This window comes from Mustela lutreola, chromosome 6 (assembly GCF_030435805.1).
Source record: "Mustela lutreola isolate mMusLut2 chromosome 6, mMusLut2.pri, whole genome shotgun sequence".
NCBI classification, from domain to species: domain Eukaryota; kingdom Metazoa; phylum Chordata; class Mammalia; order Carnivora; family Mustelidae; genus Mustela; species Mustela lutreola.
Window position 1 is genome coordinate 101,813,085 of NC_081295.1, and position 142,559 is coordinate 101,955,643.

At 35.3% G+C, this 142,559-nt stretch overlaps 1 protein-coding gene and 1 pseudogene across 1 annotated transcript; both read left to right on the plus strand.

Annotated features, from left to right (window-relative positions):
* The first annotated feature begins 9,117 nt into the window (after positions 1-9,117).
* Positions 9,118-118,354, plus strand: HCRTR2 (hypocretin receptor 2). The gene is made up of 7 exons (XM_059178285.1): positions 9,118-9,386; positions 80,951-81,129; positions 88,818-89,061; positions 95,841-95,956; positions 110,641-110,861; positions 113,678-113,799; positions 117,877-118,354. Exons 1-7 carry the CDS (start codon positions 9,164-9,166, stop codon positions 118,104-118,106), a joined length of 1,335 nt encoding a protein of 444 aa, XP_059034268.1. The 5' UTR covers positions 9,118-9,163; the 3' UTR covers positions 118,107-118,354.
* Positions 19,443-19,601, plus strand: LOC131835023 (U2 spliceosomal RNA; annotated as a pseudogene).
* Positions 118,355-142,559: the final 24,205 nt, after the last annotated feature.

The following is a 142,559-nucleotide window of genomic DNA, read 5'->3' on the forward strand; positions in this document are numbered from 1 at the left end:
TTGATCTGTAGATTCACTGAAGTTTCAGTTAAAATCATAGAAAATTATTTTGTGGATATCAAAATATTATTCTAAACTTTATATGGAGAGGCATAGGGGAAGTATATCCAACCAAAATATTGAATAAAGAACAAAGTTGGAGGGCAGACACTATCTGAATTCAAGAATTACTCTAAAGCTATTGTAATCAAGACTGTGATTATTGGGGTGCCTGGGTGGCTCAGTTGGTTAGGCAACTACCTTTGGCTCAGGTCATGATCCTGGAGTCCCAGGATCGAGTCCTACATCTGCCTCCCTGCTCAGCAAGGAGTCTGCTTCTCCTGCTGACCTCTCTCCTCTCATGCTCTCTCTCTCTCATTCTCTCTCTCTCTCTCTCTCTCAAATAAATAAAATTTTTTTAAAAAGACTGATTATTACTGAAGTAATAAACAGATAGAGATATGGAAAAAATAGCCCCAAAACACCCTTGTAAATATAGTCAACTGATCTTTGACAAAGGAGCAAAGGTGAAACAAGCAAAGACAGTCTCTTCAACAAATGATGCTGGAACAATTGGACATTCATACATAAAACAAAACAAAAAGAATGTATCTGGACATAGGCCTTATACCCTTCACTAAAATTAACTCAGAAATCTATCACAAACTTAAATATAAAATTTAGACCCATAAAGCTTCTAGAAGATAACATAGCGGAAAATCTAGATGACCCTGGACACGTCTATGATTTTGGGGATGCAGTACCAAAGGCATGAAAGAAACAATTGATAAACTGGATTTTGTTAAAATCAATTACTTCTACTCTGTGAAAGACAGTAACAAAAGGAAGAGAAGACAAACCATATACTGGGAGAATATTTGCAAATGACACATCTGATAAAGGACTGTTATCTAAAATATACAAAAAATTCCTAAAACTCAAGAAGATATAACAACATTGTATAATGAGAGATGGTGACTACATTTATTGTGGTGAGCATTGAGTAATGTATAGAATTGTCAAATTACTATGTTGTACACCTGAAACTAATATAACATTAGTCTGCCAACTATGCTTCAGTAATGCAGTTTTTAAAAATGAATACCTAAACCTGGGGGATTTGCAAGAAATAAAAACAAAACAAAATTTAACAAAACAATATACAATCTGATTAAAAAATAGGCCAAACACATTAGGAAACACCACACCAAAGAAATATACAGGTGACAAAAAATTCATATGAAAAGATGGTCCACAGCAAATGTTATCAGTGATATGCATATTAAAATAATGAAATACCACTATATATCCATTAGAATGGCCAAATTCTAGGACACTGATAACACCTAATGTTGGTGAGGGTGTGGAACAACAGGAACTCTCTCATTCTTGTTGGTGGGAATACAAAATGGTACAGTCATTCTGGAACACAGTTTAGTGAGTTCTTATAAAACTAAATATAGCCCTACCATATGATCCATCAACTTTCTCCTTGGTTCTTTCCCAAAGAAGTTGAAAACTTATGTTCAGGTTTTGAGTGATTATGATGTATCAATGTAGGTTTCTCAATTGTAACTAATGTACCAATCTGTTGGGGAATGTTGATGATGGGACAGGATGTGCATGTATGAGGGCAGGGAGTATATGGGAAAATCTGTACTTTCCTTTGAATTTTGCTGTGAAGTTAAAACTACCTCAAAAAAAAAAAAGAAGTCTTTAAAAATATATAATCAGATTAACTTTTGTGACATAGAAAAATGAATGATGTATTTTATAATAAAAATCAGGTCATGTGCCTTAATGGTTACATGCCAAATCCACTGCTTTCTTAAAAGTAAATTTCCACTATCTCAGCCAAGTATTATTATTTTCAAGGCAGGGAAGCCCAGTCAGTCAAATGAGCCCAAGAAAAGAGTAATATTTGCTGAAAGAACATAGTGGTATCTCAATGAACCCAAGCCCAAGAACATAGCAGGATCTCATGCAGTCCAGGGACGGATGTTTGGAAAGGCAGGTCTTGCACTAGTACTCTCCTTTCTCGGAGGCCATCTTTCAGACTGGCTGAGAGTAATGAGTAGTTCTCAGTGAAGGATACCTAGAATGGGTAAGCACCCCAAAAGTTATAGCCTGTGCTTTACCATAGGATTGCTTTGAAACTTATATCTTTCTCTACTCCCTATTTTTCTCCCATTTTAACCATTTGCCATTGTAAAAGGGAAAAAAGACCTTTAGGTTATGGAAAGAGGTGAATTAATACAGTAGGACAATGGACAAAAAGATTAAGTCCTTTCTAAGATAAATATTTCATAGTAATAGGCAATAATATATTTGCATTTTCAGGAATTTCTATGGTTTCCTACAAACCAACATGACAGGTACATATAATTTTTCATAAAAATCACTTTTTGTAAACGAATCTCTTCCTCAACTCAGTTCAGTCCTGATCAACATGTAGTGATTAATGAGTAGCTACATTCAAAGTGTTGTGCTAGGTTCTGGATGCAAAAAGATGAAATAGACAACATTTATTCCCTTAAGTATATAGTATGAACAAAAGCATTTATACCTAAGAGCACATAGAAGGATATTGATCTTGTCTGGAGAGATCACCTTGAAAGATGAAGTAGATATTTATGACCTTAAGTGTATAGTATGAACAAAAGCATTTATACCTAAGAGCACATAGAGGGACATTGATCTTCTCTGGAGAGACTTCACCTTGAAGGGCATAATAATTTCCCCTGAAATCCTGTTCTTCAGTGTTACTTAAAAGATAACCAGAAATGTTAAAATATATAAAATGTATATAATTTTACAAATGTGTTCTTTAAGAACCAACATTTTATAGTATTATTACTACTAATAACGGAAACAGCTCACCATACTGCAAAGTTTTTGGTTCTTTACTATGGGAACAGAACAGAGTAATGGCAAAAAAAATACACATTTCTGGAATTAGATCATGACCACTCTGGTCAAGGACCCTGCCATTTTCTAGCTATGTGAACTTGGGAAAGTTACTTCTCCATGTCTCACTTTCTTCCTCTATAAAATTGGTGTGATAACTAACAAGAAGTTAGTTAATAAATGCAATGTGCTTGGCACAAAGGGCTTAGCTCATGTAAGCACTCATTGGAATGCTGACTATTCATGGCGCCTCACAAAAGAGTTACTGGCTTCCATTCTGCTACCAACTGTCTCTCCAATCTCTCCCACTGGAGGTTACCACTCTGCATTCTTCAGTTATGAGATTAGGTAACATCGCCAGTAGTCATCTTGGCTCCACTCTGACAGAGTAAATGTCTCTTCCTTCACTTTCAGATCTCCTTAGATGTACACATAAGGGCATTTGTTTTACTAAATTAAATTACTTGCTTACTCCTCTATGCTTTTCATGAGACAAAACCTGAATAAGAGCAGAACAGTGTGTATCTGTGCTCAACATAGGGTAGGAATAGAGCATGACTTTCATAGATTGTTGAATCAAAGAACCATGAAGGGAACATGTCAGATCTGATCATGCAAGATAGGAGGCAAGAAGGAACAGAGAGAACCTAGTCTGAAATAAGACACAAGTAAATAAGGGAGGGAGAAAAAGAAGGATGAGAAGAAAAAGAGACAGGAATGTTTTATAGTACTTTGCAACATGTAATTTTGATTATAAATGCCTCAGTCTTTTTTTCTTGTTAGTCACCATAAAATATATCATTAGTTTTTGATGTAGTGTTCCAGAATTCATTGTTTGTGTGTAACACTCAGTGTTTCATGCAATACATGCCCTCCTTAATACCCATCACCAGGCTAACCTGTCGCCCCAATCCCCTCCCCTGTAAAACCCTCTTTGTTTCTTAGAGTCCATAGTCTCTCATGGTTCATCCCCACCCTGGTTTCTCCCCCTTCAATTTTCCCTTCCTTCTCCTAATATCCTCCATGTTATCCCTAATGTTCCACAAATAAGTGAAACCATATAATAATAAACTTTCTCTCCTTGACTTATTTCACTCAGCATAAGCTCCTCCAGCTCCATCCATGTTGAAGCAAATGTTGGGTAGTCATCCTTTCTGATGGCTGAGCAATATTCCATTGTATATATGGACTGCACCATCTTTATCCATTCGTCTGTTGAAGAGCATCTTGTCTCCTTCTACAGTTTGGTTATTGTAGACATTGCTGCTATGAGCCTTGTCATAGCTAATACAATTTTAAGTTGTAAAAATCAAATAGTATATATATGTATAAAATTTTAAAAAAAGTAATATCTTGTTTTAAATAAATTCATTTTACCTGGGGGGAAAAAAGTCTCAGTCTTCTAGGGCATGAAGTTGTTTCATCTTCAGTAACCCACTCGAGAGTTTCTCCTAAGAGGAATAAGTTATCAGAGGTCCGTTTCCCTTATTTTTCTTGAAAAACAAATTGCTAGGCCCTTCCATAAACCAGGGACTTTTCCAGAAAGATTTAACAAGGCCATATTATAAGAAAATGTGGTTTTTGGAGTCTAGAGATGTCAGATAACTTCCTGTAAAACTAATGCATTTATTTGGGGTATAATATGCAAGCTCAGTACAGTCATTATGGAGAGTTCTCAGACTTGATTTTATTTTCTTTCCAACAGAAAAGAAGGAAGGAAAACAACTCCTTTTCAATCAGGGGACACTTTTCTGTTTGTTTGTTTGTTTCTTTCTTTCTTTGTTTCATTCTTTCTTTTTTAAGATTTTATTTATTTATTTGACAGACAGAGATCACAAGTAGGCAGAGAGGCAGGCAGAGAGAGGAGGAAGCAGGCTCCCTGCTGAGCAGAGAGCCCAATGCTGGGCTCAATCCCAGGACCCTGGGATCATGACCTGAGCCAAAGGCAGCGGCTTAATCCACTGAGCCACCCAGGCTCCCCTCTGTTTCTTTCTTCAATTTATTCTTCAAAATACACAGCAAAACAGAGAAATAAATTTCAAACATCCTATTACCATGTAGTCAACCTTCTTCAAGAAAGTAAAACAAGATTGCTGTCTTCTGGATGATATCTATTCAAACCATTATTATTTTTTTTTTATAACACTCATGTCTTCTCAATCTTTAGAACCACTATCTCCCTTGTGACAGGATTATTCTATTACTCTCCTACCTAGTACCCTGTCTTCAGTCTTACTATCTATAATCCATTTTCTACATCATTGCCAGAAATGTTGAGAAAGCCTGACCTTGTTCACTTTACCTTGCTTTTGTCTATATGCTCCACGTTTTCTCCTGCTTCTAAGTCTTCAGGAGATCCTGCCCTCCCTGCCTGAACACTTCCCATCCCTACCCAACGAGCAATCTCTTTCTCTTAAAGGAATCAGCTCAAGAGTGACTTTCCCTGTGGGGGAGCCATCCATTTTGGTTTTCTCCAGGCTGAATTAGGTGTTCTTTTATGTTCTCATGACACTCTCTGCATCCTTCTACCCTAGAAACTCCCAGAGTGATTCTATAATCATAACATTTCTAATTCTCTGGTGCACTATAAGATCATTGAAGCTAGACTATGTTTTACTGATCTTTATGCCTCCAGCTCTTAACTAAACCCCTGGGCACATAGGGAATACTCAGAAATATTTCATGAAATGGGTTCATAAAGTTATAGACTGTGAAAAGTATAGTCTGGCATCAGGAGTAAGAATATAAAATCTGGAACAACCCTAGTAATCTGAGATCTCTGAACAACCTAACCACTACCACTGAGGGGAAAAAATCTGGCTTTGAGTTTTATTTTCTTTTTCTTTCTCATTTTTAATATATTCAGTTTAGTCAAAGAGCTAAAAGCAACAGAAAAAGATATAAGATGGATAGTTAAACTCAGGCTATTTTGAGCTACATTTCTCTCTCTCTCTCTTTTTTTAAATACAAACACTTAGAGGAATTGATATGTAAAGCAAATAATATTCACACCTTTCAATCACACAGTTTTAAATTTTATCCAACAAACATTTTCAGATTCCTTCTATATACCAGACATTGTTCTAAAAATAATCAATTCATTAAATTCTGATAACAACCTTAAGAAGTCATCATTAGACAAATTTGGAAATTTTTTTTTTAATTGTCATGCCATATCGGGCTGACTCCTTTTCCATACAACCTACAGAAAGATTTTGAAGTGAAGAAAACAATACCTATAGAACTAATAATTATTTTCAAATGCCCTAAAAGATACCAAGAGATCTAAAGAAGGACATCACATCAAAATGAGTACGGTAATATTTATCATCTCTAACATGTTTACAAAACATAAAATAATAATTTGAAGATTTGGGTGAATTTTTGTATGGTAATAGAGTACCATGTATTTAAAATAAAATGCCCAATAAATTATGGACATAAAGAAATGGAATACTTCTCAAGATCAATCCAGGCTTGTCACAACAAAAAGCAGATATCAGAATAAAATCTTGAATCTATTCTCCTTTCTCCTTATTTATACTTTTAGTAAAGAGTGATGATTAATTGCAGGTAGAGGACTTAAAAAGAACAGACTTAATTATAAACAAGTTGAAGTGCCATACACACGATAACCCTAAATGCACTGAGTACAGAAAACAGCATATTGGGTCCATATTTGTGGATTATCTATGATAAGAAATTTGAAGATGTTGATGAATATAGATTGCAACTAGAGTAGCCACAACCTTTCCCATTTTTTAAAAGAATTGTACATGGAAGAGGAAAAAAAGACATTAATAAATCAGAGGGACACATTATACCACAGGATAAAGTTAGCAGATTTGTATCAGTGAACCTGAATGAAGCCACAGAAGGCCTGCTTGTTGAATTTACTGATAACAGGAGGTCTGGTGAAATGGCTAATGGTTTGGATAATAGCAGCAGTATGTAAGATCTCGTTAAACCCCAAATTAACAAAATTAATATATGCATACATCATGTGGGTATCCAACTTAGCTGTTACCTCTTCACACAGGCCTTTTTGACCATCTGTTTCTAACATGGCCTTTGGGATGCTCCATTCACCATCACTTCACCCTATTTTGTTTTCATCATAACGTTTATCCCTTTCTATTATTTTCTTATGCATTCATTAGTTGATTTGTTCCCTTTCTAACTTCCCTAGAAAGTAAAGTACATGAAAGTGGTAACCTTGTTTAACTTGTACCACCGAGAGTAGAATAGAAACACTATGTAAATATTTGTCAAAGAAATCAAATGCCTATTTATTTTCCTCTCTTAAAAAATAACTATAGCTTGGGGTACCTGGGTGGCTCAGTTGGTTAAGTGTCTGCCTTTGGCTTGGGTCATGATCTCAGGATCCTGGGATGGAGCCCCTGCTCAGTTTTTCTTTTTCTTTCTCTCAAACAAATATTTAACAAAAATGACTAGTGTAAATGGGAAAAATATGACAACAGTATTTCTTGTGAAATATGACATCTGTAGAATAATAGAAACCCCAAGCTAGGATCAAAAGAACCGAATGGATGGTCTTGCCACAGATTAGTTACTTGACCTTTGGTAAATCATTTAATTTCTCCAGAACAGTTTCCACATCTGTAAAACAGGCTAGTCAGGTCAGCTCCTTAGCGGTTTTAAAATAATTTGTACGAAAAAATTTTTCAACTATAAAGTACAAAATAACTGTGATGAATTATGATTAGCGTAGGGCTAGGAGGATTGACTTAACACTCAATATAAACCAGCAGTGTCTTGTGACATTTGAAAAAGATAATTAGATACAGATATTTATTGCATCAGGGAAAAAGTGGAGGAAAGGGAAGGAGACTGTGATACTTATTTTAAATACGTGAAGGATTGTCACATGGAAGACTTATTCCGCGTAGCACCAAGCAGCAAACTAGGTATTGAGGGTAGAAGACTAAGAAAATTAGATATTGGCTTAAGACATTGTTTTAATGGAAGGAGAAGTTTTCTCACCTTCAGAGCAGTCCCATAATGGTGGAAGTCATATAAATTGGGGTGGTCCATCCAAACTAGTTGGGAAAACATCAGCAATGTCTTAGAAGGCTTCTAATATTAACCAGAGTTCAGGCTTGGTGATGTTAGAGGCCCTCCCCATGTCTAGAATATAATCAAATGCTATATTCCTATTGTGGATATTGAGAATTAAAGGATCCTGGACTCACACTGTGATGAATCCCAAAATATTCTTCTTAGAAACTAAATCAATTACATTAGAGAGTGGCAGGTGACATCAGCCCTGAGTCAGTAAGAAGAAAGACCAGTGGGGTGTGCTATTCACCAGAGAGCATTTTTGCTTACACTACTACAGCATCCTAAGAATCTGTTAAACATGTGGATGTCTCTTTTGCTTGACAACATTAACTATTAGCACATTCATGACCTTTGTGTCCTTCAAGTTTTGCGGCCGTGTTTCTTAGGACACTTGGTGTTGCAAGTACAAATTCCAGCTAAATATATCCTTCAATTCAAAAAATGGTCTCATTCCCCAGTTTGGAGAAGGGAGAGTGGAGGTGGTATCTTCAAGATTCAGCAAGTGCTAAGTTGGAAAAGCCAAACAAATGTGAAAATGTTTGCCTGAAAAGACTTTTGCACAGTCCTGCTTAAGGGACACAGTGGCTCCTCTTCATTACTTTTATGTTGACATTAAAAAGGCAAATGCATCAACAAATCCTATATTAACCATAAGTGAACATGCTTGTTATGTCCATAGACCTACACGTCTGTGTATGGGTTATGGAAATTGCACGTGAGAAATGGAAGAGAGAAGTAGAAAAGCGGGAGATTTAACCCACGGAGAAATAGGTTAAAACAATTTTTATGACTCTCGCACCCCCCACCCAACCCCCTTCGGATTCAGCTCTCCCTCAGCGCGGGTGGAGGCTGTGAGCTGCGGACTCGGTGCTGGAATGAGCAGTAATTGAGCCTGAGCCGAGCCCGAGGTAGCTTTCTCCTCCCGGTGTCATTGCTGCAGCCTCCAGTGCCTGGTCCCTAGTTCCTCGGCCACCTCTCTTCGCGGTGCAAAATCGTCTGAAAGACAGAGAAGCCGCCGCAGAAGTTGCCCGGCACTAGACTCCGGAGGCATTGGCTCAGTAACTTTTCACGTCATTTTCTGCTCTGGAGCCCCTTCTCGCGTCTCCGCGCCGCCTTTCGCACCGCAAATCACAGTGCTCATGGGGCAGGCGAAGAGCGGCTTGCGGCACTGAGCGGAACCGGACTCGAGCCCGTGATGTCCGGTACCAAATTGGAGGACTCCCCCCCTTGTCGCAACTGGTCATCTGCTTCGGAGCTGAATGAAACTCAAGAGCCCTTTTTGAACCCCACCGACTATGACGACGAGGAATTCCTGCGGTACCTGTGGAGGGAATACCTACACCCGAAAGAATATGAGTGGGTCCTGATTGCTGGGTACATCATCGTGTTCGTGGTGGCTCTTATTGGGAACGTCCTGGGTGAGTCTGGTCCCGGGCAGCCCTCCAGAGGACTGTCACGTCCCCTCCGCCCCAGGCTGCAAAGGCTCTGAAGACCCCTCCCTCCCCCTGGGATGCAAACAAAGCAGTCGCTGCTCTCCGGGTGGGGTTTCCTATTTAAAAAAAAAAAAAAAAAAAAAAGTTTTCTGATTTTCGGAACCAGGACCAAGCCCTGGAATGGTAATCTCTTTTTCTTCAGGAGAAGAGGGGAAGCGCGTTTCTTTTCCGATCATCTCGGTTATAGGTGGCGAGAGCCGGGTAAGAACAGGGTCTCCAGGTGGATTTTGTTGAGTATAGGGAAATTCGTCATCCTTTTGTGTAACGTACGTAGTCGGGGATTTCGGGGGCTTTCTGGAGAGGTAAAGCTGGCAGAGGGCAAAGCCGTGCTCCTAAGGAGCGAGCTCTCAGTGGCCATTGAAGTCACAAAGGATTTGTGAGCTAGGTAGAGTGCCCTTTGGCGAGGAGGTTAGGTTCTGTCTGGAGGTGGTAATAAAAAGGCAGGGAGCGGAGACAGAGGTGAAGCACGGAGGTGCACTCACGCACTGAAGCTAAATTAAACAGGAACCATGCCAGGAGCCGGCAAGAAGGAGGGGCATCTGAGAAAAGTACCAAAGAGATCTCAATCATTCATCCGCCTTTCCATCCATTCATCATCCATCCACTCAACCACTCGCCGCCCCCCCCCCACCCACCCAGCATGCTTGTTGCCAGGCTTGGGGAAATTTCGTTATTTATTTATTTATTTATTTATTTTTGTCCAAAGACAAGACCAAGCTAACGCTAGACTCCCTATTTGTCTCTGAGTTCGTATGCAAACATAGTTTTCCCCATGGGCTTCCCAGCTTGGCACAATTTGAGTGTTGGGGAGGGGGTACAGTGTGGTATGGGGCTGTGATGATGTAGTTTTATTAGGGCAGCTGGGGAATCCACTTAAAAGGAGCTTTGGAAGGGAGGGACGAGTTAACATGAATTGTGAATGGAAGGAGAGTGTACCTTGATGAATGGAGAGTAGGAGGCATTTCAAATGCAGAGGGCAGTGTGGAGGCAATCTGTTAAAAATGACAGGAGGAGACGCAGTGTGTGTGTTGGGGGGGAGCTAGGATAAGATGCTCTTGATTTTCAGTTACAAAAAGGGTAGATGAGCAAGGTGAGAGAGGCTGAGTGGCTTTGAAGTCCAAAGCAAAGAATCTGTAGCTGCAACGGAGGTGGTAAGGAACTTACCGGTTTTCAGCACTAATCTGATTTTTACCTTCTCTCCCCAAATGTGTCAGTCTGGTAGGAAGCATTCAAAGTACTCTCTCACCAATTCAGCAGACAGGGTAGTTGGTAGTATGTGATTGAGAAGCATTCTGGAGAGTTAGTATAATATTATCTTTTTTAAGAGAGATACAAATCCTCTGAAAACGTTTTTTTTTTTTTTTTCTTTAAATAATACTGTATTGTTTTCAGGCACTTTTATTTTGTTGATGTTTTAAAGGTAAACATAAAGGGAATCTTTGGGTGATGCAAACAAGGTGGAAGAAGGTGAAAATACACACACTTAGGGTCCTTTGTTATAAAGATAATTGTGTTAATAATAATGGTTTTCTTATTTCCCTTCATGGAATCCATTCTTAGAGTCACAACTATTAAAGCACATAGCCGCCAGCATAGAAACATATCACTGTGTTATGTCAACACTTAATGATAAGTAAGTAATCTAAATTGAACATTCATCGAGTACCTACCATGTGCCAGACTCCTTCACATATACCTTCATTTAAACCTCAAAATAACCCACATTTGACAGAAGAAGAAACAAGACTTAGAGAAATGAAATGGCTTATTAAAGAACATAATTCAGGTTCAACTGCATTTCTTCTGAGCTCAGATCCAGAATTCTCCATTGGTTTTCTACTCTACAGCTAGAAAGCATTGAGAGAATGAGTTCTTTGCTCCTTGTTTTCTACAAGCCTATTAAATGTACTTCCTGTTCTCTTTTGCATCTATGTCCACTGTTAATAAATTACCATGAAGGGTTAATGGCTCTGTCATTGTCGCCAACAAAAGTCTATCCAGAGAGGAATGTTATTGCATTGCAGTAAAAATTTGACCTGTTTTGCAGGAATAGCTGCAAATCACAACTATTCCCCTTCCCTAATTTTTATTACAGGCTTAATCTCTGTGGTGAAATTTGTTTCCCTTTGCTGTTACTTTATTCTGGCCTTACACAGAATATTGATGCCTAGTCTTTATATTCCAACTGCATAGTTTAGGGGTACGTGTTTGCAAGCCCGAGGAGTGTTTTAGTCTCAAGAAGGGAACACCTCTATGTATTTCATAGTGTCAAGGAAAAGAGCACTGTCCACAGCCCCAAGTGCTGAAATGGCCAGTTCCATTCAGCTTAAAAAGAAAAATTTACTCAAAGCACTGGGCTTTCAAGACACTGACAGCTATTTTCTTAAGGACTAAATGACACAGAAATCCTCCCTGGTTGAACCGAAACCCATTCTTTACTGACATATTCCCTGAAAGTTGATGAAGTTTAAGTTTGACATTTAAACAAATGATCAGTGTCTCATTACTCACAGACAACTTCCTGCTCTTTGATATCACTGTCAAATTTGCAAAACGGATTAGATGGAGCATTGCTTTTTTGCCCCTTTGGTAAAAGTAATTTTATGCATAGAGTGGTAGGACAAGGAATCACATTATTCAAGCAAGATAAAGAGGCAACTATTAGGTATGAAGGTGAAAGACCACAGTGTGGGCAGCAGATGTAATCCCTGACCCTTCAGATCTACTCACCATTTGCACTTTCATGTAACTGACTACTTGGAAAATTTCAACCTTGTTGAACTTTCAGATATAATGTGATCAGTTAGAAGTCATTTCCCCTACAATGTCCTTTGTAAAATGATGTAACAGGATATGCCCTGAGCAGAATGACAAAGCCTTGATCATCTCCACCTCTTTTTCTTCTTTCCACAGTTCTTTTCTCTCATTTCCCTTCTCCCATCTGTATCATGTGTTTCTTCCCAGTGATGAAAAACATTTTTCTGAAAAAAAAATGCAGCACAAGTCATTCAAAATAAGACAAAAGTTACCCTACATTAAATTTCATGAGTATATGCATTCTAATAAAAGACAAATGCATGTCTACTTATAGAATTTTAGGTCACAGGAAAGAAGATAGGACAAAGTTCTTTTTGGACACAGTGTTTTTCCAGTATCTTCAAAATTATGCCACATATAACCTGTTCCTAAGTATGTCTTGTACTATAGCCAAATAGATGCATTCAATTATTTGACCAGTACATTTTGAACAATATTATGTTTTTAAAATTAATATGTGTTGGGGGAGGGCTCTTGGGGACACTCAGAAGAATGTATTTGATGTTATTCCTACTTATTTTTCCTTGAGTTGAAACTGGACAGAGTGGTGGGTTCTAGTCAACTCAAGCATTAAACAGCTGGAGGAAATGAGCAAGTCTCTACCTATCTTACTTCTGCATTCAAAGATATCATGATTTCTTTTTAAGCTGGAATGCTTTTATCTTTTCTGTTGTTGTCTCCATATGAAAAATGAGGAGAACATTCAACAGTCCAGCTGTGCTTGGTGCTTCTTGTATGACCATTTGCATGTTATTGAACTCTCTGTTTTTTCTATTTGAAAATTAAGGTTGATAATACGGGCCTTATAGAAATCTTATGTATAATATTACATACAGAGAAGGACACAGATGTGTGTGTCTGTATTTTTCTTACACATAGTAGGCATTGAGTGCTAATTTCTATCCCTTCATTCCCACTATTGAAATCTCTCCCTGATGTAGTTTGCAGCTGTCTTCTGCTTCCATGATCACTCTGCAGCTCTGTAGCTCTTTACAACCACTGTTCTGCCTTTTTCTTAATTGAGATGTTTCCTAAAAGCTATTAGTAAAGTGGAGTTGGCACATGTTGCTCTCCTTTTCCATACTGGCTCCACCCACTCATCACCTAATATGTGTTTAGTGCCTTCATACTAACTACTTAACATTGCCTTCTCAGCTCTCAGTGAAAGTCATTGCTAAGTATCAGGATAATATTCTCTTTCAGCTTAAATTTGCTTGCACTGGGTCCTATCTACTCAGAGTTATGGGTTGCTGTTGGGCTGTTGTTTGGTCTGTCACTATTAATGTTTTAAATAGCATGTGTGCACACACACATACACAGGTAATATGTTGATTTAACTCAGTTGAAGTGCACTGTCTATTAAGGAATTTACCAGATAACATTTAAGTTAAATTGGGAGGATGAGATGGGTGGAAGATCTGTAATGGGCTGCCTATTACAGAGTTAATCATATGTCCCAGATATGCAGCTGACAAGAGTTACAAGTTTGTACTACTTCTAAGCCTAAGAAACATTTATTTCCTACTTCTTCTAATGACCAGTTCACATCTGTGGGTGTTTCTAAACCCACCCTTTCCTACACAGGAGACAGAAGGATGTTAGAGATAATACATTACTCATTTCTGCCAAGACCTGATAGAAGTCATGAATGATGGGGGTAAAATGTAATAGTAGCCATGGAGCTTTAAACTTTTGTATTTTTAGTTACATAAAGTAAAATATGCTTATCTGAATAAGTATTAAACTGATGTCACCACACTTTGACTAAAAACATAACCACCTAGCTTTACTGGGTAAAATAAATCATGTTTTTTATTTATTTTATAACAAAGTGTTATTTTATAACAGAATCTCAGTGATAACTTTTAAAATGGTTACCTCATAGATAACAGCAACATGTGTCATTTACAGACAATAATTACATAATATATGCTACTGATAAGGTAAATGTAATGGATTCTTCCTATATTTGAAAAAAATGAGGAAATCGAAATAATGAAAATAATAACAATTTTCAAAAAAGGCCAAATCTAACACTCAAATGCAAATACAGTATTCTAGTGTTTAAAATTTCTTATTCTTTTCATTAAGACATACATATATGTTTTATATTACATATGTATATATTATATATATACATACATTAATTTTCATCATTTTATATTCTAGAATATATTTGCAAATCATTAGGTACTGCAGCTATGTTAGTTGGAGTCTCACTCAGCTCCCCATATTCAGGAGTATCCACTGCTGAAAAAGACAGAAAAAATAATTTTCTGTCTTTCTTCTTACAGCATTATGACATAACTCAGAATTATAGGGATGCATATTCTATTAAGTACTGGCTTACTAATAGGAGTCAGTCAGTGACCTTTGATAGAAGAGCCTGAGGATTCATCTCTAGTTCCCCTTCTCACTGCAAAGGAAAATGAAGAATATTTATTGAGCACCAAATGCTAAGTCCTGAATGCTAAGCTCCACAATGTATATATGTATTTTATTGATGCCTCATAGTAAACTAAAAGGAGATTAAGAGCTTTGTTTTACAAATGAGGAAAATGATGTTCAAAAGCTATTTTAACTTGTTCTGAAGTTTAGTCAGACAGTAAGAAGCAGAACTAAGTTTCAAATATGGATTGATCAGGTCCCATGGCCCAGCTGTGTTCCATTACTTCATCCTGTCTCCCTTGTTTCTCATCTTGACTCAGACCGAAACACAGAAGAAAAAAGAGTGGAAATGATGCTTAGATGTGCCCTCTAGACTATTTACAGAGTTGTTCTGGCATGTTGCCATCCTCTATCTCTGATAGACTACAGTTCTTCAACTATGAGGATGAGCTCATTTGATAAGCTAATCAAGGTCAGGCTGGGGTTACTTTACAAGACAAAATTTCAAGGTAAAATAGTTGCTGCCAAAAATGCTTTTGCCTGTTTGGGATGGGGATGGGGTGACTCATTGGGTAAATGTTAGATAATTGTGTCCAAGGATTATTTTGCTATTGAATGTGCTGTCTTTAGACACAACTTAAGACTGAGAACCTAAACATTTAATATATCAAATAATCCAAAGATATTTCTTTCCTTTATTGGTTTTCAAACCTACTCGTGTATTTTTTTAAAAAAAATAATTAAAAAAATAACAGGTTTCTATTGATTTGATTGAATAAGTCAATCTTTATATCACATAATGATATGTTCCTGGAGCATAATGGTGTTATGTATGTCCAAAGAGCATTGCCCATCACACCAGACATGAAATGACCTTTAAATGCAGACATTGGAACACTTTACGACACTAATGGATGAAATACATAACATCTATGATGAGTCTTTTGAATTGCTGACTCTTTGGGCTGAGTTTATTCATTTTACTTTTGTTCCCAATGAGGGATTATCTTTTAACCAAGCAAATAGATATAGGATATATTTTGAATATGTATATTCTGTTTCCAACAGAATAATTTTCTTATAAACAAAAAACAAATTTTCAGAATATATATATATATATATATATATATATATACTTTATTCTTAAAAATATTTTGGGATTATCATCATTGAATCTTTTCCAGTAATTTTGTTTCAATATTAAATAGATATGAAGAATGTTTAATAATTATGCAGTATTTTACTCTTCAGAAGACATTGTTACATATATATTGTCTCACTTATTCTTCATAATATTATGAGATAGGTATTATTTAATGAATCAAGGACTTAAAGTGATTTAAAATTACTTAAAAAGTTTAAGTAACTGGAGATATCAAAGGATTATATGTCAGCTTGGGGAAAGCTTGCCAGTTTCCTGTATTCCAAGAGACCAGGTTAAGGGATGATAACCACCTTTGGCCTTTAGCTATGATGTCTTTGATACATGATTTTGTCAATGTTCTGAGTACAGACACACTTTAACCAAATTCACGAACCTGGCAAAAAAGAAAATAAGGAAAGATTTCTACTGTTTTGATTTAAAATAATGATTTTATTATTTAAAATTAATGATTAAATTAATTATTTAAAATGATTCACTTTTATGAATCTTAGAATACTTGAAGTCCATCCAATCATCATAGTCTCTTCTGATAGTCATATCTACATGAAGAGCTTCACTGGTTGAATAACTAGGTTATGCCAAAGCAGCAAGTAAACCCTAAATTTTCACTGGTTTTATGTCACAGAAGTTTATTTTTTGTCTGTTTAACATTTAATGTAGGTTGGAGAGTCTGTTTCATACAATGACACAAGGTTGAGGCGTCCCTCATGTTTTACGTACCACCTTAACATGTGGGCTCTGTTATAACCAAACTGGTTCTCAATGTTCCTGCATCAACTGATAGTCACACCCTGTGTAGCTCTTTTCACACTGTGCCAGAATCGGCTTCGATGACCAATAACATACAGCAGAAGTAACAGTATGTCACTTTAAGATAACATTATAAAAGGTTATAGCTTTTTTTTAAATACTATTTTATTTTTCTTTTTTTAAAGATTTATTTATTTATTTGACAGAGAGAGAGGGATCACAAGTAGGCAGAGGCAGGCAGATAGAGAGAGGGCAGAGGCCGGCAGATAGAGAGAGGGGGGAAGCCGGGAAGCCGGTCCTCGATCCCAGGACCCTGAAATTATGACTTGAGCTGAAGGCCTAACCCACTAAGCCACCCAGGCACCTCAAGGTTACAGCTTCTGCCTTGAGTTCCTACTCTCTCTCTCTTGCTCTTGGACATCTTGCTATGGAGAATGTAAGGTGCCTTGTGAGCAACTCACAAGGTAAAGGTTTGAAATATCCAGGCAACAACCATATAGGAAATGTGGCCTGCTAACAACCGCATGTATGATCATGGAAACAAATCCTTCATCCAGTCTGAGATAACATAGCATCATCCTCCCCTCAGCCCCTAGCTTTATTGAAACTTAGGGACACACTCTGAGACAGAACTCTTACCAAGTTTCTCATAGATGCTTTAGAAGTTGTGAGATAATAAATGTATCTTGCTTAACATTTTTAAGTTCAGGGATAAGTTGTTAGGCAGCCTATAAAGTATCGAGCAGCCTCAGGATAGAAGAGTAAACTGAGAAAAAATACTGCCTCTAAACTACCTTTGCCAAATGTCAACACATGTCAGTCATGCCCATAATCATTTGGCCAAAGCCAGTCATATTTTATCACCCTAACGGCAAACAGGATTGGAAAGTATAAGGGAACACTGTCTTTGTTACAGAAAGTATAAGAGAACACTGTCTTTGTTTATGCAATGGGTAAAAGTATTTTGTAACATGCATGGATTCAGAACAAGGGGAGTTAGTGGAATTAAGTACCTAATGGCATAAGCCTAAGAGAAGCTGATAAGATACATCTGCTTCACATTTTGGATCTTGCCAATGTAAATAACATAAATATTGGGAGACTTTGTGCCAGTTACTGTGCTAAGAATCTAGGATACGATCATAGAAACCAAGGAGCCTACACTTTGTTTGAAGAGGCAGACATATTAAGAGATAATCTCAGTATAATGTGACAAGTACTCTTGATAGATGGGTTACAGGATGCAGTTGCATATAAGAAGAATACTTAGTTCCATTTGGAGGATTAGAGAAAGATTCAGGAGGAGATGACACCCGTGCTGCATATTATGTACGGATTCAAGTTACACAGGTGAAAAAAATTGGGTAAGGATGTTCTAAGCAAAGGAAACAACATGAGCAAAATCAAAGAGGCGTGAAATAGCATGGGCTATGAAGAGAATGCTAAGCAATTGGGTAATTTGAGTGTAAGTAAGTGCATGAGGAGAGTCCAGGGAAGAAGCTGGAGTAGTAGATGAGGATTGGGTTCTGAAACGCCTTGTGTACCATACCAGAGATCTCGACTAGCTTTGACACTGCAGTTTAGAAGGAGGCCTTTGAAGATTAAAGGAGAGTGCCATCATTAGTCTGCATTTCTCATGAGAGCATTGTAGGGGTAATGTAAAGAATAAATCTAAAGGGATAAATGTCTGTGAACTTTTTCACACCAGGATTTGTGTCCTGTTTGAGTCTCATTTAATCAAGCCTGCTTAAATGAAAACAAAATTTGATAATAAAAGATATAATCAATATTTTCTAGATAATTAACTCTAGGAAGCTAGAAATATCACTTTCGAGATCCATTATAAAACATTACAGCTTCTGCCTTGAGTGCTCACTCTCCCTCTTACTCTTGGACTACTTGCTATTATGTTGCATTAGGAAGAAAAGAAAAAAGCAGAAAGTGAGAAATGGAGAGGAAACAAGTAAAAGGAGGGAAGAGGAAAATGACTAAAATATAGAAAACCTGTTGCTATGTCTTTGTCTTCTTTGTAGACTATTTCAATGTGAGAAGTAGTTTCTCATTTTTAAAGCTTTAAAAAAAAACATTTATTTATTTTATGAGGGGAAGGGGCAGAGGGAGAAGGAGGATCTCAAGCAGACTCCACACTGAGAGTGGATCCCAATGTGGGCCCTGATCTCACAACACTGAGATCATGACCTGAACAAAAACCAAGAGTTGAACACTCAAGCACCACCGAGGTACCCCAAGAAGTAATTTCTCCTTAAAGTAATTTTTCATATGTCTGTGTGTGTATACATGTGTATACATGCAGGATTAAGAATCCTGAAAGAGTTACTTAAGATTATTACATGCCATGGCTCTATTAACATTTTCTAGTATTCTGTATAATTTTTCACTAAAACGATTTTTGTAATGACTTATTTTTTAAGGTTTTGATGGGTCACTATGCTCCTAGTTATCCATCTTTTTGGCTTTTAAGTCATTTTTTACATCATACTGAAATTCAAAAGATAAAAATTTGAGACCTGATGAAATTTTTTCATCAACTAAAATTTTTTCCAACTAAAGCCCCAAATTTTTACTCCAAATTATTTGTAACTTTCTAAGTATGTTCATTTGAAAGTTTATCTTAAATGGGAATTTCATCATGCAAGTAATTAAAATGATACTATATTGACCCCAGGATGGCCCTTAGGAAATTACAGGGAACATTTCCCCCCAAGCTGACATGGTAACACTACAGAATTTCTAAAACTGTGGTTAGTTTAAAACGCTTTTTTTGCTATTTTTTTCTCACAATGAGAATACAGAGGTGATTAAAAATTGCAACATTCTTTTCTAGATTTTCGGAGAGTTTTATTGCTTCTCTGCCTTTTGGCTAAGATCAAGTGTAAATTTTCAGAGAGTTTTTATTCTTACTTAGTGACTATAAAATGAATATATAAAACACGTGGTTTACAACCATGTAGGACTTTGATTTTATCACTACATTGCTAGAAATGGGGTCAGAAAGCCATTGTCTGTAATAATTTATTTTATCAATTTAGAATGAATTTGATGAGTCATCCACTTTGGTAGAGAACCATATGCCTTATAAATATCATATTGAAGCCAATTTGTCTTTCTTAAAATATGCAGGTCGTGGTGGTCTTTCAAAGACAGAAGTAGAGAGGTATGGTTAAGTGCTTATCAAACAGTTTTGTCATTGTATAAAACTGAGTCAATTTTTGGTTATAAAAGAATGGCTAAAAACTTAAATCTCTCCAATAAAAATACTTACTATAAAATTTCCCCCATCTTAGAAAGCTCAAAAAGAAATACATTAACAAATTTCACCAGCTGGTGCAGGAAAAAACTTCATAATTATTGGGACATTTATGTGCTCGGACTTGATTTATATTGTAGACACAGGAAAGCCTAGAAAGACCTTGTTCTTTGAAGTCATCAGAGATGGTGATGGTGACTCATAGATTCCTGAAAGTCAATAAGGTTACCTAGTTTATAAATCTATGTGTTTTTCCCCCAGGCATGGTGAATTTTGCAACTGGTCAGATGGGAAACAGAACTTAGTGTCAAAAAGGGGAAAATAAAAATTTAAGAACTTAAAAGCACATACAAATAAAAACACCTGTATACACACAGGTTTTTGCATTATATGACTAATGTGACTTTAATACACCCTCATTATTTTTTTTGGTTTTGTTTTGGTTTTTTTTGTTGTTGTTGTTTTTGTTTTTCCATCCAGGATTAAGAATCTACCTTCCAGGGCACCTGGGTGGCTCAGTGGGTTAAAGCCTCTGCCTTCAGCTCAGGTCATGATCCTAGGGCTAGGGTCCTGGGATAGAGCCCCACATCAGGCTCTCTGATCAGCAGGGATCCTGCTTCCTGCTCTCTCTGCCTGCCTCTCTGCCTACTTGTAATTTCTGTCTGTCAAATAAATAAATAAAATCTTAAAAAAAAAATAATCTACCTTCCATACTTGAAAAATTCTAAAAACTCTATATAATCCCTTGACTTTGACAAACTCAAGAGATATTTTCAACTATCCCCTGAGTAAATGAACTAGACTTTAAGGATACAAAGGGAATATAGACTTTAGAGATGAGTAACTCCCTGAATGAATATCCACATTGTAAGAAGGAGTATCCTCTGAGTGACCCATCCTTCCAGCATCATTTCTTTTTCTTGAACTGACTCCATGTATTCCTGCTTTAGAGTTTTCACAATTTATAACCCCCTCTGACCCTCTCACAGCTGGCTTCTGCTCAGCTCACCTGTCACACTTTCAGAAAAGGCCTCTAAGAAGGCCTACGCTGGATCCCTCTGAGTCCCTTTTCATGTATTGGGATGCCATCCTTTTTTATTTTTGTCGTAGAATTTATTACTACATGAAATTATATTATTGGTTTGTCAGTTTTTCTGTTGTCTCCCTCAAGTCACGTGTAAGTTCTATGAGAGCGGTTTCTTTTTTTTCTTTTTTTTTTCTTTTTTTCAGGTATATCCTCAATGTCTAGGACAGTGTTGGATGTACAACAATTTTTATCTACCAAATGAAATACTGGACTTCTACCAGGAGGAATTCCTTAGGAATAATATTTATTTATTAAACATTGCAGGCTTTAAATTCCTTTTACATAAAAACTAAAAATAAAACCTCAGTAATTTGAGTTTTCAAACATCTTAAGGAATATGCACATTAAAATAAATATATAATTATGAGAGTAATGATTATGAGAGACCAATTGTAAAATTTCTCCCCGTAATGAGATGTCCTTGATATTACCATGAAACTATTCTGTTCTTCCCGTGAAAAGGAATGGGATTTATAGACTATGGCAGGTTTCTTCATCTTTTCTCATGGAAGTTGAACCACAATCCTTCCAAATAGCATGACATATTTCTTCAATAACTGAGAAGAACATGTAATATACAAAATCCTTAATTAAGCTGTGTTTGTTTCAAAGCAACTTTCAGTAGTCTTGCGTGTTTTATAAAAGTCTAAGGAAACATTCAACCGTTGGTATCTCCAATGAAATAGAAGAGATGAGACTGAATGTTATGGTGATTCTGCACTCCCTGCAATTTAAAAGACCAAAAGTATCCCCCCCCCCCAAGCCCAGGATATTTCAGAAATGCCCACAAAGTCTCAGGTTTAGGAATTCTTTGTCATTCTTTCTCATCCCGTGACTTATGTCAATTTTGATATACTACACTGTTCAGACAATTGAAAAAAAAAAAAATCCTGCTTTCAGGTAGAGGGCAAGAGCAATGTCGGTAATAACCAGATACTTCTAGACATTTCATTTAATGAGGGGTAAGGAGACAATAAACTCTTTTGACTAATTTCAGTCTTCTAATTCCTGAAATATCCACCAAATTAAAAATTTTTAAAAATTGAAGTACAGTTGTGGGACACTAAGTGTCTCTGTCTGTTAGGCATCCAACTCTTGATTTTAATTCAGCTCATGATCTCAGTGTCATGAGATGGAGCCCCACATGGGGCTTATGCTCAGTGGGCAGTCTGATTGAGATTCTCTCTCTCCCTTTCCCTCTGCCCCTCACCCCACTCATACACATGCTTTCCCTCTCTCTCTCAAATAAATAAATAAATCTTGAGGAAGAAAAAACTTATGTAAAGTCTTGGGAGGTATGGCTAGTTCTAGCAGATCTTTGACCTACTGACCAATTTTATTAATGTTTCTTATATTATGAATCATGTGAATTCCAGACATGGTAGGTTTTTTTGAATTGCTATATTGCTCTAATTACTAAGTCTTCTACCAAACATTCTATCAATGTTTGCCATCCATTGTCTTAGTTAATCCTACAACAACCTGTGTGATAGGGCTACTGTTTGCTCCTTTTTCCCAAGTAGTGAAATTTAGTATTAGAGAGCTGCTATCATGTTAGTTGTTTGAATAACTACATATTATCACTTGGCTTCCCCTTTTCTGAACAGTAGGTAAATACAGATCTCTGTTCTCCATTTCCATTCTTCCATGGATAGCATAGCTATGCTAGTACACATAGCAAATTGAAAAATATGATATGCATAATATAAGGAAAATACAAATTCTCATGCACATTTTTTTGTAAATTCAACTGAAGTTCCAATGTCTAATCAACACTGCCTTGGTGATCTGTAAGTCATCATCAGTACCTAGCCACAGAAATGGAGGGGAAGAAGAGCAGTAGCTAGTCAAGCCTAACATAGATTTTCTGTCCTAGTAAACAGGAGTTCATTAAGCCTCTCTGAGTTCTGAGTCACCATCAACAACAATGGCAGTATCTACAGATTGCTAGTTTGAGGTCATGCAAATATGTCTTTGTGATCTAAATGGAGGTAAAAGCAACAGAGAGAATCAGCAGTCTCAGTCCAAATGTAGCAACAAAAGGCACATACACCAAAAAATAAAGCAATCTTGCACCAATACACTGGTTTTCTAGGGCTTATCTAATTTGAAGCTATTTCCTTTTCTTATTTCATTCAGCAAACATTTATTGAACACCCACAGCACATAACCTATTCTATTACATTCTGTGGAGGAAATAGAGAAGTGGATGAGGCATGGTCCTTACCTACAAGGAATTTCTAATCTTGTAAGAAAGACTAACATGTAAACAATAAACTATAGTATGAGGGTTACTGAAATGGCATATGTTAAGTGTTAGAAACATAAAAGTTGAATCTGATTTGGGGTAGGAGGTACTTTGTCACTGTGGAGGTACCATTTGAGGTGTTTTTGATATAAGAGCATGAGACTTTTGAAAAGTTCCAAAGGTTGGAAAGAAATGACACCTACATTGATGAAGTAATAGGAGTAAATTTATGATTGCTTGTAGATATATAAATAACTTTGCTGAAACATCATCCAAGGAATTCCATTAAAACACAGGGTTTCATGAACTTTTCTGGGTGGTTTCAAAAAAATAGGGACTTTAAGTCATCTCCCTTAATGCTTTGTTTTACTTCCACGGTCTTTATTTGATGGGTATCTGCTCCAGTCTTACCTGTAGCATTATATCATGATGGATTGGAGTTTATGGGGCGCCTGGGTGGCTCAACCAACTGAGCCACCCAGGCGTCCCTGGACTGGAGTTTAAAAGTTTGACATCTCTGGAGTTATTTGGAAATGCGTTTTAATATATCTGAGCTTCCCAAAGAAAAATTAATCTAGGGCAATGGTAAAAGTGGGTTGAAATTATGAGAGGCCAGATACTGGGAAGATAGTTGAGTCTATTGAATCTGTTGAGACTCTTTAAGAAAGTGATTATGAGAGTAAAGGAAATAGAATTGAATACAGAAAAAAGGGAAAAAAGTATGAAAGACATTCTGGAGGGAGAAACTAGCAACTCATCAGATATAGGGGTTGATAGAAATGGAAAAGAATCCTCTGAATAACAGAAGTTTTTTGTTAAGGTACAATGATTACCTTATTTGTCTTTTTCTTAATGTAGAACATAGAGAAAGAACATCAAGTGTCATTAGTAGAGAAGTCATGATGAATTTGGCCAAGGCAGGTTTAAGTTTCAATTGCTAGAGGAGTACACATGTAGATCTGTCCAGTAAGAAAGCGGGCTTGCTCTCCCACATGCCATTCATAATTAGTTTGCTACTCAGAGTGATGTTTTTCTTTGTGGCTATGCAAGCAATGTATTCAGTTCATGTGAGAATTACTTAGCGTCTTCTGAAATAATTGAAAGCATACACAGGATATACATTTCTTGATGGGTATATCAAGTGGCAAAACATTTTTTGCAATGCCTATTGAAATCACTGGAAAAAATATATAAAATATATATTGACAATAGAATCAACAGCATATGCAATATATATATAATATACATATATAATATATATTGACAATAAAATCAATGTCATATGCAATTGCTGAGAAATTAGTATATATTAGTATATGCAATTGCTGAGAAATTGCATATGGGTGTGAGAGAAAGAGAGGAATCAAAATTTTCATATCAGGATTGGTGGTGGTGTTGTTTATTGAGATATGAGACCCTGCGGAAAGGGGCAGATTGGAAGCAGAGAGGGAGAATAAAAAATTTGGTGCCATACTTTTTAAACTTGAGAAAGTAAAGCTAAGTGTATAATGAGCATTTGAATGTGAAGTCAGGAGGTTAAGTAAAAAGTCAAGCCAGGGCATGAAAGAGGACACTTGATGTAATGAGCCCTGGATGTTATATGCAACGATGAATCACTAAATTCTGTCCCTGAAACTAATAATACATGATATGTTAACTAAATTGAATTTAAATAATTTTTAAATTAAAATAATAAATAAGTAAATAAATAGTATTATAGTGCATTGAATATGACAATCCTTGCCATAGGAAAAAATGAAGGTAAATCTTCTATTATTTGAGACCTCCTATTTTTGGAAGCCAACTTTCAAAGTCAGGTAGTTGTACATTTGACACAAATTCAACTGTGTCAATAAAGATATATCAGAAGAGAGAAGGTTAAAAGACCTGATTTGAAATGTGATTAGGCAGAAAAACAAGAAAATGTAGGATGATGGCCAATAGGAATTAGAGGAGAAAAAGGAAGGGCTAAAATGTGCCAGTGCTCCCAGTTCTTTCAGTGATAACTTTGAAGTTGTAGGGGTTGAAAAAATTTCCCTTATTCCTAAGTTCTTCAACTGGTGTAATAATTAAATTCACAGAAAGCAGATTAATAAGAGGAAAAAAAATTCATAGGTATGAGAGCCCCAAAGATATGTGACCCAAGGCCAAGTTGGTCAATTGAGGTTTGTATGCTATCTTGAACTAAGGAATGTGATAGGAGCCCAGAGCTTCAAAGGGGAAGAGGGTGACTCACAGGACAATAAGAAGACCAGTTGTTTAGTAATTAGATGCTTGTGCTGCATTTAGATAGGACTTTCAAATAAAAATTCATCTCTGGTGATAGATCTCTTTTTGGACCAGGCCCCCTTAAAAGAATCCAAACTCTTTTAAGTAGTTAAGGAAAAGATAAAAAATATTTTTCTTGGTGCATCTAGGTAGCTCAGTTGGTTAAATGACTGCCTTTAGGATTGAGACCTGCATCAGGCTCCCTGCTCTGTGGGGAGTCTGCTTCTCCCTCTCCCTCTGCCTGCTATTCCCCCTGCTTGTGTTCTCTCTCTGTCAAGTAAGTAAATAAAATCTTCTTTTAAAAAGTTGTTTTTTTATTTTATTTATTTATTTTTTTATTTGACAGATAGAGATCACAAGTAGGCAGAGAGGGAGTCAGAGAGAGGAGGAAGCAGGCTCCCCGCGGAGCAGATAGCCCAATGCAGGGCTCGATCCCAGGACCCTGGGATCATGACCTGAGCCGAAGGCAGAGGCTTTAACCCACTGAGCCACCCAGGCGCCCCTTCCTTGAGTTTTCTGCATGTTGATGGTCTTCAGCTCAAAAAGAGCCTCATGCTAAGTAGTATATTTTGGGGTCACGTGTTCTACTCTTTCAAAGTAGTATTTAGTTATATAACATTTTAAGCAGAGATATCCATGTACAGATTGGCTCAATTTATTATTATAGTAGTCAGTACACAATTTTTATCTATACAAATCTATACAAATATTGCTAAATATAATCAATTTAGTTAATTAATTATGTCATGGAAAAGACTGGAGGGTTGTTTTGAGAATGAAAGGTGTTTTACCACACTAAGATATGTGAAGAAGTGCCTCTGATTTAGATCTAGTGGTGCTGATTTATTAAATAATAAATATTAGGAATTGCTGGTCACAAAAAAGAGATGGTAGGATTATGTGAAATTCTAAAAACATCAAAAAGTTTTTGGCAATAATATTGAAAATATGGAAATATTGCGTAGATGTGGATTAAGACAAGGAATAAAAACCCTCCTCCAAGGACTTGTCTACACTATGATTTTAGAAATGTAATTTTTCACTGAGATATCCTTAATCCTCTGTATGGAGACAAGGAGGAAACAGAAGACTCTAGCAAATTCTATGTAATCCATTGCAGACAGATGATTACCTACTTTTTTCTTCAATATATTCAAGTTTACAAATATCCTACCTCCGAAGAGTAGCTGTTACAAGAATATTGTAAAAAATTTATAAAACTTGAGACATATTTAGCTGTAGTAGGTTAAGGAATAGACATTTTTATTTTGGACTACATTAACTCATATTTGGATTATTTAAATCTAATTTTTTCATATGTATATTGCATACATACATAAGAACTTATGTATACTAACATGTACTTTAAGGTGTTATTAGAGTAATTTGTTACAGATATTTGATTTTCTTTTATTTTCAGCTCAAGTAACTTAAATGTAAACCTTCTATTTTCATTTCTAGAAAAATATTTATTGTTGTTGTTGTTGTTGTTGCTGTTTTACTATCTTGGCCTTTAGTAAGAATGACATTTAAAAACAAATAAAGAATAACAACAACAACAAAAACCAAAAAGGAAATAAAGCCATTATCTTCAACTTCCCTGCAACTGGATTCCAAATTGTCATTTTGTGCTTACTTAGAGTATTGATAAATAAAATAAGTATAGATAAAACAATTTAAATTCATTCTTTATAAAATTCAGATGTCTTCCTCTTTTGCAGGTAATGTCTAAGTATTATATATTAATCTATATATCCTGAATATAACACAAGAATAGGATATATGTTGTAGTTTTTGTGTCCATTTTTCTATTCAACATTATAATTAAGTGTTTAAAGTTCTGTTTTTAGCATTGTGTGAGTATAAGAAAACATGAAAGAAGTGAAAAAAATTCACTGAAAGTTTCTGGATAATAATTGCAATTTCATAGGGACTGATGCCTTTGGAAGGTCATGGTATACCATTTTCTCAAGAGAAAACATCAGTACCTTGCAGCCTAGATACTGATATTCTCCAAAGTTCTAGTCTGGGTGGTATGCTACTGTTAAGTGGTTATAATTGAAGAAGAAGAATGAGAAAACCGTCATTCATTCATTCATTCATTCATGAAGTAATTATTGTACATGTTTTTATTGCCAGTCATTCTCCTTGATACTAGAATGAAATAAGATAAAAGACATATCATGATTTTCTTCAAAGAGTTAATAATCTCCTAGAAAGGACAGAAATGCAATATATTACCCAACAATACTATGGGAGCGAAACAAAAACACAAAAGATGGGGCAACAGGAAGAAAATGACAGGAGGGACAGAAGATGAAGCAAAAAGTGCTGCAGAGACACAGCACAAACAAGGTAAACTTTAAAAACATCCAGCTTTTCATTTCCTCAAAAACGTCTTTGTCCTTGAGACTTTTTTTCTCCCTTCCACTCCAAATGTTGGGATTTAATCACCTCTCTGGCAAACCACAGTTTATGAAGGAATTCCCACTGCTCCTATCCTAATCTAACTGTTTACCTGTGAGACTTGATTGAAATATTATAATCTTCAAATTTCTCATCAAATGTAATAGTTCGGTTGTTTTATTACTAAAAATCGGTTTTTAAAGAGAAGTCATTCAGAGCTAGCACGGCTGGTTTTATCAATGTAAGACTACAACACTACAAACTTAATTCCTTTAATGGATATGTTAATACCATTTGCTTTCTGACCTCTGCATGTCCTTTCCTTCTCTGTTGCTGTTTTACTGCTGGTTCTCAGCTTGTTATCACCTTAGCAATGGAATAGAAATGAATAAATCTCAAAATCATTGTCTGCCCCTGTAATGCTGGGTAAAGTTTTACTTTGTTCATAACATTTTAAAATAGTGTCCTAAATAAGGTTTTTGTTCATTTGTCTAGATTCCCTTTATTTTTCATGGTCATAGAGAGTTGAGATAAAAGGACCATATCTTCTACATTTGTATTAGTAACTTAACATTATGAAAGGGAAGTAAAATCTCACATATATTAAAATGAGAGTCTCTATAACTAGCTTAAATGCTTGTTTTTCTTTATCTGCAGTAAGTTTAAGAATGATAATATTGGAGACTTTGGTCATTTGCAAGTTCATTTAATTAAAGTTCTAATAGGACAAAATATTTTATGCTGATGTTTTAAGTGATTATGTGACTTTTCTTTGTAAGAAATTAATGCTTTATTTTTGAACAACGTAATAAAGAAGTAGAATTTATTTTAAACATTATACTTTTATATTCTAACCCATTCTGTTTAAAAAATAACAAGTATGTTATATAGAGACCTGACTCATATAGTGGAATTTTGAAAATAATTCAGTATATAATTAAAAATAGATATTCATTTTCATGTTTCAAATTAGAAAATATATTTAAGATGCTAACTCTATGTATTATTCTTACTTCACTATCAATACAGTGAATCTTAAAATATTAACATTAGAACCTAATTTTATAATAAGCATGATGAACAAAGTCATAGAAATAAACTTGAGATTTACTTTGGGAGATTCTATTCTGCTCAGTTTCTGAAACTTTGATATTTAATTATATGCCTTTGTCACTGAGCAGGCTGGAAATATGACTATTGGGATACCAAAACAATGAGGTATTAATGACAGTTCTTTATCATTGAATCTGAGGGTTTTTTTGTTTTTTTTTTAACAAAAGAGATGTTGGCCTCTTGAATTTCTATAAAACTAAAAATTGTATTGTTTTTAATGAAAATATAATCATTTGGGAAGACAAGATTAGATTAAAAACAAACACGGAGTGATTCATATAAATATTTAAAAATTTAATAATGTAGACAGAGACACATTGTTTCTACCAGTTTTGTTTTCAAGTAAAATTATTACCAGAAGCACTCTGGAAATGATGATTTTGGAAGTCACTAACTTTCAGAATAAAGGACAGGAAGGGAAAAGAATGAATGAAGAAGATACCCAGTAATAGTACAGAACACAAAGGGTAAATGAATAAAAAACAAAAAAATCAATAGGAGGTTGACTTTTTTTTTTTTTTTTTTTTTTAGATAGAAGCACCACAGTATAAAACACCTCAGGGAGGGAAACATTACGCGTGGGCGCAGCGCACGCGTGCGCGCTCACACACACACACTAGTAAAATGAAAGGGAAATGTACCAAAATGATTTGAAGACTAGCTTAGAACTTTTTAAATGTATTTAGGTAAAGGTGTCTTGAGAAAAATATTGTATCATGTTGTTCTAGGTACCCAGTGAAGATGAAACCAGAGGATATGGCTTAAATTAAAATCAGAGAGACTGGGAGTAGTGAAGACAGGCATAGAAAGAGTATAGAAGTTAAAAAGGAAAGCAATCCTATGTATCTCAATAATGCCTAAAATGGCAACAATTTTAAAGGTCACTATAGCATAGAGATCTGTTAATAGAGGCCTACTTTTTTTCTTTCCAATAACCCATTTGTCCTTTTTGGCATAGCATTTTTACCCCTTCCTTCAGAAACTGTCATTTCATGCAAATGTGGTGAAAGAGAGAAGAAACTGTCAAATTACTAACCCAGGGGTGCCTGGGTGGCTCAGTGGGTTAAGCCTCTGTGTTTGGCTCAGGTCATGGTCTCAGAGTCTTGTGATCAAGCCTCACATCAGGGTCTCTGCTCAGTGGGGAGACTGCTTCCCCCTTTCCTTCCGTCTGCCTCTCTGCTTACTTGTGATCTCTCCCTCTCTCTCAAATAAATTTTTAAAAATCTTAAAAAAAAAAGTATTATCCCACTCTCAGAATAAGAGATAGAAAGGACTAATCACTTCCCATCTCCCACTATAGTGCTTGGCAAAGATGATAAATTGATCTAAATGGAAATAATCAGAGTTTGTTGGATGTTACATGTGATTTATGGGAGATAAATGAACTTTTTTTTTTAACCTAAGATTTTGCTACTTAGTATGATTAGAACTAGTGATGTTAGATCTTTCGTTTTGCCACATAGAAGAAAATCATTTGTAGTGGGAAAGTTAGGCCCACTTCCAGACATAGAGACCAAGAAATAAAGGGAACCCTAAATGATGTTGGAATTCCTAGGTCTAGTGAGACTACTTCTTCCCAGGTGCATGATCTTCATTTTATTTATATTCATTAGATTTGGATAATTAGTACTGAAAAGTACTGATTAAAACAAAAATTAAGGGGTACTTGGGTGGTTCAGCTAGTTGGGTGTCTGCCTTCATCTTGGGTGGTGATCCCAGGGCCCTGGGATTGAGCCCTACATCTGGCAGTCTCCCCACCCCCTGCCACCTCTCTCCCTCAGCTCATGCTCTCTACCAAGTAAATAAACAAAATATCTAAAAATAAATAAATAAAATAAAACAGGAACCAACCCGCATTATACAGGTAAGTGAGAAGATAAAAAATAAAGAATAAAATGAAGAAGTTAAATAAGAAGCTGTGATACTTTATTCACTGACATAGTTATACTCCTCAGAGATTGCCCTCTAAGTTTCTGTGGAAAGACAAAGATGATACATGTACTTTCAGCCTGGGTGGTCCTTCAAGGATCCCTGACTAGAATGTGTCAAGGAGAATGTTATTTCCAAAGGAAACTCAAATCCTAACATTAACAATCCTGCCTCTAAGCATAAGCTAACTTTAACCCCAAAACTAACTCTAATTTTTGCCTATAGCCATAACCCTATCCTAACTATAACCCAAAAGCCACCTATAAAACTAAACACAACCTTACCTCAAAACCTAAAGCTAACAATTCTCTCACTGCACCCAAGCATAAAACTTGTCCCACCATAACATTCACCCAAACCCTAAAACTAACCCCTAATCCTACATCTAATCGTAACCTTAATATTAACCCCAAACCTAACAGAAGCTCTAACCCTAACCACATTCCTAACCTCAAGCTTACCTTTAATTCTGATTACAATCCCAAATCCAACCTTACTTATTGGCTCAAGGAACTGTAAAATCCAGGACTGTATTTTACAGACAGCTGGATTCAGAGGTCCTAATACTATCATTGGGATCTGGTCTGTCTCCAACTCCAGACTCTTCTCACTTTTCTTTTGGTTTCATTTTTAAGTTCTCAATGACAAGATGGCTGCCAACGACTCCAGACCTAGAATGTACTAAGTTCAACTACAGTGGGAAAAATGTCTTCCTCTTCTTTTGGTTGCTCAAGCCTAAATTCCAAGTTTGGTTTAGATTGAACCCAAGTTGACTTTGCTTGGGTCAGAGTACCATTCTTAACTAATGAGGACTGAATTGAAATGATGCTCTGATTGGCCAGCTCTAAATCACATGTCCACTCCCAGAGAGAGGAACAGAGAGGAGCAAGGCCACTGGATGCACTTATATAAAGAGTGAGAAGCTTGAGGGGTTCCCCCAAAAGAAAAATCAGGTCACAGGAGAACAGGAAATGGATGCTGGATGACAGAAAGCATAAATATCCACTTCAAATTATGAAAAATTTTCCCTTCACTATCATCCAGCCTAACTTTCTAATTTGCAGAATGAAGCTATTGTGTGTTTTATCATTTTTTAATGCAACATGTCACAAAGTTAGGGATGGGCCAGCATCCCAAAAATATAAAGACTACTAACTAAAGATGCTTAGAAAAGGAGGCACTGAATACTTTTAGGAATGTGAAGTGACCTTCTTTCTTGGGCAGTGTAGATACTTGCTATGAATAACTGAGTCATAACTGTTCTCTTTTTAACCCTTTGATATTAGTTAGTTTCTTTAAGTCTGTAAAGTTATCTCCTCCTAATATATCTACCTCAGGTACACATATCCAAATTAGGTTTATTTTTCTAGTAATATAGGCATTTTGAAAAAGCCAATAGGAAGAATGTTACAAAATACAGTTAAGCATTTAAGGATAATGGTGTTAAATGTCTCTTATGTGCACTTTAAAATAATTACATTTGTTTTATTTTGAAAAAAATTACCAAGAACATGTAATTTGGGTATAATTTAAAGCTAGGGGGAAAACATTCACTATAATTGATGATGTGAGAAAAATATTATATTAAAATTCCAGGTTTCTTCCATTTGTATGAATGAAATGAAAAATTCATAAGGGAAGGATTTAATCAGTCAGTCAAAAATCTAAAACCATCAAAACATTATTTACTGCATACTCTCAATGTGCTCAGGACTTGAATGAGTACATTTAAAAAATCTACATCCTGTGTCATGAATGTGAATGAGCACAGCATAGCAGTTAAAGTTGATCTTTGGTGCCTATCAAACCTGGGCTCTACCACTTACTGCTCCATCTCTCTGATTCTTCTGTCTGGTAGAACCACTTTGATTGCAGCAATCAAGATGAAAATGCACATAATTTAAGATACTTTTATAAAGAATTTTAACTTAATCTAGGTGTTTTTAAAAACAGCTTTTAGAGATTTATTTATGTGAGAGAGAAAGAAAGAGAAGTATGGGTGTGGATGGAGGGAGCAGGAGAGGAAGAGACTCCCTGCTGAGCACAGACCACACACCCCCCCCACCCTGGGCCCAATTCATACCCCTCAGATCATGACCTGAGCCAAAACCTGAGTTAACCAACTGAGCCACCCACCCTAGCACCTCTAGGTGGTTTTTACTATATAGTTTCTCTATACTTAAAAATGTCCTTTCCACCATGCCCCCAATTTTACTACATATACTTTCATGTTTATTTCTTTTCTTTTCTTTTTCTTTTATTTTTATTTTAATGATTTTGAAGTGGGTCTCACAAGCTTGATTCTACAATGGTTGTTTTTAAGTCTATTAATTGTTTAATTAGTAAAAACATTAACTGCTTTTTTCCCCTTCTTCCCTGATTTTAGTTTTCATGAGTCCATATACTTCTTTATAATTTCCTTGATCCTGTTCTCAATATTAAAATCTACAGAGTAATTTCTTATTTTTGCCATTCATGGCAACACAGTATGTACAAATTTGACTTTTTTTTTTTAAGATTTTATTTATTTGATAGACAGAGATCACAAGTAGGCAGAGGCAGGCTGTAGGCAGGGGTTTGGTGGGAAGCAGGCTCCCTGCTGAGCAGAGAGCCTGATGCAGGGCTAGATCCTAGGACCCTGAGATCATGACCTGAGTGGAAGGCAGAAGCTTAACCCACTGAGCCACCCACCCCAATTTTGACTTTTCTTGTTTGCAATATATTGACTCTTCATGTCTGCTCACTATATTTTATACAATATTAATATATATTCCACATTTCTTATGTTGTACAATAGTTTTCAGTTTCCTTTGCATTTTGTATACATGTTTCAAATTATTTATTATTCTATTATATAATTGGTTTCAATATTCAGCTATAGTTATTCATACTTTGATTTTCAGTGTTAATGTCTTGATTTTTATACATGTATCAGTTTTGTGAATCCAAGTTCTTCTTTCCCTGAAGAGTATAATTTCACTAACTTTGCAAATGAACATAGATTGACTAGACATAAAATTCTTTAGCAATAAAATTTTAAAGTCTAACTATGTATACATTTTTTTCAAAAGTCTTTGCACAAGGGCTCCTGGGTGGCTCAGTGGGTTAAAGCTTCTGCCTTCGGCTCAGGTCATGATCCCAGGGTCCTGGGATTGAGCTCCACATCGGGCTCTCTGCTCAGCAGGGAGCCTTCTTCCTCCTCTCTCTCTGCCTGCTTCTCTGCCTGCTTGTGATCTTTGTCTGTCAAATAAATAAAATCTTTTAAAAAAAAAGTCTTTGCACATTAGTGTTGTGAAGAAATAATTTTAGTCAAAGCTAATCATTTTGCTTTTTGAGATGTAATGTGTTTTCTTCCCTCCCTGGTAATTGCTTATACCTGATATTGTATGAATATATTCCATCTGCTTTGAATTTTATATTTAGAAAACGTTTGTATTATTTCATATATTCTATGTGCTTATTCCTGAATTTTCTTCAATAATACATATAATTCTTAAACTGTATGTCTGTTCTATTTGGTATCTGCTCTTACTAGTATTTCTTTTTCTTCTGAGTTTTGGGATGTTTCTTTGCACAGTGTTGGTTCCAGCTTCCAGAACCTCTAGCTTTTAAATTCTTCCATTGAATTTCATGTCTCATTGTACTGTTTTATTTTTAATTCATCTACTTTTTGTTCAGCCCCACTTCATTCATGGGTCCTTACTCTTCTTACAAAGAGGCCACTGTACTCTTTCATTTTTGGAAAAACTCAAGCAAAATATTTCTCAAGATTTTCATCTGCTTTTTAGAATAGTTTTTAACTATACCTTGTTTTGAGTTTTCAGTTCAAATTCTTTTTTTCTTTACTCATATATTTTTCATCCCCTACCATTATCATTCATTTTTAAATTTAAGGAGTAATACCCAGTTCCCCTAGTGGTAAGCTCCAGTGGAGTTCCACCTCCCCTTCCTGCCCACTTGAGTGCTGGTGGCTTATCTTTCCCAGATTCAATCTATAGTGTCAAGTTTATGAGCACAGTACCTATCTAAATTTATTAAATAGGTAAGACAGATTTGGGGGCCTAGTATTGAAGTCTTTTCTCCACAATCTATGACATAGTATAACTCAACTAGAATTAGCTATGGTTTTTAATTTCTGTGATAAAGTTGAGCCTAAAAGATAAAAGACATTAACTCACCAAGCAAACATTCATTCTACCTCACTCTTCTTTGCTCTATATCTATTTGCATTTTTTTTGCTTGCATAAATAAGACTCATACCTGTCTTCTGCTTGCTTCCATGTTGTGTGCTTGCATGCATATAGAAAGAGGTGAGTTGATGAGAATATCAATTAAGTATTTTGTTGAGTATTTTCGCATCTGTGTTCATCAAGGTCTTTTGCTCTCAAATTTGATGGGATCCTTGTCTGGTTTTGGGATCAAGGTGATTCTGGCCTCATAAAATGAGTTTGGAAGTTTTCCTTCCATTTCTATTTTTTGGAACAGTTTCAGGAGAATAGGAATTAGTTCTTCTTTAAATGTTTGGTAGAATTCCCCCGGGAAGCCATCTGGCCCTGGGCTTTTGTTTGTTTGGAGATTTTTAATAACTGTTTCAATCTCCTTACTGGTTATGGGTCTTTTCAGGCTTTCTATTTCTTCCTGGTTTAGTTGTGGTAGTTTATATGTTTCTAGGAATGCATCCATTTCTTCCAGATTGTCAAATTTATTGGCATAGAGTTGCTCATAGTATGTTCTTATAATAGTTTGTATTTCCTTGGTGTTAGTTGTGATCTCTCCTCTTTCGTTCATGATTTTATTTATTTGGGTCCTTTCTCTTTTCTTTTTGATAAGTCAGGCCAGGGGTTTATCAATTTTATTAATTCTTTCAAAGAACCAGCTCCTAGTTTCATTGATTCGTTCTATTGTTTTTTTGGTTTCTATTTCACCATTTCCTTACACCACACACAAAAATAGACTCAAAATGGATGAAGGACCTCAATGTGCGAAAGGAATCCATCAAAATCCTTGAGGAGAACACAGGCAGCAACCTCTTCGACCTCAGCCGCAGCAATATCTTCCTAGGAACAACGCCAAAGGCAAGGGAAGCAAGGGCAAAAATGAACTATTGGGATTTCATCAAGATCATAAGCTTTTGCACAGCAAAGGAAACAGTTAACAAAATCAAAAGACAACTGACAGAATGGGAGAAGATATTTGCAAACGACATATCAGATAAAGGACTAGTGTCCAGAATCTATAAAGAACTTAGCAAACTCAACACCCAAAGAACAAATCATCCAATCAAGAAATGGGCAGAGGACATGAACAGACATTTCTGCAAAGAAGACATCCAGATGGCCAACAGACACATGAAAAAGTGCTCCATATCACTCGGCATCAGGGAAATACAAATCAAAACCACAATGAGATATCACCTCACACCAGTCAGAATGGCTAAAATAAACAAGTCGAAATGACAGATGCTGGCGAGGATGCAGAGAAAGGGGAACCCTCCTACACTGTTGGTGGGAATGCAAGCTGGTGCAGCCACTCTGGAAAACAGCATGGAGGTTCCTCAAAATGTTGAAAATAGAACTGCCCTATGACCCAGCAATTGCACTATTGGGTATTTACTCTAAAGATACAAACGTAGTGATCCAAAGGGGCACGTGCACCCGAATGTTTATAGCAGCAATGTCCACAATAGCCAAACTATGGAAAGAACCTAGATGTCCCTCAACAGATGAATGGATCAAGAAGAAGTGGTATATATACACAATGGAATACTATGCAGCCATCAAAAGAAATGAAATCTTGCCATTTGCGACAACATGGATGGAACTAGAGCGTATCATGCTTAGCAAAATAAGTCAAGCAGAGAAAGACAACTATCATATGATCTCCCTGATATGAGGAAGTGGTGATGCAACATGGGGGCTTAAGTGGGTAGGAGAAGAATAAATGAAACAAGATGGGATTGGGAGGGAGACAAACCATAAGTGACTCTTAATCTCACAAAACAAACTGAGGGTTGCTGGGGGGAGGGGGTTTGTGGGAAGGGGGTGGGATTATGGACATTGGGGAGGGTATGTGCTTTGGTGAGTGCTGTGAAGTGTGTAAACCTGGTGATTCACAGACCTGTACCCCTGGGGATTAAAATATATGTTTATAAAAAATAAAAAATAAAAAAAATAAATAAAAAAGAATATCAATTAAGACAGTTGTGTGGTGGGATACCTGTGTGGTTCAGTCAGTTAAGCATCTGCCTTTGGCTCAGGTCATGATTCCAGCGTCCTGGGATAAAGCCCCATGTTAGGCTCTCTGATGAGGAGAGAGCCTGCTTCTCCCTCTCCCTCTGCCTGCCATTCTGTCTGTCTACTTGTGCTCTTTCTCTATCTCTCTGTCAAATAAATAAACAAAATCTTTTAAAAAAAGAGAAAGAATGATAGATGTGTGGTAAGTTTTCCCAAATTTTAGAGAATGACCACTTCTTTTTCTTCTTGGTCCTTGAAGCTTTTTGTATCTTGGAATTAGGTACAGGCAGAACAGATGTATCAGACTTCTCTGTCTTCCTTGGTGCCATTTGTCCTATTCTGCTTTAGGGAGAGAAGGACAAGCCCAAGAATTTCCATCCAAACACATCAGTGATGCAATTAGTAAAATTCCATTCAGACTTTAGCTGTTCATTTTACTTTCTTTCTGTTTAGGTCATGCTAATTATTCTGAAAATCCTGAACAGAAAACTTAGAGAAACTGCATTAAAATACACTTATGTTCATTTCCAAAACACATGTGTGTGAAATTATGAAAGTAAATTACAATGATACAATTTTAATTTACAATGGAAAAAAGCGAGATGATTTTTTGTGAATTTATGAATATATTATTAAATAATAGATATAATGCATAAATTATCCTATTTCTTTTTTAGCTACACCGATTTATTAGTAGCAAAAAAAAAGTCATGCAAAACTAATTTTTCAAGAGAATAAATGAACCCATCATATATGACACATACAACACTTAGGAAGAATTTACATAAACTTAAGAGCTACATTCCACCTTATACCTAACTAGAGGTTAATTGAATAGTTTACACTTCAGGAAAATTTGGGGTAGACCTAGTTTTTTCTGGACTATTTAGATCCACATATCACATGCAAATTTTATAACAAGTATTAGAAAATTAAGTCAAAATCATCTACTAACATCTACTTATATTTGTTCAAATTTATGATACAATTACTGTTTTTATTGGTTTCAAATGTTTCTTGACCATAGATCTAAATAATAAATTTATTCAAGAAGCAATTTTAAGAATCAGTATTAGAAAACAACTTGAGATAAAGCAATATTAAAAAATTTTAAAAATGTCCCCACACTCACATTAGGTTATATGAAAGTCCATAGGCTCTCAAATTTGGGAAGAAGAATAGAGAAAACTTTTCAAACCAAATTATAACTAAATTTTAAAGAAAAATTTTGATAATCAGGATAATTTTTTTCATTTCTATCTTTGCTTTTCAGACAAGAAATGATACCGACTAGATACAAGATCTATTCTTTTCCTTTCTACCACTTATTCTTGTTCATTCCCTTTTGCCCATTCACAAATCTTAATACCACTGGAAATATGTATTAAATATTCATAAGCAAGATATCTCCTTTTTGTGGAGGTGATAGACCTCATTAAAGGAACAGTCAAACTGAATCCTAGACCTGATGATCCTTGTCTTATAAATACCTAAATTCAGGAGCCGATCTTATTTTCATAGAATGACTTTTTTCTGGATATGGCCCTCTCAAAAGCATAGCAGGGACAAGTAGTATGGGGGGAAGGGACAACACTCTTACACACACGCACACACACACACACACACACACACATACATCACTTCAGCCTTAGCAGTTCTCATTTTATCTATGTAGTATTTGGTTCAACATCAAAATTGTTTAAAATATATTTGAAATGATTTAAAGTGTGAAAACAACTGGTTTAGAAGAAACCATTACTTTTTATCATTCAGAGTTCTCCAGATTTTATTGAAATATAAAGATCAGAATTGAGAACAACAGTGTAATTAAATCCCACTCTAAAATTGCCTCTATTAAAAGATAAACTGTGTGCTCTAAGCTTTAAAAAAGAATATTTATATATGACAATATAAAAACATTTTTACAAGGATGGATTTTTTTTATATAAAAACTTATTTGACAAATAACCTGCAAACCGCGAGCTTGAGAAATATTTTGTTTTTCTTGATTTTTTACTATCTCTCTTATTAAAGTGACGTTTAGTGTCATTCAATATTGTAATCATTGTTTAGAGATTTTTGTTTTTGTTTTTGTTTATTCCCTAGTGGGCCTATCATGTGCCCAGTTGTGTTAAAAGTATGGGAAGTAGAAAAATAAACTAGACAGAAATAGTGGAGCTCATTTCTACTGAGAGTTGAGACGATCAACAAAAGTGATAAGTAAAATATGTACATAAAAATTTTTAGATGAGGCTAGGTGTTATGGAAAAAAATAAAATGGGGGAGGGGTTAAGAAATGTCTAGGGAGGTATGAACTTACCTTAATATTGGATGGCCAGAGAAGTTCTCCATGAAAAGTAACATTTGAGCAAAATTTTATGGAAAGAAGTGAGAACCTGTGAAGCTATCCTAGGAAAGAATATTCCCAACAAAGGGAACAGGTGGTATAATAGCACTGATGTAGAATCATATCTAGATTATATGAGGAAGAGTAAGGAATTAATGGCAGGGAAAGGAGATATAGTTGAGGAGCAAATGGAGTATCTCATAAGAACTTGTAAGTCATTGTAAAGACCTACGATTTTTTCTTTCCCTCCAGGTGAAAGGGGAATCGATTAGGATGTTTTGAGCAGAAAAGTGAATGTAAATACAGTTCACAGAATCACTCTATGGCTGGATTGAAAATATACTGTGAGGACATATTAGATGCTGTATCAACTCTACTTTTATCATCTCAATGCTTAACTCCAGAACCTGACTTTCATTTCCTATGACATTTTGCATAAAGCTTTTTTCTATGTTCTCTTATAAGTGCTGTAAGAGTCTAAAATGCCCACATATCCAGCTGATTGAAAGTACCATAGAGCACAGACCAGAAGCACTCTTAACCACTGGGTCAGGGTTAGTAGACAAATACCATTGGTCTTTCTCACTCCTTGGGTGGAATAACTCTAAGTTGTATGTTCTATAATATTATCACGAGGGACTCCCTCTTTAGTAAGCTCAGGTTACTGGGATCTTGCTCCATGACATAATTTTTATTAGTTTTCCTCCTTCTGATCTCACTTCTCTATTTCTCAACAGTGATTCTGGGGGAACACTTCCCAAATAAACTACATTTGCTTGAATTATTTTCTTAGAATCTTCTTCTAGGGAAACCTGAGCTATGACTGGGACCAAGAGAAGCAGAGAGTTACCTCATAGACTATTGCAATGATTTGGGAAAGAACATTCTAGCTTAGTGAAAGTGGGAGCAATGGAGGGAGAGATAGTGAGAACTACCATACTTTGAACGTATTTTGAAAGTAGAGCCAACAATATTTATTGACAAATGAATTGTGGAAAGTGATTTAAAAAGAAAAAAAAAGAGAGAGAAAGAACTTAAGGATGTTACCAAAGTTATTGTCCTAAGGAAGTGAAAGCTTGGATTTGAAAGAGTTCAAATAAAAAATACCAAAATTTTATTTTCAGATATATGAGTTGGAGATGTTTAATAGCTATCCAAGTGGAGAAGCATAAGCACTTAAATACATGGGAATGGAGTTTGATATAGAAGCTGAAGTTGAAGATATTTTTAGGGAAAAATCAGCAGGTATTTGGTGGTATTTAAAGTGGTGAACCTAGATGAGATCACTAAGTAGGTGAATATATAGAAAAGAAAATACCTGAAGACTGAGATGTGATATGCTCCAAAAAATGTTAGAAAAACAATGAAACATGAGAAGAGACTGAGAAGAATGATTAGTGAGGAAGAAATCTAAGGGAACCAAGATATTTAACTGTTTTAAGGAGAGAGTAATCAGCTATGTCAAGTGCTACTGATAAATCAAGTGAGATGGAAGAAGAGAATGGGCATGAGAGTTAAGACTGTGAGTGTCATTAATGGCCTTTGTGAGAATGTTTTTGGTGCATTATGGCATAGGAAGAGGACAATTAGAGGGGATTTAAGAGAGAATGGAAGAGAAATTCAGAGACACTGATGTAGAAAATTCCTTCAATGAGTTTTACTATTAAAATAAAATAAGAGGGGCGCCTGGGTGGCTCAGTGGGTTAAGCCGCTGCCTTCGGCTCAGGTCATGATCTCAGGGTCCTGGGATCGAGTCCCGCATCGGGCTCTTTGCTCAGCAGGGAGCCTGCTTCCCTCTCTCTCTCTCTCTGCCTGCCTCTCCATCTACTTGTGATTTCTCTCTGTCAAATAAAAAAAAAAAATAAGAAAAAAAAATAATTTAAAATAAAATAAGAAATAGAAAGTGCTTGGAGGGCAGAATATGCTCATGAGTGATTTCTTAAGGTTTTTTGTTGGTCAGTTGACTCGTATGTTTGATTTTTAGGTAAGAGAAATATCATCATTTATATATATTTTTTCAAATTTTATTTACTTATTTGACAAAGAGAGAGAGAGTAAGCACAAGCAGGGGAAGCCTCAGGCAGAGGGAGAAGCAGGCTCCTCCCAGTGAGCAGGGAGCTTTATGTGAGGCTCAGTCCCAGGACCCTGAGATCATGACCTGAGCCCAAGGAAAATACTTAACTGACTAAACCACCTGGGCACCCTTATCATTTGTATTCTTATCTATGTTTTTAATCTTTACTCTGACTACCTGGAATAAGACATTGCTATGTTTAATCTATTATAATTTACTTAGTCTGGATTTTCTCATATATTTATTATTATATTTGCATTTTCATTTTTCAAAAAATATGACTTTTTATGCTTTTTAAATAATGTTTCCAAACATTTTCACTTTTTGAAAGCATTTTCTTACTTTTTTTTTTTTTTAAGTCTGAGGCCTAAATAAATGTTTATTAAAGATCCAAGAAGCATTTAATAAGACTAAGTGAAGGCTAAGTATTGGTTGAAGCAAATTTCAGATATATGATAGTAGAAAGGAAGGACTAAATTATGGTTCAAACAGTTTTAATATAAGTGTGGGTGTATTTATACAAATTAACAATTTTTATAAGAATTAAAAATTTTATTTGAATTCATAATATTTGAAGCAATTTGAAAATTAGAGAATCACTATGAATAATTATAAAAATGTGACATTGCAAGACAACTATACAAAAGAAATGATCTTTGACTAAGATTACACCTGGAAATTTTATTCATCTTTGAAAGAAAAAATACTTAATTTCCTATTTATATTTATTTTATGAAACTAGTTAATGTATTTAAAAGTTGAGTTAAGGTAAAGTGCAAGAAAATATACAGATTTTCTTTCTTTCTTTCTTCCTTTTTTTTTGAAAAGGTAGATTTTCAAACAGAAACTAGAGATAGTGGAAACTGTGAAGTTATTAAGAATTTAATAAGCCTTTGTTTATTTTAAAGGAAAAATGAATGTAAGGAATATGGTGAAAAATAACATCTACCTATCAGGATTTGCAAAAGCCACAGATGCTTTTAAAAATAGCAACAAACTGAGAATTAAGTTTCATGTCCTTTGCTCATCCTAATTATATCAAAAATAATAACTGCAAAAATAAGATATGTAACACTTATTGAAAACATGAAAGGCTTTATATGCATTATTATACATCAGAAAGACTTTATCATTTAATTAATTCCAAAAACTTTTAACATGACCTTAAAAAGATCACATCAGAATAGGCAAAAATAATTGATGATTATTGTAGAATAAATTTTGTATGTGTGAGAATTATCACTGACTTAAAGTAATTCTTCAAGTTCAGGATTATCATGCAGTAAGAAAAGAAATCTATTGAAAAGACAAGAGACTTCCTTATATTCCTGTCTTTACACCTAATGGTTGTGTGATCATATGAAATATGCTTAACCTTCTTGGCCTTGATTTGCTTTTCTATAAAATGGGAGAACTGGAAATAACTTCCAAAATATGTCACTAGTCGAAGAACTCTGGCATTTAAATACAGAAATTTGTAGTTTGTTGAGATTAAGTCCTCTTACTGTACTTCACAGCAGGATTGAAAATTAATTTGGAAGTACTGCCAATTTATAGTCATCAGTAAATAAATGCATTTCACTAACAAGGTAAGAACAGCTTATTTTATAGGTGTGTGTTCTTAGATTGTAAAATAAAAACACCCAATTATCAAAGCATTTGTTGGCATTCTAAATGAATATGTAATATATAAAACAAAACATTTTCTTTGCATTGTACTCTTTTAAAGGCAGAAATTAAGTTAAAGATTTGGATAGTCGATGAATTCAATGATTATTTCTCTTCAAAGTGGTTTGAAATAAACGTAATAGTCCTATTAGATAATGAGATGTAGGAAACAAGGACCAAATTCATACTTTGTTGGTGTTGTATTAGGACAAAAGGGTAGAAACCACAGGGAGAAAATTGTAGCTTACAATAGAAGAATGCATAAGAATTAAGTGACAGAATAGGCTGGAATAATGACATCAACTCCTTAACACTTTAAATGTTTAAACAATTCACTGTAATAGGGCTATTGTACTAAAGATTTTTGCCTTAAGTGGGAGGTCAGACCAGATGACCAGGAAGGTTTCTTCTAAAAGCAAACCAGTACAACTCTCTTTTTTCTATCCTTTAAACGTATCTAGTATCAAGAGGTGGCATGCAATAAACTGTTGCTGAATGTCTATCTGTATCCATTTAAAAAATATGCTCCAACTCCGGATGTTAAAAGAAATGGTTTATAATCTGTGTGATCCTAGAACAAATTTGCCTTTTAAAATCATGCCAACCTTTCTTGTTTTAATGTATCCTTCCTTGGATCTAGCTGAGCTTTAATGACATCATCATAGGGTATGGCTTGAGATTTATATATGGAAAACCTGTGAACATCTATGGATTGCTCCCTTAGTGTGGTGACATTTAATCTTTTTAACAAGAGCTATTTTTTGTTTAACAAAAAAAGCAGAATTCTGAATCTTACCTGGAAACCCCCATTTAAAAATGTATTACTCATAAATCTGCCTCATCGCTGATTAGATCTCATCCTGCAGAGATGCATATTCTGATGGGAACAGGAAGGTTAGTCCAGGGTGTTATCCATGTCATCTATTAATTTCTACTCTGATTCATATGGATGAAGTTGCACCTCACATTTTAAGCCGGTTTCATTCTTGCCATTTTCTGCTGGGATGTGCAGTTCAGAACCTCCAGATTAAACCTCTAATGAAATTCAGCCATGATAAATATGTATAGGTATATTTAGATGGACTCAATGATGAGCTATGTTTTAATCAACATCAGGCTTAGACGAACTATGTAAATGAAAGAATCATGCATTAAATTGTCATTTGTGCAAAAGCATTAGTTACTAGGATTCTCAATGAGCTAAACTGAGTACTTAGAATACAAGGACTAGGTTGAATTATATTGTCATTTTAACCAAGTCTTTTGGGCCTTAACTCGAGGCCCAAATATTGGTGCTGTTGCTGAAGCATCTTTCAGAAAGATGTGAAGTACTCAAAAATGTTTGAGGTAATTAAAAAATTATTTTTATTTTACTTGTGGTGATTATTTTATCATAGATGTATTTTTGAAGCTAACTCCTTGCATATTGAGTTTTGTGCTATGTTAACACTATAGTAATGGATATTAGACTATTTTCTAAATCCATTAAAGTAGAACCCCCTAAGGGAATTCTAAACAATTATATTTTTCCATATGTTATTAGCATGCTTCGTGAGATAACAATTTAATCTCTAGACTACCTGAATTCATGTACTAATGAGTCAGATAATAAAGGGGTCTTAATCATGTTATTAAAGTCTCAGTGTAAGGGGTTTATCAATCAAGAAATTTGGTTTAGAGAAAGCTTGTAGAATACCTCATTGAATGGAAGAGTTTTCCCAAAAATGTCCTTAAGTTTATCTTTCAGCATAGCACCATTCAAAATTCACTAACTCAGCATAGCTTCTCTTTTTTTTTTTTTTTAAGACTTTATTTATTTATTTGAGAGGGACACCCTGCATGAGCAGGAGGGAGGGGCAGAGAAAGAGGGAGAAGCAGATTCCCCACGGAGCAGGGAGTCCAATGCAGGGCTTGATTCCTGGGCTTGATCATGACCTGAGCTAAAGGCAGCTGCTTAACCAACTGAGCCATCCAGTACCCCAGCAAGCTTCTCTTATTTTAACAAATAAATACATAGATACAGAGGATTATTAGAAATGTGTTATTTCTTAGGCTGGTATAGTCATAGATATAGTATGCCTATATAATTTATATATATATATATATATATAATTATACATATATAATTGTCTTAGTAATGACAATTATATTACTAAGGCAATTATTAGAATAAGAAAAGTCTTTAGTTTGTTAGTGCTGTGATAGAATTTTGGGGTTTTCTCCTAGCTCAAAATGACATCTTTTAGAGGGACCTGTTCTCCAAAACTGTACAACTGGATGTCCAGAGAAACCAACTCTGTAGCCCTGTAGTTCTAATCTTTACTGAGTAGACTACAGGTGGACATCTGTCCTGGGGTCACTCAGATGTTTTCTTCTTAAAATTTATATATGAACTAAGAAGCTGTAGCTCATCTCTGACAGCACTTATATCGGAATCAGACAGGTTCTCATATTCTACTCTTGCAGGGGGATCTGAGAAACCCAGTCCACAGAGAGAACAAAGAGAAGATTCAAATAGTTAAGCAAGGATAGGACAGAGAACAAGACACAGAGATATATCCCTGATGATTTTCCATTTCCTGACCATAGTCCCTTTCAATGGCCAGCTATGAACATCTTTGGGCTCTGTAAGGCATGCTTGCATCCTTACAAGGCATTTCTACTTCTTTTCATATGCTAGAGTTGGTTTCTTTAGCTTGCAACAGAAAGACCTTGACTGGTACAACTTGACTTTGCCACATTCTTCTGGATTTAGGAGCCCTTTTGGACTCAATTGACATTGTTTTTATTTCTTAAGACTATTACCAAGTCTATTATATAGAATTTGACTGCTTCTCTGCCTTTTGGCTGAGATCAAGTGTATTTTATAGAATTTGATCATGAGGTCATAAAAAATAAAAACTATAAAGGTATGGTAAATTTCACACTGTGAATGTCCTAGACCTTCAATTTTACAAGTATTTTGCAGAGGATTTTCATCTTGCTAGGGGCACCTGGAAGTCTCAGTTGGTTAAGCATCTGTCTTCAGCTCTGGTCATGATCCCAGGGTCCTGGGATCGAGACCTGGGTCGTGCTCCTTGTTCTCCTTCTTCCTTTGCCTGCCATTCCTCCTGCTTATGTTTTCATGCAATCTCTCTGCCAAATAAATAATAAAATCTTAAAAAAAAAATTCTTCTCACTGCCAAAATGCTGGCAAGTAATACTGTGGTTGGTTCTGGAAAAGATGTATCGCCTAAATATTGGTAGGAAAAGATAGACCCTTTTTTCTTATTCCTACAATCACCATTTTGCTCAGTATTTAATTTAATTCAGACTCAATGTGTTGTCTGTCCCTTTCTGTTGTAGGAGGGGACAAGTTACAAATACCTTTGTATTTTCAAAAGCCCTTCCTGACCTAGTCCCATCTTTTATAATTTTCCTTCCAAACTCTGCCATCCAGCCTTATTAAACTTCCCTGAGATCCTTGAATGCATCATTCTTCCCTGACTTTGAGCTTTTGCACATACAGTGATCTTTTTGTGGAGCTGCTTGGCCAACTCTTACTTCTCCTTTAGGTCTAAAATTGAATATCATTTCCTCTGGGAAGCTTTTAATAATTCCCAAGATACTAAGATATATAGTCTCACAGGATGCTGGACTGTTCACAACAACTACCTTATTATTACTACTTGTTCAATGGTACCTCATCAACTGGTCCATGAATACTGTGAGAGTAGAAATCATGGCTATCTTATACCCTATTTAGCACAAGCTCTCTCTGTAAGTGCTTAATAGTTACTAATGTTATTTTTTTTTTAAGATTTTATTTATTTATTTGACAGAGAGATGGAGAGATCACAATTAGGCAGGGAGGCAGGCAGAGAGAGGAAGAAGCAGGCTTTCCGTGGAGCAGAGAGCCCAATGTGGGGCTCGATCCCAGGACCCTGGGATCATGACCTGAGCCGAAGGCAGAGGCTTCAACCCACTGAGCCACCCAGGCGCCCCAATAGTTACTAATGTTAAATTAACCACCCCACACAGAGAAATACCTGTCTTTACAGTATCTGTATGCTGAATGTCCAGCGCTAATTCATATATTCTCTATGCCAGTAGTGAGGTTGCAAATGAATATGATATGTCCTAAAAAGTCCTCTATGGTTGTAGTTTCCTATCCTAAGTATAAGATTTGTTTCTAGTGTGAGTGGAGGACTTTTGATACCTCAATGCTATATATCGTTGGAAATTACACTAAGGTGGGCATGGGTAGATACCTATTCATGACATTCTCATTTTTCCTTACTATAGGCATCCCAACTTTGTTCAAGTAGCAATACGCTAAGCGTCAGTGATGAATCATGATATTTCTAAAGCAACCATATCAATCCTGTTTCCCTTCCCCAATGACTGATCTGAAGGTGGACATGCCAATTAACTTTTAGCAAATTGGATTTAAATTTTGGAGATTCTAATAAAAGTTTTACTATCTAACAGAAAACAAAAGCAGCACCAGAAGAGCCACTCTTAATACCAATCTGTATTGGAATATCTTATTTTTCTTTAAAAATAAATAATAGCAATCTGTATTGGAATACCTTATTTTCCAGAGCCTATTATTAGGCTCTGACTTGGATGCAGTTATGAGAAAGTATGATAGCTAGACTTGAGGTAGACATCTTATAATTATCTGATGACTGAGTTTAGGGTAAAAGCCATGTGCTGAAATGGCATAGTGGAAGAATAAAAAGAGATTGAGTCCTTTCTATTTCACAAAGTGTTGACCTAAACTTTAGACAGAATTTGTCTGGATTGTTGTTAAATAATAAGTGTCCATATAGTTTAAGCTATTCTCTACTATATCATAAGTAATGCAAATATTTCCTTGATATAATCAAAAATCAATTTACCTGGCAAGGGGTTGCCTAGCTTAAAAGTCCAACTGTTTAGGCATCCTAAATAATGTCAGTGCCTCAAAGAGATACTAGAAAAGATGAGTGCTCATTTTTTTATTGGGGATAACTTGCTATGCTCTTTCATTGGCATTATAGCTGTGAATCATGGTTTTCATTCTGGTGTAGATCAGATTATAACTAGGTGACTCTCAGGGAAAAGAAGAGAATTAAAGTACATGAAAGGAAAGAGAGGTAGCAGGGGAGAGGGCAGACAAAAAAAAAAAAAAGAAGAAGAAAGAAAGAAAGAAAAGAAAACAGTAGAACAAGGTCAAAACTTTGGTAGAAAAAGAAGGTACAAGTACAGAGCATAAAGGCCTGAGGTATGGAAGACGAACTTGGGCAGGTAGAATAAAATAAAGGAGAAAGAACATGAAATGGCAACATGCACAGCCTTGGTGGGTACAGAGGGTGCTGGTTGTTTATTAAAGATCAAGTTTCAAATAAGGTGACAATCTTAAGACATCTTAAGATTTTTAACATATAAAGCAAAAAACAGTTATTTAAATTATTTGCCAAGAGTTTTGCCACTTACTAGAAATGTGGGGAGAATTTAAAATGATTGAGTAACTGCATGGTGACATCAGCAAGATATTAAATAGAAAGTCCCAGACCCCCTTCTTCACCATCAGTCATACCAGCTCTACAACGCATGGACCAGTTTTCTTTGTGACAAATTCAGAAATCTAAGAGGCTTCTACATCCCAAACAACATGCAATGAGCTACATCAAAACCGGTAGAAAAATCTGTGGCACTCACCAACCACAGCTCATCTTCACAGCATGCCACAAACCTATCCCAGAGCACTGATGGAATCCCACATATTCTAGATGCCTGGTGAGCCACAGTGAACAAAAGAGAGCTTGGCAACTTGTTATTTTTCCAAAAGACCCACAGTACAATAGACAAGCACCAGATGGAATAAGAGATTACAATCTCCTGGGGAAAAAAAGGAAGGGATATCTCTAATTGGGAATTTACACACACACCTTGAAGACTCATCCATAGATGAGGTTTGAGAGGTTCCCAGAATCTCTAAATAGGATGACTGATAAAGGCCATTTCCTGTACAGAGCGTGTTCAAAAAAATTGAATCAGATTGGTTTTGTTTGTTTTTGTATTTTATTTTAACATGTGGATGCCAACACAAAGTTATAAGACACAAGAAGAAACAAGGAGACTTGGCCCAATCAAGAACATTAAATAAATCCTAGTAACTGACCCTAAATAAGCAGAGGTATATGATTTATCAGAGAAAGAATTCAAAACAAACATTACAAGAAATGTTCAATGAGCTCAGGAAAATAAAGCATGAAAAAAATGAGAATATTAAAAAAATAAAAACTTAAAAAGAACAAAACAAATTCTGGAAATGAAGAATACAATAATTTAATTAAAAAGTCATTAAAGGTATTCAATAATGAACTTGATCAAACTGAAGAAAAAGTCAGTAAACTTGAAGACAGGTCATTTGAAGTTATCCAATCAGAAGAGCAAAAGGAATGAATGACAAAAAAATGGATGTCCCTGAGGGAGGAGAGAGTGAGAAAGGGGCAGAAAGCTAATTTAAAGAAATGATGGCCCCTAATTTTCCAAATCTGGGGAAGAAAATGAACATCCATATTCATGATGCCTTAAATATTCCAAACAGGAGAAATTAAAGAAGACAACAATGAGAAACATTAAATTGCCAAAAGCCAAGGACAAAGAATTTCAAAAGGATCAAGAGAAGAGTAACTCCTCATGTGCAGGAAAGCCCCCATAAGACTATCAGTGGATTTCTCAGGACCAGAAGAGTGAGCAAAGTATACAAAGAAGGAAACTACCAAGGAAGAATACTATACATGGCAAAACTGTCCTTCAAAGATGAAGATTATATAAAGACTTTCCCAGAAAAACAAAGACTGAAGGAGATCATCACTACTAGACCTGCTTTGCAAGAAATGTTAAGAGAAGGTCTTTAATGAATCTTGGAACTGAAAAAATAAAATTAAATAAAAAAAGAAAAAAGAAGTTCTTCAAGCTGAAACAAAAGAACACTGAACAACACAAAAGCATGTGAAAATATAAAACTCACTAGTAAAGGTAAATAAAAAACAAAAAATGAATAAAACAATACTCTAATGGTAGTTTGTAAATCATTTTTAATTCTAAGTTAAAAGCAAAAGTATGAAGAATAAATATAACTACAAAATATGTTAATGGATACATAATATAAAAAGATATAAATTTTAACATCAACAACATATAGTGTCTGTTGAAGAGGAGAAGTAAAAGTGTGCAGTTTTTGCATGCAACTGAAGTTAAGTGGTGTTTAGCTTCAGATGGACTTTTATAGCCATAAGATATTTTATATAAGCCTCATGGTAATTACAAAGAAAATACCTAAAGAAGATAAATAAAAGAAGAACAAAAAGGAATCAAAGTATATCACTACAAAACGAAAAATCAACCAATCAAAGAAGTCAACAAGAGAGAAAAAGGACAAAACAAATCCTAGAAGACAGAAAAATAATCATATTACAAAATAGCAATTATAAGTCCTTCCTTATAGCAATTACTTTAAATATAAGTGAGTTAAACTCCCAATAAAAAGACTAGTTAATAGAAAAAACAAAACAAGATCCATCTGTACGATGTGTACAAAAGACTCACTTTAGATTCACAGACACACATAGACTGAAAATGAAAGTATGGGAAAAGACATTACATATGAATATTAACCAAGAGAGTCTTACTTACATCTGACAAAAGACTTTAAGTCAAAACTATCACAAGAGATAAAGGATATTTTATAATGATATAAAGGTGAACTCATCTGGAATATATAACAATTATAAATCTATACAGACCCAATATCAGAAACAAACAGATGAAGCAAACACTGACAGAAATAAAAGGAGAAATAGCAATGTGAGAAACAGCTCTTTTACTATCTCACTTTTTTTTTTTTAAGATTTTATTTGTTTATTTGAAAGAGAGAGCTCACACAAAAGGGAGAGGGAGAGAGAGAGTGTCAAGCACATTCCTCACTGAGTGCAGAGCCTCATGCAGGGCTCAATTCCACAACCACAAGATCACAACCTGAGCTGAAACCAAGAGTTGGGTGCTTAACCAACTGAACCACCCAGGCGCCCCGTATGTCAATTTCAATAATGAATAGAAAATCTATACAGAACATCAAATAATGAAACAGAAGACTTGAATGACACTATAGACCAAATGCACCTGACAAACAAAACATTTTACTCAACATAGCAGAACACATATTCCTCTCAAGCACAACTTGGAACATTCTCCAGGAGAGAGCACATGTTAGGTCACAAAACATGTCTTAATAAATTTGAGCTTAAAATCATACTAAGTATATTTTCTGACCATGGTAGAATAAAGCACAAGATCTAGAAGAGATATCTGCACTCCCATGATTACTGCAGGATTATTCTCAATATTCTCAGCATTATTCTCAATAGCCAAGAGGTGGAAAACCACCTAAGTGTCTATCGATGTGCATATGGATAAGGAAAATGTAAATAATGCATACATTCATTCGTTCAATGATATTCAACTATTTCAACACAGTAATTTCAACACAGTATAATCCCATGTGCACATACTTATATTTTTCAGATGAACGAAGATCCTGTAATTAATAAACTGTAAGTGCATTTAAACATTTTATAATTAAATTAAAATTATAACTCTTTTCTTAACAGAAACTAAAACATAATTTGTATTAAATATAATAACTTATTTTTAAGTATAAATACTACCAAATGCTTTTGGCATTCTTTGCCTTACATAAAGGTCTTTGTACTTAAAATACTTGGTAAGCCCTACTTCATATACCTATCATCGACAAAACATTTGCATTCCATGCTTATGATACCGAGACAGGCCAGACTGTTTTGTCCGTACTTCACAGGGCATCAGTGTGTAATGAGAGGGGTAAACAAGATGAGTTTAAGTTCAGGAACATTGGGTTATGGAATCCATGGGATATTTAAAAGAACAGTAGTTACCAGATGTCACCATACATATTATCTTTAGAGAGTGTGCTGGTCCTTATGCCTCCTCCATTGTATTCAGTTTTCTCCTTTCTTATCCTCCTTTTTCTTTTTTCCTCTGTGGTTTCATAAACTTCATTAAACCCATATTACAATATAAGATAAATTGTTATTTTTTAACATAATATGAGTTAAAGCGCTTTAAAGTGCTTTCTATTTGTTCAGAATGAAGTCAGAAAGAAAAAAATATCAATATGCATAAAGGAAGTTCAAGGACACTGAAGTACATTGTACTTATGTTCAATCTCTGAGCTCTATGAGCTTGTGCAGTGATGTCAAATCCCAGAAGATTGTTTACAGTATCAAAGATTTGATGAAAGCAGGACATAGATATTACAGAAGCATTTTTTCAGTAAAAGAGCTGTTCTCATTTCAAATATAATGCATCTACTTTATGAAAGTGATAGAATTTAAATTTTAAATATGGGTGAAGTAAACAAAGAAAAAATTATCATAATCTAATATTAATCATAATTGATGTTTACTGAGTATTTCTTTTACATGCCAGGCATTGTTTTGTTACTTGAATTTCTTCACTTAGCCCTAAGACATTCTATGAGGTCAGAACTATTTTTATCCCAGAGTTACCTTTACGGCTTAAGAGATTTAAGTGACTTAGCTAAGGTTATACACTAGTAGTGACACCCATTATAGTTGACAGCCACTCAGTTGGCAAATATTTATTGGATGTTTACTGGGAGTCAGGCATAGAGATGCCAGTTTGTGTTATTTCTGTTCATTTTTACATTAATTACATGTTGCTGGGATTAGTGTCCCCGTTAGTTTTAGATCATTGAATTACGTTGACTAAAGTCACAGAACTATTATATGTTGGAACCTGAATTGGATATCAGTTCTCTCTGACACCAGTGTCTCGAATGTGTGTGTGTGTGTGTGTGTGTGTGTGCCCATATAAAATCCATCCTAATTTTCTGTAACATAAAAAGTATTAATGTTCTAAAATGTGTATTGGAGGGGAATTTGGTACAGCATGAAAAGCTATTCTTGTACAATATATCTAGCCAGTCACACAGAATTGAGTATTTGAATATCAGTTGTCTTTGGATGTCCTTAAAATTGTTTTCTATTCCTATGGAAACTGGATTATTCTGAGTACAGGCACTACATCATATGCATCTCAAGTTTCCCCGTGATGCAAAGTACCTGATTCAAAGTAGATGCTCTTAGTTATACTTGGTGACAGAATGGAAGGAATTAAAAATGAGGAGTCTATTTCTATTGTGAACAAGGAAAGGACAAAAATGAAAGATAAACAGAATTAAACTTAAAATGAAATTGAGATTTAGGAGTATAGATAAATCTATATAATGAAGATATCAATGCCATGGTACGAAGAGTTCAGAGAAAACATATAAAGGTGGACCTAACAATTATTATTTATCCAAACAAGTAATAATTTGATGGTTGGAAAACAAGACATTATTTAGGCACTGGTTGGAGTCTGATAGATGTTTCATTAGGTTAGTTTGTTTGGGCCTGAGGCACTGTGGTACAAGCGGACAGTGAGGGAGGAGTCAGTTAAGATTCAGAACAAATGCAGAAGTCATGGTTGAAGTAGTGAGAGGATTACCCAGACAGTGATGAATAACAGAATAATAGCAGAAAGAGCATGTGGACATTTAGCATAACGTGAATGATAGAGCAGGGGAAGATGAGACAAGCAGAATGTGTGGGCAAAGCCAAGGGTTGAAATTTGTGTATATGACTTCAAAGAAGTTAAAACCTGGTGAACAAGATTTTTTTGCTTCCAATTTGGAAAAAAAAAATAGAGAGTTTAATTATAAAAATCAAAATGTGAAAGTTTGACATGATATTGTAGGGTTTGGCCACCCTTAGCTTATGAATTCAGTTTGTGATGCTGTTTCAAGCATCACGAGCTTGACATGTAGACTGAAACGTAGGGCTTCCCACAATGTATGGTCTGTGACTATTATTGAGGAGTCAAGTCATAATATTGATTACATCTATTATTTTTCATTAAACCCACAAAGATTTCTCCAGTAAACTACTAGTTGCAATGTTGATAGACATTATAAGTAAACCAAACATTTTTCTAATAGCATGACACAATATTTTGCAGCAAACAAATAGCCCCTGATATTTCATCTACATTCCACTTATCTGTTGAGGTCTCATTCAACTTGCTGTTATCAAGTGAAAACTTCTTACACACAACGTTCACTCGTATTCTTAAACCTTTTTTAAACAATTGGATTTCTTTATCTTTATTCTAAAATGACACCTTTAACAACAAAATAGCTGAGACTTTTTCATGATCTCTGCGTCCCATTTTAAATTGTAAATGTACTATATGTAAATGTACTATTAAATTGATAAGTGTACTATCAATCTAGATATAACAATGACTCAGATTTGACCAATGACCATAGAATTAATAAAGTTTTTTTTTTAAATGGGTGCTATTTGCACTGATATCTCTAGTAATAATAACAGCAGCAACAACTAGAAAGAGTTTGAGAAGACAGGATCTTTAGAGTTTCATTACTCAAAGTGTAATTCATAGACCAGCAGCAGTCATGACTTAATTCAGAAAGTTCAAGAATTTTTTCAAAATGTATAAAATGGATTAAAGAAGAGTTTATGCATGAATTGAAAGGGAATCCATTTAAATGAACTAAAATTAATTTAACACATACATTATGATTTACAGAGATGAGTTAGGGAAATTATTTCTCCTGAATTGTTCTATCCCAGCATGTGCAGGGAGAAGTATTGAGGAAATGACATCAGAACATTTTTTACCATCACTCAGCATAATGACTGGTATATATTAGTTACTATATAAATTTCCACTTAATATGAATGGGTACACAAATACTTGGAAATGGATTAAGATAATTCAAGCCACAGTACATGGTTTTGTATTTTGCACAAAATGATCATATGGGAAAACATTTATAAGCTATTTTTGCAAACTAAAATATTATCTTTAATAAATACATGTTGAAATAATGAATTAATGAATAATAATCCATGCAAAAACTCAAGTGTGGCTCAGCCTTCTGAATGTTACTACCCAGGGAAACAGTTCAAAGGCTTCCTTTCTAGTTCATTTCTAGCCAACAAGACCAAGGCCCATACCGCATATTGGCTTCTGTATCTTTCTCTGATTCAGAGCCTGTTCCCCCCTTACCTCCCCCACCCCCACACCCCAACCAATGTCTGGAATGGCAGAGAATTTGCTGCAGTTCTATACAAATCCTGTATTGGGAGCTGTGAGTCAGTGAGAAAGATCAGATAATTTACTCTTTTCATGATTAGTGCAGGTAATTGCTACTTCCCATAACATCCATGTCCCTGGGTTCTTTCCCATGCCACTTCCAGACTACAGACTACAGTGTCCTTCCGAGATGTGGTATGGGTGGGTAAGCACTGAAAAAAAGACACAATTTTGTTGAAAAATATAGTCCCATCAATGTTCTACTTACACTAGCATTATACACATTCAGTAACTAAGCAAAAGCCTATGAAAATTGTAAATAGCACTCACTTATTATAATAGGCATAGACTTAGTTCTGTTCTAGTAAGAGTACTTTTTAATCTTTGACCATCAAAAATTTTCATTTTTTTCATTTTTTAAAGTTATGGTAACAAAATTAAACATATGGAGAGAATAATACTCTTTTAGAAAGAAGCAAGAACAAAATATCCATATGAAATTATAGTGGACCATTCTCTCTGTTTTAATGGAGAACAGAATTGAAAGGAACACCCACTTTAACAACTAAAAGTATTGAGGTTGTTGATTTATCAATCAAACCAAGACATATTTTTTTAAGTAAAGGAAGCAGGAATTTGTACCAACAAATGTCTGTGTCATGTCTTTTCAAGTTAGAAATGTATGAAACTAATACACAGGTTCTTCAGTTATTATAAAGTATTACTTGACAAAAAAAAAAAAAAAGAAGAAGAAGAAGAAAAAAATGCAATAAACTCATCCATTAAAAAGGAAAGAGATTGCCAAGACTTACAAAATTCTGAGATAAGACATCGTGGGCTTATTTTGACAAGGCTTCCCTTTAATCAATGCTGTATCATCCTAGGTGACTCTTCAGTCATACATCTTTTTGTTTGTTGTTGCTCTAAATTTAACTACATCACAGCATATTTCTTGATGGAGATGCCTTAAGCACATCAAATTTAACATTTTCAAAATGAAGTTTGTAAGCTTCTTACCTCCACCCTGCTTCTCCTACTGTGATTACTTTCTCAATTTTTGTTAATTGTCCGCCATCTTTTATAGAACAGATGTGTCCTAACCTGTTTTCCTAAACATATTTTTATGTATCAAATTATTTCCTTTTTTAAATTTCAAAGATCTATTCTGACAGAAACATTTAGTTTCAGCTATAATTAAAAACTTAACAATACTAATAGTTGTTCCAAAGAGCATTCTCTCTTTGTCAATGTGCAACTATTTACATTAATTTGCATGTAATTCACTTTCATATCCATTCACTGGGGTATGAATATTACTTTGTCAAATGGACAATTAATTAATACAATCTTTACATATTCATTCATTAAAATGCACCACACAATTCCTATTTTCTTGGGAGTTCTCACTGAATCCATTGGATGTGAGTTTTGAACAGCTGCAGCCTTTTATGCCATCGCTCTTGTCTAGAGGAGCCAGGTGGACAGTCTTTTTTTTCTTTCTCTTGCATCGAGTTAAAATAAAAAATTACTCTCTCTGACATGCTATCTGAAAGGATATCATCTTACCTTACCCAGTGCAAGCTCTAAAATTACGAGATGTTTATTGATCACTGATTATAGGTCAAGTGTATCTATCCTGTAAAGATTAGAATCTCCAGTGAAATTTTAATTAATTTTTTTAAAATTTTTTATTTTTTATAAACATATATTTTTATCCCCAGGGGTACAGGTCTGTGAATCACCAGGTTTACACACTTCACAGCACTCACCAAAGCACATACCCTCCCCAATGTCCATAATCCTACCCCCTTCCCCCAACCCCCCTCCCCCCAGCAACCCTCAGTTTGTTTTGTGAGATTAAGAGTCACTTATGGTTTCTCTCCCTCTCAATTCCATCTTGTTTCATTGATTCTTCTTCTACCCACTTAAGCCCCCATGTTGCATCACCAAAGAGAGAGCACAAGCTGGGGTGAGGGGAGGTAGAGGAAGAGGGAGAATCGGACTACCTGCCGAGTAGGGAGCCCAACAGGGACTTGATCCCAGAACCCCAGCATCATTTCCTGAGCCCAAGACAGATGCTTCACTGACTAAGCCACCCAGGCAACACTCCAGTGAAATATATATATATATATATAAAATCTCCAGTGCTAGCAGTCTTTGTTTTTGGATGACTGTGATAACTGGGGGAGAATTTTATTAAGCTTCACTCTGTTGAAAACCATGTAATTTTTAGTGGACATCTATTTTGCATTTATGTTGTAAGCTTTGTGCCTAATACCTTAATGTTCATTAAAACAATCCAATGAGATAGATACAAGTATCTCCATCTTATACATGTTAAAACTGAAGCAGAGTAATGTTAAGTAACTTCACAACAGTAAAAAGACACTGAAACTGGGATTTGAATTGGGTTTTTTTAAATACCAAAATGTGTGACCTTTACCTCCATAGCATCTATTATTTTTGAAGAGAAAAACTTCAATACAAGTAGATTGATGATTTAAAAACTAGACTACTTTCTTTCAGAAAACAATATTTTTACATTGCACCAGACTCTTAGCAGTGATTTGGAGAAGCAAATATCTCATGATCTGAGAAAAGTAAGATACATTTTGCATAGCCAAGTGGGAGACAAAGATATATTTCTGAATATTAATAAATCTGTTTTTTGTTTTTTTGTTTTTTGTTTTTTGTTTTTGTTTTTTTTTTTTTTTTTTTGTCAGAGAGAGGGAGAGAGAGCAAGCACAGGCAGATAGAATGGCAGGCAGAGGCAGAGGGAGAAGCAGGCTCCCTGCCGAGCAAGGAGCCCGATGTGGGACTCGATCCCAGGACGCTGGGATCATGACCTGAGCCCAAGGCAGCTGCTTAACCAACTGAGCCACCCAGGCGTCTTTTAATAAATCTGTTTTTAAAGGCTTATTATACAAGATTATCAAACTTCACATGAATGTCAGAATCCAGGAAAAACCTAAAATTAGTAATACGTGGGAAAGATGCAAATAGTCCCCCTTTCCACTTCTTTACTCAGTTATTGTGAATATATTCAGTGGTGGCAAGTGAAATATGGTTTTAAATTATTTATTAAATTAAGCATGTAGTAATAAGTAGCAGATCTACTTATGTCCCTAAACAAAAATCACTATAAATTACAAATCCGTATGTTTTCTAGCAGAGAGTGGACTTTCTATAATTTTAACGTACTTACACCCCAACAGAAAAGTTTTCCTGCAGTCTCTGGGTCAGGTGAAAACACATTTAAAGTGGTCTGCCTTATTATCCAAAAGGCCATTCTATAGTTTTCAGTCTTCATCAAAGACACTTTCAGATGCAAACTCTTCCAGGGATTTATATGAGCAAAATGATAGAAATAGTGCCAAGGTCTAAGTAGGTACTATGATTTTGAATTCTTTTTCTTAGTTTTTCTCTTCCATTTTCAAATAGCCACTATACCCCAAAATTTTTTAAAAGTGTTAAATTTGACCAAGTAAAATACCTAACATGAGAAATGACTGATAGTACTAGGTGTTGGCAAAAATATAAAGCAACTGAGACACTCACACCTGCTGGTAGGGAGTAAAAACAGGTACTGCAACAAACATTTTGGAAAACTCTTTGACAGTTATGTGGTAATGACACTCATATGCATACTCTATGATAGCAATTAGATATGTAACTGACAGAAACTGATACATGTGTGTGTCAAAAGGCAAACAGAAGAATGCTAATAGAAGCCTTGTTTACAGTAGTCCTGAATTAGAACCAATCAAAATGTCCATCGATAGTAGAGCAAGTAAATAACAATCTAATTGATCATTGGGATGTCATGTAGTAATAAAAATTATGTAACTATAACTACCCACATAACATGAATGAACTTGCAAACATAACAATGAGGGAAAGTCAGATCAAATATAACACATGTATCTTGATTCCATCTAAATAAAGTTAAAAACAGGTAAAATTAGTTGTGGTGTTGCAAATAAGAATATGGATTCCTTTGGTTGCAGGGGCATACTGGTATAGAGGAAATGTGAATAGAGCTGGGATTTGGGCCATATTCTTTTTCTTGGTGTGGTTGTAGTTACAGGGGCAAGTACAATTTCTTTAGTGATATATTTATGTTTTTGTTCATTTGTACATATTTCTGCATTGTGATACTTGATAAAGCATATATTAAAAGCAACAACAAAAACAGAAGCAAAAGCAAAACCCATGAACATCAAAAGGTAATTATACAAATTGACCTGTATAAATAAATGCATTGGAAACATCTGCTCTCACTTTGTGGCATGCATTTTTATGCACTTTTTTTTTTAAGATTTTATTTATTTATTTGACAGAGAGAGAGGGAACACAAGCGGGGGAAGGGGGGCAGGAGAAGCAGACTTCCCCTGGAGCAGGGAGCCTGATGTGGGTCTCCATCCCAGGACCCTGAGATCAGGACCTGAGCCGAAGGCAGCCACTTAATGACTGAGCCACCCAGTTTTTTTATGCACTTTTGATGCAGCTTAACTTTGGGGCTGGTTAGTTGATCAAAGTTTTCCTTTGTTTAATATTTTTAAGGAAATCATTTTAAGAAATGCTTAAGGAAAATCTTCTCAAGAAATGCTTATCTATCCCAAGGTCACAATGATGGGAGATTTGTCACTCTTCATTGAAAAACGTGCTGAGATTTTGATTAGGATTACATTGAATCTCTTTAAGTTTAGAGAAAATTGATATTCTTACAATAGTTCTTCTATGAATATGGCTTTATTCCTCCATTTATTTGTTTTTCAGTTCTCATGAAATTTTTCTTTTTTTTTTTTCAAGATTCTTATTAATTTACTTGTCAGAGAGAGAGAGAAGCAGGCAGAGGGAGGGGCAAGCTCCCTGCTGAGTAATGAACCCCATGTGCAATTCAGTCACAGGACCCTGGTATCATGACCTGAGCTAAAGGCAAACACTCAACCAACTGAGCCACTAAGGCACCCCCATTTTATAATTTTCTGTGTAGAAGTTGGATGCATCTCTCACTAAATCTTTCCTAGATATTCAATATTTTATGACATTATGAATGTCATCTTTTTTAATTGCATTTTCTAGTCGTGGGTAGTTTATAGAAACAAAATTTTCTCTATATTATACCTTTTATATATTGATTTAGTGTATTTTATGTATTACTTCATATCCACGTGTGATAAATTCATTTAATAAGATTAATAGGTTATCTGCTGATTCTTCTATACTTTTACTTGCAAAATTATTCCCTCTGTGGATAATGGGTTTTATTGCATCCTTTTTAAACGTTATGTCTTTTATTTCTTTTTATTACTTTATTGTACAAACTCCAGCACAATGCTGAATTGATATGGCCATTGGGAAGAATCATTTATTTATTCCTGATCTTTGGGGGAAAGCTGATGAGAATTAGCAAATTTTGTCATTGTTGTTGACAGTGTTTTTCAGATTGAACCCTTCTATTCCTACAGTGCTAAGAATTTATTAGTGGATGCTGAGTTACAACAAACTGTTTTCCTACATTTATTGAAATATCTTATAAATCTTATACACTTTTTCTATTGGTATTGTGAATTACATTGAGTGACTTTCTCACATTAAGCAAATTTACATTCCTAAAGAAATCTCCTAGTTGGTAGTAATGTAATGTTCTTATTACACATATCACTATTTCATTCACAATTTAAAATTTATTTTCAGAAGAGTTCATGAGTTCATGACTTCCTGTCCTTGAAATTCCTTTTCCAAGTCTTTATTTATTTATTTATTTATTTATTTTTTAAAGATTTTATTTATTTATCAGAGAGAGAGAGAGGGAGAGAGAGCGAGCACAGGCAGACAGAATGGCAGGCAGAGGCAGAGGGAGAAGCAGGCTCCCTGCTGAGCAAGGAGCCCGATGTGGGACCGGATCCCAGGACGCTGGGATCATGACCTGAGCCGAAGGCAGCTGCCTAACCAACTGATTTCCAAGTCTTTAATACCAAGATTTTTATTGGCCTCATAAAAGATTGAGAAATGTTCTCCTTGCTTCAATTTTGAAAAATGTAATTTATACCTTTAATGTTTTGAAAACTTCATCAGTAAAGTTACAGGGATTTGGAGTTTTCTTTATGAAAAGTTTCTTTTTTCCAATTATACATTCAATTTTTCAAATTGATATGTCACATCAGATTTCCCATTTCTTCTTCTGTCAATTGTGATGAACTATATTTTTAGGGAAATTGTCTAATTCATCTAAATTTTGAAATTTAATAACATATTTTCTTATATTTTTCTAAGCTTTAATGTACATAAGATTTATAATAATGTCACATTTTTAAAATTCTTATTTTAATACTTCTGACTTCTTCCTTTGTTTTTTTATTCACCTTATTATGAAGTTAATCATCTTGACAGTTTTCAACTTTTGATTCTAGTTCTTGTATATTTATCCCATAATTGATTATTTCAATTCTTTTTTTTCTACTGTCTTTGGTTTTAGTTTTTGATTATCCTTTTGCCATTTTGAAATGAATATCTACATCATTGACTTTCAGTTATTATTTTCTAATACATTCACTTACAGCTATTAATATACTTTTGAGCATAACATTAGCTTATTCATGTCAAGGATTTTGATAGTTTATGCTTTATTATCAGTTCAAAATATTTTAATTTTTATTTTGTTTTAGTTTATGTCTCATGTGTTATATAGAAGTGCATTATCTAAAATTCAAACATCTATAGGTTTTTTCAATTTTTTTATTGTTGAATGTTAGCTTACTTTTACTAAGTTCAAATAAAATATCTATTCTGATTTTCATTCTTTGAATTGTGCTGAGACTTACTTTATAGTCCCAAATATGGTAAATTTTGGTTCAAATACAATGCATGCTCTAGAATGATGTACATTCTTCAGTTTTGGGATACAGTGTTCCCAATAGATTGAGGTTGAGATTGAAATTTGTAGAAATAATAAGTCAAGTTTGCTATTTAAGCAAATCTGAAATGGATTTTGTTGTGTTTATTCTACCAGTTACTTAGAAAGATATTTTATAATGTCCCTCCATGAGTCCCACTTTGGCTGTATTATCATTAGCTTTGTAGATATCTTTGAGGCTATGATATTGGACTTGTTCTATATTCCTGGGGGATTGATACTTTCATTATTAAAAAACTTCCCTACTTATCTCAAGTAATTCTTCATCCCTTAAAATCTAGTTTGTTCAAAATTAATTTAGATACATCATTATTCTTTAAACTTGTATTTAAAAGACAAATCTCCCTACTATTGCATTTTTAGTTTCATTGTTTCTCTTTATTAAAAGTATGCTACTTATAAGCAGCATATGGTTCAGTTGTTTTTTTTTTTTTTTATTCCATCTAATAATCCTTGGCTTTTAATTAAAGTTTCAGATACCTTTAAACTTAGCGTGATTACTGGTATCTTTGGGTTTAAATCTACCATCCTACTCTCTCTTTTCTCTTTGTCCCTTTTGTTTAATTTGTTTTCTTGACTTTGACCCTTCAAAAAATATTTTTCTCCTCTTTAGCTTGTTAGTTATATGTTCACTTGTTATTTATTTATTTATGGAGGGAGAGAGAGGTGGGAGGGGGCAAAGGAAGAGGGAGAGAGAGACTCTTAAGCAGGCTCCATGCCAACACAGGGCTCAGTCTCACAATCCTGAGATCACGATCTGAGCCAAAATAAAGAGTCAGAAGCTTAATGGACCTTCCCACTCAGGCACCCCTTATTATTCTTCTAGATATTTCTCTGAAGATGACAACTCTGTCATGAGAATACATTTCAATATAAATTTGTATGTTTAGCACTTATTAAACACTGCAATATATTTGGGACACTCACTTAACTTCACTTAACTTTGTTTCTTTTTTTCCTGTTGTTATTAAAACATCACAAAACATGATGATAATGAGATGGTGATGATATGATGCTTATCATTATTTTATATAGTCAATGATAATTTATTTTTATCCACATACTTATCATTTCCATTATTTTTAATTACTTTTTACGCTTTGTACTATACCTGAGTTGATTTTCTTTCTGTCTAACTACCTTTAGTTTTTCCTTTGGTTCAGGAATGTAGTTGATGAATTCTTTCAGTTTTTGTTTGTCTGAAAACAACTTTCTTTCACCTTCATTTATCAAATCTATTTTCACTGAATGTACAATTTTAGATTTTTGCTATTTCAACATGCTGATGAGAACATTTTATTGTCCTTTAGCTTCTTATTTATTTTCTTTTCAGAATATAGCTGTCAGTGTCATTATAATGCACTAATAATGATGCATTTTTCCCTTGAATTGAGATTTTTCCCTTTGTAACTGGTTTTCAGCAGTTTTACTATCATATAACTTTGTGTAGTTTTATATTTCCCGTGGGCTTAGCTTTGTAGCACTTCTGATATCTGTTGATAGATGTCTTTGGTCTTTTTTTCTTTTAATGATAAAATATAGTGTACCTAAAATGGATTTTTGAACTTAAGTGCAGGACTACATTTATTTCCATGATAGCTCATATTAAGTTTCCCCCATTGCTCCACCCTAACAAGAACTTTTGAATCATGTGGAATCCAAAATATTGTTTCTCTCAGTTTTGCGCCATCTTCAAGTTTAACAAATATGCCCCTTTATTATATCTTTTAATAATTGCTAAAAATTTTGAAGAATAAGATAATATATTGATTAATTACTAATTTAATCTGAAATGAGATTTCCAAAGATGTGTTCCAGAAGTCTACTTTTGGCTTTTAGTTTTTCTTTCTCTTTCTTTAAAGATTTATTTATTTATTTTAGAGAGTAAAAGAGAGAAGAGGCAGAGGGAAAGGAAGAGAGAGAATCCCAAGCAGACCCCCCGCAGAGTGGGGAGCCCAATGTGGAGCTCTCATGACCCTGAGATGATGACTTGAGATGAAATCAAGAGTTGGAAACTTAACCGACTGAGCCACCTAGGCACCCCAGCTATTAATTAGTTTTTGAAGTTTAAAAAAGAATTATTAGATAATGTGTTTTCTTGGCTACTACCTTTTGAAATACTTCCCTCTGTTGCTTCTCACATATTGAGAACCCAATTACATGTATTTTAGAATTTGCACCATGAATTACTCATATTCTTTCCTGCATTTTCATTTTTCTCTATTTTTTTTAGTTTAGATATTTTAATATAAGATTTAGTTTGGGTAGTCCTATTAGATAGCTCTATATAATCTACTAAAACCATTATCATGTTTCCACTTAGCACATTTTTAAGTTCTGCAGTTTCCCTTTGAATATTTTCCCAATTTTTTATTAACATTCCACATAATACATAATCTTTTGAACTTATTATTTAAATTCTCTTAAAGTTTCTGAAAACTTTATTCTTTTTTATTATTTTGCTATGAACTTTGGTACTGACTTTTTGTATCCCTGATGCATTTTTGTGTTGACTGGTAACATTTCATATGAAAAGTGTAAAAATTATTTGATGTTATAGATAATGTTATCTTCTTCTATAGAGAATTTGCTGTTGCTTTGGCAAGCTGTTAGTGTTGGAACAGAAAACTTTTATCCAATAAGTAAATGGAAACATTAGGAGCTAGGTGTCATTCTTTAGGAGAGCTTGCTTCCTTCAGGTTCATCCTTACTAGAGTTTGCTCTTTGGTGGTGTGGCTGAAAGCCAGAGTTGTGTACCTAGTTGTCAGACTTTGCGCTCCAATGTTGCCCTCTGTTCAGTAAGACTACTCAATTTCTTGCTCAGATTCTCATATTATTGGCTACTGCTTTTTCCTCTGTGCTTAACTGGTGCTTGCAAATCGCCGAAAGCTTTGAGAAGAAGAGAAGTGTTAAATTTCAGGTGAACATCTTCCCTCTTGCCTTTCCCTCTTTCCTTTCTTCAGAATACTGTCCCTTCAACTCATTGCAAAGGTAGTGTTCCAAGGTTTTAAACAGATGCCGGTTTATATGTGAGGTTTGGTCTGCAGCATGGTTAACTCTCACTACTAGAAACAGAAACTATTTTGTAATAGTAAAACCAACGTTTCCTTCAGTATTGTAGTTAGTACTTCAGGGGAACATTGACACTACTTGGATATTTGCCATCCAAAATATGTGGCTAAAATTGCACAGTTCTCTAGGTATGATGTGGGTCCTTCCCTTTTTACTCTAGTTCTATCCTTGGTTGATCTTATTTACTCAGTTGGCTTTAATTGCTATCTTTATCCTGATTAATCTCCAATATTTACCTATAACTGAAATAGATCTCATGAAATATAGACCCATATATCCATATGCAAAATGGATATTGACAGTGAGATCGCTCACAGATGTTTCCAACTCACATATGAAAAAGGGAATACTTCATCTTTTACCTCTACTTCCAAATGAATCCACCTTATTTTCCTTTATTTCATAGTCCAGTGAGCAACATGATTTTGTCCCTACATCCAAGCAAAATACTGCTTATCTTCCTGTTTTTCTAACTCCCTTATCCTTATATCTAATCCCTCTATATTATATCATATCATATTATATAATATATATATATTATATAATATATATAATATTTATATAATATATAAATATATAGATATAATATTTATATCTATATAATATATGGATATTATATTATATCTAATATAAGGCCTTATATTTCAAACTAATTATTATTTTTTGACTTTATTAATTTTCCTCCATTCTTTCATTGCCAACTTATTCCTTAGAATTCTAAAACAGTCTCAAATGTGGTCCCCCTGTTCCTAGTTTAAGGGCATGTATAATTTCTACATTCTCTCTAAGTGCTTTACGAAAGGTGGGATCTGGTTACCACCTTCCTTAAAATCCTTCCATGATTCTCCATAATCTGCAGGATAAGGCCCAAATGCTTTAACATGATTTATATACATTTTCATAATCCATGGGTTGAATGTGAATTAAAGATGGAAAAACTAGAAGATAAAAACATTAAAGTTAGAAATTCTAATATGAAAAGCAGAAGAGAGCCAAGAACTAGAGTTATAACTTTGAGAACTGGTCTCCTAGAAATGAGAATGAAACTTGTGAAAGTAAGTAATAACAAAGTCTCAAGAATATGGGAGAAAAAGACAAGAGCATTTAAGATATATATATGATGTACAAGGAAAATATTTCTACAAACAACACCCAAAAGGTAAGTTCACTGTAGGCATGAAGATAAATAGAAGTCAAACATCCAGGAAAGGAAAAGTCACTCGTGTGTTAAGTGGTACAAAGGGACTGAAGACAAGGTCTGACTCTGTGTCTCTGAACTGATCTGAGGATGAGGTAGAGATCCAGACTTGGGAGAGGAACTTCTAGTAATTTATCTGTAAAAAATGATGAGACCTGGATAACCATAAAGTTGATATATCCCCCCAAAGAAATTCCACTGAAGTCAAGTTACAGCTACCCAATATATTAATAAAACAGCAGGTGCTAAGATCATGTTATGTTGTCTTCCACCCTCTTAACCTACCTATAGGTCGGCCATAAAGGCTCAGCAATACCTATTAGTAGCAGCATGGTTTTGGTCTCTGGAAGCTCCCATACAAAGTATGGGTGCCAGTTTGTGGTTCAGCCTCTCCCTGAAAGCAAACATACCATTCACAGACAGCCGAAAAGTCAAATCTAGTTACCCACTTTTCTCACTGTATTTTTACCTCTCTGAAGAATTTCCTTTGGACTTAATTCCTATAAATTATTATCTCCTTTGTCTTTCTGTTTTATAACATTCTTCTGTGTACAGTTCCTCCCGGCACATTTGTGTTTGTGATGATACTGTCTAAACTCTTCCCAATTTATAAACTGTGGTTTCTTAATTATTCCCCCACACTACCTCCCTGGCATCAACACCACAGTGACATCATTAGTCTCCATGAGAATACCCCTGCCTGCATTAGCATAAAAAACAGGTACTAGTGAGAACATATTTGTCAAATTATAGACTTCTATATTTTCTTGAGGAAACAAAACAGAGATGTATTTTAAATATATTGTTATATTTTCATTTATAGTCATGTCTTTTTTGTTTTGTTTTGTTTGCTCTCTGTTAATATTAAATATCCTTTGGGTGGCACATTTCACACATACTGCCTCTTGGCAGTGTCTCCTCTATCAGACTTGCAGAAAAAGAAGCGGCACATTTGCTTACTGTTCTTTTGAGCACAGACAGAGAGATTTATAGACAATGTTGCCAAGGTGTAGAGGTGGAGAATGGGAGGTTGAGCCAGGTACATTGGCCTACTGGGCCAGGAAGAGAAAAAGGCAAAACTAACGGTAGGAAGATGGGCCAATACCACAGTTGTGAAGTGCACTAAAGGTGAAAAAAAGGAAAATGCCTCAGGGTTTCATGCAATTTGTTTTACCCTTTTAGGGCTAGACCAGAAATCAACTTTCTTGCTTCTTAAATTTATAGTCTTTAATGATTTTAGATGCCCCATTCCATGACCTGCTTTCATGATAAATTTCTTGCAGAAGTTAAATATAGACTATCTTCCATGTGTATTCAATTCCTTTTATTGTTGTTTCCATTTAGAAAATAGTTTTATTTCAGCTAACTCATTTATTTATATGTAGTTTAAAAGATGTGGACCATTGTATCCTGTCTTAGAAATTGTTTTTGGTCTAGAAAATCCTAATTGAAACAAATATATTTATATCTACATTATAATGAATTTTGCAGATCAGGAGCAGAGCATTTGACTGAATGAAGAATTTAATGTTAATGTTTAAAATAACCTTAAAGAACACTGTAAGCAGTTTCTAAGGCTTTCACTGACACTTTGTGGCAAAGGCTGGAACTACACTATTTTTTTGAAGTTTTCTAACATGTTTAACGATCTTATACATATGTAATATAATCAAAGAATTATCATCTTATATACCCCTACATATGTGTAAATAAACAACCAATAAATTAACAATATTTCATTAATATATGTCTAAATTATAATATTACAACATACAAATAATACCTTGATTTTACAAATAATAAAAATTGTATATAGAATCATGTGATTGTCATCTTAAAACTGCCATTAATACATTAGAAGTATAATATTTGTGAATAATTGCATTTCACTATTTAGCTATTCATTTAAAAAACTTATGAAATGTGTAATTAAGATTGTCCCCTGGTATTTTCAATCTGTGTTTAAGATTTTTGAGTCACATAGGTTGGTTAAGCGTCTGACTTTTGATCAGCACTGGTCTTGATCGCAGGATCTCAGGGTCGTGAGTTCAAGACCCACATTTATAAAAAAAAAAGATTTTTGAGGGACATAAATATGGTTCAAAAATTTATTTTCCATTTTATGATCCTTTTATCATGAAATTTTAAAAATTATGGTAAAATATACATGACTTAAAATTTACCATTTTAACCATTTATCGCTCAGCGGCATTGAGTATATTCACATTGTGCAACCATCACCATCATCTCCAGAACTTTTATGTCCTACAAAACTGAAACTCTCTTCCCCTTAAAAATAACACCTTATTTTCCCCTCTTCCCAGCTTCTGGCAACTACCGTTCTACTCTGTCTCAATGAATTTGATTACTCTAAATGCTTCACATTAAGTGGAATCATGCAATTACTAGCCTTTGCGTATGACTTAATTCGGTTAGCATGTTTATACCTTATTTTAATATTACAAAAATTAAATAGATTTGAAAATGCTTAAAATGAAATTGCTATATGTAGCACAGATCTTTTCAAGGTCTTCAGTGACACGCTAATTAATATCACACCTGGTCACCTCTTAATCCAATACTTTTAGTATCCAGAGTTAGGAAACAGCCAATTTATGTTGGGTTAAGACCCCCCCCCCCATTTGTAGTACTTTGTTACAGTAGCCCTAGAAACAAATACAAGTAAAATGTAAGAAAAAGTGGATAAGGTTTATTCCTTGAGTTCCAGAAAAGAATTAAGAAGCCAAGAAAATTACACAAAAGCAGATATCAACTTAACATGAACAAGAACTTCCTACAGCTAAAACCACCACAAAAAGAACTCAAGGGCTCTAGCAAGTTGTGATCTCCTCACTATTAAAACTATTCAAATGGAATGGATCAGGAATATTGCAGAGATGATTTATACATCAGATGTCGATTTAGACTGAATGATCTCCAACTCCCAAATTCTATGGACCTATGTTAAAGGGCTGTCAAACAGTGACATGACAGCTTCTTTTTCAACTTCTATTTCAGAGATATATTAAGATGGTTGATTCCATAGTTTGGCTATTGTGAATAATGCTATAATAAACACAGGGGTGTATATATCTTTTTGAGTTAGTATTTTCATTTTATGTGGATAAATACCCAATTTCATTAGTGAGAATTTCATTAGATCATATGGTATTTCTACTTTTAGTTTTTTGAGGAACCTCCGTGCTTTTTAAAATTGTGGCTTTTAATATTGTACCAAATTATATTTCACCAACAGTGCATGAGAGTTCCTTTTTCTCTGCATCCTTGCCAACACTGGTTTAATATTTGTTTCTTGTTTTCTTGTTTTCTTTTTTTCCTGGCCTTTTTATTTTTTCTTTAATCCCACTTAGTTAATTTATAGTGTTATATTAGTTTCAAGTGTGCAATATAGTGATTTAACATTTCCATAAATCACCCGGTGCTTATCACAAGTTCATTCCTAGTCTCCATCACCTAATTCACCTATACCTCCATCCACTCCCCTCTGTTCTCTATAGTTAAGAGTCTGCTTCTTGATTTGTCTCTGTCCTTTTTTTTTCCCTTTGCTCATTTGTTTTGTTTCTTGAATTCCACAGGTGAGTGAAATCACATGGTATCTATCTTACTCTGACTGACTGATTTCACTTAGCATTACATACTCTAGTTCCAGCCATGTCATTGCAAATGGCACGATTTCATTCTTTTCATGGCTGCATAATATTTCATAATATTAATGTACCACATCTCCTTTATTCATTTGTCAATTAGTGTACACTTTGGCTTCTGCTGTAGTTTGGCTGTTGTAAAAAATGATGATCCTATAAACATAGGGTGCATGTATTCTTTCGAATTAGTGTTTTTGTATTCTTGGGTAAATACCCAGTAGTGTGATTGCTGGATAATGGGGTATTTTTATTTTTAACTTTTTATGGAGCACTAGGGTGGCTTAGTCAGTTGGGTGTCTGCCTTTGGCTCAGGTCATGATTTCAGGGTCTTGGGATCGAACCCCACATCACGCTCTCTGCTTCACAGAGCATCTGCTTCTTCTTCTGTCTGCCACTCCCTCGGCTTATGCGCTCTCTCTTCCTCTCTCTCTCACTCTCTATGAAATAAATAAATAAAATATCAAACAAAAACTTTTTGAGGAAAATCTATATGATTTTCCACAGTGGCTATACCAGTTTGCATCCACAGCAACAGTAGGAATGTATGAGTAATCCTTTTCTCCACATCCTCACCAATACCTGTTTCTTTTGTTGATTTTAGCCATTCTGACAGATGTGAGGTAACATCTCATTGTGGTTTTGATTTGCATTCCCTGAAGGTAAATGATGATGAACATTTTTTCATGTGTCTGTTTGCCATCTGTATGTCTTCTTTGGGGGAAATGCCTGTTCATATCCATTTATTAATTGGATTATTTGGATTTGAGTTTTATAAGTTCTTTACAAATTTGGGATACTAACCCTTTGTTCGACATTCATTTGCATATATCTTCTCCTATTCTGTAAGTTGCCATTTAGTTTTGTTGATTGTTTCCTTCACTTTGTATAAGCTTTTAATTTTGATATAGTCCCAATAGTTTATTTTTGCTTTTCTTTCCCTTGCTTCAGGAGACATACCTAGAAAAAAGTTGCTATAGTCGATGTCAAAGAATTTATTGCCTATGTTCCCTTTGAGGACTTTTATGTTGGATTTTGATAAGGATTGCATTAAATGTGTAGATTGCTTTGGGTAGACATTTTAACAATATTTGCTCTTCCACTCCATGAAAGGTCTTTCCATTTCTTTGTGTTGTATTACAGTTTTTTCATCAGTGTTTTATAGTTCTTAGAGTACAGATCTTTTACCTCTTTGGTTAGGTTTATTCCTCAGTATCTTATTATTTTGTGTGCAATTTTAAATGAAATTATCTTCTTAATTTTTCTTTCAGCTGTTTCATTATGAGTGTATAGAAATGCAACAGATTTCTGTACATTGATTTTGTATCCTGCAACTTACTGAGTTTGTTTATTAGTTCTTACAGTTTTTTAGTGGTGTCTTTGTTTTCTATATATAGCATCATGTCTTCTGCAAGTAGTGAAAGTTTTACCTCTTCCTTGCTGATCTGGATACCTTTTATTTATTTTTGTTGTGTGATTACTGAGGCTAGGACTTTCAGTACTATGTTGAATAAGATTTATGAGAGTGAACATCCTTGTCTTGTTGTGGCCGTATAGGAAAGGCTCTCAGGTTTTCCCCATTGAGGATGATGTTAACTGTGGGTTTTTCATATATGGCCTTTATTATGTTGGGGTATGTTACCTCTAAACCTATTTTGTGGAGGGTTTTTATCATGGGTGGATGTTGTACTCTGTCAAAAGGTCTTTCCAAATCTACTGAAATGATAATATGGTTCTTTTCCTTTCTCTTATTGATGTGGTATGTCATGTTGATTGATTTGCGAATATTGAACCACTCTTGCATCCCAGGAACAAATCCCACTTGATCATGGGGAATGATTTTTTTTTTAATGTATTGCTGATTCAGTTTGCTAGTGTTTTACTAATGATCTATATTTATCAGGGATATTGGCTGGTAGTTCTCTTTATTAGTGGTCTTTCTCCGGTTTTGGTATCAGAATAATGCTGACCTCATAGAATGAATTTGGAAGTTTTCCTTTCTTTTCTATTTTTTGGGATAACTTAAGAAGAATAGATATTGACTCTTCTATAAATGCTTGATAGAATTTGCCTGTTAAACCATCTGGTCCTGTACTTTTGTTTGTTGGAGATTTTTTGATTACTGAATTAATTTCTTTGCTAGTAATTGATCTGTTCAAATTTTCTACTTCTTCCTGTTTTGGTTTTGGTAGTTTATGTTTCTAGGAATTTATCCATTTCTTTTCCTTGTCCAATTTGTTAGTATATAGTTTTTCATAATATTCTCTTATAATTGTGTTTCTGTGGTGTTGTTTGCTATTTCTCTTCTCTCATTTGTGATTTTATTTACTTGAGTTCTTTCCTTTTTTTTTTTTTTTCTCAGTAGGTCTGGGTAGAGGATTATCAGTTTTATTGTTTTTTTTTTTTTTTTTCAAAGAACCAGCTCCTGATTTCATTAATCTGTTCTATTTTTTCAAAGTTTATATATCATTTATTTATGCTCTAATCTTTATTGTTCTTTTTTCCTTCTGAAGGTTTTATGTTTTTTGTTGTTCTTTTTCAGCTCCTTTAGATGTAAGGTTACGTTGTTTAGTTGAGATTTTTTTTGCTTCTTGAGGTAGGGCTGTATTGCTATAAACTTCCCATTTAGATACAATTTTGCTGCATCCAAAAGGTTTTGGACCATTGTGTTTTTATTTTAATTTGTTTCCATGTACTTTTTTATTTCTTTTATTTCCTGGTTGACTCATTCATTGTTTAATAGCATGTTATTTAACGTCCATCTATTTGTGGTCTTTTCAGATTTTTTTCTTGTGATTGATTTTTAGTTTTATAGCATTGTGGTCAAAAAAGATAAATGGCATTACTTCAGTCTTTTTTAATTTATTGAGGCTTGTTTTGTGGACTACTATGTGATCTATTTTGGAGAATGTTACATGTGCTCTTGAAGAGAATGTGTATTCTGCTGTTTTAGGATGGAATGTTCTGAATATATCTGTTGTATCCATTTAGTCTAGTCAATCAAAGCCATTGTTTTCTTGTTGATCCTCTGTTTAGATGACTTGTCTTTTGATGTAAGTGGGGTATTAAAGTCCCTTACTATTACTGTATTATTACCGGTTAGATCCTTTGTGTTTATTATTAACTGTTTAATGTATTTGGGTACTCTGATGTTGGGTACATGAATATTCCCAATTGTTATATCTTCTTATTGCATTATCCCCTTTATTATGATGTAGTGTCCTTTGTCTCTTATTACAATGTTTATTTTAAGGTCTATTTTGTCTCATATAAGTATTGCTAGTCTGACTTTTTTAATAACCATTTGCATGATAGATATCTCTCCATCCTCTCATTTTCTTTTTTTAAGATTTTATTGTCTTATTTGAGAGAGATAATAGCAATAGAGAGAGCACAAGTGGGGAGGAAAGGGAGATGCATGTCCCCCACTGAAGAGGAAGCCCAACAAGGGGCTCAGTCCCAGGATCCTGGGATCATGACCTAAGCCCAAGGCAGATGCTTAACCATCTGAGCCACTCAGGTGCCCCCATCCATCCTTTCACTTTCAACCTGCAGGTGTCTTTAGGTCTGAAAAGAGTCTCTTATAGGCAGCATATAGATGAGTCTTGTTTTTTTAATCCATTTTGACATCTCAATGTTTTTTGATTGAAGCTTTAGTCCATTCATAATTAAAGTAATTATTGATAGATATGTACTGTCTTTTTATGACTTGTTTTGTAGTTGTTTCTGAAGATTTTCTCTGATTCTTTTTTATCTTTCTCTCTTTCATGGTTTGTTGATTTTCTTCAGTGATACACCTGGATTTCTTTCTCTCTATTCTCTGTATGTTTATTAGTGGTTTTTCATATGGATTACCATTAAGTTTGTAAAAAACCTCTTCTGCATATAGCAGTCTATGTTAAGTTGATGGTCTTTTAAGTTTGAACACATTCTTACTCCTGTCCTCTTCACATTTTAGGTATATATTGTTATGTTTTACATTCTTTTACTTTGTGGGTTCTTTGATTTTTTATAGAAATATTCGTTTTTACTGATTTTGTGTTCATGTTTCCTACCTTTATACTATCACTCTTGTTCTCTTCTTTACCCTCAAAGAGTACCCTTTAATATTTATTATAGGTATGGTTTGTTGTCATGAACTCCTTTAATTTTTGTTTGTCTGGAAAACTCTTTATTTTTCCTTCTATTCTGGCTAATAACCTTGGTGGATAGACTATTCTTGGCTGCATTTTCTTTCCCATTCAGTACTTATAATATATCATGCTATTCCCCTCTGGCTTGGATAGTTTCTGCTGAAAATTCTTTGTTAGCTTTATGAGTTTTCTATTATAAGTTACCTCTTTTGAGTTTTTTTTTTCTTTATTACTCTATTTTGCCAATTTAGTTACAGTATACCTTGGATGGATCAGCTTTTATTGATTTTGATGGAAGTTCTCTGTGCCTTCTGGATCTGTATATCTGTTCCTTTCCCAGATTTGGGGAATTTTCAGCTATTATTTCTTCAAATAAATTATCTGCCCCCTTTTCTCTCTCCTCCTTCTTCTAAGACTCCTGTAATCTGAATGTTATTATATTTGATGGAGTCACCAAGTTCTCAAAGTCTATTCTCATTTTGCAAAAATCTTTTTTTTCTCCTCCTTTTGTTCAGTTTGAGTACTTTCCATTACTCTGTCTTCTAGGTTGTTGATTCATTCTTCTACCTCTTCCAACCTAGTGTTCATTCCATCAAGCATGTTTCTCATTTTGTTTATTGAGCCTTTTCTCCTTGCTATTTTATTTCCTTTCTGTGTTAAAGATCTCATTCATGTCCTCTACTTTTTTCTCAAGTCCATGTAGTATCCTTGTGATCATTACTTTAAATTCTCTGTCAGATATGTTACTTATATCTGTTTTTGCTTAGATCTCCTGCGGTGGCCTTATCCTATTCTTTCTTTTGGAATAACTTCCTCTGTCTTCCTCATTTTGTCTTTTCTATGTGTTAAGAAAGTCAGTTACATCTCCTATTCTTGAACGTAATGGCCTTATGAAAAAGAGGTTGTATAGTGCCTTGCTGTATAGCATCCCATGTTCTCCAGGGCGTGGTGCTTCCAGGAGTGTCTCCACATGTGCTGTGTGCGCTCTGTTATTTTGCCCTGTTGCTTTGTCCTTCAGGTCAGTCATCACCAGAGGCTTTCATTGCCCATTGTGGGCAGTGTTTGGTCCCTGGCTAGAATGTAACATATTTCAACTAGGTGTGGTCTGGTCTGTTTATGAAATAAGTTCTGTCACTGTCGCTTCAAGAAGCAGCCATCAAAAGAAATGAAATCTTGCCATTTGCAACAACATGGATGGAACTAGAGCGTATCATGCTTAGCGAAATAAGTCAAGCAGAGAAAGACAACTATCATATGATCTCCCTGATATGAGGAAGTGGTGATGCAACATGGAGGCTTAAGTGGGTAGAAGAATAAATGAAACAAGATGGGATTGGGAGGGAGACAAACCATAAGTGACTCTTAATCTCACAAAACAAACTGAGGGTTGCCGGGGGGAGGGGGTTTGGGAGAAGGGGGTGGGATTATGGACATTGGGGAGGGTATGTGATTTGGTGAGTGCTGTGAAGTGTGTAAACCTGGTGATTCACAGACCTGTACCCCTGGGGATAAAAATATATGTTTATAAAAAATAAAAAATTTAAAAAAAAAAAAAAAGAAGTGAGACTCTCCAAAACTCCTACATTGGGAAACACAGTGTGAGCAAGGGATTGGGTCACTTTTTCTAGGGGTGGGTGAGGCACTGTGCTGAGACTGAGAAGAGCATGATTAAGAGGGGCAGCTCCACTGGAGTTTGATGTGGGTCTTGATATAAGCAAGTTAGGTAGCCAGTGTGGACACTGTGCTATTTCCCACAGGTAGCCATGTACTTATGCTAAGGGATGGGGAGGGAAATGGCATTGTCCAATTCCTTTGTTCCTGGAAGAGTCTCTTCTTGAATGCTGCCTCTTTGGAACATGCTCTGAGATGAATGAATAATCTCCCCACTGTGTGCCCCAAGTACACTTCAGATTTCTGTTTCCATGCTTTATGGCTTCAGGCTATTTGCCCTTCCTTTTCTCTAAGAGCAGCCCCAATGTCCTTCAGGCTCTGTTCCAGTAAAGCCCACTGAATATAAAATTCCAGGCTTTAAGCCCTGCTCTTTGGAAGAACTCACGAAATCCAGCCCCTCTTGCTTTCCAACATAATTGCTATGGAGATTTGTTTTCCCTATGTACTCCCTTGTGTGCTAGTCTATCTCGAGCTCTTCTTTCTTACATGATAGGTTTGCAACTGTGGCTACCTCCGCACCACATTGACCATGATCTCTTTCTCACAAATTTCATCTCTTCATTTCCTACTCTCTTTTTCTGGCCTCTTCTCAACTTTTAATTGTGGAGTTAGTTCTCCAGTCTTCAAGTCCATTTCTGGGGTATCTAGGATGATTTGATAGTTATCTAGTTGTGTTTGTGGGATGAGGTGAGCTTAGGGTCCTCCTATTCCACTGCCCTCTTCCAATCGCTTTCTCTCTTCTTTTTTTTATTTTTTAATTTTAGCCATTCTAACAGGTATGAGATGATATCTCGTTGTGTTTTTTATTTGTATTTCCCTTTTTCTTAATTTTATTTGTGTGTGTGTGTGTGTGTGTGTTCCTAAACTCATTGTTTATGCACCACACCCAGTACTCCATGCAATACATGTCCTCCTTAGCACCCCACACCAGGCTCACCTCTCCACCTACCCCCTACCCCCCAAAACCCTCAGTTTGTTTCTCAGAGCCCATAGTCTCTCATGGTTTGTCTCCCCTTCTGATTTTCCTCAACTTACTTCTCCTCCCCATCTCCCAATGTCCTCCATGTTATTCCTTATGCTCCATAAGTAAGCAAAATCATATGATGATTTACTCTCTCTGCTTGACTTATTTCACTCAGCATAATCTCTTCCAATCCCATCTGTGATGATACAAAAGTTGGGTATTCGTCCTTTCTCATGGAGGCATAATACTCCATTGTATATATGGATCATATCTTCTTTATCCATCTGTCAGTTGAAGGGCATCCTGGTTCTTTCCACAGTTTTGCGACTGTAGCCATTGCTACTATGAACATTGGGGTGCAGATGACCCTTCTTTTCACTACATCTGTATCTTTGGGGTAAATACTCAGTAGTGCAATTGCAATAGGGTAGCTCTGTTTTTAATTTCTTAAGGAATCTCCACATTGTTTTCCAAAGTGGCTGCACCAACTTGCATTCCTACCAACAGTGTAAGAGGGTCCCCCTTTCTCCACATCCTCTCCAACACTTGTTGTTTACTGTCTTGTTGATTTTGGCCATTCAAACTGGTGTAAGGTGGTATCTCAATATGGTTTTGATTTGAATCTCCCTGATGGCTAATGATGATGAACATCTTTTCATGTGTCTGTTAGCCATTTGTATGTCTTCTTTGGAGAAGTGTCTGTTCATGTCTCCTGCCCATTTTTTGACATGATTATCTGTTTTGTGTATGTTGAATTTGAGGAATTCTTCACAGATCTTGGATATCAGCCTGTATTTCCTTGACAATTAGTGATGTTGAGCATATTTTCACATGTCTGTTGGCCATCTGTATACCTTCTTTGGAAAAATGACTATTCAGGGCTTCTGCCTATTTTTAAATCAGATTGTTTGTTTTTTGGGGGTTAAGTTGTATAAGTTCTTTATATATTTTGGATATTAACCCCTTATCAGATGTAACAGATGGAAGGAGTAAATCATTGAAATAAAAGGCAGATCCTAACAAATTCACTCAATGATACTGTAATAGTAATATAACAAGACAGATGGTATACCCATATTTGATGTATAAACTTGACAAATCACTAAGTGGTATACCTAAAAATAATGTAACATTGTGTGTCAACTATACTAAAAAAAAAAATATATATATATATTAGGATGGCATAGCACAATGGATAAGATTTAAATCTAAGCTCTAGCACTTATAAACTATTTGTCCTTAGGTAGTTTCCTTAATCTCTCTAGCCTCAGTTTCACAACTGTTAAGCAGGAATAGTAATAGCAATCACTTAAAATGTAATGAGAATTTAAGTATTTAATAATTCACACTGTTTAGAACAGGGCATGACACATAGTAAATATTAAATAGTATAATGGTATAATAAATAGTAAATGGTATAGAAATGTTTCCTAAAAATATACTTTTCTCATATACCTAGTCATAATGCATTAACACTGTCTTTCCATCATTGTCTCTATTCCAAAATATGGGGTATTGAGAGTCAATCTAGAACTGCTTGTATTTTTTAAGTCTTATTTTCTTTCCTAAATCCAAAATTGTATCATTTGGACCATTTGTTGACTAAATATCAGTGGTGCAATGCTTATATTAATTTTCTCATAATAAGCTGTGGTAATGTGTTAGTCAACTGCTAGTATGCCTGTGTGTGTGTGTATCTTCAAGTGCTTCTTGGAAGTAAATCATTAATGAGTATCACTTTCAAATAATAAAGACTATGGTTTATCCTAACAAAGTTCATCTGAGTTTTTGGGCACTAATGTACTGGAATTAGAGAAAGATGTGAAGTTTTCAAAATTAAATCCTCAGGAATTCAGAGATTTTATTAAGTTAGCATCTGTTGGTGATGATAATTTCAGTTTCTTCAACTTATGAAACTTTTATAAAGTGGACATAATTGTCAAAAAGAAATCTACTTAGTGACATAAATTTAACAAAATGTGCTTTTATTTCTCCACTCTGTAAGGTTGCTAATCACTGCATCAATTGGGTGCATAGGTGACAGCTCTGACAGGTTGATGGTACCCAAGGCAAATTCACAGTTATTGACAGTGAAGCAACCCATCAATAGATGTGGGTAGCAGTGTTTACACCTATATAATTCTTGAGGCAGTGATTATGTAACCTTTGGATACACCACACAGAGAATTGAGGAACTGGATGTTCCTTCCATAAAGAGCAAATGAATAAGATAGAACAGCTTTTAAAAATGAGGATAAACTGAGAGGCAATGAAGAAGACTTGACTCTGGAAGTATTTAAAAATTTGTCTGTTTGAGGTGATGTTTAGAGGTCATCAAGAGTAATAGAGAGGAAAGAGGATTGAGTCTCTAGAGTTTATGTGTGCTTTGGTCTAACTAGTTCACCCCCCCCCCCAGCAAAAATATAACCCTTACTTGGTGCTTAATCCCAGTTGTAGCTGTAGTTCTGTGCTTTATGAGCCAATTGTCCCTAGCCAAGCTCCACAAATTCCCTGTGTCTCAAATACTGCATGTATAAAATGATGGTAACAATATCTTCCCTTAGGATTATCAAGATTAAATAACCTAAGGATATGAACCATATAGACCAGTGTTTGCCAATAATAGGAGCTGAAAAATTGTTGACTTTTATCTTTTAAACCTCTTTATCAGTTAAAAGTTCCAAATGCAGAGGACAGATGGGGTAAACATCGTGGTTGAGGCAAATATTACAGTTCATTGAAAATAGCTGGCTCCTAATTCATCTCACTTCAGTAAATATTTCTTATGTCTCTACTACAAGCTGAGCACTGAGGGAATAGAAAAAAGAATGAAAGATCGTTCTTAAACTTCTGGGAATCACAATTCAAAATCAAGTAGAAATGAATGCAGTATTATGATCCATTGAGAAATGTCTTGTAAGGTAAATGAACTGAGGTTAAGCATGGATTCAACATTCACACAGACTGACTGATTCAATGAAAACAGTATAGTCTTACATCATCTTCCTTTTTCAATAGTTATTTGTGCTCTTTACAGGATCAATACCTATTTTCTTTGTATAGTTATTGTCTTGGTCTATTTGGGCTGCTATAACAGAATACCATATACTATGTGGCTCTTAAGTGACATAAATTTAATTCTTACAATTCTGGAATCTGAGAAGTCCAAAATCAAGGATGTGGCAGATTCAGTGTCTGGTGAGGGTCAATTTCCTGGTTCATAGCCAACAGTTTTTTCACTTTGTCCTCAAGAGGTGGGAGCATCAGAGGATCTCTCTGAAGTCCCTTTAATAAGGACACTAATCCCATTCTTTTTTTATTTTATTTTATTTTATTTTATTTTATTTATTTGACAGAGAGAGAGAGAGATCACAAGTAGGCAGAGAGGCGGGCAGAGAGCAGGGTTGCGGGGGTGGGGGAGCAGATTCCCTGCTGAGCAGAGCAGAGACCCTGATGTGGAGCTTGATCCCAGGCCCCTGAGATCATGACCTGAGCTGAAGGCAGAGGCTTAACCCACTGAGCCACTCAGGCGCCCCACTAATCCCATTCTTTTTTTTTTTTTTTAAGATTTTATTTATTTATTTGACAGACAGAGATCACAAGTAGGCAGAGAGGCAGGCAGAGAGAGAGGGAAGGAAGCAGGCTCCCTGCAGAGAAGAGAGCCTGATGCGGGGTTCGATCCCAGGACCCTGGGATCATGACCTGAGCCGAAGGCAGAGGCCTTAACCCACTGAGCCACCCAGGCGCCCCCACTAATCCCATTCTTGAGGGCTCTACCATGATGATCTATTCAGCTCCTAAAACACACCTCTTAATACCATCATACTGGGTGTTAGGATTTCAACATATGAATTTTGTGAGGATATGAATATTTAGTCCTTAATAGTAACTATTCTTTTTCCCCCCAAAATTAGTTTGTGTGGCAGTGTGGAAGAACCACCACATGAGGACGGTAACCAACTACTTCATAGTCAACCTTTCTCTGGCTGATGTGCTCGTGACAATTACCTGCCTCCCGGCCACACTGGTGGTGGACATCACTGAGACCTGGTTCTTTGGACAGTCCCTCTGTAAAGTTATTCCATATTTACAGGTAATTGTTTTTCACACTTCTTTTGATCCAAACACAGAAGTTACTGAAAAAGTATCTTCTATTAAATATTGAAAAGTATTTTCACTTGTAATCATCTTTTAGGTTAACTAGTGAGCTAAGGGACAAATATACTTGCTTACAGAATTAGCAAAGTTGAGAAAAGTAATACTTGATATTTTGGGGTAAATAAGTTAAGTTCTGGGTAAAAAAAAAAATAAAGGAACAGAATCCTCAAGTCATTAGATGCTGACAACCTTTTTATTTCTTTGATGTCTAATTTTTCCATTGTAAAATGAGGAAATTGAACAAATTAATGATTGAGACTCTTATTCAAATAAGCAAGTTCTGTCTATTTTTATAAGTGGTTTTGTTTCACACTGAGAAATTAAAGCTATGTGATCAAAGCAAATACAGTAAACAGATTTTAGTGTTGGTTCTGAATCATACTACCAGGTTTGGAAGCTCTGTTCTGCTTTATTGAATGTGTGCCATCAAGACAAATACATAAGCTCTTTGTGATTCAATTATTAGAAAAGGATAATAATGAATAATACCATAAAAAACTGAGAACAAATACTTTCAGAGAATAATTTTGTGATGGATATTCTGATAGTTCTAAAGATTTTTGAAAGTGAAATGTTTTTAAACTAGTGAGCACAGTCACATCCCTCAAAGAGATGGATTCTCTTTAGCAACTGGACACTGAATGAGATTGTGCCATTCTCTGCTTGTCTTCTTGTAACCATCCTCCACCCCTCATTCCCTACTCCATCCAGTTCCCAGATGGTGATCACAGTATTTGGAAGGAATGAAAATATGCTGCCAATAATGAAAAATTGGTGCAGGTAGAACAATCGGACATGTCAACAGCAACAACAACAACAACAAAATAAGATACAGACCTTACATTCTTCGCAAAAATTAACTCAGAATGGATTGTAGACCTGAGTATAAATTGTAAAACTATAAAACCCCTATAAGATAACAAAGAAGAAAACCTAGATGATTTCGGTTATATTGATGACTTTTTAGATACGATACCAAAGGCATGTACCTTGAAAGAAATAATTGATAAGCCAGCTTCACTAAAATTAAAAACTTCTACTCTGTGGAAGACAAGAGAATGGGAAGACAGAGACCCAGAAAAAAATATTTTCAAAAGATACATATAATAAAGTACTGAGATCCAAAACATACAAAGAACACTTAAAACTCAACAATAAGGAAAGAAATAACCCAATTAAAAAAAAAAAAATGGCCCTTAAGACCTGAACAGAACTTCATCAAATAAGATATACAGATGGCAAAGAAGCATGTGAAAAGATGTTCCTCACCATACCTCATAAGCAAAATGCAAATTAAAACAACAAAGAAATACCACTATATACCAATTAGAATCGCCAGATTCTAGAACTCTGACAATACCAAAAGCTGGTGAGAATGTGGAGCACTAGGAGCTCTCATTTATTGCTGATGGTACAGCCACTTTGATACACACTCTGGGAGTTTCCTATAAAACTATACATACTCTCTTCATATGATCCAACGGTTGCATTCCTTGGTATTAACCCAAAAGAGTTGAAAACTTACATCTACACAAAAACTTGCATACAAATGTTTATAGCAGTTTTATTCACAATCACCAAAACTTGGATGCAACCAAGATGTCCTTCAGTAGTAGAATGGATAAATTAAGTGTTGTACATCCAGACATACAGGTAGAATATTATTCAACACTAAAATGAACTGTCCAGCCATGAAAAGACATGTGGGAACTCAAATGCATATTACTAAGTAAAAGAAGCTGAACCTGAGAAGGCTATATATTATATGATTTCAATAATATGACATTCTGGAAAAGACAAAACTAGAGAGAGTAAAAAGATAAATGGGTGGCAGAGATGAGCACAGAAAATTGTGATATGATAGTGTAATTGTGGGTACCTGTCATTATACACTTTTCTAAATGCATAGAATGTACACCACTAAGAGTGAACCAAAATATAAACTATGGGCTTCTTGTGATGATGGTGTGTCAGTGTTGGCTCATCGGTTGTAACAGATGTACCACTCTGGTGGAGGGATATTGATAATGGGACAGATAGGGAACATATAGTAAATCTCTGTACCTTCCCCTCAATTTTGCTGTGATCTTAAATGTACCCCCAAAATAAAGTTTTAATTAAAAATGAAAGTTGGGGGGAGACATAAATAGCCATTGCTGGAAATTATGTTGATTAAGCTTTTGGATCTGAAATGTTTTTTTTTTTTTTCCCCCTCAAGGCTGTTTTTTTTTTTTTTAATCTTTAAAAGTTTTTTTTATTTTTTATAATTTTTTTATTTTTTATTAACATATAATATATTATTAGCCCCAGGAGCACAGGTCTGTGAATCGCCAGGTTTACACACTCCATAGCATTTACCATAGCACATACCTTCCCCTATGTCCATAACCCAACAACCCTCTCCCTACACCCCTCTCCCCAGCAACCCTCAGTTTGTTTTGTGAGATTAAGAGTCTCTTATGATTTCTCTCCCTCCAATCCCATCTTGTTTCATTTATGCCTTTGGATCCGAAGTGTTTTGAAGAGATCTTCAGCTCAATAGTTTTTCAATAACCTCATAAGGAAAAATGGTAATCTTTTAGATAAGTTTAGACATCATTGACAGAATAGCAAGTGTAAAATGCCATGGACATTGTAAGCTTTATTGCAAACATTAGCTAGAAGGTTAGTTTGTGTCAATCAGATGAAAACCATGAATGTTTTACAAAAATAAAATTCAGTAACTTTTTCTGTTTTGAGATAAGTAGTACATTGAGCAACAGAGAAAAGTATCCTTATTTTAAAAAAATAAGTAACAAATTCGTCTTAAGTCTTGCCTAGAGACATAGGAGACATTACAAATAGACCAGAATTCTAATATTTTACCATCTCTTGGTTTTAATAACCACCCAGGGGAAAATTTGAGGGATCCTCTTAAGTTTCTAGATACCTGCTGTTGTCCGGACTCTTCTACTGGCTGAGCGAGAATACTTTACGCTCTCTCTACAAACTAGAAGATTCCCCAATGAACAGTGGGGTGATGAGGGAGGAGTGGATCTTCCTGTAGTAAGTACAATCCTGCTCTATAAAACTATACATACTCTCTTCATATGATCCAACTGTACATAATAACTTCTTATAGACCAGGTATTCCAGACTCTTCTGTGAACAGTCAAGGACAGTCTAGATGTAGTGTGTATCCAGAGAGTGATGCAAGACATGGGTCACTCTTAAAATTATTGATAGTACTATTTCATTTAGCACAACTTATTAACAAGTCCTACTGTGATGAAATATCTTCTTTTCCTGAGAGATTTTGTTAGCTTCTCTATAGATAGTGTCCTGTCTAGTCAAGACCTCAACTGAATCTCTCCTCCATAGGCCAAGGAAAACTACAGAGTAACCACAAGATGTAAGTCAAGTGAAAATAGACTAGATCCATTCATTACCTCATTCAGCATTACTTCTTGATGAAAAATTATATATGCACAAAAAACTGGGTGCCCTAGTTAAACTAGTATCTTCAAATTCTCTCAACATTTATTGCCCATTTTCCATAGAATTTCCCCAAATGGAATGAATAGTATCAATGGACAATAAGCTGTTCATTCAAATTTGAATAGTTGTTTTCCCTTAGTTGTGATATTCTGAAACTGATGTTTCAGTTTCATATCAGTCCCTGATATGAAATTTATGTCCCACTGAATGTTTAAAAACATATCACAAAAGTGTTTATCCAGCCAGATTTTAAGGTTATTCAGTTATGTTTGATATTCTTAGGACATGTATTAATTTTCTATGACCTATATGTCCTTTTTCTTCTAAATACAATATAAAGAAACCTTTAGGTTTATGACTGATATATAATAACACTTCTCAAAATGCTCAAAAATCTTAAAAATCTCACACATGTAATAAAGCTTTGCTGAATAATTCAAACGACGCTTTTGTATCTTTAGTAACTCCTTAAATCTAAGACTATTAACGTTAACTGGGCTATGTATCAAATAATTAACATAAATTTCTTAGAAAATTAAGACATGTTTCATTTTTCTTCTCACACTTATGGGAGCAGTTGGTATTTTTTAGAGTGACTTTTTTTTTTTCAACTGCAGAAGAAGCTCTGTATAGGCAATGTCAGGAAAAGAAGAACAAAAGGCCACCTGAGATGGAGATGGTGGGTGATAGGTGGTAGAATAGGGCTCCTTCACTCTCAGTAACACTTACCCACCTTCCAGTCTATCAGTCCCTCTGTCCAGATCTATGATATAACAAAACTTGTTTCTTTTCCTTTTTTCTTTCTTCCTCCCTCTCTTTCTCTTTTTCTTTAGTTTTAAAAAATTTTAATGTAATCTCTATACCCAATGTGGGGCTCAAACTCACAACCCAGGATCAAGAGTCTCATGCTATACTGACTGAGTCAGCCAGGTGCCCCTGAATTTCCATTTCTACTTGCCATAGATCTTTGTGCATTTAGATCTTTTGTCATAGCTATATGCTAGCATAGAACAGACTCATCATTTACTGGAACAAGTCTCCAGCATTCCCTGACCACAGGGTGCCCATAGTAGGGTAAAAGGTCAAGTGCCTATAGCAGACATTCACATCATCTTATCCCACCTAATTTATAACATTCATACCATAGACTGGATTCATTCTCAAATGATTTGGTACCTGGTTGATTTAAGCTAATATCAAATTCTAAGTGAAAAAGGCACACAGAAGTACATTCCCAGGAGTGAAAGACGTAAGAAACTCATTTGTAATCACTCGGGATAAGATGCAACTTTATATACCCTACCAAGAAAATGTCATTAATTGGATGTTAGTATGTATTATGCACCAGCAAATACAGTAGTCAAACAGTGAATATTAAATCATCAATTGCCAAGGGTCCATTCAATGGATCCTACTGTTAGATTAACAGCATATTCTCTCATGTAACAGATAACTGTTCCTTGGTTGACTGGATGGCAGTCTTTCCAGTGAACTATTTTTAAATTAATTATTGCTATTTAATAGTAAAGGAAAATACTAGAAATTATTTTTTAACTTGAGCCATGCTATTTCTATCCCATTAACTTATGTTGATTAGAATTCATGAATGATAAATCACTAAGCTTTATTGAGCATTTTACCCTTCTGATAGCTAAATTGGATAAGTATAGCCCTGGCCCAGAAATTAGGAAAGGTCAGCTGTGCAGATCTAAAGTACCATGGGTTCTATTCCCAAGTTACCAATAGTATTGGGGCCCCTGGGTGCTTGACATATTTGCAAGGGAAAAAAAGTGGTTGGTTTGAGAAGGACACTCGAATTAGCTCTACCGTGGACCAAATAATTCTCAGGAGTCATCAACCAATCTAAACTTTCTCTGATAGAGTTCAGCCTTTAAAGTTACATTTAAAATGCAATTAAACCTTCAATAATGTAGTCTAGTTTAGGCTTTTACTTATAATTTCTGTCATTTTTTTCTCCTCACTAAAAAGCAGCCTGTTCCAATTAAAAGCTAGACTGCTAAGCTTGAGAATGGAAGAGAAAACTAATAGTATAATCACGATAATCATTGCCATAATCATAATAAGTAATAACTACCACTTACAAAGCATTTATGGGACAGACCAGGGCTAGGCATTTCACATATCATCTGACTCTCCCTGTAATTCCACGGTTGGGCACTATTATCATCCAGTTTTTGAGAAAACTATAGTATAGGGAGGCTAAGGAACTTGGCCAAGATCATATATTTATCAAGTGAGATTGGATTCATACTCAGGAAACCTGGTTGCAGAATTGATTTCAACTATACTGCCTTTTCCAGAAAGAATAAAAGAATCAGAGTAACAAGAACTGTATCCTGTAAGTTTCACTAACTTAACAGAAAAAATAGCAACACATGTGCTTTTGGCTTACAACTATAAAATGGGTGGGGTGCCGCGGTAGCTCAGTCGCTTAAGTACCCAACTCGTGATTTCTGTTCAGGTCATGATCTCATGGGTTATAAGATTGAACCCCATGTCAGGCTCTGGGCTCAGCGGGGAGTCTGCTTGAGATTCTCTTCCTCTGCCTCCTTCCTGTTGCACGCACATGTGTGCTCTTTCTCTCTCTCTCAAATAAATAAATAAATCTAAAAAAAAAAAAAAAAAAACCAAAACAGTAAAATGGGTAATCCAACACTGCACAACTCGATGGTGGGAGATGTAAAACAAATTGGTCATCCTGACTATATCCATGACTATTAGTCAACTAATTAGCCAACTATTAGACTTTTCTCCTGTACTGCCCAGGCTCTTAGATCCTTTTCAGTCATATGCACGGAAAGTCAATGCGTCCACAAAGAAGGTCCTGAGGTAAGAAATAAAGATGGCGAGGGAGACAAACCATAAGTGACTCTTAATCTCACAAAACAAACTGAGGGTTGCCGGGGGGAGGGGGTTGGGGAGAAGGGGGTGGGATTATGGACATTGGGGAGGGTATGTGATTTGGTGAGTGCTGTGAAGTGTGTAAACCTGGTGATTCACAGACCTGGGGATAAAAATATATGTATATAAAAAATATATGTTTATAAAAAATAAAAAATTTAAAAAAATAAAAAAAATAAAAAAAATTAAAAAAAAAGAAATAAAGATGGCTTACCTTCCACACAGGGTGGGATCAATACAACTAGAATAGAACCAGAAATATGAGAAAGAGGACCAGACCACATTTATTACTTTAGAATGAGGCTTATAACTATTCCTTAAGTAAAAAAAAAAAAAAAAAAAATTAAGCCCATCAAACATTGTGCAAGTAGGTATGGAGACAAGTTTGTGAAAATAAACAAAAACAGTAGCAGTCCTTCCTGCCACAGAACTTTGTTCCAATAGAGAAGACAGACAATTAATTAAATGAAAATAACTGTACTATATCACGTAATACTTATTTTAAGTACTGAGAGAAAAGAAAAGGGAATGAGGTTTCTTTTTAGAGATGGGATTTTGAGAGTGATACTGGAATCAGTGGTTCATCCATTTAAGAGTATATATTACATATATTTACATCAACTGATCATGTGGGTATAGGCATGCTTAACATGTTGTCTTTACTATTTTCTTAAAGCTCCAAGTTAAAGTACCACTTATGAAGGCGTTAATTATGGAAATCTGGACTAGATGAACCTGTTTGAGTTTTAGAGGAGAGTTGTTTACACCAACAATAAGCAAACTCTGGTGAGGAGATCCGTAGAGAATTTGCTTCTAACATAATACTTGCCTGTGGGTACAACATGCTGGAAATGAACCAATGTACAATTAACGTTTGTTATTTGAAAATATAGACTGAGGTATCCATAATTTTTAAAAAATGCTAATTAAATGCACTGCAATCAAATTTCTATATGATATTTTAAAAGCAAGACATGTCATATAACACATTTAGCATAAAATGATTGCAATGTTTTCATAGCACCTTTACCATATTTAATAAGAAAGCTGTTTACCTAATATATTTTTAATATTATTATTTATTAAAAATCCTTCTATGAAATATTTTCTCACAACTTTGAACCTGATTATCTGTGTGACCCTTTCTCTACTACAATAAGTCCATTAAGAATGATCCATTTAACACCAAGGGCTTCTCTTGTTCTGTGTTCTTTTCCTCTCTAGACTGTGTCCGTGTCAGTGTCTGTCCTTACACTGAGCTGCATTGCCTTGGATCGATGGTATGCAATCTGTCATCCTTTGATGTTTAAGAGCACAGCCAAGAGGGCCAGGAACAGCATTGTCATCATCTGGATCGTCTCCTGCATTATAATGATTCCTCAGGCCATCGTCATGGAGTGCAGCACCATGCTTCCCGGCTTAGCCAATAAAACCACTCTCTTTACAGTGTGTGATGAGCGCTGGGGTGGTGAGTATATTATGGTCCATAAGCGGACAAGAGTGCAACTAAAAGTATTATTTGCATGGCCATTATAAAGCTGGCCTTGTGCATTTTATTGACACCTGTTAATATCGTTTTGCAGAAGCATGAAAAGCAACAGTTTCACAGATTAAGTCTGCCTACTCGGTCCTTTGGAAATACTATGTAGTTAGCTGGTTTTCATATTTTTCAAATAGGGAATGAAAGGAAGGATTTTTCCTATAACTCAGATTTGATTATGTCAGCTTTTCTTAAATTCTCTAAAACAAAACAAAAGCTCCTTTATATGATCCAAATATGTATTCTGGAATAATTAACATTTACAAGATAGGAAGAGTGTCAAGTTCCTTAATGGACTTCAGATATAACTGGGAATTTTCATTTTAAACCCATGTCTTGCCTGGGAACCTGACTGGAGTTGAGTATGTGGACCTGTGCTCTTCTCTGAGTCAGATGATCTCCATATGATATATTTATTTGTAACATACTAAGATGATAAGTTATATCACTGACATAATTGTTTTCTGATTTAAGAATTATATTACTTATGAATATTTATATATGATAATTAAATTTAAACAAGCAAAAGTTTGGAGGTATTATGTTCCTTTGGTTCAAAACTCTCAATGACAGCCTTTGAGGTTTTTCTGTTACAGTGGAAACACTTCTTTCAATGCCTAATAATGGCACAAACCTGGACACAGCAAAGAATGACAGGAAATCAACTAATCCTGCATTTGAGTATATCATGAACTAGTTATAAAATTATTACATTAAATTTGAGGAAAATTATATGTCTTCATCTGGATAAGTATATATCAATGGATCATAGAGAATTTAGACATTAGGAAATAATTTTTATTTGCCAGATGCACATTTATGCTTATTTAAAAATGTATTAACAAAAGCTGTATGCCCCATTGATTATAGATCTGGTATTTTTGACTCTTTGAATTTATATGAACTCCTACATTGATACTTTGATTTGAAACAATGAAAAACAAAAAAGCACGAATTGAAAAATAAGGCATATGCTTTGACGACAACAAGGTAAAATTTAAATGAGCCCGGGATTATTTTTCATATATTATCCCAAGTCTTACATTAACTAAAATGTCACAGTTTACTGTCTCTTATCCCAAAAACGAATTAGCAATTCACTTGCTGTATTTTCTCTGGATCTTCTTCATCTTTTCCCCATTTAGCGGTGTAGGAAAAAACAAAAAACAAAACAAATGGAAAATTCCAAAATGGTAAGAGTATTTCTTAAGAGTCTTAAGTCCCATTTATTTAATGTTCAAATAACATCTTGAGCACTTAGGATATGCCAGGAATTATGCCAACCTGGAAAGAAATAGATTCTGCCTAGGGGAACACATTCCATGTAGTGAGGCTAAGAGGCAAATAAACAAATATTTATGGTGTGATTCGTATTTTAATATACTGGTGTACAAAGTGCTAGGAACACAAATGTGAGAACAAACTCAGTCCTGGCCATGTGAACAAAAGTTTACAAAGAAGCTGCTAACATTTCAGCAAAGAATTAAGGATGAGGAGAAGTTCTCCAGAGGGGAACAAAGGAAAGGGTGTCCAGGAAGCAAGAAAACCCAAATGATGAGCACTATCCCTTAAAGAAGAAAAGAGGATCCAAACCTCTAATTTCTTTCATGTAGGGATATGCAGCCTAATGAACTGTGTTTGGAAAGAAGGTTGTTTGGGGACCAATTGTGACATGTCTTACGCAATTCTTATACAATGAGTTCTGTCTGGAAAGCAGCCTAAAGATCTCTTGATCAAAACGTGTTCGTTAATTAATGATGAAATTGAGCCATAAATTATTTACAGATTATGAAGCAAAGAAGTATATTTAAAATTAAGCTTCCAACTCAAAAGTTGCATCCTTGAAGTTTATGAAAATGATAGATTAAAACATCCACCTATGATTTAACCTGTATCAGTAGTATTTTCTCTGAAATATTTTGGTAATTAGTTGATAAGTTTGTGGACTGATTCTATAACCTTTTGTTTTTTGTTTGTTTTCTTGCTTTTTTCCTTCTTTCCTCCCTCCCTCCCTTTTCTTTCTTTCTTTCTTTCTTTCTTTCTTTCTTTCTTTCTTTCCTTCCTCCCTTCCTTCCTTCCTCCCTTCCTTCCTTCCTTCCTTCCTTCCTTCCTTCCTTCCTTCTTTTCTTCTTCTAGCATTCACCTTCATTACCAAAAATGATTGCAGAGCTAAGGAATCCTGTCAGTCATTCTGATTAAATCAATAACCATATCATTTTCTAATTACTTTGAGCAAAAATATAAATATCTAAAACATTTCAATGTTTAGCATTTTATTATCTAGCTGTAACAATGACTACTATTGAGTATTTATTTGTCTGTTTGTTTGTTAAAAATTTTATGTATTCTATTTATTTAGTGACAGAGAGAGAGAGCACAAGCAGGGGCGGGGGCAGAGGGAGAAGAGAGAATCTCAAACAGCTTCGTGCTGAGCACAGAGCTGGATAGGGGACTCAAACAGGTGTTTGTCACTTAACTTAGTGAGCCACCCCGGAGCACCTACTGTTGAGTATTCAAAAATCTAAACTCAGCCTTCAGAAGTTATTGAGGAAAACTATTTGAAAATGATTTTATATTAGCCCACAATTACTTAACATGATCATAAAGGCTTAAATTAAGCAATACAAAATTGAGTTTATCATCCACGAAATCAAACAATGAAATTTATGAAATTAACTTTTTGAATATTAAAAGAAGTTGTTAATCACTTAATGTTTTCAAAGAAGAATATGAAAGAATTAAACCAGTTTCTTTCCATTTTGGTCATTATACATAGTATAAACTTTGTTAATATAGACTATTTAGAAGTTCACAATCAGTTTAAAACGTTTAAATTTGGACATGTGTGTGATAGTCACAACCTAAAAAGTCCATAGGAAATTACCTTTTACAGTGTTGGCTCTCAGAGTTCAAACAGCTTTCCAGTCAAAAACATTTAGCCCAACTTTAAAAAATTTGTTGTGAAATATGTTCTATTTGAGATTAATTCATGAATTATATTTCTTATTTTTATCCTAAGTTAAATCAGTAACACAGTTATAGAAGCAGATGGTTATATCGTAATTGTCCTAGAGCCAATATATTCCAGCATGGATGTAGTCAATGAATAATGTGGTCATTTGATCCATATCCATCAAAATACTTTTAGGAAAGCCTTGCAAATGCTATCTTGCTCGTGGTACAAAATAACTAAGAACTCTTTCTTAGTTTTACTGAAAATATTACCAGAAATATTTTATATTTTATCAATAAATTATTTCTGCAACTCATTATGTTTATTATTCCCTACGGCTTATTAAAAAAAAAAATACCACAAACCCTAAGTTCCAGCAGACACACTTGATAACTCAAAAACAAATAAATGTGTTAATATTTATTTTAATGATCTTTAAAGTACGTCTTGGTATGTGTTACATTAATTCTTACTTCCAAAATATTAAAATTATTCCAGAATTATAGCCACAGTTTTTTGATTACTTGATTTACAAATGCATAGTTTTACAGAATAGTTCCTATTGGAAGGAAAGTAACTTTGTTTTTGCACTAAATATATAATTGTCTTACCAGTCATCCAATGTTTAATGATACGCTGTTAGCCAAACATTTTTCTAGACACCAGAATTCATAATCTCTCTTCTTGGAGCTTACTGCTGAATTGTTCTTCAGTGGTCTGAAAGAAATAATAACGGAGCCCTTTTTTATAGTCAAACTAACTATAGCATCTGGTATATAATAAGATTTTGAAATATATGGAAAATATTTATTAGAGAGAAGATATTAAAATATATTAAAGATTTAGGTAAACTTTAATGGATCTTTAAACTTTGAAAAGACAGTTTATATTGAATATTTAAGAAGTTAATTTACTCAGCCATTGAGTCCCTAATGTATGTAACATGAAAGAGAAAATGTTTGTGGTTTTTTGGATAATGAGATTAACAAGTTTTTTCAAAATGGACCTAACTTCTCTGAGATTAATTCTTGTCTTATTAATATACGATATTATTCTTTACTCTCTGACGTCGGTGACTAAATAAAGATCCACATTTTCTCCTTATTTATTTGTTTGATATACATGCAAGAATTTATTAGATTGTGTCTATTTATCAGTTGAGTAGAAACACCAACTTTGAATGATTGTCAGTCTTTAAAATGTGGTTTTATAGTATGAATGCTTAAGTGGAACAAATTTCCTGTCACTACATTCTAGGTTATATATAAATGTCTTAAATATATTCAGGACGTTGTTCATCAAGTGCAGAGAGACTGCAAAGATCGCTTCAAAACATATAATTTAAAATTCCAGGGACATTTCTGGTTTTTCAATTAGCTTAGACTGTAAGCATGAAATGAAGAATGTTAAGACTATCGTGTTTCCCCAATTATCTCTTTATTAAAACATTCAATCCCAGCCTGCAAGTGTAATTTCACTTGATCAACTTTTCTGTGTGCGTGCTCATTATCATAATACACATTTGCCAGCCAATTACATATTTTACCGACTGTTTATAAATATACTGACAGCAGAATGAGCTTTCTCTCCCAGCTGTTCAAAACCCAAACTGTTACCACAGTGAAAAGTATCCATAGCTACAATTAAAAAAAGAAGAGTATGGCCTCTCAAACCTACCAAACCTATCCCCCTCTACTCTCTCAGTTTAGTCTGAGGTAGTGACATCAGGGCTTCACAGGTATGTCGGCTTCAAAGCTGTATTTTTATGTGGGGATGTCATGGGACACCTTCTTCAAAACGAAGGCCTCTCAGGTGTCTGGGAAGTGCTGAGGTCATCCCCCAGCTCCTTGGAAATGGGTTTATGGAAGGCTGCTCAGGCTGCAGCCCTTGAAGGGAAGGCTGTCATCCCTCTCTTCAGGCTGCTTAGATTCTATTGCTTTTTTTTGTCACTGGCCTGTTTTACAGGATAAACTTGAAAGGAAGTTAGCAACTGAAGAGCTAGGTGTGGGCCACTTGGGCAACAGAGGAGCTAAAACTGATGCCCCAAATCCATCTCTTAGACCACCCAGCTAGCACAGGCACCCTGCTGGCCTCTCTGGAGATAACAGTGAAGACAAATATTGACCAGATAAAGAAGACAGGGTTTTAGAAGGAACACTAAGGAAAATGTTAAAATCAACCAACTCAACTAAACTTAACTAAGTAGGATAAGGTTATGAACTCAAGACTTTGGATGATATTCAACTCATAGATATACTTAAAATATACCGATAAACTTAGCGATTACTGTGGTCATCTTCACAGTTATTATTGGTTAATCCTGACTCTATATGCCCTTAGCACATTTGATCACATATCTGAGTCTTCATGGTTCTATATGCCCTTTCTGAAGCAGTGAAAAAAATAAAATGCATGGAGCTGATAGCATGGTATCTCAGTAATCGTATGGAACTAACCTAATTGCCAACATCAAAGTCAAATTCGGTTGCTTAATTCTTAGAAGTAGGAAAAAAAAAAAAAGATTTTCTTTTGTTAGCAATTGGAATGATATCAAAGTATGGCCTTTAATATCCATGAAAAACATGTAGGATTTATTCTGTTTCCTGTTTTGCACTTAAGTAAAAGTAGCTGGATCACTGTGATATATTCAAATACTAGTATAGGAAAAATATCCTTGAAAACATTTAAAATGTCAGTAGGAGGACCTGACTGGCTCAGTCAGTGGAGCATGTGACTCTTGATCTCAGGGTTGTGAATCTGAGCCCCATATTGGGGGTAGAGGTTACTTAAAAATAAAATATTTAAAATAATGAATAAAAATAATTAAAAGTCAGTAACAAATAAATTTTAAAAAGCCAAAAAATTTATATTAAGTCACAATGTTATTACTTAATTGAATGATTGACTCTTGAATAAATAACTAATCTATGATATGTGTCACCTGTGTACATAGACTTAATGATAAGAAATCACTACAATCCTAAGGTGCTTATGACTAAGTAAATAAGATCAATATTTAAAAAAAAAAACAACACCATAATTGTTGAAAAATTAACTTTAAAAAACCCTAAAAATAACATTTTTTATTAAAAGTACATGCATACATACATATGTATACACACAACATACTGAAAGAGAAATTTTATATTGTTATAGTAATCAACAAAAAGAACCATTAAGTGTTCACTGTGTTTATTTTTCCAAAAATTTTCCACAATTGTATATGGAGGTACAACTGGGAATAGCTTCCCATTTCTCAAGAAACTTATATTCTAATAAGGAAATCAACTCAGTTTACATTCTTTTCCCAAAAGCATTAACAATTAGGTTAGATTATCTTGTTTCTTATTGCAATTTCAAGTGTAGCGCAATCCAAATTAGTTTTTAGTAATTAGCCAGAGATAATCAGACAGAAAAATTTTTTTTGATAAATGAAATCTTGACTTTGGATAGTCTATGTTAGCACAAATTAAGAAATGGCTAATTGTTATTCTTCTCTGAGTACATTAAATAAAGTTAAGACTTCACATTTAGTGTACATGTGTATACTAAGTGTAAGCAGTTAATATGATATTACAGTATTTGCGTGTGTGTGTTTGTGTATAATATGCCAGTGAAATCATACATATCATATATCAAATCATAGAATCATGAGTTAAATGTGTACTTTAAGGCAAAACATGGACAGACATAACTTTAAAAAAAAATCTGTGAATTATAAAACAAGATTTTGTTGTTTTGGCTTTCATTCCAGGTGAAATTTACCCCAAGATGTATCATATTTGTTTCTTTCTGGTGACATACATGGCACCACTGTGTCTTATGGTGTTGGCCTACTTGCAAATATTTCGTAAACTCTGGTGTCGCCAGGTATGTATTTTCAAATAATTTCCTTGCGTTTTCTATCAGATGCACTTAAAAATAAAACTTAAGAGGGGTGCCTGGGTGGCCCAGTTGGTTGGGTGGCTGGCTCTTAATTTTGGCTCAGGTCATGATCTCAGGGTCCTGATGTCATCTGCTCCGTGCTCAGTGGAGAGTCTGCTTGAAGATTCGCTCCCTCTGCTCCTCCAACACATTCTCTCTCTAAAATAAACAAATACATGTTTAAAAAATAAATAAAATTTAAGAATAGACAGAACGAACATAACATGAATACCAAAGAATTGTGTATTCCTCTAAAATAATGAGGCCCAAGTCATGGAAATATGTCTCGGCATTTTTTTAGGGTGATATTTAAGGAGTGTATTTATGAACTGCCTAAATGACTTTAAATTGTATTGTTCTGTGATTAATTGACTTGATTTTTGTCTAGGACTAATATTATAAACTTTACTTTGTATGAGAAATAACAAAAATTTCTTTAACATTTCCTGAGACTGTATGTAAAGAATGTTGTCTTTTATATCAGATTTATGTATTTTTATGTAATTTATGTACTTTTATTATGTATTTATGTACTTTTATTACATGTTAAGTCTCCAGCTCCAAAGATCTGATTTTTTTTTTTTTTTTTTTTTTTTAGCACAGTAGAGAATCAGGCAGAATTTCGACTTTTAGAAACAGTTTATCATGCTGATTTGGGAGTATTGTAGTTTGTTAGATAACCTTGCTACATCAGCAAGTATATTCATTCTCTGTTATTCATTTATCAAATATTTATCGTATTTCTTCTGTATGTGTATCTGATAAAAAGCTAAAAGCTCCTGTCAAATTCACTGATGAATTCATAGACTGGAGGAGGGAAAGAGTCAGATGCAGAGTGAAAATCATCTTAATAAATATAAGCTGGGGATCAGAGGGAGGTGTGGCAGAGGAGTACCTAATTGCAAGCAGGAAACATTTAAGCTGAACATTGATGAGTGCAAGTAAATCACCAAGTTTAGACAAAGAATATAACTCATCCTCTTGGACTTACAAATTGTATCTTAAAATGCCACATATCTTGGAGATGTATCTCTCTCTTTCTCTACACTTACTGCCAGTACTTAGAGCTTATCAGGCTCATGGAAAGCCATGCCCTTAATCTGTTTGTTCTGATATATTTTACCCAACTGATGGAATTTACTGGGACACCTCAATTCATTAAAAAGACTTCACTAACCTTTTTTTTTAATTTTTTATTTTTTATAAACATATATTTTTATCCCCAGGGGTACAGGTCTGTGAATCACCAGGTTTACACACTTCACAGCACATACCCTCCCCAATGTCCATAATCCCACCCCCTTCTCCCAAACCCCCTCCCCCCAGCAACCCTCAGTTTGTTTTGTGAGATTAAGAGTCACTTCTAGTTTGTCTCCCTCCCAATCCCATCTTGTTTCATTCACTAAACTTTTATCTGGTCTTTGTTTGAGGAAGAGTCTTAATTTGGGTCTCCTTCAACCTTTCTTAGTCAAAGCAATTTTCAAGGTATCTTTTACTGGTTGAATATGGGCAATAGTCGCATTTTTCAACTTTGTATATCTTATCATTCCGAATTGTTTCTATTCCTTTATTTTTACAAAGCAACAATTATTTTTATAACCTTTAAAATGCAGTCAGTACCAATAGTTACTATCATTCTAACCCCCAGTCTTCTCAACGAAGGTAACAAATGTGTGCTACTGTAGAACACGAGTTATATTTTCCCAATGATAGTTTCTTCAATGCTGTTCCTCTGGCCACGATATCACATATTTTAGGGTGTTTGTTACTATCGCACTTACTTCTTGGTAAGTTTTATTATACTAGTCAGCTTTTGCTAGGTTATTCTGCTCTTATTTTTTTTTTAAGATTTTATTTATTTATTTGACAGAGAGAGATCACAAGTAGGCAGAGAGAGAGAGAGAGAGAGAGAGGAGGAAGCAGGCTCCCCGCCGAGCAGAGAGCCCGATGTGGGACTTGATCCCAGGACCCCGAGATCATGACCTGAGCCGAAGGCAGCGGCTTAACCCACTGAGCCACCCAGGCGCCCCTATTCTGCTCTTAAAAAACAACAAAAACAATGCATGTGGCTTGCCCCAATAGTGTGTCTCACTCATGTTCCATGTCAGTAGTGAGGACAGGCTGTGGCTGTGCTCTACTTACTGTCTTATTTCAGAACTCAGGCTAAGGGAACAGTATTCTCTGGGATGTGCCATTCTGTGACTGAGGGAAAAGGCAAGGACGTGGGAAGAAATATACAACATCTCTTGGATCTTTGCTTTGAACTGCTATAATGTTAAGTCTCTTCATACTTCTTTGACCAAAACAAGCCATGTGGTTAAGCCTGACCATGGCGAAGGAAAGAATCCTTCCCTCAAAGAAAGATGCTACAAGTCATAGAGCAATAGGAATCTTCTTGCATGCTGAGAAGTGAATAATCACAAATGATATAGTTCAAAGAAGTCAGAAACACAGACTCAAGGTCCAGATTGCATGAGTTTATATCCTGACTCTACAACTTAATAGATGCATGAATTTTGTCAATTTCTTAAATTTCTCTGCCTTTCTTTTATTATTTTAAAGTAGGGTAGAGGTAGATATCTCATAGAATTATTACACTTATTTGATGAATTAATTCAAATGCCTAGAGCAGAGAAAGTGCTCATTGACTAAAATACCTTAACAATATATGCTGTTATTGGTTCTTTCAACTAATTCTGCCGATAGATCTAAAATAACAAGTATGTGTTGAATCCATGTATGTGACTACTTTCTTAAATAGATCTCTTTCATAGAACTTCTTTAAAAGATTTTATTTATTTATTGAAAGAGAGGGAGAGAGTGCAAAAGGAGGAAGGAACAGAGGGAAAGGGAAAGAGAAAATCTCAAGCAGACTCCTTGTCAATCATGGAGCTTAACATGGGGCTCAGTCTCATAACCCTGAGATCATGAGCAGAGCTTAAATCAAGAGTTAAACACTTAACTGACTGAGCCACTCAGGTGCTCCATTTTCATAGTACTTTTCAGTAACATTATAATAACCTTTTGTATTTGTCTATCTGCTCTACTCTAAAGCTGAAGACAGTACACTCTACCCTTCTTCATCTTTTACCCCTCCAATTTGTATATGCTTAGAACATACCAGTTGCTCAATAAATACTTTATAAGAAAAAAGTGAGTAGAAAAGTAAGAGAAAGTTCTGGGAACACTTTTATAGAAGAGAACATCGGGAAATCCATTTCCCAGTTACTCAGCGAACTATTCATAGAAAAATTGGAATTTGAAAAATTTCTTGAAAGAGAAAATCATTGAATGAGCGTAGAGGAATGAAGATGTTTTAGATTGAGTTTGCGATTTTGACCAGGAATGTTCAGTGTTAAGATCATTCCCTACTTCCATATTTTTTACTAATAAGAGTATACTACATATAATAGAAGTTTTTATTTGTTTATTCATTTATGTACAGGTTGACATAACTTTAAAACTCTTTCGAGGTACCTAAATCTGTCTTGTTCATCATTGAATCCCCAACACTTAACATGGTGTCTTGCACTAAGAAAGTATTCCAAAAAAATGTTGAATAGGTAACTGCTAAACTCTGCCCAGTTTATTTCTCCATTATTTAAGCTTATAGTTCTTCATGTCTCAAACTCTAAAGAAAGTTCAAAATTGTACTGCAGGTTTAGAAATAACCCATATTCTTTTGATGAATTGTTCTGGTTAGCATAAACCATATGATCCAAAAGATTTGCAGTAAAATGCTTGGGCTGTAAAACTAAAAACATTTACAAAACAGATTGGAATGGAAAATGACAAGTTCAGCTGAGCTCGCTTTAGCAGCCACTATAAAGTAAATTAACCCCAAATGGGTGATTATGTAGAATTCTGCTTGAGCAACTCTCAATTTCCAACTGTTAATGTCTATAAACAGAGTTACAAAGCCTTATGTGTGCCATTGGCTAAATCAAGTGAGCCATCAAATGGAGGGCCTATCCTATTTGCTTAAAATTACAGATGCATGGAATCTGTTATATACTTTGAAATTGTAAGTGTAAGATTATTAGTGAGCAAAGTGTATGACCTTGTCTGACTTTCTCAAGAACTTTCAGCTTTATTAAAAGACTTAACCAGTGCTTTGCTACAATTATTACTTAAATTCTTTTTTGACAATGTGACTCAGGGAATTTAGTCAGTCTGGAAATTCTACAGACTCTTCTCTAAAAGTCTTCTTTTTTAGACCCACTTAATTTTAGTTTATGTGACTATAACAATATTCTTTCCAGTTCTGGACCTCAGATAATTCAGGATTTAAATTTTAATCATCATATGAACTCAAGTTAACTCATTCCAAAAACATTTGGTAAGCACCTACTATTGTCTGTACTATTGGAGGAACTGGGGATGAACCATAAACCATAACTGATATTTGAGTCTGAACTAAATTTCAACTTACTAGGGAGTATAAATTTGAAAACTTTTCCTGTCCCAATTTTTCTCACAGTCTTTTCTACTGTTCTTTATTCTTCAACATTCTTCTGAGAAAACTTAAAATAATTAATGGTAGGTGATGACAAGTCAGTCTAGTGTGAGGGAATAGACAGCAAACTGGAATTGCAGAGGCAGAAACAAAAGCTGGTAACTCAAGTTCACACAGAGAAATAAAGAACACTAGTAAAAGTAACTACCTAGGTAAATATGAAAGAGAGTATAAATGTATTTTTCTTTGTAATACTTTTGTTCTCCCATTTGACTTAAGAGATAACAGCATAAAACAAGAATTATAAAACTGTAAAGATTCAGTTTATAATGTAAAGATGTGATACAAAGGAAGGAGATGGGAATGAAGCTAATTTGGAGCAAAAATTTTATATGCTATTAAAATCAAATTACCATTAATCCAAATATTATTTAGGCTGGTAATTGTAACTCTCAGGGCAACCACCAAGAAAATACTTAAGAAACTATAGTGAAAGAAAAAAAAAGAACATAAAAATGGTATACTAGAAAATACTTATTTGGGGCACCAGGGTGGCTCAGTGGGGTAAGCCTCTGCTTTCAGCTCAGGTCATGATCCCACAGTCCTGGGATCCAGCTGCATCAGGCTCTCTGCTCTGCCCTCTCTCTGCCTGCCTCTCTGCCCACTTGTGATCTCTCTGTCAAATAAATAAATAAAATCTCTTTAAAAAATACTTATTTAACACAAAATAAAGCAGCAATGGGGGAATAGAGGAACAAAATAGACATAATATATATAAAACAAAGTAAAATGACAGATGTAAATTATTCCTTTTTAATAATCAAATTAATGATTAAATAATCCAATTCAATAATTAAATATAAATTAATTAAGCACTCCAGAGATTGGCAGAATAGATCAAACAAAAATAAAATGTCTAATTCTATGTTATCTACAAAAGACGTATCTCATATTCAAAGACACAAATTGATTAAATGTAAAGTAGTAGGGAAAAATGTTTACTATGCAAACACTAACAAAAGAAAGCTGAAGTGGCTATAGTAATATTAAAAGAAAGTTTACCAAAACTGTGAGTGTCAGGGTGTCTGGCTGGCTTAGTCTGTGGAGCACACAACTCTTGATCTCTGGGTTGTGAGTTTGGGCCCCATGTTGGGTGTAGAGATTACTTAAAAATAAAATTTTGGCAGGGTGCCTGGCTGGCTCAGGCAATTAAGAGACTTAATTCTTGGTTTGTTTGTTTGTTTTTAAAGATTTTATTTATTTATTTATTTATTTGACAGACAGAGATCACAGAGAGGCAGGCAGAGAGAGAAGAGGAAGCAGGCTCCCCACAGAGCAGAGAGACCGATGCAGGGCACAATCCAGGAACCCGGCATCATGACCTGAGCTGAAGGCAGTGGCTTTAACCCACTGAGCCACCCAGGCATCCCAAACTCTTGGTTTTGGCGCAGTCTGTAATCTCAGGCTTGTGAGATTGAGCCTCATATCAGGCTCTAAGCTCAGTGGGGAGTCAGCGTCTCTCTCTCGCTCTCTCTTGCCGCTCCTACATTCTTGCACACACTCCCTCTAAAATTAATAAATAATTCTTTTTAAAAAATCAGTAGACAAAAGTCAGTGAAACTGAAAATTGGTTCTTTTAAAAGATAACAGATAATTACAAGAAAAAAGAGAAAAGATTCAGATCACTAAAATCAGAAGTAAAAGAGAGACAACACCACAGATATTACAGAAATAGAAAGAGTAAGCGAATACTATGAATAACTGTACACCAACAAAGTAGATAGCATAGAGCAAATGGACAAATGTGTAGAAAGTCACAAACTACTGAAACTGTCTAAAGGAGAATTAGAAAATTTGAATAGACCTATTATAAATGAAGAGGTTAAATTAGTAATAAAGAAATTTCCCAAAGAAAAAGCACAACTGTCTTCACTGTTGAATTTTACCAAATATTTAAAGGATAATTGACACCAAACCTTCACAAACTCCTTGAAAAAACAGAATAGGAGGGAATATTCCTTACCTCATTCCATAAGTGATAGTAGTATGCTACTATTAAACCTAGACAAAGATATCAAGAGAAAACTATAAACTAATACACTTATGAATATAGGGTAGTATACTCAACAAAATGCTAACAAACCCAATATGTAAAAAAAGGTTATACATGATGGCCAAGTGTGATTTAGCTCACCAATGCAATGTGGGTTTAACATATGAAAATCAAAAAGAGTCATACAATATTAAAAGAGAAAAGACAAAACCCACATGACATGATCATCTCAATAAATGCAGCTAAAGCATTTGACAAAATACAACACCCTTTCAAGATAAAAGCACTTAACCAAATAGGCATAAAAGAGACATCTTTAATTTGATAATAAAATCTACAAAACCCCACAGCTAACATCATATTTAATAGTGAAAGATTGAATATTCCCCTGCTAGTATCAGGAACAAGATAGGGATGTTTGATCTTATCAGTTCTGTTTAAAATTGAATAGAGCTAGATACTATCCAGCTCAGTTATTGAAGAAATAATATTAAGAATAATAACAAAATGCATCAAGATTGACAACTAAAAAAGTAAACTAACTCTATTTGTAGATTATATGATACTGTTTATAGGAAATCCTAAAGAATCCACACACAAAAAAATTAAAAACAAGTTCAGCCAGTTTTGAAAATAATAGATCGATAGATAAAAATTAATTTCATTTCTATAAACTATCAAAGAACAATCCAGAGATGTAATTAACAAAAGAGTTCCATTTCAAACATCTCTAAAAAGCGTAAAACATTTAGCAATAAGTCTAATAGAAGAAATATATAACATATACAATCACATAGCATCATTTAAAAATTAAAGAAGGACTACATAAATGAAATGACATTTCATGTTCATGGATTGGAAGACCTAATATTGTCAAAATAGAAAAATTCCTCAAGGGGCGCCTGGGTGGCTCAGTGGGTTAAAGCCTCTGCCTTTGGCTCAGGTCATGGTCCCAGGGTCCTGGGATCGAGCCCCACATTGGACTCTCTGCTCCGTGGGGAGCCTGCTTCTCCCTCTGCCTCTGCCTGACATTCTGTCTGCCTGTGCTCACTCTCTCTCGCTCTCTCTGACAAATAAAAAAAAATAATAATAATAATAATTACTTATCTTTGTGAGAAAGTGGAGAAATTAGTACTCTCGTTATACGGTTGGTGAGAATGTGGAGAAATGTGAAGAGAGAATGTGGAGAAATTAGTTCTCTAATGTGTTGAGAATGTGAAGAAATTAGTACTATCATTATATGGCTGGAAAATGGAAAAAATGTGAAGAAAATGTGTAGAAAATGATGCTGCTACTTTGGAAAATGGTTTGGCTGTTCCTCAAAATCTTTAAGGATTACCATGTGACCTACCAGTTTAATCATTAGGTACATACCCAAGAGAACTGAAAATGTGTCCACGTAAAAACTTACACATTATTGTTCACAACAACATTATACATAGTAGCCAAAAAGTGGCTATCCATTAATGTCCATTAATGGATAAATGAATGTAGTATATGCACACAATGGAATATTATTTACCTATAAAAAGTAATGAACTATTGATACATACTACAACATGGATGAATCTTGAAATTATTCTTAAGTAAAAATAGACACGAAAGACCAGGTATTTTATGATTCTGTTCACATGAAATGTAGAGAATAGGCTAGAACCAGAAAGATTTGTAGTTACAGAGGATAGTAGGATGGAGTAATGGGAAGTGACTGATTATAGATTTGGAGTCTAATTTCCAGGTGATGAAAATATTCTGGAATTAGGCAGTGATAGTGTGATAACTGTGATTAACTTTGTTAATACACTAAAATTACTTAACTGTATCCCTTAAAAGGTGAATTAATGACATATAAATATATCTCAATAAATCTTTTTTTTTTTTTAAAGAGAACAAAAAACGGTGGGCATTTTAAAATAAGAAAAACATTAAAGATGGAGGCGATTCTTTTACAAAATTCTCCTACTCAAACTCGGGGGAAGGAAAACAGGGTAAACACCATCGACTTGTTGATGCAATGAGAATATATAAGGGGAACTGTCCAAAGGCTGATTATAATTAAAGATTTTAAGGTCCATAGAAATACAGAAGCATGAGAGGATCTAATCACTAAAAACCATTTGTTGGATTCCAGGAAGGAAAAGGGAAACCAGTTTCTACAAAGAAGAGCTGATTGTGTGATGGAGTAATGTTAAGAGTCAACACATTCTGGGGATGGACAAAGGACAAGAGCCTTGAGTTTGGGGATTGGGTGAGCAGATCATGGATGGCAGTAGTAGTCCATTGTAGTCCATAAGGGTTGTCTATAGAACCTTAAAGTAGATCTTTCTATTTTGACAATGAAGTCAAAAGATGGGACAGATAAAACAGTTATGATCTTCATCTTGTGGACTAAGCAGGCTCATCTAAATTCTAAAAGGGCTTGCCAGGGTTTAAAAAAAAAAAAAAAAAAGTCAAGAGGTCATAGAGTTGAACAGAAAAAAAAAAAAAAAAAAAAGTCACTGGGTCTTAGAGCTCCATCATTCTCAAATGGTAGTATAAGGAATTAGAAAAAAGTCCCATTTTTCCTGCCAGACAGAGAAAGATAGAGATTATCACTTCATATAAGATAGCACCTTCCAAGTATCAGTTGTACTCTATTATGGTAAAATAGGTAATGAGCTAAAGACTAGAAGAAAGATAAAGAAGATCTGTCCTCCTGGAGTAGGAACTTTTAAGTACTAAGAAAAAACATCTTCCTAACTCTCAGACTCTTCCAGTTACTAACTTAATTCTTGGCTCTTCCTCCTCCTCCTAGCTAAAATTCATGGCATTTCCCTTTGTTGGCTCCTTTTCTCACCACCTGCCACCCTCACTGATTTCTCAACCCACTTCATTCTTACTCAAATCCTATCACTACATTGAAACAGTTCCTACTTAAACTCATCAATGATTTCCAAAAAAAGTTTTCCTAGGGATTTCTTGCTTAGTCACTTGCTAGCATTGAATAATGTCATTCACAGTTTCACTATTTAAATACTATTTTCCCATAGCCCTTGTATCTGTCTTTCTTCTTCTCTTTGCTTTGAATATTCATACTCCCTTCCTTGGCTGTTAAGTGACTTCTTACTGGTTCCTTCATAACTGCACAGAATTTTTTTAGGTGACGTATTTTCCAAGCATTTTTTTAATGAGTTGATTTCCAGAATTGTATTTATCAGACTGAGCCTCTTCTTTTTTCCAAGATACACAAAATTCCATATATGTACATAAATATTATGTATATGACTTTACTGTAAATCTCAAAATTTGATGATATGAGTTTGTTAAAGGATTTGTTAAAGGTTATGAATCAACAGCCAGATAAAGAGATACACAGGTCAAGGAGATTCCATGTCCTCTCTAAGTATGCCATTCATTACTCATCTCCATATGTTCACCAACTTAGAGACTCTCTGAAACCCATGTCACTGTGGATTTTTAAAGAGGTTTCATTATATAATGATTGACTAAGTCTTTGGCTGTTAGCTGATTCAACTCCAGCTCCTTTCTTCTTCCAAGTGGTCATGGAGTGGGACTGAAAGTTACCATCCTTTAATGGTTGGTCCTCCTGGCAACTAGTTCCTGATCTTAAGTTACTTTCATTAATAGGACATCCATTTCACCTTTTATGTTTTCAAAGCATGTTCAGGAACTATAGATGAAGACCAGATATATCTGGGAAATATATTTTCGTCATCTGAATCATGAAACATATGTCATAAATCATTTTATCACAGAAATACAAGGGATTGTCTCTTGATTGGGGGTCCTGCATATTTCTAAATTCAGGGATTAGTTCTAGTAGAGTTTTAGAAATTCCTTAGGATTTACTTTGTAAGCAATAATGTCTCCCCAATAAAATAAATCTATGTACCTTTTATCTATTTTTCTGTTCTTCTTGTACTGGCTAATGTTGAGTAGAAACTCATATTTTAATGTTGAGAAAAGACTTTGTTGTTTTTTACTCAGTCTTAAAAGAAAGTGTTCATCTTTTCCCATTAGGTAGGATGATAGTTGAAGACTTTTTTATAGATGCCCTTTACCAGGTAGGTAAAGTTTCCTCATGTTACTAGTTTACTGAAATTTTTATCATGGAAAAGGGTTGAATTTTTGAAATGCTTCTCCTTTATTTATTGAGATGGTCATATTTTTGTCTCTTATTCTGTTAATATGATACATTGATTAATTTTTGAATGTTAAATCAACACTGAATTGCTGGAATAAATCAAGTTGATTTATTGAGTGAATTTTATTATCCTTTTTGCATATTGCTAATTGATTTGATAATATATTTTAAGGAATTTTTCATCTTTGTGTTTTCTTTTGTTGTTATGTCTTTGATTATTAGGATATCTGTAGTATTATAAAATTATTCAGAAAGTATTATTGTTTCTTTGAATTTCAGAAAGAGTCTGCATAAGATCGATATTATTTATTTTGTACTATTTGACTGAATTCATTAATGAACCTATCTGGGCCTGGAGTTTTTGTTTAACAAGGTTTGGGATCATAGTGCCAATTTTGGTAATCCTTAGTGTCAGTTTTGGTAATCTTTGTTTTTCAAGGTATTTATCCATCTCATTTAAATTTGCAAATTTATTCATTATTCACAATATCCTCTATTCTTCTTTTAATGTATACAGCATGTTTCCCTTTTCTTAAAAATCAATCCTAGTCACAAACACAGTTTAAGAAAGGGCAGGTTTCAAGGTCCATCATTTACAAGATATCTCCAATTCATGATTGTGGCAAGACCTCTTCCAAGATGTATTTTTGTATCAAAGATTATTTTAAAATTCATTTAAAATAGTGGAATAGGGACGCCTGGGTGGCTCAGTTGGTTAAGCAGCTGCCTTCGGCTCAGGTCATGATCCCAGCGTCCTGGGATCGAGTCCCACATCGGGCTCCTTGCTCGGCAGGGAGCCTGCTTCTCCCTCTGCCTCTAGCCTGCCACTCTGTCTGCCTGTGCTTGCACTCTGTATCTCTCTCTCTCTCTAACAAATAAATAAAAAATCTTTAAAAAAAAAAAAAATAAAATAAAATAAAATAGTGGAATAAAAGTGAAGTGTGTGTGTGTGTGTGTGTGTGTGTGCGTGCGCATGTGTGCACACACACGCTTTACACAGTTGGATTGTTGAGCTCTTCCTGAGATGGCAGGGGAAGACCTTTCTAGATGGACAGCTTCCCAGGCTGGATTTCTCAATGCCCTTTAGTATGATTATTATTTCATGTAACTAGGCACATACTTAAAAATTTGCTGTCTTCCATAACACATTGTGTTGAAGTTTATAAATGGAAACCCTACATCAGAATGGGAAAAGATGAGCTCTGCAGCCAGACAGAGCAATTCTGACTTGTTAGATGTAGACATGGATATTTTAACTTTTAATGTCTGCTTGATCATCTATAAATAGGGTTTATAATAATCTACTTTTAGGAATGCATTAATAATTACTCAAGATTATGCAGAGTTCCTGGTGCTCAGTTACTCTCAGCGATTTCTGTTATCATTAGGTTGACCTTCTCTAGACCTAGACAACTTATCAATGGGGACATTTGTGGGTTTCCTCAAGATGAATTCAGATTAAACATCTTCCATCCTTATTTAAATCATCATCTAAAAGAGGACGTTATCACTAATTCTATTTGTTTGTGTTTAATTCTGGTTGCATGCTTCCTGTGGCAGTTTCTCTTTATGGGAACTTTGTTTCTGAGGGTTGAAGAAGTAATTAGATGCAGGATATTATTTCGTTCCTTCAGGGGAGCACTGAATAAGAGAATTTCTAAAGTTTAAATGATCTCTCAGAGATCATTTAGAAAACAGTTCAAGATCATTTAGCAGACATTTATATGGTTACTCATGCTACAGTTTTTCTGGAACTTTCTAGCATCCATTGCAGTTTCTCCTCAATTATTTTAAAAATGACTATTTAAAAAGAGACTCACAGAGGAGAAAGCATTCTCTGTACCCCCTCCGCCCCCAACCAGTAACACAGAGAAGAAAAACGTAGAGGACCACCACTACGTGAAAAAATCAGTCTACATAAAAGAACACAAAGAGCCAGAAGAGAGATAATTTGTCACATGTTTTTCTACATAAGGGCAGGTTTTCATTAACTTCATTTGTTTCTTTTTGAGAGAGAATAGTTATGGCTAAAAGAGGCTCCATATTAATATGTGTAGAAATCAAAGTAAAATTCTGCTTGCAAAGATTATCTAACACACCTGGATCTTGTGATGTATAAAGCAGCAGAGTCCCTCCAACGTGTGTTCTGAGAGAGCACAGGAACACATGGGTCTGTCCTGGCCAGCAGCACGGAGATAAAAGCAACAGTTGAATAGTCTCAACAAAGAGGACCACGGAGTCTTAGAACCAACACAGGGCTATGGTGTGCTTGTTGGCACATTTTCCTCTTAAAAAATTATGCATGCTGAATTTTATTGTTTTGCTCACTAAACTCTATCAATCTTCATGAGCTTATAATTAAGAAAATATTACACTTGGAAGGACTCCCTGCTATTATCAAATAACTTTGAAAAGAAATGGAGAAGTACAAGTTGTTTAACTGTTGTTACAAATTCCAGCCATATGAAATGTTAATGTAAGACCACAAGGGATTCTCACTGTGTTTGTATGCATTTTATTTTTTTAAGTTTATTTTAAAGATTATATTTATTTGAGAGAAAGAGAAAGAGTGAGTGTGAGCTCCAGTGGGGGAGGAGTAAGGGGAGAAGGAGAAGCAGACTCCCCACTGAGTAAGCCTAAGGGGCTGGAGGGCTGGATCCCAGGACTCAGATCAGGACCTGAGCTGAAGGCAGAGGCTTAACTGATGGAGCCACACCCGGCACCCCTGTTTGTATGCATTTTAAAAAGCCAGACTGGAACACAAAATGAGTTTCAAGCAATTTTCATAACAATAATTAGCAAGGATCAGAGAATATTTTATTTATTTTTTTATTTGCTTCACTCAAGGTTTCCACTGACCAAACCTGAGAAACAGAATCTAATAAAAAGCGCTAGGTAGCGAAGTCCTATCTGTCCCTCTGGCAGCAGATGGCAGTATTGATGCATGAAAAAAATCTTTTCAGGTTACTTTCGCAATTACCTGTTAACGTTTCCCCTCTCTAAGGTGAGGTATCTGAGCTGAACCAGAATACCTAATCAGATTATAGGATGGTTGTCCTGTTACAGCTCTTCTTTGCCAGCTTTATTTCTCTCTCCTTTTAAGTAAGAGTTGGCTTTTGTTGTTAGTTTGCTTGTTTTGTTTTGTTGTTAGGAGCAGTTTTAAGTTCACAGCAAAATGGAGCGGAAGATACAGAGGTTTCCCAAATGTCTCCTACCTCCACTTATGAAGTACCACCCCATTATCCATATGCCTCACCAGACTGATACATTTGTTACAAGCGATGAACCTACATGGACACAGAATCATCCAAAGTCTATAGTTAACCTAAGGGTTCACTCTTAATGTACATTCTATGGATTTAGACAATGTTTCCAAATGTATCATATAATGTATGATGACATGTATCCATCACTATGGCATCATACAGAGTATTTTCACTGCCCCAAGAATCCTTGTACTTTGCCCATTAACCTCCCAACACACACCCCCACTACCTCCAGGCAATCGTTCACCTTTTTACTATCTCTCTGATTTTACCTTTTCTAAGATGTCATATTATTGTAGACTTTATGGTATGTAGTCTTCTCTTTTGGCTTTTTTTTACTGAATAATATGCACTTAAGTTAACTATTTTTCCTGGCTTCATATCTCATTTCTCTCTTTGACACTGAATAATATTCCATTGTCTGGATGTACAACTTCTCTTTCATAAAGAGATATCTTTTCCATTTGCAGCTCTCTTTAGACCTTGACAAAAATGGGATTTCAACTTCCTTCCCCCCCAAACTCCTTTTCAGTACTCAACTGTATTACTCTAGAACATACTACACTCAGCAGACATTCTTGGGGAAACAGGCTCTCAAGCCTCCCCAGGCCACAGGCGTTCAGAACACTCTCCTTCCTGTATCTTCTAGTTGCTTCTCTGAAGTGGAACTTCCCTGAGTCAGGTGGCAATAAAGATCTCTGCTCCCTTTAGATCCCTGGAACATCATCTGTAGTTCAGAGAAAGTGGAAGCCCCTGCAGCCTGCTTCACAGCCTCGAGGGCCAGGACAGCAGACCAAGTCCAGGATTAGTGCTGTGGCCGCTGAAATAAAGCAGATCCGAGCCAGACGGAAAACAGCCCGGATGCTAATGGTTGTGCTTTTGGTGTTTGCAATTTGCTATCTACCAATTAGCATCCTCAACGTGCTCAAGAGGTAAAGTTCATCTATTATTTGAAAATAAATTTATTGGTTCTTAGTGAAGAAGTTTTTTGTCTTTTTTAAAAAATTTTTTATTCTTTTTTTTTTTTTTCCCTCCTTAAGCCAGAGAAAAATCTAAACCCTTTGCCTAGATAGTGTCAGGCCAGATAACTCATTGTGTTGTTGTTCCTAACAGGTAACTGAGACAGCCTTTTAGAGTGCACAGACCCTACATATACTTGTCCGTGGAAGTTCTCTGTTGAATGGCAGACACAAAACAGATGTTCCCCTGACGACTTCAAGCTAATTGCTGAGTCTTAGATGGAGAAAAAGTTCTAATGCAAAAATAAATAAATAAATAAATAAATGAACAAAAAACCCAGAAGCCAAAAGCAAAACAAAACAAACGAAAAAAAAACCTCATTTACAGCTTGAAGTTCTGTTTTGATCAGAACAAATGGGGTTTTCTAAAGCTTTGTTCTCATACATAGGGAATTATGACACAATTCTATCTAAAAAATAAAAAAAAAGATAGAGATCTTTTTTTAGCATTCTAGTTATACTAATTAGTATATTAATTATACTAATTATATTTAAAAGGGTATTTTTTCAGAAGGAAAATCAATGTATAGGGGAAGGGGGAAAAAAGAGCATTTGTGAGTGCACACACAGGCACGCACACACAAATGGAATCAGGGCTCATACTTCGTTTTGAATCTTTAAATAGAACAAAGCCATTTCCTCAAGTCACTGACTGAGTCAAGAGCTCAGGATGACTATTAATAAAAATTAGCATGTACCTTTTCAGTGAGAGAAAATGTGTTATTTGTTAGGCTGCAGATACAATGTTAAGTTAAAACAATGGACTGACAGGAACAGCCAATGCAGGGGCTGTGGTATACATGAACTTCACAGCCAGCCAACTTTATTGGGAATTACCATAACTGTTGCAAACGGACAGGCCCCAAGGTAATAGTAATTTTGTTTATAATAGGCTTCAAACTTAAACTAGGATTGCTCCTCTCACTTTTCCCTGATTCAGAGTCAATATCATATTCCTCACAGCTGGAGACTGGAGAGCAGCAGCTTTGGCCAGAGTTACACACTAAAGGTGGTATAACCAGCTGCAAAGATTTCTCATTCTTCTTGGCCCTTGTTTCTGATTGCTAAATAAGTCTTCCAATGGAAAATGAACTTTTGTTTAGTAGTATTGTTTAGTACAGATGCAGTCTAAAAGGCATGAGATTTTCAGCAGCATGGGGCCTTGAGATAGGTACTGGCTCACAAGAAACTGTAAGCTACTTTGCCCTCCATAGCTCTTCATAATTTCAGTCTTATTTTTCTTGATTACACAAATCCCATACGAATTTATTCTGTTCTTGGGCTAGATGTTGTTTTCTATTCTTAAGAACCTTTTAAACATGCTATGATACTGAATGATTTTCTCCTTTTTTTTTTTTAACTCTTTGTACTTTTATGGAACTCAGTCTAAATTCAACAAAAGTCAGATTTACTTCTCTCTGGATTGCTCATTGGGATTCCCTGCATCTCGCCACTTAATGGGTTCTTACCTAGTTCCAAATATCTACTTGTCTGTAATAGTTCTCTTCTTTTTAAGTTAAAGTCCTCCCTTTCCAATGAAAATAAATGGCTAGGAAGAAAGTCTACATTAAAATATTTTCAATTTTTTAAGCATTCTGCTCTTTTCCACAAGACTTGAGAAAAACACTCCTTTTCTTCAAATTCTTACCTCTGTGTTTGCCCTTGTAGGTTATGCTTGTATTTCCTTTAGACATCCCTAAACTCTCCATTAAAACAATTTTTTGCCTGACTAGTTAAAACCAGCTTCTTTAAAGCAATTCTGGTTTGTCTAGGATTTCAAAGATATATTATGCTAGAGGGTCAGAACATACTATTAATTCTATTTGTCCAGGTTAGTCCACTCCATATCATATTTTTGTAAAACTCCAGTACTCCACGGAGGATCACTTCATTCCAGAAATGCATTTCTATCATGGGCACTGTCATGTAATCAAATACAATCAATGGTGCAGGATCGTGCAGGAAATGTGTTATCATCTTCAGCCTGTAAAATTTATTGAGTAGTTAGTTACCAGCTACCTGATATTGGCTAGTGGATTGAATTTGAAAGATGAGATATTTCTGAGCATGGAACACATCTTAAAAATGATGTTTAAAGGTAAAATAATGAAATATTTTTCAGAGTTTAAAATAATAAAAATACTAACACTCATGTATTTTAAGAAGTTACCAGAATTTTGCCTACAGAAAACTAGTTTCCCTCTGACTGTAATGAAGTCCCAGAATTCAAATTTCAAGAAGGCTGGGAAAATGGTAGTTGAAAAAAAAATGTGATACTTTGATCAGTGCACAAAGGCAGGTAGGAAGAAAGACTCAAAGACTGCAGTTTAGGAGGCCTTTTAAATGACACACAAAATGGAGTAGTAACAAACATTGTTCAGTTGTATTTAGAAACGAAACAAAAGAAGGGACATAGATATATATTTGACTTCTGCTCTCTTACCAGAAATAGTATTGCATTTGTTGTTTAAAGGAAAGAGATCATTCCTGCTTGAATTTGCCTTTGACTTGCTAATTGTGCCATGGAGATTTTGTTCAGGTACCAACATTTTTCTAAACCCAATATGGCACCATAAACCAGTGCCTGTTGCAGAGGAGGACAGGAGTTAATTAGGCAGCTTCCATCAAGGGCTGCATTCACCCAGGAATTTCATTATTTGAAATGTACTTTTCAAAATCACGCTGGATTTCCAGTGATTGCTTTTTGTTTTGTTTTGTTTTTCTTACAGAGTATTTGGGATGTTTACCCACACAGAAGACAGAGAGACTGTATATGCCTGGTTTACATTTTCACACTGGCTTGTATATGCCAATAGTGCTGCGAACCCAATTATTTATAATTTTCTCAGTGGTGAGTTTTCAACTGTTCCTTCCATGTAAGCCACAATCCTTACCAAGGATGAGGAATCAATGACCAGAAGGTTTTGAACACTCTTGAAATGTGTGAAGAGCTTAATTGCTCTACAATGAGATTCCCCCCCCCACCCCGATCTAATTTGACTTGAGGTTTTGCCCTTATGAGAGGGAGCACATGTTACCTGACTCATCAGAGAAAATCATCTAAGGCATTTTCCCACCAAATTTAAAAGAAATGTTGAGTAGGAGGAAAGTGAAAATTGTGAGAATTGAAGAACACAGAACCCTGTTTGCCATACATTAAATTTATGATTTACCAACCTGTAAAATAATTTTATCTGAAAGTAGTACAGACTTGCTATATTATTTCCTTTGCCAACACTGAGATTGCCTCACTGAGATTGAATTGGAACCCTTCCACTTTTGGGTATTTTTCTACATTTACATTTCTCTTGTGAGTAACATCTCTTGGGGTTATCTCAAGATTTCTCACTGACCACAAAAAATGACTTGACTTCTAAATAACATACAAGCTAAATGACACACACAGACATACATCTGTAACTGATTTAATCTTTCTCAGTGTATGAAACCAATGTAATTGTAAAAATCATTTAACTAATTGTTTTATTTACAAACATTTTGCCTGACTGACCTTTAGAATTGTGTTTTAATTAGCTACATCTATACACTGTCATCTTCTCTAACCAGTTGGCTCTTTCTGTTTCATTGCTATCTCCAAATATATGATAATTTTAGCAATTCATTTTACTGTGTACTTAATAAAGTATGTGTATTTTCCAACTTCATCTTTGGCCTTGTAGGTTATATGGGTTATTTTAAAAAAAGGAAGAAGAAGGAGAAGAAGAAGACAAATGACCAGTTAATTAGATTTTTTTAAACAATTTTCATTGTTTTTTCCTCAATCATGGCGTATATACCCTATATATAAATATGTAAAAACCTGCTTTATTTCACCTTTCAGAGACTCAGGTGATATAAATGTGGGGTTTGTTTTGTATTGAATTGCCCTTTTTCTTGCCTTCCCCTGCCACAGCCAGCACCTGTCTCCAGAATAAAGACGGCATTAGATCGGAGATAACCAGAGACAACTCACTGCTCATGTGCTAGGTTTGAGGGACCATGTGGAACTGTGGCTTTGGAAGCAATGAAGAAGCTGTTGCCTTGGGATTAGAGATGACTAAAGCCCTGAGCCTTGCACTAAGCAGATCAAACTTCCTAGAAAGTTACAGGAAGAAGTGTTTGGAGTCAAGGCCACAAGTTAAAGTGCACTTGTGGGGTGGGTTAAGGCAGGGAAGGTGGCTGGAACCTGTGGAGACCTGGGATGTGCCTGCAATTGTCCAAGTCCCTTGAACATTCACTTCTCATGTGTAATTACTCAATCACCTGCTTTGGTGATAGAAGCTCAGAGAAGAGAAATGATGATTCCCCATCCTGTTCATTTATCCTTAAAAAGGTGACTGTTTCATTTTCATACTTCTCCAATTTCATGTTAGTGATTTAAAGGCAAGAAATAACTTCTAAAGTAGGTAATTTTTTTCTGTTTTGTTTTGTTCTGCCTCATGCAGATTATGAAACTTTAAGAAATTTTCTATATATGTTAAGATTTTTTTTTTCCTAGATTCTTTGTTGAACTGAGTGTGTCAGTAGACCAGTTTCTTCAAAGTCCAGTGCAGGGGTAATTTCTGCACTGTCGTGGCCATATACAACACAGATTTCATCATTTTTGAAATTATTAAATACCTCTGGACATCCTACTAATGATCACTTTCTTTACAGCTATCTGTAAAAACCCACAATCGCAAATGAAGAAGGTTTGACTCTAAAGAAAAGAAACCAACTCCAAACATCATACATGAAAATCAGTTACATTATTTTATGGAAATACCTTATTGTGTCAAGAGTCTACCAAACTTCCAGTAACCCAATTTCCTCTTCCGATTTCCCCATTTTTGCAAAATATTGTACCTCATTGTTGGTTTGGCTCAAGGGAGCTACTGGGTTATATCTTATTCATGATTTGTTGAACCCTATTTATATGTAATTCTTTTTTTTTTATAATTTTTTTATTTTTTATAAACATATATTTTTATCCCCAGGGGTACAGGTCTGTGAATCACCAGGTTTACACACTTCACAGCACTCACCAAATCACATGCCCTCCCCAATGTCCATAATCCCAACCCCTTCTCCCAAACCCCCTCCCCCCGGCAACCCTCAGTTTGTTTTGTGAGATTAAGAGTCACTTATGGTTTGTCTCCCTCCCAATCCCATCTTGTTTCATTTATTCTTCTTCTACCCACTTAAGCCTCCATGTTGCATCACCACTTCCTCATATCAGGGAGATCATATGATAGTTGTCTTTCTTTGCTTGACTTATTTCGCTAAGCATGATACGCTCTAGTTCCATCCATGTTGTCGCAAATGGCAAGATTTCATTTCTTTTGATGGCTGCATAGTATTCCATTGTGTATATATACCACATCTTCTTGATCCATTCATCTGTTGATGGACATCTAGGTTCTTTCCATAGTTTGGCTATTGTGGACATTGCTGCTATAAACATTCGGGTGCATGTGCCCCTTTGGATCACTACATTTGTATCTTTAGGGTAAATACCCAATAGTGCAATTGCTGGGTCATAGGGCAGTTCTATTTTCAACATTTTGAGGAACCTCCATGCTGTTTTCCAGAGTGGCTGCACCAGCTTGCATTCCCACCAACAGTGTAGGAGGGTTCCCCTTTCTCCGCATCCTCGCCAGCATCTGTCATTTCCTGACTTGTTGATTTTAGCCATTCTGACTGGTGTGAGGTGATATCTCATTGTGGTTTTGATTTGTATTTCCCTGATGCCGAGTGATATGGAGCACTTTTTCATGTGTCTGTTCGCCATCTGGATGTCTTCTTTGCAGAAATGTCTGTTCATGTCCTCTGCCCATTTCTTGATTGGATTATTTGTTCTTTGGGTGTTGAGTTTGCTAAGTTCTTTATAGATTCTGGACACTAGTCCTTTATCTGATATGTCGTTTGCAAATATCTTCTCCCATTCTGTCAGTTGTCTTTTGATTTTGTTAACTGTTTCCTTTGCTGTGCAAAAGCTTTTGATCTTGATGAAATCCCAGTAGTTCATTTTTTCCCTTGCTTCCCTTGCCTTTTGCGTTGTTCCTAGGAAGATGTTGCTGCGGCAGAGGTCGAAGAGGTTGCTGCCCGTGTTCTCCTCAAGGATTTTGATGGATTCCTTTCGTACATTGAGGTCCTTCATCCATTTTGAGTCTATTTTTGTGTGTGGTGTAAGGAAATGGTCCAATTTCATTTTTCTGCATGTGGCTGTCCAATTTTCCCAGCACCATTTATTGAAAAGGCTGTCTTTTTTCCATTGGACATTCTTTCCTGCTTTGTCGAAGATTAGTTGACCATAGATTTGAGGGTCTATTTCTGGGCTCTCTATTCTGTTCCATTGATCTATGTGTCTGTTTTTGTGCCAGTACCATGCTGTCTTGATGATGACAGCTTTGTAATAGAGCTTGAAGTCCGGAATTGTGATGCCACCAACGTTGGCTTTCTTTTTCAATATCCCTTTGGCTATTCGAGGTCTTTTCTGGTTCCATATAAATTTTAGCATTATTTGTTCCATTTCTTTGAAAAAGATGGATGGTACTTTGATAGGAATTGCATTAAATGTGTAGATTGCTTTAGGTAGCATAGACATTTTCACAATATTTATTCTTCCAATCCAGGAGCATGGAACATTTTTCCATTTCTTTGTGTCTTCCTCAATTTCTTTCATGAGTACTTTATAGTTTTCTGAGTATAGATTCTGTGTCTCTTTGGTTAGGTTTATTCCTAGGTATCTTATGGTTTTGGATGCAATTGTAAATGGGATTGACTCCTTAATATCTCTTTCTTCTGTCTTGCTGTTGGTGTAGAGAAATGCAACTGATTTCTGTGCATTGATTTTATATTCTGACACTTTACTGAATTCCTGTATAAGTTCTAGCAGTTTTGGAGTGGAGTGTAATTCTTTTTCCTTTCATTCTCCCTGGTTTGCCAGGAAAGTTTCGAGAGGAATTTAAAGCTGCGTTTTCTTGCTGCTGCCTTGGAGTTCATCATCGCCAGGAGGACCGGCTCACCCGGGGCCGAACGAGCACAGAGAGCCGGAAGTCTCTGACCACCCAGATCAGCAACTTTGACAACATATCAAAACTCTCAGAGCAAGTTGTACTCACCAGCATAAGCACACTCCCAGCAGCCAACGGAGCAGGGCCACTTCAAAGCTGGTAGAATTTTCATTCATAGGACAGGGATATCTGGGTAAAACTATTCTTTTTTTAAAAATCTCTGTACACACAAACTTTACTATCCTAATGATTTGAAGCTAAAATTACTTTGTGGAAATTTTTAAAACAATTTCCTTTCTTTCTTTCTCTTTTTCTTTCCTTCTTTCTCTTTTTAATCTATTACTCTATGGAAATAAAAAGAAAAGTCAGTTTAAAATAATTTCTCAACTTTTGATTTAAACATGTTAGAAGTTTGACTTTCAACTGAATTTTAGGCTATTCACTTTTAGCTTTATGTATTATAATTTGTGTCAATTAAATGTTTGCATATTTTTAATTCTAATTTTTATTTTACTCGCTCACTTTCAGCTTGGTTGCAAAAAATTACCAAGAGTAATCCAATGATTTTCTTTTAAAAGAAGTAGCAATTACTAACTCTGAATTAGCAACAGACATGTTAGCTGATTTCATAGTTTAAAAAAAAATTACAAAAGACTGTCATTATGATGTGACATCTGAAAGAATATTTATATATAAAATAGCATATTATATTAGATAATCAAAAGCTATCTTTCAAAACTATTCAAAAATATTTACTATTAAACTTTAATTTCCATTCATTTGATCACCCATTTACACAATTTTCTCAGGTTTGTAACCTTACCGTTGCTCACATTTCTCATCTCAACATATGGCCAGTAAGACTGTATTAACATAACAATTTTGGAGTAACTACAAATACTAACAATCTCCATCTCTAAGAAAAGACTTCGATATTTGAGAATATGGTAGAATTTTTTTATGGGTAGAACCCATAAAAATGTCACAGTTGGCCTTGCTGAATTAAATTAAGAATGCAATTTACAAAGAAAAGGAGTTGTGGACTACTATGTCACATATGGGGACAGTTACTACTGTCATGGAGATGTGATGATAAATATTTGCATTTATTTGAACTTCATAAACATTAATCAAATACAGGCACCCACTGTGCTAGGTGCTGGAGAATGAGGTAGGGACGGATGTACACGTGCCTTCACAAGAGCTCTCAGTTACTGAGGGACACATGTTGATAGAGTTTACAGGACAGCAAAGCATTCTGGGGGGCAGATTCAAACGTGGGTGGAGCAGTGAAGCAACCAACAAGGGATGTGAGCAGGAAAGTTGTCCTGTTTTGTTTCTGATTCATTACAGTGACATGGTTGATGTCAGCAAATTCCGTGCAGGCCTGCAGGTGGTTAGGAGGGAAGTGCTGGCTCCTGACTCACATACAAAGGACTAGCCACTTGGCGTACTTTGTATAAGTGTGAGAGCTGTGATCCAAAGCACTGAGTATTTCTACCTTGTTCCCTCCTCAAAATGCTTCTAATTCAAATATTCACTTGAAAACTGAATTGAAAATAAGAGATGTTCATGAAAGTTGCTCTTCTTCTCGCATGACAGCAACAGGTGTCCTTATTTTATCAAAACAAAAGATGTGGAGCATAACATTTAAGGAAGATTTGTACAGACCCTAAAAATTATCTCATTCATTGCCTGCTATTTTCCAACCCATCACTTTCCAAAAGAAAACACAAGCAAATTGTCCACAAGTCATTTTCCTGTTTTAAAATTGGGGGCTACCTTGTGCTTTTTTCCTACTCAAAGCAAAAAACAACCCTCACAGACAAGGTTTATTGAAATTATCTTGCTAATTATCAGAAAGATAATGACAAAAGCAAAGTGTTATAACTCTCCCCTCCTTTCCCCTGTACATTTGAGAACTTTCTTGTTAATGCTGCATGAGAGGAGTGTTGTAATATTCAGAATGTGAGGGGAGCTAACATCTTAAACAGTTTGAGGATCCCTTAACTAATACTGATAATATGCCTCAATGCCTAAGTAGTATCAGAGAAAAAGAGCTAAATTATAGACTGTAATATAGTCTAGTTCTTTATCATTTAAGGAGAGAGATTGAAGGACAGAGAGAAAGAGAAAGAGGCTCAGAATGACTGCCTGTTAAGAACAGACTCAGAAGTCAAGATGCCTTTGCTCTAAATGATAGATTCTCAAAATGCATTTTCTGAACCATCAGCATCAGCCTCGCCTAAGAGATTACTAGACATGCAATCTCAGATCTGCTGAATCAGAAACTTTGGGGGTGGCACTCAGGACTCTGTGTCTTAACAAACCCTACAGGTTTTCCCAAAACATCTGGAAATTTGAGAACCCCTGCTCAAATAACCACCTGGCACCTGCTAATTAGCCCACGCAAAATTAAGTATTTTACTGCACAGGTATCTGCCACAGGGACCATTGTCATCACTCCTGTCAACTTGGTTGGAGGTCTGAAAGAAGAGCCTGAGTATGAATGTGGAACATCACTCAGTATCATCTTATTCAAAGAGATAGTGGTTTATGAACCAATTGTTCTGCATGAACAGCACAGTGTGAGAGAAGACTGGTTTTAAAGCACTTGTGTACTTTTACGGATACCTGGATGACTTGAGTTTCTAACTAAAACTTTTAAAACTCCAATTTTACTTACACTGACTAAAAGCTAAGTCTTGTGGGAACAGATAGTTTCTAAGAATGATCATTGCCTGGAAGGAAAACAAATACACACCAGAACTTGCAAGAAACCGTGTTGATGGAATAGCAGACTGTATGCATTGCTTTCAACATGTGAATTCTGGAGCCCTTCTGAGAGGTCTGGATGGGGTATGGTTACCTTCCTAGGACAAGTGGTAAAGAAAGAGTTGTCTCCAAAGCCTGCCAATCTTATGGAGCAAAGCATCAACTTCTCACCTCATTATGTGTTAATAACACAAATGAGAGACTTCTTATGAAAAGAATGTGTTGCAACTGTTTTATTTTCAACATAGAATATGCATCTGTCTGTTTTGCTATGTTTTAAAGATTTAATGTAAAATGTCACTAGCGTTACTGAAATTTTGTTATCAATAAGGATGAGATCATTTTTTTGAATAGAGAATCCATTTGAACTTCATTATTTCTGCATTTCTCTAAACCCATGAACACTTTGATATTCTAATTCATTCATTCTTGGCAAAAGATGACTCCTAGTTTTTGAGGAAAATGACTTAAATGTTCCAAGGCTTGGATCATTTCCTTGATATCAAATAACTTTTACAAATCATTGATGAATTAATTGCAAAGTGTTAGGCAGTGATACTGAATTTCACTCCCAGTGTGAATTGTTTTATTAAAGACAGAGGTAAATATGCTTGTAAAATGTGGTCTGAATATACATAAACCTGAAATATCAGAATGACAAATACCCAAACATGCGTATGGACACAAATTTTGAGGAGGGCTATTACTGTTTTAATGCCAGTATAATAATAATAGAATCTCTCATGCTTGATATAAATCAGAATAGTAATCAACTATATTGCAAAAAAAAAATCTGGTTAGTCATTACAACTTAGAAAGTTTTTAAATCCCAACTAATTTTACAACAGACAACTTTTCTACTCTCTACAAGTTACAAAAAAAAAAAAAAAAAAAAGTAAATTCCATTAGGTTATGTACAATTGGTTTTCAAATGGCATGAAGCAAAATACTGATTTTTTAGAGATAATATGTAAACAAAAATATTGTCAATTTAAGTCTATTCTACTATTTTATGTACCTCAGAAAATGAAGAGCAAAGGCATGGAAAACATTGTTATCTCCCCAAATTCAAAGAGAATTGTTTTCTAGAATACTGCTGCAATTAAAGAGGGAGCAAAAAACTCCCTCTCATTTGCCACGTATTTTTATTCTCTTAAATTTGCTTTATACTGTCTGGGGTTAGAATATCTTTTAAGTTTTTTCTGAAATGTATTTCTATAATTGTTCTATCCCATGTGTGTAATATTATGTCACTTGTTTAACAGTTATCTTATACATTTCAGTTCTTTGTGCCTGATTTCCTGTGTGTTCATGAAGAAATTTCTTATAAAATCCGATGGGACTACACACCGACTATGAAGGATGCTCGTTATGTACCTTTTCAGTAAAAACCATACTGAGAATTCTATAATCTCATTCACACTGCCCTCTCTATTGTATGAAAAATCTCGCTGTTGTTGATTTGAGACATTGGATATTCAGTCATAACTAGTGTCAGATCTCTGCAGTTAAGGATTAAATTAAGCCCTCTAGTGCGGTACTTAATGATCAAAATATTTTTCCCAATAAGTTTATATAACCAAGGATAATAATGATGTAAAATGTTTTTAAGGTTGTTTTTAAGAGCAGGTACTAAACTAAGGATGGTTAAGATTAACAAGAAATATTTCATTAAAAATATGGTAAGACACTGACATGTATCATTAAATTTTGGAATTTTTATCAGAGTCAAGAGATTATATCTTATTCGGATTTGAAGAAAACAGTGACCTTGTGATTTTCCATTTATTATTAGACTAATAAGTATGGCATTTCCATAATTATGCAAATTTTTTCTTGGTCATTGTATGTAAAACTTTTAGGGCTCTTTTTAGTTAGTGATAAATTCTAAAATGTATATTTTCTGCTTTTCAAATGATTCTGATAAATGACAGAATCAAATGTCAAAGATTTTTCTTTAAAAGTCTGCTTTATTCACCACTGTTTATTCTAACTTGTATCAAAAAGGGAGCCAAATAACTGGACAGGTAAATAGTTGATTCCATCTAGAGAAATGTGATTTGATTATGGGATGGTTTCTAAAGATGGAGTAGAAACTCTCAGAGTAAAATCCCAAGACTGGCTATTTCATGGCTGAAGGTGTTTTGCTTTGAGAAATCTATCATCGTAGACTAGGGACTTGGCTGCTTCTGCTCCCGGAGTTAGCCCCAAAGAGAGGTAACTCATCCATGCTTTCATCAAGGCCAGTGGCCATGAATGGGAAATGATGATGAGGAAAGTTTCTGGAAGCACTTCTTTGTCCTTGTGCTGCTTTCCCTACTTCCTCCAGCTGTAGTCCCAAGCTAAGCATGAGCAGACCTCCCCCTAACAGCCCTCCTTACCCTACAGAGTTCCCTGACCTTCTTTCAGACTAGCCCCAGACAATAGGGGTGATTCAGTGCCTCGGGTTCTTGTTATCTCTAGAGGTGGACCATGGCAATTGGTTAATTTGAGAACAAATGAAGCAAAGCCCAAGGAAAAAGGAAAAAATTTTGCAGTTTTATATCCAAAAATTACAATTCTAAGCCCTCCCCAACATAAGTTATTTATTTTCTTTCCAGAATATCTATGTTTATCAGTGGCATTTTGGATCTGTGTCAGCTCCCAGTCCAAGCCCTAGCTAAGCTTGCTGTCTCAACTTGGAAGGGATCCCAACTTTGAGACTCTTAGGCCAAGGGCATGGCAGGTCACTAGGGATTTAAGGTCTAAGGAGGTGGTTACTTATTTCATCCATCACTTCCAGCCCCTATGTGATGGCAGAAATATATCAGTTAAAAAAAAAATCTATTGTTGATTATGTAATCAATTTCTAATTAATTTCACACTGTTTGAGTTAGGCTGATAGTTTCCAAAGAGAGAAGGGTACAAACAAAATGTTTGTGGGACTGAGAAATCCTTACTAGTATATGACAACATGAAGTTTAATTTGTTGCAAGTGTGATAAAAGATCATGTCCAGAAGGAAATGACCTTCTCTTTCACAGGGACACGGATTGAAGACTTCTCCTTATATGGTATAGGTAGATGAAGGGGAGAACTCGTTTACAAAGCCATGTCTAACCATGCAGAATATTCACTAAGGAATGGGAAAAATTGTCATATACACATGTGTGTGTGTATGTCTAACATATATATAAAACTGAGATGGGGCGCCTGGTTGGAGCAGTTGGTTAAGAGGCCAGCTCTTTTTTTTTTTTTTTTTTAATTTTTTCAGTGTTCCAAGATTCATTGTTTTATGCACCACACCCTGTGCTCCATGCAACAGGTGCCCTCCTTAATACCCACCACCAGGTTCACCCAACCCCTCACCCCCTTCCCCTCCAAAACCCGCAGTTTGTTTCTCAGAGTCCACAGTCTCATGGTTTGCCTCCTCTTGATTTGGGCTCAGGTCGTGATCGCAGGGACCTGAGATTCAGCACTGCATGGGACTTCTCACTCCACAGGGAGTCTGCTTGAGGATTCTCTCCTCCTCTGTCTCCTCCCTCCCCTCACGTTCTCTCTCCTTCACTCTAAAATAAATAAACAATCTTTAAAAAACCTGAGATAGATATTACTTAGTCTGAGAAAATTCCCCAATGTGTGCTAATGTCACACCCCAGAATTTTAAAGTTGTCCCTTCTTTACTTGGTTAAGTCCTCCCTTCAATTATATCTTTTAGTTTGGTGGCTAGTTTTCCTCTCCTACACAAATATCTAGGTTTCACATTTCTGCTGTTCTAGACCGATTTTTCTCTAAAAACAAAACCATCTCTTTCTTCCTTCCTCCCTCCCTCATTCCCTCCCTTTCTCTCTTCTATCTTTTCTTTTCATTTTTCTTTCTTCTCCTTCCTTCCTTCCTTCGTCTCTCTTTTTCTCTTTCTTTCTTTCTTTTTAGCTTTCTTTTTCTTTCTCTGTTTATTAGACTGGTATTCAGATGGCTATAATAATTTGGGACAAGTGAAGAAAAGAAGTCTATAATAAACTGCCTCTCTGCTCCAAAATTCTATATAAATAATCATAAGAATCCAAGATTCTTGATGCCACTGACCTTCTCTGTGTTGTTCACTGCTATATTCCTGGGTCCTAGAATGATGCCTGGCATACAGAAGCTACTTGATAAATTAACCTTTTGATTTACTGGATTACTAAAAATCACATGGAAATTCTTTCTCCAACTCATCTTTTTGCTTTATTTTTTCCCAAAAAATAAGTGCTCTGTGAAACCACTTTTTTTTTTCACAGTGCTCTGTGAAACCACTTTTTCACTAGAACAAAATGCCCTATATTCCCAGAATCTACAGTGCTTAGACCGTCTTTTTTTTTTTAAACAAAATTAAACCATACATTGAGAACACTAATTCCCATTCTCCAATCACCATAGAATTGGGACTCTCCCTGTCACCCATCCTAGGCCCAGATGACTGTTTTTTCCATTCATCAGTAAAACCTGGCCCTTCTGAGGGCTTTATCCTCATTGACCTCTCTCTTTTGCCAGCAATGTCAAGCCTCTTGCCAGCAGTGTCAGCCTCTTGCTCTCTCCTCCCCTCATTCACATACATTAGCTCCTGGATTGAAGTCACACTCTCCAGCCAGGGATGCATGTAGATGGTGAACCTCGTACCCAGCCCTAAACTCCTTTGTTGTCCTTAGTGTGTAAAACTTTGACTTCCACTATTCTTCACCAAACCACTCATAGTTATGCTAGTGCAGTTCAGAGGCTGCACTTTGTGTCTTATTATCTCCTATGGCAACACACCCTCCTCTGAAGTGCAAAACCCCATTCATTTATTCTAAGGCAACAATTTATTATCCTTTAATCTCACGCTTGTGTTCTCACTATAATGTCCCTCAAACCCAAAGGGACTACTGGATTCCTTACCCTTTCATTTTAGTCCTAGTTTTTCAGTCACATCTTGGATTGACCTTCTTCCCCATCCAGGGAAAAATAAGATCATCAGGTAGCACAACACTCATTACCTGACATTGTTTACTTTGAAAAAAATTCTTACTTTTTTGCTTTAATGAAAATCATGACAATTCCTGTACAACACAGTGCCTTCTTTCAGATAGTGTCCAAAATAAATTCAAGCCAGGCATAAAACCTTACTGAGTTTGATAGTCCAGCCATGAGAGCCAACCACTCTTCTCTTTTTTTGGAATTACATGCCAGAGACTCACTTCTCCAGATGGAGAGTTGACCTTGGCATGAACCACATTACTTACTTTGCCCTCTTTTTTTCTATCGGGGGCCCTTCTAGTTTTTGATCTTGCAGAAGTTGTTTTGAAAAAATTTTCATTATTTACAAATTATTCTTAAGACCATATGAATTTGCTTAATTTGATCTTGTAAATCCTCTACAACTCTTCCTATTGTCCAATCTCTACTTTTTTTTTAAATATTTTATTTATTTGACAGAGAGATCACAAGCAGGCAGAGAGGCAGGCAGAGAGAGAAGGTGAAGCAGGCTCCCCGCCGAGCAGAGAGCCCGATGCGGGGCTCGATCCCAGGACCCCAAGATCATGACCTGAGCCGAAGGCAGAGGATTAACCCACTGAGCCACCCAGGCACCCCCAATCTCTACTTTTAACCTTGTATGTTTGAGGGCAGGAGTAGGTCATCCTGCCTTTTCTCTTAGTGAGCTATTTATAATTTCCTTATTGATTCATCTTTTAAAAAGAGCAAATTATCCATTTTGAATACCTCTGCAGATGAGGCTTTTTTTTTTTAATAAATATGGCTTTATTCCCTCTATTGAGAGCTATTATAGTAAGTAGAACTTACCCCATTCTGATACCATGAAAAAGCAGCAGAGTTCTCTTCCTTGGAATCTAAAACTAATCCTACTGCATTTTTCCAACTCTGAGAGAAGGATTCCTTTTCTTTCAAACATTTTGGCTCTGCAGGATTGATTTAACAAATCTAAATATTATTAGAAAGCTGTACCTTTTTCATTGCAAAGTATGTGTCCTTCCTTATATCTATATTTTATCTTTTATTTTTAAATGTCAAATCTGTTTAAATCCTTTCCAAGCTGATAGGTTTCATATCCCAGTGAACATCTCAGTTATGATTTTCTTAAGACTGAAAAGGTAAACATTTTCAAAGAAGTATAAACAACTGTCCTCTCAGAAATTATTAATTCAGTAATATACCAAAAATCCTTTCAGAGTCCAATTATTTTCTCTCCTTTCAGTACCAGTTATTTTTATTGAGATATTAATATTTCCTCAATAAATTAGATTTGGACATTTTCTCCCCCAGTAGCACATAAATTATTTGAGAGCAGGAACTAGGCTCTATTTATAAGATTTGTGTGTCAGCCTCTGGGCCTCACACAGTGCCTGCTAAGATGTAAACACTCAATACCTCTTTGTTGACTCTCTTAGTCAGTGAGGAGCCCCTACCCAATGTTGTACTTTTACTTTACTGAATTCTGGAAAGCTTGAAGAACAGTATGAGGCATTGTTCATCAAGAACAAAAGCTGTGTATTTACAACTCACCTGAACACTATACTAAGAAGGGTTATACAGCTGAAAGACTCAATTCCTGCCCACATGAAGCTGACCCTTTTGTAAGGAGGAATGTAAACAAAGAGAAAAAAATCAGTCGTTAGGTGCTAGATATCAGACAGGATGACATTTTTGGCTCTGCCTAAGGAAAGGTAGCTGTGGAAGCAAAAGGCTTTGTGGGAATTTGAAGGCAGAGATGAGGAAGGCGTTCTGAGCAGAAGGGACAGAGCCACAATGCAATAGGCATGAGCCACAGCATGACCCCTTCAGGATTTGCACACAATTTGAAGGGACAACAGGGGCCAATGATAAAGAAGGGGAAAAAAAAAGACGTTGGTGGGAGGCGGTAGATGGTAAGAAGGTTTAAGGTTTTTTTTTTTTTTTTTTTTTTTACAATATTTAAGGAAATTTAAAACTTGTGTTACGTAATGGAGAACAACTTAGGAATTCTACCCAGAGGAGTGATGTGATTAGATTTGGGTTCTGGAGAGTATATTAATGGCGCTGTAGTTGGTGAATTTGAGAGTTGGACATTGTAAGCTTAGATCTCAGATAAGTTTTTATGGAACTATTCATCCTCGAGAATAACGACTGGGTCTCGGCCAAGGCAGTGGCAAAGGGGCTGGAAAATAAACATTAGATTTAATATCTAGATGAAGATTTGGGGACTAAGTGAAGTCACATTACTGTTTAATTCTATTTACAGTGGATCTCAGCCACCGTCCACTTTAACAGAGGGAGTGCTGTTCTGTCGCTGACGTGCTTTAAATACATCTGTGAACTTGTCTTCCTCTTGTTAACATGTTTTTTTTTCCTGACTCTGTGTGTTTATGGGAAAGGGAAATTTGGGTAGATATTCACCCTGTGAGCTGTCCTCTTTCTTTTTCACTCTAAATCAATGATGCCGGCCCCCTCCTTCTGGCATATGTTGCCCCAGGCACCCAAATACTGTTGCCAATTTGCTAGTCTTAGAGCCAAAAATCTTCCACCACCTTGAACACCACAACTTGCTCTGTTAGCTGCTCCCTGCTTATGGAGGCCTTCGCGTCCAGGTCTGGGTATTGAGGATTCTCTCTTCTCCCCTTCTGTCTTTGAGTGTGGGCTTGTGAGTTGTGTTTGTGAGTGTAGGTGTGTCTACTCTAAATAAAAGAGAGCAAACTACATTTTCTCCTCTTTTGTTATAAATATCTAAAGGAGCTTCACATAGAAATCTGCCCCAAGTCCACGTCTTAGACGTTCTTTAGTGAGGTAGCATACAGTTGGGCTGCTATTCCTCAAGGGGCCACCTGCTGTCAAATGAAATTGAAAATCCCATTTCAGGGTCCCCAGCCTATAGTCCTCAGACCTTCTTGAATTATTCGCCTAGGCAGGAGCAGAAGTCAGCCAATATCATAGTCAATGACAAAAGGTTGAAAACTTTTCCTCTAAGATCAAGAACAAGACAAGAGTGTCTACTCTCTCCACTCTTATTCAACATAGTACTAGAAGCCCTAGGTAGAGTCAAGACAATGAAATAAAAGGATTCCAAATTAAAATGGAGAAGTACCATTATTGTTTTTTGCAGATGATACAATCTTCCATATAGAAAATCTTAAAGCTCAACAAAATTATTGAAACTAATCAATGAATTTAGTAAAGTTGCAGAAAATAATATCAATATACAGAAATCAGTTGTATTTCTATTAGTCACAATGAAACATCTGAAAAAGAAATAAAGAAAACTATCCCATTCAGAATAGCATCAAAAATTAAAGTATTAAGACTAGATTTAACCAAAAATGAGAGATCTGTACCATGAAAACTATGAGACTTTAATGAAAGACATTGAAGAAGACACAAATAAATGAGAAGATATAACATGTTCATGGATCAGAATTACTGTTAAAATGTCTGTACTTATTCAAATGGCATTACATTACATTTAATGTAATTCCTATCAATGTTCCATTGACAATGTTCAACTGGAACACTGAAACCGATGTTCCAATTTTCACATTCTGTGAAGGTGTAAAAAATGTGTCATTTTTCACAGAAATAGAAAAAAAAAGTCCTAAAGTTTGTATGGAACTACAAAAGACCCTGTATAGCCAAGGAAGTCCTGAACAAGAAGAAAAAGGCGGAGGCCTCACATTTCCTGATTTCACACTGTATTAGTATTAACATGGGGCACCTTGGTGGCTCAGTCAGTTAAGCAGCAGCCTTCAGCTCAGGTCATGATCTCAAGGTTCTGGGATCCCGCATCAGGCTCCCTGCTCAGCAGGGAGTCTGCTTCTCCCTCTCCCTCTGCCTGCTGTTCCCACTGCTTGTACTCTCTCTAAGTGTCAGATAAATAAACATTTTTTTAAGATTTTTATTTATTTGACAGTCAGAGATCACAAGTAGGCAGAGAGGCAGGCAGAGAGAGAGGAGGAAGCAGGCTCCCTGTCGAGCAGAGAGCCCGATGTGGGGCTCAATCCCAGAACCCTGGGACCATGACTTGAGCCGAAGGCAGAGGCTTTAACCCACTGAGCCACCCAGGTGCCCCATAAATATATTTTTTTTAAAAAACACTATATTAAAATGCTTTAGTAATCAAAATAATATGATACTGGCACAAAACCAGGCACATAGATCATCATCAGAAGAAAATAGCGAGTCCAGAAATAAACTCAGCACATGTATGGCCAACTAATATTTGACCAGGAAGCCAAGAATACTTAATGGAAAATAGATAGTTTCTTCAACAAGTAGTGTTGGGAAAACTGGATAACCACATGCAGAAAAATTAAATGATACTTTTTTCTTACACCACTCACAAAAATTAACTTGAAGTGAATTAAAAACTTAAATATAAGACCTAATACTATAAAACCCCTAAAAGAAAATTGGAAAAGAATCTCCTTGTCATTGTCCTTGGCAATGATTTTTTTGGATATAACACCCAAGCATAAGCAACAAGAGCAAAAAATCAACAAATGGGACTACATCACACTAAAAAGTTTGTGCACAACAAAAGAAACAATGAAAAAATATGAAAAGAAAACCTATAGAATAGGAGAAAATATTTACACATCATATATCGGATAAGGGATTAATATCCAAACTACATGAGGAAATTTTACAATGCAATAACAGAAAAACAAGCACCTGGATTTAAAAGGTGGGGGGTGGGGCAGAAGAACTGAATGGCATTTTTTAAAACAAGATACCCAAATAGCCACTAATCATCAAGGAAATGTAAATCAAACCTCACATCTGTTAAAATGGCTATCATTAAGAAGACAAAAGACAAGTACTGGTGAGGATGTAGAAAAAAGGAACATTTGTGCGCTACTGGTAGGAATGTAAATTGGTGCACTCACTATGGAAAACAATATGGAAGTCCTTCAAAAAATTAAAAATAGAACTACCATATGATCCAGAAATTCCGCTGCTTGGTATATATATCTAAAGAAAATGAAAACAGGATATTAAACAGATACCTGTGCTCCCATGTTTATTGAAACATTACTCACACAAGCAAGATATGAAAACAACCTAAATGTCCACCAAAAAATGAATAGAAAAGAAGATGTTGTATATGCACATATACAATGGAATATTATTCATCCATGAGAAAGAAAGAAAACCTGCTATTTGCAACAACCTGGTTGAGTCTTGAAGGCATTATGCTAAGTGAAATGAGTCAGACAGAAAAAGACAAATACATGTATGATGTCACTTATTTGTGGAATCTAAATAAGCCAAACTCTTAGAGTAGAATTTACCAGGTTCTGGGAGGTGGGGCAATTGGGAAAATATTAGTCAAAGTGTACAAACTTGCAAATAGAAAATGAGTGACTTCTGAAGATCTAATGTATAGCACAATGATTATAGTTGACAATACTGTATTATATACTTCAAAGTTGTAAAAGGCTAGAAATTTAAAGTTCTCACCATAAACAAAATGATGATTATGTGAGAAAATGGAGGTGTTAGCTAATGTTATAGTGGTAATCATATTACTATATATAAATGTGTCAAATCAATACATTGTACACCATAAATTTATACATTTTATGACAATAAATTTTAAAATATAATTGAGCAAAATACAGACAATATAAAAAAACTTGATAAAATTAAGATTATCAGGCAATATTAATATTTTTATTGCAGAAAGTAATACATCAAACAAAAATAAAAATATATGTGAGTATATATATTTAAAACTTACATCTTAATACTACTCTATATCTTGAAAAGTACCAATATAAATTATCTTAAGATATTGGAACATTTGAAATAATTGAAAATGTGTTTGGCCACTCAGAAAATCTTAACAAAGGCAAGAACATAGAGATATCACAAACTGATTTAATAATAATGTGATAACATTTAGCATTAATAGAAGGAGTGTTATATAGTGGTTGTGAACATAAACTGGACAGTTAGCCTACTCTTGTAGTAGAAAACTTGGAAATTTACGTATCTTCTCTTTACCTCAGTGTAATGATCATAATGCCAGGATCATAAGAGTTTCTGCAAACTTCAGGTTCTTTTGAGGATCAGATGATTCACCATATATAAAACACTTAGAATCATTATTGGCATGTGACATGTGCTAAACATATATTAGCTTAAAAAGTTAAGAAACATGCTCTGAAATAATAGTTGATTTAAAATAAAATTAAAGTTTAAAATATGTTATTATTCAAAAAATAGAGAATACTTCAAAACAATAGATGTGAAGCAGATATAGCTATAAAAATGAAAAATAAAACATGTTATTTTATTAAAGACAATGAAAATAAATGAACTAATTTTCTATTTTTAGAAATTAAATGTTGAGGTATTAAAACAGAAGATAAGAGAAATTTTTATTAGAAAAAGACTAAAATTGCTGGCAAGAGTTGTGAAAAGGTACATTTATAAAATACCCATCTTTGCAAATGGGGTACATTTTATAAATGTGATAAATGTAAACATGTATAATGTGATATAATTTAATTTAATTATAATGTGATAAATGTTTACATTTATCACATTTATAAAATACCCATCTTTGCGAATGGGGAATATTTTTAACTAGTTGACCAAGTGCTGTTTGCCTTTGTCAAATACTTTAGGTGAGGACAGAAAGTAATAGTAATAATGACGATGATGATGTTGCCACCAAAAACATGGTCATACAGTCTTCCCCAGGATGGGTCAATAGTGCAGCCACAGAGCTCATTCAATTTAGGGATGGTCAGCTGTAGTGTATTTAAGGCTCTTAAGTAGAAGAATCTGAGAGTACTAGAGTGAAGAAATTTCTTAACAAGCTTCAGGGTGAGAGACAAGGAAGTGAAACCAGGAGAATGATGAGAGAATAAAAAAATAAAGTGGCAAAACCGATGATTATGTTAAAGTATAAGAACATAATCTTGTTGGGAAAGAAATAAGATTTGAAAAGAAAACAGATCCGTGTGCTTGAGACAAGTGCAGATTGTAATCTTTCAAAGATGGCCACCGCACCAATGTATATCCAATCCCACATGCTATCTTTACAACTCCAGCTTGGTATTCCTTCATTAGGAGGTGAAGGTTCTATTTCTCCTTGAAACTTAGGAGAACTTTGCAATTGCCTGGACCAATAGTGTGCAGTGGAAGTGATGCTGCATAAACTGAGAAGCTAACTCACAAAAGGCAATAATGGTTTCCATCTGGCTTTCTCTGGAGACAAACATTGTGGGAGCCCTGAACTGACATGTAAGAAGCTCAGCTATCCTGAAGTTCCCATCTAGAGTGACCACGTGGCGAAATTCCATAAAGATAGGGATATGCCCAAGGAGTCCCAGGTGTTCAAAGCTTCCTAGTGCAGGAGCCAGTCAAGTTCTGAAGATGCTTTTGAGATCTTCCTTCTGAAATAACTCCTGAGCCACAACTACACTGGCAAGCCTTTCCCAAAGTCTAGACCCACAGAAACAGTGAGTGAAGGTCATTATTGTTGTAAGACACTGATTATGGATAGTTTTTACATAGCATAGATTTAAAAAAAAAAAAAAAAAACCCTGATGCATTGGAAATGTGGAGAAATAAAGAGGAAAAATAATACTCTGCAGAAAATGCTAATTGATTCAAAAGGAAAATTTGTTCTGAGTATCTCAGGAAAGAAAAGCTCAGATTACGTGGAAAGCTTCAGATTCAGATACGATTAATCTCTGGCCCTATTTGTAGCAATTCACCTATTAGGAAAATATGAGCTTTGGAAATCAGCTTTACATCAACAGAGAAGTTGAATTTATTTAGAAATCTATAATGAGATGGAACAAATAAACGCTGTTGGGTATGATTTTATGATAATTTAATTAAGTAGACAAAGTCCTTTCCAGGAAAGAATTAAAGGAAAGTAAACATATGATAATCTGCTTAAAATGATATAACATATTAGCAGTTCCAGTGAGGCAGCACACAGACATAGAATACAGAGAGGGAAAAACAAGCAATAACACCACAGCAGGGCAAGAAAAAGCTGACTTGAGGTGGGTGCTTCCAGTTGAGAGGCCAAAGAGCTAGAGGGAAGAGCCAGGATTATATTATAGACATGACTCAAGCCTCATTTGATTTTTATTTGCCTTCAGGAAACGTGTTTAAGGTGTAGAATAAATGTAATCTAATATCTCCAATCTCTTCCTTGATCACACATCCTTCTCCAGACACTTTCCTGATTCTCTGCTTCTCTTTATAGGAAATTTCCTTGGAAGAGGTAATAACCAATTACCAGAATTTTTTTTTTTTTTACTTCCATTTTATCCTGAATGTACCCTATCTTGGTTTTTGCTCCCAAATCCCATAAATACTTCTCTTATTATCATCGCCAATAATCTCCACATTGCTAAATGAATATTCTGTCTTCATTTTACTGGAACTATTAGTAGTGGATTACTCCCTTCTCCTGGAAACATTTCTCCTTGGCTTCAAGGATGTCCAGTTCTCATGGATTTCCTTTCACTCAATTCGTCATTTCTTCCTAGTTCCTTATCATCATCCCAGACTCATAGTTTAGTGCACCCAGGGCACAGAACTAGCCTCCCAAATAGGCTTTCTGCTATCATCTTGACTCCCTATATGTTATTCTCCTCAGCAGCACTTAGGATCCTTTTAAACAAAGCAAAGAAATCTGCTCAATACTCCCCAATGGCTCCTAATTTTATTCAAGTTAAAAAACAAAAAAAAAATCAAAGTCCATACTAAAGCCCACAAAGTCCCACCATCTGTCTGACCCGATGTATTATTCTTCCCCTTGCTCACTCTGCCCCAGCCACAGTGGCCTAATAGCTCATCTGTGAGCAGATCTAGTAGTTACCTATCTCTCTCTGCCTGGGATCTCTCTCCACTTTTTCTGCTGTGTGTCTAGTCACTTCACTTACTTATCCTATATAAAATAGTAATTCTTTTCTCTATAACTCTGGCATTTTGTGTCTCCTTTTTCCTGCCATATTTTTCTTCTTAGATTTACAGTTACCTAAGATAGATGGTATTTAATTTTGATTTGTTTATTCTTATATTCCTCAACTAGAATATAAACTCTATGAAAGCAAAATCTGTGTCTCTTTAATTTGCTAGCTATAAAACACGAGTTGTACCTGGAATGTAGTACATGTAAAGTAAATATTTGTTGAATGAATGAAAGAATATTAGACTAAATAAAGTTTAAAGAATAGAGTACTACCTAGACATAAATCAGAAAGTGTTTATATTTATATATGGACATGGAAAGGTGTTCATGATGCATTGTTAACGGAATAAACCAATTTATACAACAGTATATAGCATATAATCTTAAATTATATATGGTGAATACTTATAATTATGCCTGGCAAATTTTTGAAAGTTGCACATCAAATCTCAACACCATTTATCTCTGAGAATGAAATTATACATTATTTTTATTTTCTTAGAATTTTCTATATTTTCTGAATTTTTACCAATGACTGTAGGTTTACTTGCATATTTACCAAAAACAGCTGAGTAGTTGCAACATGCAAAAAAAAAAAAAATGCATTACATGGACAAAGCATTTATTTTATGGGTTAGTCACAGAATTTTACTTATTTGGATTTCTATCTTAAAATTTACGGTTTGAAAAACCTGATTTTCTAAAAAAGATTTCCTTATTTATCTGAAAGGGACAGAGAGAGAAAGAAAGTCACTACATGCTAGCGTGGGAGGGTCAGAGGGAGAAAGAGAGAGAATCTTTTAAGCAGACTCCTCATTAACTGCCGGAGCCCAGTGTAGAGCTGGAATCCATGACCCTGAGATCATGATCTAAACTAAAACCAAGAGTCAGAGGCTTAACTGACTGTGTCATCCAGGAGCCCCAAAAAGTCTTACTTAAAAAAAAAATTTTTTTTCTTTAAATCCATAAAGCGAGTGTAGTGTTAATGGAAATAGCTGAAAATTTAAAATGGATACTTTCACCATATTTTTTCATATTATTACCATCTAGAACTTATTAATATATCTGTGTTATATATGGTTTGAAAAATGATATGTAGGGTACATATGGATACATGTATGTATGAAAAGGCCTAGGAAATATAACCAAATATTCACATGTTACTCATCAGTGATAAAGTCATTGATTTTTCTTTACCTTTGCGATGACAAAAAAACATTTAAAAGATGCTATTAACATTTTATTGTACAAATGCATATATAAATCTAACAATGATGCTTTAAAAAAGAAAGCAAAACAAAGAAAATACACCAAAATGTAAAAAGTAAATATCTCTTGGTAGCCTAAATATAAATATTTTCATTTCTTATTTTTCAAATGCTATACATAAGCGCCAAATATTTTATAGTGGAAAAAAATTACCTTGAGAAGAAAAAGAAGATAATTTAAACAATATAAATCTGTTTCCCGCAGACTTAAAACAATATTGAAAATAATATATCCTTATATATTATTGTAAGACATCTCTCCCATGGGATGTCCAGAGCCTTTCTTCAATACTTCCCCGGGAGAATTAGTCTTACAAAAATCATCCAGTCTATAATCCAGCAAAAAGCATCTATCCACTACCCCCAATCATTCACGTCTCTGGAGGACAATGACTGCACTGTGGATGACCTCATTTCAAAGGCTACTATATCCTATAACCAAAGGAAAAACTATGTTAAATTTAAAAATAAATCTATAGGGCTTTGAGATGATCTGTTAATTAGCGGTTCCCTCTCCATTAATAATAAATTTGCCAAATCAGAAGGCACATAGCATCTTCCCACCACGATGGTAAGAATGTGCAACAGACTCTAATTTAATTACCATGAAATGGGAAACAGAGAGCAGATGCAAAGGTAGGAAAAGAAAATTTTCTACAGTTGGTCTTGATTATGTTTTTATTTATTTTTTTTTTGAAGATATTTTTTAAAAGTGTCACTAATTCCTGAAAATCTGACCCCATTAATAGAAGTTATACAACAGTTCAAAGTCAAATATAGAACTATTTTCAGTTAGACATATTAGCTGCTTCATAGACAAAACCTTCTATAGCATACCTTTGACCCTTAGGGTTAGCCTAATTATATGTGATGTTCTGGTATAAAATTTAATTATTTGTGTCAAAGGATATTATTACATTAGAGTTGGAATGTTTTCTTGGAACTTGAAAGAAATTATCTACCAAAACCTAAACTATAAAATCAATAAAACACAACCATGGAAGGAAAACTGTCTGTTTCACTGAAAAAGTTATCACTGTGTCCAGATTGGGCTGCCATGATTAAATAGATTAATTTACCCAAGGAAGGCAAGAATATAATCTCCTTAACCCAAACCCTTCATCTACCAACTTTTCGCTATTGGCATGCCTCCATGAAGTAAATATATTGGTTACGAGCTAGGTTTCTTTTTATGAATAAATAAATTGGTAGTATGATTAATGTTTCTATGACCTTTTTTTATGTTAGTGAACTCCTAAAGGATGAATCCACTCTTGATCCAATTAGATTGAGAGCCAGACTGTGTATAGCAGAAATTCCCCAAGGTAACGCTGTCTTGCAGAGCTGTCTTGGATACAGCAGGCTCTTTTCCAGTGACATACAGACCATAGGAACTCTTGCTTCATCCTAATGTTTAACTTCTTCAGTGATAGAGTTCTATAAAATATATAGAGCATATACTTATGAGATGAGTGCCTCAGTAAGTGGCTTTTCCAGGGTTTTTCCATCTCTCCACCCCCTCTTTCATCTCAAAGGGTCTCCAGATCCCATAAATTTCAAATTGTTCAGTATTTTGGATCTACCGTCTCCTCTTCATTGTCAGTCTTTTTAGTTCATCCATTACCATGTCTCTCCTGAACTACTGAAATAACCTCAAAACTGGCAATCATCCTTGTTTCCAAACTATCCTCCATAGCACTTCTCAAGCACTTTTTAAAAACATCAACCTGGTTGCTTCCTGTTTCAAATTCAACAAAGCTTCCATTTTCTTTTTGGATAAACTCTAGTCTCCTTGGTAAGGTATAAAAGGCTACCCATAATCTGGTCATTTCTCTTTTCCTCTCTACCCACCATGAGTTTCAAAGATAATAGTTCATCTTAGTCCCCTAAACATACCTCAAGGTTGTCTCTATGCTGTTTCTCAGTTTCTTCTCTCAATCCTGGGTGCCCTGTCTCCTAAATCATGGCCATCTCCCATCAGTTTGTTAGTGAGGAGACCAGTGAGCAGTTCATGGCAAGGTGATTAAGTATATCATCATGCTGACTTAATTTTTGTTTTCTGGTGAAAATCTCCAGTAAAAGACAGTGAGTCTCTTATCCACCCCCCGCATTTGCTGCATAATGTCTCCTTTATTACTAAGCATCTTAGAGCCTTATTTATAGGCCTTAAAATCAAGGAACTCATCACCAGATATATATGTCAGATTTTATTTCTCTCTTCTAGATATGAGCATCTTACAAAATATTAAGTGGACAAATATTGAAACAATGCAGGAGTTGTTGGGGAGAAGTCAAATGTCATTAGTCAGAAAGTAGTTGCCTTATGCTCTAAAATGTCTTCTAATAAATGTCTAATATGTAGAAGTTTAACTGATTTACTATATTTTTATTTTTTCAACAATTCTGTGCTCACTTCGGAAGTGCATATACTATATTTTTTCAGCAATTTTTTTTTCTTTTTTATACTTTTTTTATACTTTCATCTGCACCTTATTTTACCTAAATGATACTAGGAACCATTCCTTATTTTTGGCTTTGCAAAGAACTGTGGATATAGTAGGCTTTTAGTAAATGTTTACTGAATATACATCCTGATATCTTTTGCCCAGTGACAAGGTGCAAGGCTGAGTGCATTTCATTTAATTGTTATAAGAATGGATTTTTTATGTGAAAATAATTTAACAAATGAGATCACTGAATTTTGAATAAGAGTTCTGGAATCTTTTGATATCTCAATGACAGCTGTGAATGGTGATGGCAAAAACCAATTAACAGAACTTGGGCCTTCCCACCCAAATTCAACCAGAGCATCTCTGCTTTCTTTTTCATTTATTTATCAATAGCAATTTATTTAAAACATAAGACACTTTTTAAAATCTCGCACCATTGTTGTAAACTACTGAAGCTGATGATTTTATCATTTACTCTCACCTATAAAATGTTCTGATTCAGTAGCCAGTTTCCAAGCAATTAATGGATTTGCAAGTACCCATGTTGGTGTATGTTTGTTTGTTTTTACATTTCATTAAGGTTTATTAATCTGGAGTATCTATAAATTTGCTTGGGACCAAGCCGTATTCCATTTTTATTAAACTCTTGAAATTCAGTACTTCTTGTGCTGTCTTCTCACCGGTAGAAATGACAGATTGTTTTATATGACATTGAATTTATAGAAAATATCTCAAGTTAGCATTTATGGTTGTCAGTAAACTGAAATTACAGTATTATTAGAAACTACCCCCACGAATTTTTGTATTTACTATTAAAAATTTTTGCTTTCTTATAAATTTGAGTGTGTTTTTTTAAAGATTTATTTATATCTTAGAGAACAAGTTCGTACAGTTGAGCAAACATCTAAGCAGAAGGAGGGGCAGAGAGAGAGAAGAAGAGAAGCAGATTTCCCACTGAGCATGGAGGTAGAGACAGAGCTTGATCCCAAGATCCCGAGATCATGACCCAAAGGGAAATCAGGAGTTGGTCACCCAAAAGACTGAGCCACCCTGGCACCCTTCTCACAAATTTGTTTTAAAATATATTTTGGTGCAAGCAAAATAAATAAATAAATAAATGGATAAATAAAAATATATTTTGGTGAATATATTTCTTTTTTTTTTTTAAAGATTTTATTATTTATTTGACACAGAGAGATCACAAGTAGGCAGAGAGGCAGGCAGAGAGAGAGAGAGAGAGAGAGGAGGAAGCAGGCTCCCTGCTGAGCAGAGAGCCCGATGCGGGACTCGATCCCAGGACCGTGAGATCATGACCTGAGCCGAAGGCAGCAGCTTAACCCACTGAGCCACCCAGGTGCCCGGTGAATATATTTCAATATGATTACTTTCTTTTGTAATCCTTTAAAACAAAATGTGTACCTGTAAAAATATTCTTTTTTTTTTAAGATTTTATTTATTTATTTAACAGAGAGAGATCACAAGTAGACAGAGAGGCAGGCAGAGAGAAAGGGAAGCAGGCTCCCTGCTGAGCAGAGAGCCCAATGTGGGACTCGATCCCAGGACCCTGAGATCATGACCTGAGCTGAAGGCAGTGGCTTAACCCACTGAGCCACCCAGGTGCTCCTGTAAAAATATTCTGAGAGTTCTATGGAGGAAGGGAACTAATGACCAAAAAATGCTTAAAACCTCTGCTTCAGATTATGACACACCTGATTTTTACTATGGGATGAGTAGGTATATTGGCACAGATGTTTTCTCTACCCGTAAGTATTAGACCTCAGCAGCTATACCTATTTGGCCAAGATTAGCATCATTCATTGTGTATCTTAACATTAGCTTTTGGGTATCATTTCATTCTATAAGTAATAACTGAATCACCTTTCTTGAGCAAGAAATTATGTTTTGGTATTCTTTTCCTTTGTTTCATTAGTTCATTTTACTTGTGGTTGCCCTGATTTAATTCAGAATTTAGATGCTTTGATGAGATTTTTTTTTCCTGCCCAGATCCCTTCACTTGACTTCTAATACCTTGACTTCCTTGGTGATGCACCCCTCTCCTACCATCAGTTTCTGTGGTTGGAATAGGACCAGTCCCATCTGTATCTGTGATACTGGATATTTGGTACAGTTCCACTTGGTGAGAAGGAAGGGCATGAGACTGATGTGACTCAAATCTAGAATCTTACTATGAAAAGAATCACACTGCCAGCTCTGGCTTTGAAGAGAGAAGGATGTACGCCAAAGGCCTGATGGTCCTCTTCCCTTTTAGGGGAAAGAAGCTGCCTAAGAATGGAGTGGACACAGAAGGAAACAGCTAAGAAACATGGTGGGGTTGGGGGAAACACTCAGGCCCTAAAACAAGGTTAAAACATGCCCGAAGTCAATTCTAGCCCTGGACTCTTCAACTGTGGGAGCCTGTTGAAGGAGGTCATTGAGAGGACATGACCTCCAATTGACCGGAGAGATCTGAAACTAGGCAATAGGAAGCTCCTCACCCCTCCCTGTTCTTGGAATGCAGTTTACGGTTACCACTCCCACCACGGGAGATGTTTCAAGGATGCAGCGCTGAGAGAGAACTGTGCGATTGAGATCCTCAGAACCACAGACATGACAGAATCCAGGTAAGAGTTCCATGAGATTCTAGCAGGCAATGCTGAGATCTACTCATCTTGAGGCTTCTGGAGAAAAGCCTCATGTGTAAGTTCCCTTGCTTATTAAACCTGCTGCCTACCAGTCTGCAGTGTCCTGTCTCTTTCTTGGGCTCTCCTTGCAGTCCCTGTTGGGTGTGGGGGAGGCAGTTTGTGAACCAACAAAGCCACTGAATCTCTCTCTAGCTTTAGCCAGCTTTAGGTGACCTACATCGAAAAGAACAATAATCTCAGTAAAGTTTATAATACAAGTTTAGGAAGTCAGTATCTTTAAAAGATTTCATTTATTTGAGAGATGGATTGAGCAAGAGAGAGAGAGAAAATGCATGAGCAGGGGGAGGGAGTGGGAGAACCAGGCACCCCACTGAGCAGGGAGCCCGACGTGGGGCTTGGTCCCAGGACCCTGGGATCCTGACCTGAGCCTAGGGCAGATGCTTAACCAACTGGGCCACCCAGGTGCTCATAACTCAGTATCTTTACAAGGAAATAAGTAAATAATCGTATGGTATAATTCTTTTGTTAAATAATTAAGTCACTGGCTGTAGCCTAATAGGCATTCGTTGATCGCTGATATAAGTCCCATATGCACACTTAACGTATGTGGCAACTATGGATACAATCAGAACATTCTACAGAGGAGTAAGTAAATATAAACACCTTCCAGGACAAAGTTGTTTATATTTATAGAGAAAAACAAATTTCAACTCGTTGGACTCCCAAGTCTGTCTTTCCGTTATGCATTCTGAAACTGAAATACGTTGTAACTTCTCTCTAGTGAAAAACAAACATGAGCAGTTGGAAACAACACTTCTTCTATTGTGTCACTGTGGACACAAAATGCTTCTGTCTCATCTCAAGATAGTAGTTTATCCACACCTGTGTTCTCCTGATTTCTTGCCAAAACAGTCTTGTGTATTTCCAAGGATCCATAACAGAAAGGTCTCAGGTGTTTTAAAAGTGGAAGCCTCATGATGGTCCAGTGAAGCTGACATGTTCTAGGGTCTTGTGAGGAAGAATAGGATGAAATACAAGGTAAATCCAATCCATCCAGGCTACTATAACGAAAATCGATAGTCTGGTAGCCTATAAACCACAGAAATCTATTTCTCACAGATCTGGAGACCAGAAGTCCGACATTAAGATGCCAGCATGGTTACATCCTCACAAGGACCCTCTTCTTGGGTTGTAACTGGTGTCCTCCAGCTGGACCCCCACAGGGGAAAGGAACAAAGGGATCTCTCTGCAGCCTCTTTTATAAGACTTCATTATCTTTTATAATCTCACTCAGGAGGATTCCACCCTGACATCTTACGTACCTCCCAAAGGCTCTGCCTGTGCATATAATCATTTTACTGGGTCAGATATTCAACCTAAGAACTTGTGTGGAGACATAAATATTCAGAACATAACAATGTCTCTCACTGAAGCTAGGAGTAAAACAGTTTTCAAGTGATGAACACAAGTGGACGCTTACCTTCCTAGGGGAGCCAGGAATTTCTGCATCGTTACAAGGAGTCATTTCTTTCTTTCTTTCTTTCTTTCTTTTTTA

Bases quoted from the DNA above. Each gene is read 5' to 3' on its own strand.
- HCRTR2 (XM_059178285.1), top strand. From the start codon at position 9,164: ATGTCCGGTACCAAATTGGAGGACTCCCCCCCTTGTCGCAACTGGTCA. The intron at 9,387-80,950 runs GTGAGTCTGGTC...CCCCAAAATTAG, and splicing joins TCTTATTGGGAACGTCCTGG to TTTGTGTGGCAGTGTGGAAG. The intron at 95,957-110,640 runs GTATGTATTTTC...TGCTCCCTTTAG, and splicing joins GTAAACTCTGGTGTCGCCAG to ATCCCTGGAACATCATCTGT.